At 44.6% G+C, this 114,010-nt stretch overlaps 1 protein-coding gene and 1 long non-coding RNA gene across 2 annotated transcripts; one reads left to right on the forward strand and one right to left on the reverse strand.

The window, feature by feature from the left end:
* The first annotated feature begins 34,638 nt into the window (after nucleotides 1–34,638).
* LOC144501558 (uncharacterized) lies at nucleotides 34,639–76,788 on the forward strand. Its single transcript, XR_013499152.1, has 4 exons — nucleotides 34,639–35,098; nucleotides 73,616–73,693; nucleotides 74,998–75,259; nucleotides 75,351–76,788. It is a non-coding gene; the product is annotated as an uncharacterized LOC144501558 (long non-coding RNA).
* LOC144501537 (myosin-3-like) lies at nucleotides 65,439–112,409 on the reverse strand. Its single transcript, XM_078225358.1, has 39 exons — nucleotides 112,209–112,409; nucleotides 111,951–112,094; nucleotides 111,707–111,863; nucleotides 111,512–111,539; nucleotides 109,604–109,718; nucleotides 109,409–109,501; nucleotides 108,977–109,040; nucleotides 108,789–108,887; nucleotides 108,576–108,679; nucleotides 107,412–107,550; nucleotides 102,868–102,986; nucleotides 102,633–102,782; nucleotides 102,367–102,537; nucleotides 101,472–101,778; nucleotides 98,865–98,932; nucleotides 98,613–98,700; nucleotides 98,403–98,520; nucleotides 97,468–97,591; nucleotides 97,229–97,365; nucleotides 96,583–96,838; nucleotides 95,924–96,166; nucleotides 91,254–91,430; nucleotides 90,529–90,674; nucleotides 89,373–89,463; nucleotides 88,573–88,962; nucleotides 85,990–86,116; nucleotides 85,690–85,808; nucleotides 78,258–78,454; nucleotides 77,228–77,411; nucleotides 76,965–77,130; nucleotides 76,744–76,868; nucleotides 75,304–75,612; nucleotides 75,003–75,206; nucleotides 74,786–74,911; nucleotides 73,574–73,744; nucleotides 68,319–68,423; nucleotides 68,120–68,215; nucleotides 65,672–65,806; nucleotides 65,439–65,563 (listed from the first exon to the last, which is right to left on the reverse strand). The coding sequence occupies exons 1-39, from the start codon at nucleotides 112,407–112,409 to the stop codon at nucleotides 65,540–65,542; spliced, it is 5,817 nt and encodes a 1,938-aa protein (XP_078081484.1). The 3' UTR covers nucleotides 65,439–65,539.
* Between the last annotated feature and the right edge of the window lie 1,601 nt (nucleotides 112,410–114,010).

Raw genomic sequence — 114,010 nt, forward strand, 5'->3', positions numbered from 1 at the left:
AATTATGTAAATATGTCTCAATTTCTGAAGTGCATTACTTGCTCGGGAAAAGGGAACAAAATGGTTGGGTATATGTCTCAAGTCATTTCTGTTTAAGTGAATATGCTAAAGGATTCAGGAGGCAGAACTTTAGATATTTTTAGATTCGATGCTTATATATTTTAATTACTTTTTAATCCATTCTTAAAGTTGCAAAGCCAGCGCTCAAAGTGGACAGGGCAGACCCGAATCCATCTCTTTGCTTGCTCCAAAAAAACCAAATTCAAATTCAAATTGAAGCCAATTCCTAGTCCCCACAAGAGAGACGTTTAAGATCCAAGCCGACAAGATAAGACATTGCACCCCACCTTGGGCTTGATCTGACCTGATCTTGGCAAAAGGTCAATGCTTATATATTTGGCCCTGGTTCTCACCATAATTCCCCTAAAACTCTTCAAAAAGTGAGCAACTGACATTTTGACTATTAAGGATACTTGTTTTTTGGTTAGAATAATTTCCCACAGAAAATAAACCTCATGGTCTGCTGAAGTTGAGGCCTTACAGGACGTCTGTTGCAATAGGAAATTACAACTGCGAATACTAAATTTATCGAAGTACATTAAGACAGGTTGATATGGACAGCCTAGTTTCATTATATAGGCGTTCTTAGATGAACAATTTACTTCAATATTTAACTGCTGCCCTGTCTTGGCTGGGATTGTTTAAAATTTGCATTATTTCATTTATATTTGCACCTTGTGAAACTAAATGAAACAAACACTCAATATGACATTTTTCAATAGCAAATGTCTGATTACAGTTGAAGCCAAATGCAAATAGAAAATTTACAAAATTGCAAAAATGCTGTGTTCAGAGACGATCAGTATTTAGGATTAAAAAAACATAAAATCTAAGGTGAAAATACTCAGCAGCTTTGATGGAAAGGTCTGTCACCAAGGGCTTATAGCTTGAAGTGTTTTACACCACATCAAGCATCGACACACACACAAACAAACTAAGGAGCAATTTAACATGGCCAACCCACCTAACCTGCACATCTTTGGACTGTGGGAGGAAACACACGCAGACACGGGGAGAACATGCAAGCCCCACACAGACAGTGACCCAAGCCGGGAATCGAACCCAGGTCCCTGGCGCTGAGAGACAGCAGTGCTAACCACTGTGCCACCATGCTGCCCCATGTGTACTGCCAAAAATCTATGTTTTCTGGTGTCTAGGAGGTCATTCATCTGAAAAGATTTTACTTGCACTTTGATTTTGTAATACATTCAGAGTAACTATTAACATTTATTGCACAATTCAAAGCTGATTCATTGATTCTGATGAATTTTTGTTTTTAAAATTTGCACAACATTACCCTACGTAAACTTGGGCCAATCCAAAACTTTGCTATCTGTATCCTAATGACGGGTAACCTCATTCACCCATCACCATCGCCAGAATTCTATCGCCTTGCCCGCCACAAAATCGGAGCGGGCGAGAGGCGGACAACGGAAATGTCCTTTGATCTCGGACGGGAATTTCCGGTCTCGCTCGAGCAAGGCTGTAAAGTCCCACCCCATATGTTGGCTGACTTACCTCGACTCCCCAGCAATGCCCCAACTTTAACATTCTTATCTTTACTTTCAAACCCTTCCATCTTACCATTAAGATTCTAGATTTAAATAAGGCTGATTTTAAGACATTAAGTTCGGCAACTTTAGATTTTGACCTTTCTCCTCCATCTTAAACCCCTGCCCCCCCCCCCTTCCTTCCCTTTCTTATTTTTAATATTCTATACACGTATTGCCTCAAAGCAAAACACCCCCTCCCCCTCTCACACCAGGTCATCTGTCGTTTGTTCTTAAAGTTGCTACTTTTTGTTGCAGTTCCTTTTGCTCTACCGTTCTCCCTCCTTTCAGTTCCAACAAAGGGTCCACGACTCAAAACGATAACTGTGTTTCTCTCCTTATAGATGCTGGCAGGCCTGCTGAGTTTTTCCAGCTTCCTCTGTTTCAGATTCCAGTATCCATAGTGTTTCAGTGCCTCAACTCTGGAATTACCTCCCTAAACCTTTGTGCCTCTATTTTCCTTTAAGAAATTTCTTAGAACCAATCTCAATGACCAAACTTTCGATCGCCTGTCCTAATACCTCCTTGTGTGGCTGAACTCAAATGTTAATTGATTGCGTTCATCTAAAGTGCCTTGGAATCTTTTGTTATGTTAAAGACACTACATGAATACAAGTTTTATTATTGTTTAATTCAAGTAGCCTTTTCTGTGGAATAAATTGCACCTATTTAAGAAAATTATTGACACGTTTAACGATAACATTGTTGACCTTTTTATAAAGCTCACGGTGTATTTGGCAGTCTGATTAATATTGTAGACAGATTAACTTACTTTTACGGCCTGCCAACAAATTGCAAACCTTTTCAAAATTGCCATTGATGAAAAGATTGTATCATCAGTGTCTGTCTTCCTTTTATATGGCTAGTTAAAAATAAATGACTGAAACATCGGGCGAGATTTTACGGCCTCGCTTGGGCGAGACCGAAAATTCCCACCCGAGGTCAACAGAGATTTCCATTGTCGGAACCTCGCCCGCGCTGATTCTGTGGCGGGTGAGGTGGTAGACTTCCAGCCGTCATTTTGGGTTCAAAAATGTAACTTTTTATTTGAAACTAAACTATACCAAATTTTAGGCTAAATTAGGTACTGACCTCTCTAAAGGATAAAAAGACATTCATGCCAGTGGACATTGCTACATTTAAGCGGGTGGTAACACAAATATTTTGCATTCAGTCACTTTTTGCCTTGCGTTAAGTGGAAAAGAATCATTTCATCTTTCAAATGCAGTTGGAATTACAATACTGTAGTCCGCTTTGTGCTAGGAAATTGTTCAATGTATTATTATCAGAACATTATCAAATATTTGTCTTGCTTCATTTGACCGAAAGACGTGCTGGTTCTGCACTTTCTCCCCGTGTCTGTGTGGGTTTCCTCCGGTGCTCTGGTTTCCTCCCAGAGTCCGAGAGATGTGCTGGTTAGGTGCATTGGCCATGCTAAATTCTCCCTCAGTGTACCCAGGCGCCGGAGTGTGGTGACTAGAGGATTTTCACATCAACTTCATTGCAGTATTAATGTAAGCCTATTTGTGACACTAATAAATAAACTTAAACTTAATAATGCCTTTTCTAAAATTGTGAATTTCAGTGCAGAATCACCTAAACGTTCGTAATGGCATGAAGTCTGACTCCATGGGAATATACAACTATTTGCCGGCAGCACCACAGGGGCAGCATTGCAGAGGTGCCTTTAAAATGCTAAGTTTATCATTGCTGGGATTTTTGAAAGTTATCCAATATGTAAAGTTAATAGGATGGGTATGCCAAAGATCTACTAAACCCATTTAGCAGCAAGACTCCCTGAGCAGCAGAACACAGACAAAGGAATGAAAACAGAGTACTGAAATAAATATGGTGCGTTTCTTTTCATAGTGACTTGTTCACAGACTCGCTGAGGAAAGTATGTAGCACTTGGCAAAGTCAATTAAGAAGCACAAATGCTACACCACAATTTTAACAGCCCGCATTATTTCTCATAAGGTGATTTAACAGTAGCGCCTATTTAGCTAAATTTGGAGTTGTGTCAATGTGCATTTATACTATTACTAGACAGGAATGGTGGAATTTAAATTCAATAAAAAATATCTGGAATTAAGAATCTAATGATGACTATGAAACCATTGGCGATTGTCGGAAAAATCATTTAGGGAAGGAAATCTGCCATCCTTACCTAGTCTGGTCTACATGTGACTCCTGAGCCACAGCAATGTGGTTGACTTTCAACTGTCCTCGGGCAACTAGGTATGGGCAATAAATGCTGGCCAGCCAGTGACACCCAAGTCCCACAAATGAATTTTTAAAAAAGAAATAGTAGAAAAGCTATGATGAATACATAGAGGGCCCTATTTATCATTTTGATTCTAAATGCTGGGTGGACTTGAAACTGGGAGTGTTTCAGATCCGACTTTTAGGTTCATTCTGAGGCGCCCCCATACACACTTTGCCTGCAAAAATAGCATCGATTCCGATTCGCGCTGCACAAGCCCATGGGCGGGGCTTAATGCAGCTCCGATTGGAGTCTACAAATGCGCATGTACAAACAAAAATGATAGAATGCTGCTCCCCTGCCAGATAGTGCCTCCCCCGGCCCCCACGGACATTGCCCCACCCCCACAATATTACTGACCCCCTTATCTCCCCCTCACCCCACCCACATGCTTCCCAGAATCACAGCTCCTTAAAAGTTCAGAGGCTGCAGCAGTGCAATATGCAAGGGCTTTGTGCACACCCTTCAGCTGGCAGAGTGCTGAGTGCACTAGGTCCCAGCAGCATCCAAAAGACCTGAGGTCAGTGCTGAGACCCGGGTCCGTGCTGTAAATCAGACATTGGACACCCTGCTGATCAACAGCTCTCAACCCCACCCCCCCACACCCACCCCACACGCTCTTGCAGAGCCCCCACCAACCCAAAAAACAAAATGGCCACAACAGAAGTAGCAGAGAGCCATCAGACACTAGGCCTCCTCACTAACACCCACTGATGGAGCGCCAAAGTTGGACTTTTGTGGAGCATGTCTGTTTCGTGCCGATTCCGGATGGGTGAATGTGGTGGTAAAGGGGAAAGTGCCAGTAAAGTAGGGCATGCAGCCCATTAAGTCAATTTAAATGCATGCAAATACATTTAAATGGCCGTTGCGTCCGTTTCAGGTGCGGTCCCGATCGTGGCCATTTTCGGGTCTTGGTAAAGGGGGAACTGGCGTGGAGACGGGCTTGGATCGCGCTACTCGCCTCATGCCCGACTTAACCAAATTTCCGCGCCCAAAAACGGGCCCAACACGATGATAAAAGTGGGCCCAGAAAGTGCCACAGAGAATGGAGGAAATTCAAACTTGACCTTCAATATTAACTCTTTCTACAAAGTCTATCAGTCATTTTTCTGTGATAGGCCTATGTTCACATGAGAAAGCTGAAGTAAAGAATTAGAACAAATCGTACGTAATGTTTGGTTCCATACATGCACTTCTCAACAGCTTTCTGTTTTCACGATTTTTGGTAACACCTTATGACATAAACCAATGTCATTAACAATATCGATGGCAGGATTAGAGCAAGACTGAGTGCTCTCTTGTAACTCTTACCATTTTGTTTGCTCTCAAGACTGGGAGGGGGGATGGGAAACAGGATTAAGAAACTTGCTGACATTCAACCTGCCACTATGGTGGAGGGATTCAAATTCAGGGCTCAAAAAAGATCCCTTCGTATCAAATGTACTTGACGGCATAGAAATTAGCTTCGGTTATCAAAGGTTAGATTTTCATCTGCAACTAGGACAGTTAATAACTGTACAAATTTACAGCACTAAGCACGTGTGAGTAACATTCTGCAGCAGTGGTAAGCTTTTTCTTTCAGCTAGCTGACAGGGGTGAATTTTCACATCCCACCCATGAAGGGATTGGTGGGGGGCAGGAGGATCTAGCAGCAGGCAGAATCTCGAAAACCCACCGGTGTAAAAACAGTTTGCAATTCTCCCGATGGCAGGTTAACAGCGGGTCAGTAATCCCGCTGTCTAGTTTATTTAAATTTAATTTAAAGTTTTTATTTATTCGTCATAAGTAAGCTTACCTTAACACTGCAATGAAGTTACTGTGAAAATCCCCTGGTCGCCATACTCCAGCGCCTGTTCGGGTACACTGAGCGAGAATTTAGCATGGCCAATGCACCTAACCAGCATATCTTTCAGACTGTGGGAGGAACCCGGAACACCTGGAGGAAACTCATGCAGACACGGGCAGAACGTGCAGACTCCGCACGGGCATTGACCCAAGCTGGGAATCGAACATGGATACCTGGCGCTGAGAGGCAGCAGTGCTAACCACTGTGCCACCGTGCCACCCTAGAAATTTTGGCAGTTCTGGGATTTGAACCCATGCCTCCAAAGGGATTGGAGCTTAAATCCAGCGCCTTCGACTGCTCAGCCACTCTACCACGTGCATGCTCTTTAAAACTGATGCTCGCTGGAATCCCAGCACGCTTTCCGATCTTGTGTTATGTCAGTGGGAAATTACATCAGCCTCAAACCCGTTTGAAATTGAGTGGGGCACACAAGTCAGACCTCAGTTCACTCATGACCTTGAGGTGAATGCAACATAAATTGCCATTGCGCTGAGCCGCACTTGCTGCGATGGTGCCACACTGCTGGGGCTGTAGTGTTTGTCTCCTCCTGCTCTTTGCAAATGTTGTCCACAAGGACACCACTGTGCTGTGGGACTCATGCAGGCATCCACTATCAGATACTGACCAGTAGTGTGCCCAGGGTGGGGAGTGCAGAGGTCTTCTGCCCTGGTGGCTGACACCATTGTCCACAAGGACACCACTGTGCTGCTGGACACTAGCAGGACTTTCACAATCCAGCATTGTGATCGGGGATGGGGTGTGAGGGGAGGTGGGCGTGTCAAACACCAGCGCGGGCAATGGGAGAGAAAGCTGTGCAACAACTGTGAGGGGTGAAGGGCAAACACCAGGGGGGCAACGGGGAGGGAAGGCTGCACGAGGGCAGTGGGAGAGGAGAGGGAGCTCAATGGAAGGCAGGGGGCAAGGAGCTAGAGGAGGATGAGGAAGTATGGAAGACAGAGGATAGACCAAGACTAAGGTCCATGAAAGGCTGACAAAAATGGGGGTCAAAGGGATACCACCTTTCTGACTGAAAAGGATGCACACAGACTCTGGAATATGAGGTCAGGGGGGCGGGGGGGGGGGGGGGCGGAAACTGGTGTTAGTGTGGCATGGACACTCAGAAGGTGGTGGGGGGGCAAAGGGAGGAGGGCAAGGGGGTGGTTTGGGAAGGGTCACTGTAGTCTTTAGTCGTCTTGGAAATGGGGAACTCTGTTAAAGTCCAAGTCCCTGGTCTGGGGTTTGCAGTCAGGAGTCACAGAGTACAGACACTCCTGTGATGATGTGGAAAGGCGTCACAGATTACTGGCAGTCTAGGGGCTATGTGAAGCTCATAGTCAGAAGTCAGAGATAACGGACAATCCAGGAGTGCAAAGGGCATTCAGCAGGAGGAATCATTGAGAACATGGTGTACTCCAGCTGCAGGGAGGGGTAAGGGCTGTGACCTCCAGATGGAAAAGGCACAGTTTGTTGTGCAGGCCTGTGTCACAGTCACTTTCCCTGGGCTTGGCTGTCTCTATACTGGCTGCAGATGGAATGGTGACGGTAACTGGAGATATCTGCAGCCTGGAGATTGGAAACACGTAATAAAAGGGAGAGCGGAGCTGTTATGTGAAGCTCTCCTTGGGGATTTACCGCAGTCAGTGACTGTGCACACGGCCTCAGGATAGGGTGGGTACAGGTCCACATGGGGCATGGGCACTTCACAGGTGATGGGCTCAGCGGGGACAGTGGGAATATCTCCCACAACCAAGGGGTCCAGAATTATCACCTGAGGCTTGAAAAGAACAAGAGAAAGCTCTACTTTCACATCGTGAGGTTGTAGGTGTATATCTGGCTCACAGATAGTGAGAAGGAGCATCACACTCTGTATGGAAATAGATGTGAAGAACCATCATCTTGCTGTCCCACAATAATGGTGGTGGCTCAAAATGAAAGTAAGAGTGTATCTGACTGGGAGGGTCTGAGACAGTGTGGGAGGGGCTCACTGCTGGGTCAAAGGCCCCCTCTGGGGCCGCATTCTAACTGGTTGTTGCAGCAAGAGTGAACAGAGGTTCAGCTCAGATAGAAAGGAGCAAGAGTTCCTTGGGAAGAAAGCTACTGAAAGCCAATATCTTCATTCTCACTGTAAAAGGGATACACAGAACTCAGTGGCTTCACATCACAGTCGCTGCAACCCAAGAGTAACAAGTAGGAACGTCAACTTTGTGAATGCAGGCAATAGTGAAGAAGGTACATCTGCACCATAATATGGCATTCTGTCAATGAAGATCAGTTATGTGTTCTGCAGAATTGGCATTCATTACGTGCCAAAGGACATCCACTTATTGACCTTGAGCAACTAGGGCAGCAGGATGGCACAGTAGTTAGCACTGCTGCCTCACAGCGTCAGGGACATGGGTTCAATTCCAGCCTCGGGTCACTGTCTGTGTGGAGTTTGCATGTTCTCCCCGTGTCTGCATGGGTTTCCTCTGGGTGCTCCTGTTTCCTCCCACAGTCCAAAGATCTACGGGTTAGGTGGATTGGCCATGCTAAATTGCCCCTTAGTGTCAGGGGGCTAGTTAGGGTAAATTCATGGGGTCATGGGGATAGGGCCTAGGTGGAATTGTGGCCGGTGCAGACTTGATGGGCTGAATGGCCTCCTTCTGTTCTGTAGGGATTCCATGATTCTCCTGTTCTGCCATCAAACTTTTTCTGGGATTTGCTGCACCCCCACCACTTCCCCGCCACCTCCCCCCCCCCCCCCCCCCCCCCCCGCCCCGCCCCACAAACCACAAAACCCCCCAGCCAGAATCGGAACTTCTGAGGTTCTCTTTCATGAGTTGGGTTCACAGATCCGGGAATCCTCCCAATAGGAGTAAACATTCAGTCCCATGTGTCACAGCTTTACCCGCTCATTTAATCCGGCTATGTCTTTTTTGTAACTTTTGACTCCAATCTGCACTATTTTACTTTACCACCTTGGTGTTGCAGGCCAATTTGAATTCATGATATGTGAAAATGGTGAAAAGCTGAGGCACCAATACAGAAATCTGAGGACACTACTGGTTACTTTCATAGGATCATAGAATTCCTACGGTCCAGGAGGAGGCCATTTGGCCCATCAAGCCTGCACCAACCACAATACCAACCAGGCCCTATTCCCATAGCCCCACATATTTACCCTGCCAATCCCCCTGACACGAAGGGGCAGTTTAACATAGCCAATCAACCTAACCTGCACATTTTTGGAGTGCGGGAGGAAACCAGAGCACCTGGAGGAAACCCACGCAGGCATAAGGAGAATGTGCAGACTCCGCACAGACAGTGACCGAGAATGGGCATACGCTCCACTTTCCTCGAATGTGAGTGCATGCCCATTCTCACTTTGTGCCAGTTGTCCACTTGGGTCAACTCAATCCTTGTTTTGGAAGGACTCTGTTTCTCCATTGCTATCATGTAGCTTACTGCATGTTATATTCAATTCTTACTCCCTCCCAAAAGCAATTCCTACTCTATGGGATCTTTGACTTCTTGCATCCTCCCTCCCAGCCTATGGTTGACAAAGCAGATTTTGTGGCAAAAAAGAAATATTTTTATTCTTAAGAATTCTCCAGCTGAGAACACATTTCACCATCTGAAAATAATGCCGTCAGTTCCAATTCTTGTCCTTTATTTTGAGAAACGTAAATCATTTAAACATGTAATGCACCTTGCTGAGGCATTACATCTGGATAGCTTTTAATTAAATGTCAGCTGAGTATCTCCATTTTAAACCAGCAGAAAGTCAAGATGCTGGTTTTATAATATTAATGTACACATTCTGAACAGTCATACTGATTTTTGAATACTAGCCTACAAGTTTTTAAACATTCATGCAACATCTTTACTGTCTTTTTTTAACACTAATTTGTTTAAATGGAATAGTTGATACCTCTCGAAATACCACGAGGGAATTTATCAACTTTTATCCTTTACCAACCAAAGAGTCCAATTGTTAGGGAATATTAATGGATGAACAGCAAGTAAATGCGCTAAAATAATCTTCGTGTTTGATTTTCTGAATATACACCTCAATATTTCATCAAGGATCTAAGATGAACAAATGAGAATATTAACGGGACTGATATTTCAGTGAGTGCAACAGGAGTATTTCAGGTGAATTGTTAAACTGTCTACCATCTCAAAATATCTCACGGCATACTGTTGATGAAGTGCAGAGGAGTTCACCCGATGGCCTGTCTAATACTCATCCCTCAACCAACATCATACGAAACAGATTGTTTTATCACTATCACATTGCTATCTGTGGGACATTGCTGGGAGCAACCTGGCTGCTTTTCTTCATTACATCAGTAGCTACACTTCTAAAGCACTACACTGGCCTGTAAATGTTATGATGATGTGGAATGTACTTTGGAAGCTAAATGCAAGACTTTCTGATAACTCAAGACATGTGCTTTATTATAGAATCATAGAACCCCTACAGTGCAGAAGGAGGCCATTCGGCCCATTCTGCACCAACTCTCTGACAGAGCATCTTACACAGGCCCATCCCCAGGCCCCGTAACCCCAAACATTTACCCCAGCAATCTCCCTAATCTGCACATCTTTGGACTGTGGGAGGACACCGGAGCACCCGGAGGAAACCCACGCAGACACAGGGAGAACATACAAACTCTACACAGACACACGCTCTCTCTCTATCAAAATATATATTCTCTCTCAAAATATTTCTAATGGTGATTTAAGCAATGCGTGCTATTAATTTCAGATGATTTTTGCATTGGTCAGAGGGATCAGTTTACAGCCATGGCTCTACGTGTTGCTGGATGCTACTCAGCCTGTTGGCATTCTGCTTACTGAAAACATTATGTACCTTTAATCCAGCCAGTAAGCCAATAAACCAATAACAGTACTTCATTTTGACAAGAATTTGGCAAAGTGTTCTGGTTTTATACAACATATTAATTTATCCCTCATTTAGAGCTGAAATCTATGAAGAAGTTAAAATATGCATCAAACCAATGAGTTTTGATTATCTATCTTTAACTTACTTTGAAAAAAGCATGTGATATATTATTTAGTTCGCCATGTGGGAAAATCACCACTTGCTTTATAGGAAATACCTGAAAACCTCATTGCAATATGTATATTATAACTTTGACTTTGCTCAATGTTTTACATTGCACAAGACAGCTATAGGCAGACCCACGCTCTCCATTGTTATATACTTAATATCTTATCTGCAAAGTGAATGGGTGTAACGTTCTAACGCTACACACCAATGCACACCACTTTTGTCAATAGCCTGTCATAGGGGATAACTACACCCTGGGTCTGGGTCCACTTAATGGAGGAAAATCCAGTTCTACAAATAAGGTCAAGAAGTCCATTTTAAAATGTCTTGAATTTAGATATGGATTATATTTTCCAAGTCTATGGCTGGAATTTTCCCTATCTTTGGGAGAATGCGATAGCAGATGGGAAAAGTTGTGTTAGAACATAGAACATAGAAAATAGAACAGTACAGCACAGAACAGGCCCTTCAGCCCACGATGTTGTGCCGAGCTTTATCTGAAACCAAGATCAAACTATCCCACTCCCTATCATCCTGGTGTGCTCCATGTGCCTATCCAATAACCGCTTAAATGTTCCTAAAGTGTCTGACTCCACTATCACTGCAGGCAGTCCATTCCACACCCCAACCACTCTCTGCGTAAAAAACCTACCTCTGATATCCTTCCTATATCTCCCACCATGAACCCTATAGTTATGCCCCCTTGTAATAGCTCCATCCACCCGAGGAAATAGTCTTTGAACGTTCACTCTATCTATCCCCTTCATCATTTTATAAACCTCTATTAAGTCTCCCCTCAGCCTCCTCCGCTCCAGAGAGAACAGCCCTAGCTCCCTCAACCTTTCCTCATAAGACCTACCCTCCAAACCAGGCAGCATCCTGGTAAATCTCCTCTGCACTCTTTCCAGCGCTTCCACATCCTTCTTATAGTGAAGTGACCAGAACTGCACACAATATTCCAAATGTGGTCTCACCAAGGTCCTGTACAGTTGCAGCATAACCCCACGGCTCTTAAACTCCAACCCCCTGTTAAAAAAGCTAACACACTATAGGCCTTCTTCACAGCTCTATCCACTTGAGTGGCAACCTTTAGAGATCTGTGGATATGGACCCCAAGATCTCTCTGTTCCTCCACAGTCTTCAGAACCCTACCTTTGACCCTGTAATCCACATTTAAATTAGTCCTACCGAAATGAATCACCTCACATTTATCAGGGTTAAACTCCATTTGCCATTTTTCAGCCCAGCTTTGCATCCTATCTATGTCTCTTTGCAGCCTACAACAGCCCTCCACCTCATCCACTACTCCACCAATCTTGGTGTCATCAGCAAATTTACTGATCCACCCTTCAGCCCCCTCATCTAAGTCATTAATAAAAATCACAAATAGCAGAGGACCAAGCACTGATCCCTGTGGCACTCCACTAGCAACCTACCTCCAGTCCGAAAATTTTCCATCCACCACCACCCTCTGTCTTCGATCAGGCGGCCTTCACGACACACGACAGCGCAGAGTCGCTGAACAGAAACTGATAGCCAAGTTCCGCACACATGAGGAAGGCCTAAACCGGGATGTTGGATTTATGTCACATTATCAGTAACCCCCACAGCTTGCCTCCTGGGCTTGCAGAATCTCACTAGCTGTTCTGTCTGGAGACAATACACATCTCTTTAACTTGTGTTTAATGTTCCCTTCACCCACATTGTCTGTACCTTTAAGACCTGGCTGGTTGTAGGATTCGCATTCTAATCAGTACTCTGCAACTTGATTTTGTCTGTTTGCACTGTTTGAGAGCACATTTCCACTCCATCTGACGAAGGAGCAGTGCTCCGAAAGCTTATGGTATTTGCTACCAAATAAACCTGTTGGACTTTAACCTGGTGTTGTGAGACTTCTTACTGTGTTCACCCCAGTCCAACGCCGGCATCTCCACATCATTTCGATCAGATAGCCAGTTACCTATCCAATCTGCCAACTTTCCCTCTATCCCACACCTCCTCACTTTCATCATAAGCCGACCATGGGGGACCTTATCAAACGCCTTACTAAAATCCATGTATATGACATTAACTGCCCTACCTTCATCAACACACTTAGTTACCTCCTCAAAAAATTCAATCAAATTTGTGAGGCACGACTTGCCCTTCACGAATCCGTGCTGACTATCCCGGATTGATCCACGTCTTTCTAAATGGTCGTAAATCCCATCCCTAAGGACCTTTTCCATCAATTTACCAACCACCAAAGTAAGACTAACCGGTCTATAATTACCAGGGTCATTTCTATTCCCTTTCTTAAACAGAGGAACAACATTCGCCACTCTCCAGTCCTCTGGCACCATCCCCGTGGACAGTGAGGACCCAAAGATCAAAGCCAAAGGCTCTGCAATCTCATCCCTTGCCTCCCAAAGAATCCTAGGATATATTTCATCAGGCCCAGGGGACTTATCGACCTTCAGTTTATTCAAAACTGCCAGTACATCCTCCCTCCGAACAACTATTTCCTCCAGCCTATTAGCCTGTAACACCTTCTCTTCCTCAAAAACATGGCCCCTATCCTTGGTGAACACTGAAGAAAAGTATTCATTCATCACCTCGCCTATCTCTACTGACTCCATACACAAGTTCCCACTACTGTCCTTGACCGGCCCTAACCTCACCCTGGTCATTCTTTTATTCCTCACATAAGAGTAAAAAGCCTTGGGGTTTTCCTTGATCCAACCCGCCAAGGACTTCTCATGTCCCCTCCTAGCTCTCCTAAGCCCCTTTTTCAGCTCATTCCTTACTAACTTGTAACCCTCAATCGAGCCATCTGAACCTTGTTTCCTCATCCCTACATAAGCTTCCCTCTTCCTTTTCACAAGACATTCCACCTCTTTCGTGAACCATGGTTCCCTCACTCGGCCATTTCCTCCCTGCCTGACAGGGACATACCTATCAAGGACACCCAGTATTTGTTCCTTGAAAAAGTTCCACTTTTCATTAGTTCCTTTCCCTGACAGTTTCTGTTCCCATCTTATGCCCCCTAATTCTTGCCTAATCGCATCATAATTACCTCTCCCCCAATTGTAAACCTTGCCCTGCCGTACGGCCCTATCCCTCTCCATTGCAATAATGAAAGACACCGAATTGTGGTCACTATCTCCAAAGTGCTCTCCCACAACCAAATCTAACACTTGGCCCGGTTCATTTCCCAGTACCAAATCCAATGTGGCCTCACCTCTTGTCGGCCTATCCACATATTGTGTCAGGAAACCCTCCTGCACACACTGCACAAAAACTGCCCCATCCGAACTATTTGACCTACAAAGGTTCCAATCAATATTTGGAAAGTTAAAGTCCCCCATGACAACTACCCTGTGACCCCCACACATATCCATAATCTGCTTAGCAATTTCTTCCTCCACATCTCTATTACTATTTGGGGGCCTATAGTAAACTCCTAACAACGTGACCGCCTCTTTCCTATTTCTAACTTCAGCCCATATTACCTCAGTGTGCAGATCCCCCTTGAAGTGCCTTTCCACAGCCGTTAGACTATCCTTGATTAACAATGCCACTCCTCCACCTCTTTTACCAGCGTCCCTACACTTACTGAAACATCTATACCCCGGAACGTCCAACAACCATTCCTGTCCTTGTTCTACCCATGTCTCCGTAATGGCCACAACATCGTAGTCCCAAGTACCAATCCACGTCCCAAGTTCATCTACTTTGTTCCGGATGCCCCTTGCATTGAAGGAGTAGGAGTAGGAGAAGGACCTATCAAATGTGACGGTGGGAAAGTCTGTATTGAACCAGTTGAAATAGCAGAGGTACTCAATGAATACTTTGCTTCAGTATTCACAGTGGAAAAGGATCTTGGTAGTTGCAGTGCAGACTTGCAGTGGACTGAGAAGATTGAGCATGTGGGCATTAGGAAATAGGATGTGTTGGAGCTGTTGAAAAGCATCAAGTTAGATAAATCGTCGGGACCGGATGGGATGTACCCCAGGTTACTGTGGGAGGCAAGGGAAGAGATTGCTGATCCTCTGGCAATGATTTTTGCGTCGTCAATGGAGATGGGAGAGGTTCCGGAGGATGGCGGATGTGGTTCAGTTATTCAAGAAAGGGAGAAGAGGTGGCCCAGGAAATTATAGACCGGTGAGTCTAACCTCAGTGGTAGGTAAGTTGATGGAGAAGATCCTGAGAGGCAGGATTTATGAACATTTGGAAAGGAATAGTATGATCAGAAGTAGCCAGCACGGCTTTGTCCGAGGCAGATCATGCCTTACGAGTCTGATTGAGGTTTTTGAAAATGTGACTAGACACTTAGACGGGGGAAGAGCGGTACCATAGAACCATAGAAAATTACAGCTCAGAAACAGGCCTTTTGGCCCTTCTTGTCTGTGCCGAACCATTTTATGCCTAGTCCCACTGACCTGCACTTGGACCATATCCCTCCACACCCCTCTCATCCATGAACCCGTCCAAGTTTTTCTTAAATGTTAAAAGCATTTACCACTTTATCCGGCAGCTCATTCTAGATGTAGTTTATATGGATTTCAGTAAGGCGTTTGATAAGGTGCCCCATGCAAGGCTTATGGGGAAAGTCAAGGGGCATGGGATACAAGGGGACGCTGCTTTGTGGATTCAGAACTGGCTTGCCCACAGAAGGCAGAGAGTGGTTGTAGATGGGTCTTTTTCAGAGTGGAGGTCGGTCACCAGTGGGGTGCCCCAGGGATCTGTTCTGGGACCCTTGCTCTTTGTGATTTTTATAAATGACCTGGATGAGGAAGTGGAAGGATGGGTTGGCAAGTTTGCTGATGACACAAAGGTTGGAGGTGTTGTGGATAGTGTCGAGGGATGTCAGCAGTTGCAACGAGACATAGATAAGATGCAAGACTGGGCGGAGAAGTGGCAGATGGACTTCAAACCCAGATAAGTGTGTGGTGGTTCATTTTGGCAGGTCGAATAGGATGGAAGAATATAATATTAAGGGTACGATGCTTGGCAGTGTGGAAGAACAGAGGGATCTTGGGGTCCGGGTTCATAGGATGTTCAAAGCGGCGTCGCAGGTAGAGGCTGTGGTTAAGAAGGCGTATGGAATACTGGCCTTCATCAATAGAGGAATTGAGTTTAGAAATCGGGAGATAATGCTGCAGCTGTATAGGACCCTGGTCAGACCCCACCTGGAGTACTGTGCCCAGTTCTGGTCGCCTCATTACAGAAAGGATGTGGAAGCCAGAGAACAGGTGCAGAGGAGATTTACGAGGATGTTACCAGGATTAAGTGGTATGCCTTATGAGGATAGGTTGAGAGAGCTAGGTCTATTCTCCTTGGAGAGGCGAAAGATGGGAGGTGACCTGATAGAGGTGTATAAGAAGTTGAGAGGTATTGATAGAATGGATTCTCAGAGGCTTTTACCCAGGGCTGAAATGGTTGTCACGAGAGGCCACAGGTTTAGGATGCTGGGGACTAGGTATAGAGATGTTAGGGGTAAGTTTTTCACTCAGAGGGTGGTGGGTGCGTGGAATCGGCTGCCGGTAGTGGTGGTGGAAGCAGATTTGATTGAGTCTTTTAAGAGACTTTTCGATAGGTTCATGGAGGTTAGTAAGATAGAGGGTTATAGATGAGCCTAGAAGGTAAGGAAATTATTCGGCGCAACTTGTGGGCCGAAGGGCCTGTTTGTGCTGTAGCTTTTCTATTTTCTATGTTCTATGGTTCATTAATGCTTACTAGAACCAACACACATTCATCCTCAGGGATCCATTCTCTGCAAACAAAGGATTACGTTCAAGCCTTCTTTCTTTTTTTGAATTCCCCAGATCTCGGGAAGCCTATTGTTCCCCGTTGCTTTCTCTATGGCGCCATCTTGGCTAATCCCAGTCAATTTGCCAACCAATCAGGACCCCTTTCCTCCTGTTGTCTAATTATTGGGAAAATTTGATATTTGGCATTCTTGCATTTGCCCTGATGAGTACAAACATGTACTCATTAACATGGCTCTCTTTTCAGCAAGAACTCTTACTTTACTGAACATTATATTTTTCCAATCTATCAACTCCACTTTTGAATTTTTGTTATTTTTCTCTTTCTACATTGCGTGTTGTGTAGGCAATTTCCTCATTGTTCTCCCACTGTCACATCAGCTATTTCTCCACTTAATTTTCCAGAATTAAATAAACATACAACATGCCTTCCTGGATGTAGCTGAAATTTGTTCCCCAATTTGAGCATGTTACCTTTATTACAGTCTCTCTTGGCATGGATGAAATCACTCAACGTCCTTCTGCTCTTCTTCATTCAGATCTTCATGAAGTTCTCCTTGTTATCTCATTTCCACAGTTTTACAGGCAGTAAAGCCAACCAATGCACAGCAAGAGAAAAGTGCTTTCATTTATTTTACTTGAAAAGTGTTCTTTAAAATGTTTCATCATTTATGAGAATGAATTGTGGTTATGGTGAGCAACTTTGAAGATGAAGTTAACCACCATTTTACAATGGAAACATGCTGTATTACATTTCACTACAAAGTTGATGGTTACACGCTCTTGTTTTTAGCTGGTCTACAAAAACGTCCCCAAAACTCAGCCTTCATTTCACTGGCACTAGATTATATTTTGCTCCTCATTTTCTCTGCTGCACAGTTGGTAGCCACTCTTTAGGGCGGCTGGGTGGTACAGTGGTTAGCACTGCTGCCTCACAGTGCCAGGAACCAGGGTTCGATTCCCGGCTTGGGTCACTGACTGTGAGGAGTCTGTATGTTCTCCCTGTGTCTGTGTGGGTTTCCTCCTGATGTGGAGATGCCAGCGTTGGACTGGGGTAAACACAGTAAGGAGTCTAACAACACCAGGTTAAAGTCCAACAGGTTTATTTGGTAGCAAACGCCACTAGCTTTCGGAGTGCTGCTCCTTTGTCAGGTGAGTGGGAGATCTGCTCACAAACAGCAAACAGGGCATATAAAGACACAAACTCAATTTACAGAACAATGAATAATGATTGGAATGCGAGTCTTTACAGCTAATCAAGTCTTAAAAGTACAGACAATGTGAGTGGCGAGAGCATTAAGCACAGGTTAAAAAGATGTGTATTCTCTCCAGACAGGACAGCCAGTGAGAGTTTGCAAGTCCAGGCAAGTTGTGGGGGTTACAGATAGTGTGACATGAACCCAAGATCCCGGTTGAGGCCGTCCTCATGTGTGCGGAACCTGGCTATCAGTCTCTGCTCAGCGACTCTGCGCTGTCGTGTGTCGTGAAGGCCGCCTTGGAGAACGCTTACCCGAAAATAGACACTACGACAACAGATGAATGAACACCACTCAACAATCACCAGGCAAAACTGTTCTCTTCCTGTTGGGGAGCACTTCAGCGGTCATAGGCATTCGGCCTCTGATATTCGGGCCGAATATGATGAAGGAGCAGCGCTCCGAAAGCTCGTGGCGTTTGCTACCAAATAAACCCGTTGGACTTTAACCTTGTGTTGTTAGACTCCTTACTGGGTTTCCTCCCGCAGTCTGAAAGACGTGCTGGTTTGGTGTATTGGCCATGCTAAATTCTCTCTCATTGTACCCGAACAGGCGCCGGAGTGAGGCAACTAGGGGATTTTCACAGTGACTTCATTGACGTGTGAATGTAAACCTACTTGTGACACTAATAAATAAACTTTAAACTTCCAGTTACTATGCCCCTGCTCTTTGGAGCCTTTTTCCTAAATCAGTCTACTTTGCCACCTTTTTTTTTTCAAACGCTTCCTCAGAATCCTTGACTTGAACCATTCCTTCAGACATTTCTAACTATGCCACTTTCCTTCTATCCTGACATGACACCCGCTGTTTATCACATCTCCCTACAAACTGCACCTAGATGTATATAGTGAACAACAAAACTGGAGTCAATGGGAATCAGGGGGTATACCCTGATTTGGCTGGAGTTATACCTGGCACAAAGGAAAATGATTGTGGTGATTGGAGGTCAATCATCTCAGCTGTAGGATCCTAAGGCCATAAGACCATAAGGCAATAAGACATAGGAGCAGAATTAGGCCACTTGGCCCATCGAGTCTGCTCCGCCATTCAAACATGGCTGATATTTTTCTCATCCCCATCCTCCTGCCTTTTCCCCATAACCCCTGATCCCCTTATTAATCAAGAACCTATCTATCTCTCAATGACCTGGCTTCCACAGCCTTCTGCGGCAAAGAGTTCCACTCTGGCTGAAGAAATTCCTCCTCATCTCTGTTTTAAAGGATTGTCCCTTTAGTCTGAGGTTGTGCCGACTGGTTCTAGTTTTTCCCACTAATAGAAACATCCTCTCCACATCCACTCTATCCAGGCCTTGCAATATCCTGTAAGTTTCAATAAGATCCGCCCTCATCCTTCTAAACTCCAACAAGTACAGACCCAGAGTCCTCAACCGTTCCTCATACGACAAGCTCTTCATTCCAGGGATCATTCTTGTGAGAATCCTGTGGACCCTTTCCAAGGCCAGCACAACCTTCCTTAGATATGGAGCCCAAGACTGCTCACAATACTTCAAATGGGGTCTGACCAGAGCCTTATACAGCCTCAGAAGTACATCCCTTCTCTTGTATTCCAGCCCTCTTGACATGAATGCTAGTATTACATTTGCCTTCCTACCTGCTGACTGAACCTGCATGTTAATCTTAAGAGAACCCTGAACAAGAACCCCCAAGTTCCTTTGTGTTTCTGATTTCCTAAGCATTTCCCCATTTAGAAAATAGTCTATGCCTCCATTCCTCCTTCCAAAGTGCATAACCTCACACTTTTCCACATTGTATTCCATCTGCCACTTCTTTGTCCACTCTCCTAGCCTGTCCAAGTCCTTCTGCAGCCCCCCTGCTTCCTCAATACTACCTGTCCCTCTACATATCTTTGTATCATCTGCAAACTTAGCAACAGTGCCTTCAGTTCCTTCTTCCAAATCGTTAATGTATATTGTGAAAAGTTGTTGTCCCAGCATTGGCCCCTGAGGCACACCACTAGTCACCGGCTGCCATCCTGAAAAAGACCCCTTTATCCCCACTCTCTGCCTTCTGCCAGTCATCCAATCCTCTACCCATGCCAGGATCTTACCCTTAACGCCTTACCAGTTAATGGTAGGGCGTTGGGGAGAGTTACAAAACAAAGAGATCTTGGGGTACAGGTTCATAGCTCCTTGAAAGTGGAGTCACAGGTGGACAGAGTGGTGAAGAAGGCATTCAGCATGGCTTGGTTTCATTGGTCAGAACATTGAATACAGGAATTGGGACGTCTTGTTGAAGTTGTACAAGACATTGGTAAGGCCACACTTAAAAGTATTGTTTCTTGTGGTTTCCTCCCACAGTCCAAAAGATGTGCTGGTTAGGTGCATTGGCCATGCTAAATTCTCCCTCCGTGTACCCGAACAGACACCGGAGTGTGGCAACTGGGGGATTTCACAGTAACTTCATTGCGGTGTTAATGTAAGCTTATTTGTGACACTAATAAATAAACTTTAAAACTTAAATAAAAATATGTCATGCATTTTGCATCTGATAAGATACCAAACACAATTAACCAGACAAAATTAATCTGTATGGTGATAAGGATAATGGCTCTCCCTGGGAATAATAATCATTTATGTTTCACAAGGGCCTTTTGTTCTGTGCTTTTAGAAAGTGCTCTTGTAACCATGCTGTAAAATAAAGATATTGGGAGTACAAGAATTCACTTTAGTCGATGCTGATACGGAGAAATCCAGCTGGCTTAAAGCCTGGAAACTTGGACACCCTCCAAGCAATCTGTAAAATAACTCAACTTGTTGACCACTTCTAGAGTGAACAGCAGCTGTTCGAATGTGCGCTGGAAGTGGGTGGGCAACTTTAGACGGGCTGTAGGATTTGAGGTTACATGATGATGAAGATGTAAACACGGTTTGTGAGATAATATGGAAAATCAGCAAAAAATTGCAATTTTGTACATAAGATCCAGCGTGAGAGTGCTTCCCAATACACCATTCACTGTTGTACACTAACCATTAACCACTTCTGATCCCAAATCAGCTGAGTACCTCCCAAGTGGATGACAATTCCTCTGGATAGTTGCATACTGTTTGTGTGGAAATTCCATCTGTTGGGAATCTTCAAACTTTGACGCCTCTGGATTTAAAATAAAGCATCTGACTCCACTCATACTGATACCACTTCCAGTTACTGCGATCACAATTTCTCAAGTAACTTTAAGTTCCTTTTCTGAATTGGGAATATTTCTAAGTTAATGTCTCCTTGAAATTATATTGACAAAGGAATTACATTTGAGAAATCCAAAAAGTCTACAAATAAATCAATTAGCTCCTTGAAACAAACAAAAGAAATGGTAAAGTATTAGATTAGGAATATTTACCTGTTTGCCTTATCTTCCTGAAACTATTCTAAGATTTTAACTAAATGGAATGGCTGGGATTCTCCCAAAAAAATTCCAAGTGCCGAATTCACGTAAAAATTGGAATAACTCCCGCTGGTTTTTTAGCGGGATTTTCCAAATGAATCTCCCACACTCTGAGCACTGCAGAGAGCCCTAGCAAGATTCACGATGAAAATCCAGGGGACGGGGCCTATTCCCGCTGGAGAGGCCAACAGCATAGCACTGAGCAAGCCACTACGCTTGCGCTGATCTGTCATAGCGGATATCGGAACCTGCACAGTGACCCCGCGCTGCCCGCCTCCCGATTGCTGGCCAGCCGACATCGCTGACCCTCCAATCCCCCCACTCACTGATCGCTGGCCTCCCGGACGTCTCCCAACCTGCTGCTAGAGCAACGTAGCGGGCTAGGAGGATTGCCCCCAATATTTCAATAGAAATCAATACACACTGCTGCCTCACAGCGCCAGGGACCCGGGTTCAATTCTGGCCTTGGGTGACTGTTGGTGTGGAGCCTGCATGTTCTCCACTACATGGGTTTCCTTCAGGTGCTCCGGTTTCCTCCCACATTCCAAAGACGTGCAGGTTAGAAGGATTAACGGGGTAAATACATGGTGTTTCAGGGATGGGACCTGGGTGTGATGCTCTGTTAGAGAATCGGTACAGACTTGATGGGCCAAATGGCCTACCTCTGCGCTGTAGGGATTCTAGGATGTATTCAGACTATGGGTGGGACTTGCTGACCGTATAAGGGACAGAATCCCTACAGTGCAGAAGGAGGCCATTTGGCCTATTGAGTCTGCACCGACTCCTGAGAAGGTTGAGAGGTGACCTGATGGAGGTCTTTAAAATTAATAGACCTGGACAAAAAAATGATGTTTCCATATCTGGGAAAAAACAAAACCTGGACCACCAATAAATCCAATAAAGGATTTCGGGGAACTTATTTACTCAGAGGATGGTGAGGATGTGAACTCACTACCTCAAGAGTGGTTAAGACGATTATTGCTGATGAATTTAAGGGGAAACTGGATTAGTGCATGAAGGAGAAGGAATAGAAGGACATGCCAAAACGATTTGATGAATAAGGATTGATGAGACTGACATCAGCATTAACAGTTGTGCTAAATTTCCTGGTCCGACCTTGCCCGCGGCTGCGATTCTCCAGTCCCGCTGCTGTGGATGGAGATTTGGCTGAGTGCCAAATTCTCCATTCTTGCTGGCAGCGGTAACGGGAGACCGGAAAATTCTAGCCCTTGTTTCTGTATATTCTATGTAATTCTAAGTTATTGTAATTATTCTACAGTCAGTGTGATGGCCATTTTGTATCAGATTTATAATAACTCGAGGAGTCACTTGTAAAGGAACAGTACACTACTGCACAAAGTATAGTAAAGCAAAGCCACAAGACCATGGTGAACATAAACAGGTATCAACCCAGGACAATACAAGAATGGATTCACATAGGGGCCTGTTTTACACAGGACTCGGTATACGAGCTCCACCTAGTAAGGTAATTACCAATCACCATGGGGCTTGTATTCTATGAGTACTACAGGGAGGTCAATCAGTGATTCTCCATGCAAGTCCTGGGGTTATTGCAATATTACAATGCAATGTGAACCCACACAACCTGCTACATTTTTAAAAATTCATTCAAGGAAGGTGGATCAGAACTTTCGATGGAACCTTGTGTTGATGTGCAGGATGTCAATCCAGTGTACTGCCTTGTCTTGGATGGTGTCGAGCTTCTTAAGTGTTGCTGGAGCTGCACTCATCCAGGCAAGTGGAGGATATTCCATCATACTCTTGAGTTGTGCCTTTTAGATTGTGGACAGGCTTTGGGGAGTCAGGAGGAGAGTTACTCGCTACAGGATTCCTAGCCTCTGACCTGCTCTTGTAGCCATAGTGTTTTTATGGCTTGTCCAGATGAGTTTCTGGGCCAATAGTAATTCCCAGGATGTTGCTAATAGGGTATTCAACGATGGTAAGGCCATCGAATGTCAAAGGATGATGGTTAGATTCTCCTTTGTCAGAGATGATCATTGCCTAGCACTTGTATGACACAGATGTTATTTGCCACTTGACAGCCTAAACCTGGATAATGTTGTATATGGACATGGACTGCTTCAGCATCTGAGGAGTCACAAATAGAACATTGTGCAATTATCAGCGAACATTGCCACTTCTGACCTTATGATGGAGAGAAGGTCATTGATGAAGCAGCTGAGGACGGTTCGACCTAGGTTCCTACCCTGAGGAACTCCGGCACTGATGTCCTGGAGTCCAACAGCCACAACGATATTCCTTTGTGCTCGATATAACTCCCACCATTGGAGGGTTTTCCCCCTGGTTTTTATTGACTCCAGTTTTGCTTGTGCTTCTTAGAACAAAGAACAAAGAAAATTACAGCACAGGAACAGGCCCCTTTGGCCCTCCAAGCCTGCACTGACCATGCTGTCTGACTTAACTAAAACCCCCTACCCTTCCGGGGACCATATCCCTCTATTCCCATCTCATTCATGTTCTTGTCCAGACGCCCCTTAAAAGTCACTACCATATCCGCTTCCAGTACCTCCCCCGGCAACAAGTTCCAGGCACCCATCCCTCTCTGTGTAAAAAATCTGCCTCGTACATCTCTTTTAAACCTTGCCCCTCACATCTTAAACCTATGCCCCCTATTAATTGACTCTTCCACCCTCGCAAAAAGCTTCTGACTATCCACTCTGTCCATGCCTCTCATAATCTTGTAGACTTCTATCAGTCTCCCCATAACCTCCGTCGCTCCAATGAGAACAAACCAAGTTTCTCCAACCTCTCCTCATAGCTAATGCCCTCCATACCAGGCAACATCCTGGTAAATCTTTTCTGTACCCTCTCCAAAGCCTCCACATCCTTCTGGTAGTGTGGCGACCAGAATTGAATACTATATTCTTGATGCCATACTTGATCAAATGCGGCTTTGATGTCAAAGGCAATCATTCGCACCTCAACTCTGGAATTCAGCTCTTTTGTCCATGTATGAACTGGCAGAATCCAAACTGAGTGTCAGTGAGCAGGTTATTGCTGAGTAAGTGTTGCTTGATGGCACTGTTGGCGACCCTCTTCCATCACTAGACGATTGATAGCAAGTAGACTGATGGGGTGGTGGTTGGTCGCATTGGATTTGTCCTGTTTCTTGTGTACAGGGCATACCTGAGCAATTTCCCACATTGCCAGGTAAAAGCCAGTGCTGTAACTGTACTGGAACAGCTTGGCTAGAGGTGGAGTAAGTTCTGGAGCACAAGTCTTGAGTACTATTGCCAGAATATTGACACAACCCATAAACTTTGTAGTATCCAGTGTAATCAGCCATTTCTTGATATCACGTGGAGTGGATCAAATTGGCTGAAGACTGGCATCTCTAATGCTGGGGCCACTGGAGGCCAAGGTAGATCATCCACTCGGCACTTCTGGTTGATTGTTGCGAATGCCTCAACCTTATCTTTTGCTCTGATATGCTGGGCCCCCCATCTTTGGGAATATTTGTGGAGCCTCCAGTGAGTTGTTTACTTGTCCACGGCTATTCATGGTTGGATGTGGCAGGACTGCAGAGCTTAGATCTGATCTGTTGATTGTGGGATTGCCTATGTTATTTGGCACACAAGTAGATCTGTGTTGTAGCTCAAACAGGCTGACACCTCACTTTTAGGTATGCCCATGCTGCTCCTGGCACACTCTTCATCATACCAGGGTTGATCCCCTGGTTGAGTGGTAATGATAGAGAGAGGGATATGCCTGGTCATGAGGTTACAGATTGTGGTTGAGTCCAATTCTACTGCTATTGATGGCCCACAGCACCTCATGGTTGCCCAGTCTTGAGTTGCTAGATCTGTTCAAAATCTATCCCATTTAACAAGTGGCAGTGCCACACAACATGATGGAGGGTATCCTGCACCAGGACTGTGCAGTGGTCACTCCAACTGATACTGTCATGGACGGACATATCTGAGACAGGCAGGTTAGTGAGAATGAGGTCAAGTATGTTTTTCACTCTTGTTGGTTCCCTCACCACCTGCCACAGTCCCAGTCTAGCAGCAATCTGCTTTAGGGCCTAGGACATGACCGACAGAGTACCCTTCGTCATCCAGTACTTCCCCGGAGCGGAGAAGCTACAACATCTTCTTCAGAGCCTTCAACATGTCATCGATGAAGACGAATATCTCGCAAAGGCCAGCCCCACACCCCCACTACTTGTCTTCAAACAACCACGCAACCTCAAACAGACCATTGTTCGCAGCAAACTACCCAGCCTTCAGGAGAACAGCGACCACGACACCACACAACCCTGCCACAGCAACCTCTAGAAGACGTGCCGGATCATCGACACGAATACCACCATCACACATGAGAACACCACCCACCAGGTACACGGTACATACTCATGTGACTCGGCCAATGTTGTCTACCTCATATGCTGCAGGAAAGGATGTCCCAAGGCATGGTACATTGGCAAGACCATGCAGACACGATGTCAACAGTTCAACGGACACTGCACGACAATCACGAGGCAGGAGTGTTCCCTTCCTGTCAGGGAACACTTCAGCAGTCAAGGGCATACAGCCTCTGATCTTCGTGTAAGCGTTTTCCAAGGCAGCCTTTAAGACACACGTCAACACAGAATCGCCGAGCAGAAACTGATAACAAAGTTTCGCATGCATGAGGACAGCCTCAAATGGGATCTTGGGGTCATGTCATACTACATGTAACCCCCACCATTTGGCCTGGACTTGCAAAATCATACTAACAGTCCTGGCTTGAGATAATTCACACCTCTTTAACCTGTGATTATCCCTCTCTCTCCACTTGCATTGTCTGTACCTGTAATGACTTGATTATCTGAAAAGATCACATTCCAACCATTATCTTGCAAATGTGCCTTTGTCTATAAGGAAACCTACCTCTCCACTCACCTGATGAAGGAGCAGCGCTCCGAAAACTCGTGATTCCAAATAAACTTGTTGGACTTTAACCTGGTGTTGTGAGACTTCTTACCATGAAACTGTCAATCATGGTAAAAACCCATCTGGGTCATTAATGTCCCTTTAGGGAAGGAAATTTGCCATTCTTACCCAGTCTGGCCTCCATATGACTCTGGAGCCACAGTATCGTGGTTGACTCTTAACCGCTCTCTGAAATGGCCGGGCAAGCCATTCAGTTCAAGGGCAACTAATGCTGGCCCAGCCAGCAACACCCATATCCCATGAAAGAATAAAGAAACAAAATCCAGGTTGTTGTTGTCGATATCAGGCGATTAGTTCAAAAATAATTGTTGGGAAGAAGTGCAAACTATAACAGAAAACCCAACATATTTCTACCTCTCTTCAGTTCTGAAGAAGAGTCATAGAATCCCTGCAGTGCAGAAGGAGGCCATTCAACCCATCGAGTCTGCACCAACTCTCTGACAGAGCATCTTACCCAGATCCAACCTCCTGCCCTTCCCCATAACCCAACGCATTTACCCTGCTAATACCCTAACCTACATATCTTGGGACACTAAGGGACAATTTAGCCATTTCCCTAAACTGCACATCTTTGGACTGCGGGAAGAAAACCAGAGCACCCGGAGGAAACACAAGCAGTCTCCAAACAATAACTCTGGTTCTCTCTCCTCTTCTTCTCAGGCAGTCCCTCAGAGTCAGGGATGACTCGCTTCCACACTAAAAATGAGTTCTCAGGTGACTGAGGAGTTCAATGTACGACTTACAGTCTCAGTCACAGGTGGGGCAGATGATGGTTAGAGGAGTGGATGGGTGGGGTGCCCGTTCCCATGCATTCCTTTCACTGTCAGCGCTTGGCTTCCGCTTGGTCTTGGCAATGAAACTCAAGGTGTTCACCTCCTTCCCGAATGCTTTTTCTCCACTTTGGGCAGCATTGAGCCAGGGATTCCCAGGTGATGGTTGATGCACCATCAATCGAGCAAAGACTAGTTTGTATGCAAGAACAAATAGGCTTTTATTAGCAAAAGACTTGGAGCACACCCATGCCGATGAACTGGTCCAGACTGAGGCAGGGGGGTGGGGAGCAGTCGCCTTTATACCTGGACCTGGGAGGAGTGGGGGGGGGGGGGGAGTCTCGGGTAGGGCCGGCAGGGATGTGTCCAGGCATGTCACATATACAGGTAATAAGCTAACAGTGGTTTACCACAATGGTGAAGATGTTTCACTTTTTCAAGTAGGCTTTGAGGGTGTCATTGAAATATTTCCACTGTACTCCTGGGGCTCACTTGCCGTGTCAAAGCTTTGAATAGAGTGCTTGTTTCAGAAATCTCATCAGGCACGCAGATGTTGTGGACCACCCAGCATAGCTGATGGAGCGTCAATGCTGCAGATGTTGGCCTGAGGGAGAACACTAATGTTGGTGCACCTATCCTGCCAATGGATTTACAGGATCTTGAGGAGGTATCACTGGTGGTACTACTCCAGGGTTTTGAAGTGCCTGCAGTCCATATCTCTGAGCCGTATAGGGAGGGTGGATATCACGACTGCTCCATGGGCAATGAGTTTGGTGCCTGGCTTGAAGAGCTGGTTTTCAAACATTCTCTTCCTCAGGTGACCGAAGGCTGTGCTGGCACACCAAAGGCGGTGTTGAACCTCATTATCGATATCTGCCCTTGTTGACAGTAGGCTCTCAAGGTATGGAAAGTGGTCCACATTGCCCAAGGTCTTGTTGTGGATTTTGATAACTGGGAGACAGTGCTGTGTGGTGGGGCAGCTTGGTAAAGGACCCTTGTCTTCCAGATGTTTAGTGTAAAGATCATGCTCTCATACGTGTTGGTGCAGGTGTTAACAATAGCTTGGAGCTCGGCCCTTGAGTGCGCACAGACACAAGCTCTGTTTGCGTACTGTACATGGATGACAGAGGATGGGACAACCTTGGACCTGGCCTCCAGGCATTGGAGAGTGAATTGATTCCAGTTTGTTCTGGAATTTAGCTCCATCCGAGCAGGGAGCTTGCTGAGGGTGAGATGGAGCATTACAGCAAAGAAGATCAAGAATTCGGTTTTGCTGACAATTAGCATAGTCCCTTATGATAACAACACAAAGACACCGGTATAATTATATTAGCACATGTTCATTCTCCAAAGCTGTCAGCAATTGATAACCTTTAGTACAAGTTCTTTGGTTCAATTTGTGGTCAGTTAAATGCTTGAAATAGTTTAATTTCCTCCTGTTCAATTATCGTACAGTAAGTTGCTTTAAGGTCATGGGCCATACAATTTTTCTGCATTCCTTGTAATAAGCAGGTATAGCACATTTTAATAGTTGTACTGTATGCTGGGTTAAGGACTTTGCTAATACAGAGGGAAAAGGAATGTGATACAAACATGTTCAGCATTTGACCAATCTCAAGACTTAAGGGATGAGTTACAATCTGTGATCTGCTGCAGATATTTTCTCATGTTGGGTGCCAGCAGTCAGTCCTGTTAACAGGTCCCATGCCCTTACATTCCAGAAATAACTTGCACTGCCCATATCTATTCCATTCTGCAGTTAACCCGGGCAATATAGCAACACTTACCTTTGGACTCACAAATTCAATATCATGTAGCAGACATCGGGCCAATTTGTGCCCATTTTCCAAAGTGGGAATAAAAAGGGCCAGTTATTGGGCACAACATCCCGTGCCTGCTCTGCACCTGCATTATAGGGCCCTGCCACACTAGCAAAGGAGGCTTTGCCAGCATGTCAGTCAGTCACCTAAAAATCAGTGTTAGGACCCTTACATATATGTCAGCATGGAGCTGATTAGGAAGCGATAGCCTAGTGGTATTATCGTTGGACTATTAATCCAGAAACCCAGCCAATGTTCTGGGGACCCATGTTCGAATCCCGCCACGGCAGATGGTGGAATTTGAATTCAATAAAAAAAATCTGGAATTAGGAATCTACTGATGACCATGAAACCATTGTCGATTGTTCAAAAAATCCATCTGGTTTACTAATGTCCTTTAGGGAAGGAAATCTGTTGTCCTTACCTGGTCTGGCCTACAGTGACTCCAGACCCACCGCAATATGGTTGATTCTCAACTGCCCTTGGGCAACTAGGGATGGGCAATAAATGCTGGCCAGCCAGCAATGCTGATGTCCCATGAATGAATAAAAACAAAATATATGACTGAGAAGTTGCCTCTTTTAGGCAACTGGTAGAAGTTGTTTTCGTTAAGCTGAGCCTACACTGCTCCAACTCTTAAGCATTTCAATAGCAAACTGAGCATCTCCACCACCAAAAAGTACACTCTTATAAAGATTTTTAAAATCCCGAGATGATCTTGCAGCAACAAGTGTGTTGCCATGACTTTACAATCTTCATGATGGCAGCACCCACTGCCCTCTTCCCCATCGCTGCTTCATGTGGCCCCCACCAGCCCCCCAACCTACGGGACTTATTTTCAGTCTACCACTGGCCAGACAAATGGCTAAATATTCCTCCTTGTGAAATGTGCAGATGTGACAGATACAGACAGTCCACACAAAAATAAGTAGTTAATTTATTAGTCACAAGTAGGCTTATATTAACACTGCAATGAAGTTACTGTGAAAATCCCCTAGTCACCCACATTCTGGCACACTGAGGGGGAATTTAGCATGGCCAACGCACCTAACCAGCACATCTTTTGGACTGTGGGAGGAAACTGGAGCACCCAGAGGAAACCCACGCAAACACAGGGAGAACATGCAGACTCAGCACAAACAGGGGCCCAGCCGGGAATTGAACCGTGGTCCTTGGTGCTGTGAGGCAGTAGTGCAAACCACTGTGCTACCATGCCACCCAAGGCCCAAAGGCCAGTGCTGCCTTACAACAGGATATGAACCCAGAATAGGGGCCGTCAGCAATTTTGGATACCTGTGTCTTCAGAAGATGCTGTCCTGTGTTCTTCTTTCAATAGGCAATCTATTTACAGTGAAATGAATGAATCATAAAGACGACTCACCTCTCAGACAGCAAACTGTGGCCAGTCTGCTTTAATTCAATCAGTGAAACTTGTCTTCAGATAAGAAACACTAATGAACAAGGGAATGTGAGCGGGATTGATCTTGCTTGGTTTAAACAAAATGGCCCTGAATTTCCTGGAGGCAGGTGAGTGGGGATCCGGAGTGGGTGGGGGTTGGTGGAGTGGCGGGGGGAGTGGGGGTGGGATGGCGGTGGTGGGGCTACTACTGCTACTGCACAACATCTCTCCACTCTTAACCCCAAGCCAGTGATCCTGGCTGAGATTCTCCCACCTCCTCCACGGCTGGGATTCTCCGGTCCCGCTGCTGTGAATGGAGATTTGGCTGAGTGTCAAATTTTCCATTCTCGCTGGCAGTGGTGGCAGGGTGCAGGAGACCGGAGAATTCCAACCCTTGTTTAAAATTCCGCTGAGGGGACTGTGACTGCTGTAAGCACATTGCTGTGTATCTTCATCATTAATCTCTGCATTACTGGAACTTAGGGCATTCATGTAAAGTAAGTTGAAGTAACTCATGTAATGCGGAGCTGACTCTAGTCAAACCACATTGTAGTGTATTCAACTACAGCCCTCACCTTCTCCCAACCACCATCTCAATACCTGAGTAGACTATAGAGTGACTGACTTTAGATGCGGTATGCAAGTACAAAGTCTAAGGCTGAGGCACTGCCTTCATCTTCTATTACAGATAATCACATGGCAGGAGCTATTCAAAGTCTTACGCAGATTGTTTTTGCAAGGATCACAAAAACATGTTGCTGAGCATGTCTGCTGAGTTCATTGCCAAGGGCAATGCTGCCAATCCTAAAGCACTCTTGGCTGCTAAAAAAAATTCTGAATGAGAATGCATCAGCGTGCACAGGGAATTACTTCCTATTTTTCTCCTCCTTAAAGTTCCAATGGTCCAATTAGATGATAACAGTACTCAAGATTCCAGTTAGATCTAAACCTTGCATAGATAGAGAGGGGTCAGATTCCCAACAAATTTAATGGAAGCTATTTCTCATCAACTTGTAAAATCATGTGAAATATGTTGACCTGATCTTACTGATACCATAACAATATAGATCTTGAGACATATGACACTTCACTGGCTGGCAAAAAAAGAAAGTAGTTTGAGCTGTTTTTGTTTTTCTTTTGGAGGTTTCCCTTTCATTTCCCAATACAGACTGAGATCTAAGAGGTGCAGAAGTTGAATCATAGAATCCCCACAGTGGAGAAGGAGGCCATTCAGCCTATCAAGCTTGCTCTGACAACAATGCCACCAGGCCCTATCCCTGTAACTCCACGTATTTACCCTGTCAGTCCCTCCGACACTAAGGGGCATGGCCAATCAACCTAACCTGCACATCTTTGGAGGAAACCAGAATGCCCGGAGTAAACCCACACAGACATGGGGAGAACATGCAAACTCCACACAGACAGTGACCCGAGGCCGGAGGCGCTATGAGGCAGCAGCGCTAACCCCACGGTGTTACCATGTCTCTGAGAAATGTGAAGCTTTAGCTTTTAGTTTTGACTTGTGGGCTAACGCTGTAATCAGTGGCAAAAGGAAAATCGGGTGTGGCACTATCCCTAAATGGGGAATTGTGGGATTGTGGTCACTATTGTTACTGTCAAGTGATTTCTTCAACAGCCTAATTAAAAAAGGGTCTGCCTAAATTGCTTCCTCTCTTCCTCTTGCTCCTTCTCACCTTCCTTCTACTCCTCCTCCATTTTCATCATTTAAATATTTATTGTTGGCACATGGGCATCACTGGCAAGACCAGCATTTGGTGCCCATTCTAAGTGCCCTCAAATCCCACAAATGAATAAAAGAAAACATGCCTAGAACCTCCCTGATTCATGTTATGTGGCAGTGCAGCTCACTTTATAAACATGTAGCACACGTGTACAAGGGTCGGACTTCAGAGTCATCAGTCATGTGGATAAACCTTTTCACCCAGAACTCCCTGGTGGTTCAAATGCAACTGGCGCAGTGAATTGCCAAAGATTTGAGGAATGATGGCTGATGCCAGGATACCGGCCATTGACCGCTATGCATCGCTATGTCACACACCAGGCAAACACTGAGGGAGCAAAATCCCTTTATAACGGAAATGGCAAATTTTAGAGAGGATGCAGGAACAATCCAGAATTTTATGGCTTCACTCGGGCAAGACTGGGGGGTGGGGGGGCGGGGGGGGGAGAGAGTTGGGGGGACGGGTGTGATCATGTACCTCTATCTTTGTGGTGCCCACCAGTCGCAGGAGGCCTCAAGTGTACCGGTGGATACCATATGCTCCCTCTCCGGGCTGTAAACATAGCTGCGGTAAAGGGGCAAAGAGTCAGGTTTAATGACATCCTTGACCACACACTGCCTAGATGTGTTGATGGGCACTTTGACCAAGCATACGAGGAGGTCTTTCTCTCTCCCCATCCCTCACCGTACCAGGGGGCTCCCTTATTTATACTTGTTTGATGAAACAAAATCAATAAATTACACAAAAGATAAAAAAAGGGAGGAGGTGACAGTTCCTAGTGGGTCAATCCCCTATCAATGCTCTTTGTGGGGCTTGGTTTAGCTTAATTGGCTGGATGGCTGTTTAGTGATGCAGAGCTAACACCAACAGCATGGGTTCAATTCCTGTTTCTGTAGTTTCATGGTCCCATTTGATTTATTATTGTCACATGTATTGGGATACAGTGAAAAGTATTGTTTCTTGCACACTATACAGACAAAGTATACCGTTCACAGAGTACATAGGGGAGAAGAAAAGGAGAGAGTGCAGAATATAGTGTTACAGTCATAGCTAGGGTGTAGAGAAAGATCAACTTAATATAAGGGAGGTAATATATGATAAGAGTTGATTATAGTTCTAATACAATTAATATTGGGAATGGAGTAAAATTAAGTTATATTTAAATATTACCCATGCAACCTGTAATATTAATTGCAGGTTCCTTTTGAAATGATCTAGTGAATGTAGATTGCTACACATACACATTAATAAATTATAAATATGTCAATTTTAAGACTATATTCCCTTCTTCATGTACATTATTTAATATTTCTAGATCCTATCCCTTTACGGAGAACAATTTCTCTGGTTTTCTTGGGCACTGCCATTGGTTAATGTAGATTTCGTCTGTTCAGTATACCAGGTGAATCGTATGTGTTTAAAATGTGTATATTTATGATCTCATTCAGAATACCAAGGCAATTTCAACAACAATTTGTCTATACATGTGACCAGAGTAGTTTTCCTTGTCTAGTTTTATGTGGCTTTGGTTTCCTTATTGAAGGAAGGATGTAAATACATTGGAGGCAGTTCAGAGGTGGTTTACTGGATTGATACCTGGAATGGGTGGTCTGTCTTATGAGGAACAGTTGAGCTCACAGGGCTGGTTTCTACTGGAGTTTAAAAGAGTGAGGGATGACTTGATTGAAGTGTATAAGTTCCTGAATGGGCTTTTCAAGGTGAATGTGGAAAGGATATTTCCTTTTGTGGGTGACTCTAGAACTATGGGGAAAATTAGGATTAGCCTTGTTAGGACAGAGATGAGGAGAAATCTTTCCTCTCAGAGAGTTGTGTGACTTTGGAACTCTGCTTCAGGTGAAGGTGGGGTCATTAAATACTTTTAACGTGGAGGTCGATAGATTCTTGCCAGGCAAGGGAACCAAGGGTCATGGGAGCGTAGATGGGAATGTGGAGTTTGAAACACAAGCAAATCAGCCATGATTTTATTGAATGGTGGAGCAGACTTGAGGGGCCGAATGGCCTTCTGCTACTCCTATTAAGTACATTAACTGCTGAAAGATGGGAGAGAGTGATTCAGGATTTACATGTTTCTCTTCTTCCATTCAGTACTATAATTTGCCTTGTACTGAAGCTCTGGAATTCCCTCCCTACACATCTTGCCTCTTTACCTCACACTGCTCCTTTAAGGCACTTTTTAAAACCTATCTCTTTGACCAAGCTTTTGGTCACCTGGTTTAATATCTCCTTATGTGGCTTGGTGTTGTATTTTGGTTTATAATTCTCGTGGGAGTGTGGTGAACCACTGTAGTATTGTCTGTTTATGTGATATGCCTGGACACGCGGGGAGCACCTTGTGATTTGTTACTGGGCTGAATAGAAGTCACTGTTAGTGAAAGTGTAAGCAAGTGAAAGCTCACTAGTGGCTGAGAGCTGTAGTTTCTCAGATTGTAATCTCATTATAAAGGACTGTGCTGACCAATGGGTATGGGATGTCTGTAACAGTTGGTAGACACATTAGAGTTCTCCAGCCTGCTGTGATATTTCAATAAATGTCTCTAAGACGTCTACAGTTTTGAGACGTCAGTGTAAATTGACCTCCTTTGCCTTTAAATATAACTCAGAAGAATATTGCTGACAATGGTTCAACATGTTTCGAAAGTAATCATGTGCTGTAAGCTATTTAAAATCACTTTTTTGCAAAGGATGCAGAAGATATATTCAGTAGGAGTTTAACACATGTAGGACTCCTGTAGGACATGTAGGACATGTAGAAGTCAGGACTGTGTTAGTATACTCTCCACTTGCTTGGATGAGTGCAGCTCCAATAACACTCAGCACCATCCAGGCTGCTTGATTGGTACCCCATCTATCACCTTAAACATCTACTGTCTCTACCACCAACGCACAGTGGCAGCAGTGTGTACTGCTGATGCACTACAGGAATTCCCCAAGACTCCTTCAACTGCACCTTTCAAACCCACAACCACTTCCATCTTGAAGGACAAGGGCAACAGATGGATGGAAACACCACTGACACCTCCAAGTCACACACCATCCTGTCTTGGAAATATATCGACGTTCTTTCACTATCACTGGGCCAAAATTCTAGAACTCTCTCCCTAACAGCACTGTGGATGTACCTACACCACGTGGATTGAAGTGGTTCAAGAAGACGGTTCAGCAGCATCTTTTGAAGGGCAGTTAGAGACGGGTAATAAATGCTGGCCTGACCAGCGGCACCCACATTCTGTAAAATATATTTTTTCTAATTACCAAGAATCAAGTCAATTAGAATTGGCATTTAGATTTGCTATAAAACAACAACTTGCACTTACATAGCACTCATAACCAGGAAGACCCAATGTATTTTACAATGAGAAGAACAAACAAAACAGTAAAACTGACCAAGGGAAGAGTCAGAGGGGAGGGTTAGTGTGGAACAGAAAAGATTGCAATGTGCTAGGTGGAGAAACTGGGGTGGCTGGAGCAAATGATCAGTAATTTCTTTTGGATGGAAGGGTGTTGAAGATTGACAGGGAGATGATGAAGGAAAAGAATTCAGAGAACGGGTTTCTAGATTCAGGGTACAGGAACTAAAAGACTACCACGGTTGGATTATGTTACATGTTGATGAAGCACTCAAAATAAATGTTGTAAGCTATTTTCATCCTTTGTGCCATACGTTGCCATACTAATGGAACTTGGCAACATAAGAATTACTAAACCAAAGATAGGCCAAGATCCAGCTAATTCCCATTCTACTACTCGCATCGAATCCTACATTACAGAAGGAAGCCATTTGGCCCATCGAGTCTGCACTGACCACAATCCCACCCAGGCCCTATCCCCATAACCACATGCATTTATCCTAGCTAGTCCCCCTGACAGCAAAGGGACAATTTAGCATGGCCAATCCACCTAATCTGCACATCTTTGGACTGTGGGAAGAAACCGAAACACCCGGAGGAAACCCACGCAGACACGGGGAGAATGTGCAAACACCACACAGTGACCCAAGCCAGGAATTGAACCCAGGTCTCTTGCACTGTGAGGCAGCAGTGCTAACCACTGTACCACCGTGTTGCATGGAGTTTGTGACTAATCGTGGCAATCAATCTCTATCAATTCAATCCAGACCTTGGGCAATGAAACCACCAGTGGTTGAAAATTTTGTAAAGCCTAGATCCGAGGTTAGCCCTTCCAAATCTACAACACACAGCACAAGTCATGTCACTCATATACAATACTCCAAAATATTGTTTTCTGAAATAAATTGGTCGAATGTGCATTTGAATGAATCAATACTGATAGCTCCCATTGTCTCTCTGGACAGCCTGTTTCATAGGTTTCTAACTCACTCACTGATACTATTCCACAGTTGAATATATGCTCCCCCCCACCTGTCTCATTCTCCCCCTTAAAGTAGAGGTTGTTCTGGACAAGATATAACAGATTATCATGGTCTACATTATCCAGGGAGGTCTTGCGGCCTGTGGGTACCTCTGGGCCAGAAGGCCTGGTTTGAGGTCCACCCCAGGATCTGGTAACCAAGGAAGATGTGTTCATAATGTTCCAAACAGATTGAATAGCAGCCTGCAAATTCTTCCAACGTATGGTCAGAACGGGAGAGATTCCTGGTCAGCTAGGCGATGGAGAGAATGTTGGCGTGTCTGTAGATGGTGCACATTGCTGCCATTGTGCTTCATTGATGGAGGGCGTGAATGTTTAAACTGGTGGATTGGGTGCCATCACAATCCAAAGCTCTGAACTACCAACATTCATGTAAAGGTGCACGTTGCCAAAGTCCAAAGCAAATTGGACTCCCTGAGTGAACTATACCACAGCACCATCACATTAGAGACTATTCAAATCAGCTAGGACTAGACTTGTGTTCATTTACTGGGCGGAATTTTCCTGTCCCCGCCATGGGAATCGTAATGAACGGGACATGGACCATGCAATGGTCTGTTGACCTTGGGTGGGATTTTCTGGCCTTGGGTCAGGATTTTCCGGTCTTGGACGAGTGCGGCTGGAAACTCCCATCCACTGTGTCTCACACCATTGATTTTCACGTTTTTCCCTGCAACATGGCAGTTTTAACTGTTTCCTAGGCAACACAATTCCCTTTTTAGCTTTAAATGTGTTCCACTGAGATGTAGCAATGGCCTTGATGAAATCTTCATTCCAATTCATAAATTTGGGATCATTTATATTCTCATTTTCTGCTCTTCTTCCAGTTTTGTGCCCTCATTGCTTATGTTCAATGAATTATCGTCTACCATTTCTGTCAGCCACAGCTTGACGCGGCCACCAAACACATTTCCTCCTGCCCTCCCCTTTCAACATTCCAGAGGGAGCACTCCCTCTGCAACAACCCAGTCCACCCCTTAGCCAACCTTCCTCCCTTCCCACGGCACCTTTCTGTGCAAGTGTTGGAGATGTAACACCTCCTCCTCCTTTCTCACTGTCCAAGGCCCCAAACTCTGCTTCTAAGTTAAATAATGATTTACTGGTATTTCTTTTGTATAATATGAACATTTGAACAAGGAGCAGGAATAGGCCATTCAGCCCCTCGAGCCTGCTCCACCATTTAATAAGATTAGGGCTGATCTGACAGTAACCTCAGATTTGCATCCCGCCTACCCCAATAATCTATCACCACCTCCCCCCCCTTGCTTACCAAAAAATGACCCAACTCTGCCTTAAAGGTATTCAAAGATTCTGCTTCCATTGCCTTTTCAGGAAGAGAGTTTCAGAGAATCACAACTATCCAAGAGAAAGAATTTCACCACATTTCTGTTTTAAATGAGTGACCCCTTATTTTTAAACAGTGACCCCTATTTCTAGGCTCTCCCACAAGAGGAAATGCCATCTCCACATCCACCCTGTCAATTCCCATCAGGGTCTTATATCTTTCAATCAAGTTCAATTAGTACTCTACTCACTGCCCACAATATGGTCACCTCTACATTGGAGACGCAAAATGTGGTCTGGGTGACTGCATGGCGGAACATCTCCCGTCAGTCCATGTGTGGACGGCACAGTGGTTAGCACTGCTGCCTCACAGCACCTAGAACTGCTGCCTCAGAGTGCCAGGGACCCAGGTTTCATTCCTGGCTTGGATGACTGTCAGTGCAAAGTCTGCACATTCGTCTCATGTCTGCGTGGGTTTCCTCCGGGTGCTCTGGTTTCCTCCAACAGGAAGGATATGACCCTTCCATGCTCCTCCCTGACTCTGACCCATGCTACCTCCTCCTTTGCACTGATGCTCAATTAGTTTAAAGTGGGTAGTGACATACAAAGGTAAGTACAACCCTGGTAATTATAGACCGGTGAGCCTTACTTCTGTTGTGGGCAAAGTTTTGGAAAGGATTATAAGAGATAGGATTTATAATAATCTAGAAAGGAATAATTTGATTAGGGATAGTCAGCACGGTTTTGTGAAGGGTAGGTCGTGCCTCACAAAGCTTATTGAGTTCTTTGAGAAGGTGACCAAAGAGGTGGATGAGGATAAAGCGGTTGATGTGGTGTATATGGATTTCAGCAAAGCGTTTGATAAGGTTCCCCATGGTAAGCTATTGCAGAAAATACGGACACATAGGATTGAGGGTGATTTAGTGGTTTGGATCAGGAATTGGCTAGCTGTAAGAAAACAAAGGATGGTGGTTGATCGGAAATATTCATCCTGGAGTTCAGTTACTAGTGGTGTACCGCAAGGATCTGTTTTGGGGCCACTGCTGTTTGTCATTTTTATAAATGACCTGGATGAGGGCGTAGAAGGATGGATTAGTAAATTTGCAGATGACACTAAATTCGGTGGAGTTGTAGACAGTGCGGAGGGAAGTGGCAGGTTACAGAGGGACATAGATAAGCTGCAGAGCTGGGCTGAGAGGTGGCAAATGGAGTTTAATGCGGAAAAGTGTGAGGTGATTCACTTTGGAAGGAGTAACAGGAATACAGAGTACTGGGCTAATGGTAAGATACTTGGTAGTGTGGATGAACAGAAGAACCTGGGTGTCCATGTGCATAGATCCCTGAAAGTTGGCACCCAGGTTAATAGGGTTGTTAAGAAGGCATACGGTGTGTTAGCTTTTATTGGTAGAGGGATTGAGTTTCGGAGCCATGAGGTCATGCTGCAACTGTACAAAACTCTGGTGCGGCCGCACTTGGAGTATTGCGTACAGTTCTGGTCGCCGCATTATAGGAAAGATGTGGAAGTGTTGGAAAGGGTGCAGAGGAGATTTACCAGGATGTTGCCTGGTATGGTGGGAAGATCGTATGAGGAAAGGCTGAGGGACTTGAGGTTGTTTTCGTTAGAGAGAAGAAGGTTAAGAGGTGACTTAATAGAGGCATACAAGATGATCAGAGGATTAGATAGGGCGGATAGTGAGAGCCTTTTTCCTCAGATGGTGATGGCTAACATGAGGGGACATAGCTTTAAATTGAGGGGTGATAGATATAGGACAGATGTTAGAGGTAGGTTCTTTACTCAGAGAGTAGTAAGGGCGTGGAATGCCCTGCCTGCAGCAGCAGTGGACTCGTCAACATTAAGAGCATTCAAACGGTCATTGGATAAACATATGGATGATATTGGAATAGTGTAGAATAGAGGGGCTTTAGATTGGTTTTACAGGTCGGCGCAACATCGAGGGCCGAAGGGCCTGTACTGCGCTGTTATGTTCTATGTAACACTAAATGATAGTTTGTGGATTGTTTGTGAACTAACACTTGACACAAGGCTCTTGAACAATCAGAGAGTCTTTTATTTTATTCTGTTGTGGAGACAGTTTCTACCGGTTACCCAGGCGTCCTCTCTGACGTGTTACAAAGCTAAACAGCTTTATATACAATTTTAAAAATGCAAGTAAGCTCCCCACAGGCGTTCACATGTTACATTATTTAACCTAACCACAGGGAGTCGACACATGGGGCAGCAGGTGGGGTGGCACAATGGCACAGTGCTTAGCACTGTGCCTCACAATGCCAGGGACCCAGGTTCGATTCCCAGCTTGTGTCACTGTTTGTGTGGAGTCTGCACGTTCTCCCTGTGTCTGTGTGGGTTTCCTCCGGGTGCTCCGAATTCCTCCCACAGTTTGAAAGATGTTCTGATTCGATGCATTGGCCATGCTAAATTCTCCCTCAATATACCCGAACAGGCGCCAGAGTGTGGTGACTAGGGGATTTTCACAGTAACTTCATTGCTGTGTAAGCCTACTTGTGACACTAATAAATGAACTTCAGTTGGGGTCTGATGTTGCAGTTGTATAGAACATTGGTTCGGCCGCATTTGGAATACTGCGCCCAGTTCTGGTCGCCACACTACCGGAAGGACGTGGAGGCTTTGAGGAAAGTTTAACACGGATATGTGCACTCTTTCTAGTTTAATAATATCCTTTCTATAATAGGGTGACCAGAACTGCACACAGTATTCCAAGTGTGGCCTTACCGATGTCTTGTACAACTTCAACAAGACGTCCCAACTCCTGTATTCAATGATCAGTAAGTTTGCAGACGACACGAAAATGGCTGGACTTGCAGATAGTGAGGAACATTGTCAGAGGCTACAGAAGGATATAGACAGGCTGGAAATTTGGGCAAAGAAATGGCAAATGGAGTTCAATCCAGATAAATGCGAAGTGATGCATTTTGGTAGAACTAACATACGGGGGAGCTATACGATAAATGGCAGAGCCATAAAGGGTGTAGATACGCAGAGGGACCTGGGTGTGCAAGTCCACAGATCCTTAAAGGTGACGTCACAGGTGGAGAAGGTAGTGAATAAGGCATATGGCATGCTTGCCTTTATAGGACGGAGCATAGAGTATAAAAGTTGGGGTCTGATGTTGCAGTTGTATAGAACGTTGGTTCGGCCACATTTGGAATACTGCGCCCAGTTCTGGTTGCCACACTACCAGAAGGACGTGGAGGCTTTGAAGAGAGTGCAGAGGAGGTTTACCAGGATGTTGCCTGGTATGGAGGGGCTTAGTTATGAGGAGAGATTGGGTAAACTGGGGTTGTTCTCACTGGAAAGACGGAGGATGAGGGGTGACCTAATAGAGGTGTATAAAATTATGAAAGGCATAGATAGGGTGAATGGTGGGAAGCTTTTTCCCAGGTCGGTGGTGACGTTCACGAGGGGTCATAGGTTCAAGGTGAGGGGGGGGAAAGTTTAACACGGATATCAGAAGGGTACAGAGGGTGGTGGGGGCCTGGAATGCGCTGCCGGGCAAGGTGGTGGAGGCGGACACATTGGGAATGTTTAAGACTTATCTAGATAGCCACATGAACGGAGTGGGAATGGAGGGATACAAAAGAATGGTTTAGTTTGGACCAGGGAGCGGCGCAGGCTTGGAGAGCCGAAGGGCCTGTTCCTGTCCTGTATTGTTCTTTGTTCTTTGTTCTGACCGATGAAACCAAGCATGCTGAATGCCTTCTTCACCACTCTGTCCACCTGTGACTCCACTTTCAAGGAGCTATGAACATGTACCTCTAGATCTCTTTGTTCTGTAACTCTCCTCAACGCCCTACCATTAACTGATTAAGTCCTGCCTGGTTCAATCTACCAAAATGCATCACCTCGCATTTGTCTAAATTAAACTCCATCTGCCATTCGTCAGTCCACTGGCCCAATTGATCAAGATCCCATTGCAATCGGAGATAACTCTCCTCACTGTCCAGTATGCCACCAATCTTGGTGTCATCTGCAAACTTACTAACCATGCCTCCTATATTCTCATCCAAATCATTAATACAAATGACAAATAACAGTGGACCCAGCACTGATCCCTGAGGCACACCGCTGGTCACAGGCCTCCAGTTTGAAAAGCAACCCTCTACAACCACCCTCTTCACCAAGTTGATCCAAGATCTACTCTTTGTTCAGACTGCCGCTGGTTGGCTTAGGAAATTAGAGATGGACAACCTCCGGCCTGGGGACCACATCTGGGCTCTGAGTGTGGCCCAACCAGACATTTTGTTGACTGGTGCCCACGCTCAGGGTTGCCACATTTCACTGTTTTCCATCCACCTAGTTTTTTTTCCTACTGGTGCGACGAAGTGATTCGCATGTAAAGCAAGGGTAAGTGAGTGAAGTACGTGCTGATTGCTCACAACATTGACTGTGAGAGCCATGCGCTCCCTCTGTGGTCAACGTGTAAATATTTATTTTGTTTTTACCATCTGAAGTTAATGGTAGTTCTATTAATATATATGTGATTAAGCAATTTCTATAACTCGTTATGAAATAGTGTGTATTCATAGAAATCCAACAGTGCAAAAGAGGTCATTCAGCCCAGCAAGCCTGCACCAATGACTATCTCACCCAGACGCTATCCCCGTAACCCTATTTGTTTATGCTGCTCGTCCCCCTGACACTAAGGGACAATTTAGCATGGCCAATCCATCTAACTTGCACATCTTTGGAGTGTGGGAGGAAACCGCAGCACCCGGAGGAAATCTACGCAGACATGGGGAGAACATGCAAACTCCACACTGACAGTCACCGAGCCTGGAATTAAACCTGGGTCCCTGGTGCTGTGAGGCAGTGGTGCTGACCACTGTGCCACTGTGTATTCAATCTAATTCATGGGGTCACAGTTAGTGTGGTGAACCATCGTTGGTTACCACTGTGGGGTTATTCCAATGTTGCTGTTGGGTTAGGGTGTTGACACTGTGGGGTTGTTATAATGTTGTTGTTGGGCTAGGGTGTTTACACTGTGGGATTAATATACCTGTGGTGGATGCTGTTATGGCACATCCCGGTCGGGCCCCGCCTCCTGGGAGAGGTATAAGACCCTCTGCTCAGGCGGGACCCCTCTAGTCTGGAATGGTGTACTCGTGTTTAAATAGTTCCATTGTTTGTCAATAAAAGCCTTCAATTGCTGAAGCCTTGTACCTCGTGCTTGATTGTCGTGCATCAATTGACAAACACGAAACTCTCGACGGTAAAGAGAGTATGGAGCAAATGCTGAAACCAGAGCGTCTGACGCTGGATCCACGTGCGGTCGGCGCCTCTAACACCTTCGACCACTGGCTGAAGTGTTTCGAGGACTACCTGGCAGCCTCTGCAGCAGTTACTACGGATAACGACAGACTCCAGGTCCTCCATGCGAGGGTAAGCGACACTGTCTACCTCGCGATTCGTGCGGCCACCACTTACCCGAGGGCCCTCGAGCTCTTGAAAAAGCGATACACGAGACCACCCAACGAGATCCACGCTCGTTACCTCCTCGCTACACGACGTCGGCAGTCGGGCGAAACCATGGAGGACTTCGCCAATGAGCTCTTGCAGCTTGCCAGGGGCTGCGACTGCAAAGCTGTGTCGGCTGAGCAGTACATGTACGACCTCGCCCGAGATGCGTTTGTGGCAGGGTAGGGTCTTCGTACATCCGGCTCAAGCTGTTGGAGAAAGGGAATCTCAACCTGACCCAAGCGATGGAGATGGCTGAGATGCTGGAGGAGGCGTCGAAAAGCTTGGCCCTGTATCCAGAAGACCACGTGGAGACAACGTGGCAGGAGCAGTCACAAATCCCTCCTCGCCCCACGGGCTCGCGCTCCCATATCGACCCGACGACGGCGGCAGCCCCAGGCGGCCCGCGGTGCTATTTTTGCGGAGGAGCCAAGCATCCACGGCAACAGTGTCCAGCTAAAACGGTGATCTGCAATCAGTGCGGTAAAAAGGGGCACTACGCGAAAGTCTGCAGATCGAAGCCCAAGAACGGCAGTGCAGCCTGTGACCCTCCAGAACGGAGACAATCTCCATCGGCGTCGCAGTACCCACGAGGTCCGACCACGTGCGAGCCCAGGACGACGCCATTGTGGCTGGCGGAGGAGGAGGATGACCACCAGGAGTCGCTACGCTTGGCGCCCTCACCCATGTGCGATTCATGGGGGCGGCCATCTTGGTCGACGACGACCAGGAGCGACCAGCAGGGGTCCTCAGCATCAACCTCGGCTGCCTGCAGTGACGTCCAAGGGCCAACGGTGGCGTCGATCACCCTGGACCAGGCTAAGCATCACAGGCTTGACTGTTCAATGATGAACATTAAGGTAAATGGTCGTACTGTGTATTGTCTGTTTGACAGTGGGAGCACCGAGAGTTTTATTCACCCTGACACTGCAAAGAGGTGTGGACTCCGGGTTCTACCTGCCAAACAGACAATTTCTATGGCATCACGGTCCCGGTCTGTACCGATCCAAGGACGTTGTGTGGTAACTCTGGAGGTGCAGGGCACAATTTACGAGCGATACAGGCTCCTTGTGTTGCCGCATCTTTGCGCGCCAATTCTCCTCGGACTAAACTTTATGGTCCACATGAAGAGTGTGATCCTACAGTACGGTGGGCCACTCCCTTCGCTGGCAGTAGGGAATCAGCCGCAGCCTCCAAATCGTCCAAAGCGCCCCGCATGCAATCTTTCCACACTAAAGATCACCACACCCTCTTTATTTAAGAATCTGGTACCAGGCTGCAAGCCCATCGCTACTAAAAGTAGGCGTTACAGTGCTGAAGACCGGATCTTCATCAGATCTGAGGTTCAGCGGCTCCTCAAAGAAGGGATCATACAGTCCAGCGTTAGTCCGTGGAGAGCACAGGTCGTAGTGTTTAAAAGCGGGAACAAACCCCGGATGGTCATCAACTACAGTCAGACCATTAATCGTTATACGCAGCTGGATGCGTATCCTCTCCCGCGCATATCTGATATGGTCAATCAGATTGCGCAGTACCGGGTGTTCTCCACCATAGACCTTAAGTCCGCCTACCACCAACTCCCCATCCGCCCAGAGGACCGACAATACACGGCTTTTGAGGCGGATGGTCGTCTGTATCAGTTTCTTAGGGTTCCATTTGGTGTCACCAATGGGGTCTCGGTCTTCCAGCGTGCTATGGACCGAATGGTGGACCAGAACGGGTTGCGGGCTACCTTCCCGTACCTGGATAATGTCACCATCTGCGGCCATGATCAGCAGGACCATGACACAAACCTCCAGAACTTTTTGCGCACTGCGTCTCGCCTGAATCTGACCTATAACAGGGAGAAGTGTGTATTCCGTACGCGCAGGTTAGCTATCCTGGGATACGTGGTGGAAAACGGGGTCATTGGCCCTGATCCAGACCGTATGCGCCCCCTTACTGAACTTCCCTTGCCCGCTAGCGCAAAAGCACTGAGGAGATGCCTCGGCTTCTTCTCTTATTATGCGCAGTGGGTCCCCAACTACGCGGACAAAGCCCGTCCGCTCATCAAGTCCACAACTTTTCCGCTCACGCCAGAGGCCCAATTGGCCTTCAAGGCTTTGAAAAGCGACATTGCGAAAGCCACGATGCACGCGGTGGATGAATCCATCCCTTTTCAGGTGGAAAGTGATGCATCTGATTTTGCCCTGGCCGCCACACTAAACCAGGCAGGCAGGCCCGTCGCGTTTTTTTCCCACACCCTTCAAGGTCCCGAAATTCGGCATTCAGCGGTGGAGAAGGAGGCCCAGGCCATTGTGGAGGCCGTCAAACACTGGCGCCATTACCTGGCGGGGAAGCGGTTCACCCTGATCACGGATCAGCGATCCGTGGCGTTTATGTTCAATAATACGCAGAGGGGCAAGATCAAGAATGACAAGATCTTGCGGTGGAGAATTGAGCTCTCCACCTATAATTACGATATTATGTATCGTCCAGGGAAACTCAATGAGCCCTCGGATGCCCTCTCGCGCGGAACATGCGCTACCATGCAGGAGGACCGCTTGAACGCCCTCCATAATGATCTGTGCCATCCAGGGGTCACTCGGCTCTACCACTTCATCAAAGCCCGCAACCTGTCCTACTCGGTGGAGGATGTCAGGTCAGTAACAAGAAGCTGTCGGATTTGCGCAGAATGCAAACCGCACTTTTACCGACCTGACCGGGCACAATTGGTCAAGGCCACTCGCCCCTTCGAGAGGCTGAGTGTGGATTTTAAGGGCCCCCTTCCCTCAACAGACCGGAACGTGTACTTTCTTAACATCATAGATGAGTACTCCCGGTTCCTGTTTGTTGTCCCCTGTGCGGACACGTCGACTGCCACGGTGATCAAGGCATTCCGTGATCTTTTTACCCTGTTCGGGTACCCCTGCTATATACATAGCGACAGGGGCTCGTCATTCATGAGTAATGACTTGAGGCAATTCCTGCTCTCATACGGGATTGCCTCTAGTAGAACCACGAGGTACAACCCTAGGGGCAACGGACAGGTGGAGAGAGAGAATGCTACAGTCTGGAAGGCTGTCCTACTGGCGCTGAAGTCCAAAGGCCTTCCAGTCTCCCATTGGCAGGAGGTCCTTCCAAATGCGCTTCACTCCATTCGCTCCCTCCTGTGTACGGCAACCAATGCTACTCCCCACGAGAGGATGTTCTCATTCCCTCGGAAGTTGTCCTCGGGGATATCTTTACCAGCCTGGTTGACGTACCCAGGACCCGTCCTTCTGCGGCGACATGTAAGGGCCCGCAAGTCCGACCCCTTGGTCGAACCGGTCCACCTCCTCCACGCCAACCCTCAGTATGCCTATGTGGCATATCCTGACGGGCGAGAGGACACAGTCTCGATCCGAGACCTGGCGCCCGCAGGGGACGTAGCAACTCCTGTCGCTCCCATACCCCCTGTCACGAATCCCCTATCGCTTATTTCTTCCCCGGACGTGGCGCGGTCAGCACCGGGACCAGTGCATAACAGTTATACTCCCATGTACAGCTTGCCTGAGACTCGGAGATCGGCGCCACCACAGAAGGTACCGGGATCCCCTGCACCACCGCTTCACCAGGGTCAACCGGCCCGTGAGTCCTCGAGGGGACAGCCGGACGTTGTTTTGGAGAGAACGCCACCGCAAGCACCTGCTCCGGTGTCACAACCGGTGTTGAGGAGGTCACAGCGACGGTGCGGTCCTCCAGACCGTCTGGACTTGTAGATTTTTTTGTATATATGTAGTCTGTTTTCGCACCCCGCCGGCCTTTGTTTTCAAAGGAGGGGTGAATGTGGTGAACCATCGTTGGTTACCACTGTGGGGTTATTCCAATGTTGCTGTTGGGTTAGGGTGTTGACACTGTGGGGTTGTTATAATGTTGTTGTTGGGCTAGGGTGTTTACACTGTGGGATTAATATACCTGTGGTGGATGCTGTTATGGCACATCCCGGTCGGGCCCCGCCTCCTGGGAGAGGTATAAGACCCTCTGCTCAGGCGGGACCCCTCCAGTCTGGAATGGTGTACTCGTGTTTAAATAGTTCCATTGTTTGTCAATAAAAGCCTTCAATTGCTGAAGCCTTGTACCTCGTGCTTGATTGTCGCGCATCAGTTAGCGAATAAGCTTGACTTCTATCTTGTGGCCCACTGAGATGATGGAGGGCCACTCCTGCCTAGCGTAGGTTGCCCATCACTGTACTAAAGGGTGTCAACTTCGCCTGTCAGTCTATCAGATTCCCTCCAGACCTCCTCAAGATATCCGCTTTCCAAGTTCAGACTATCATCTGAAGAAACATAGAAACCCTACAGTGCAGAAGGAGGCAATTCGGCCCATCGAGTCTGCACCGACCACAATCCCACCCAGGCCCTACCCTCACATATTTACCCGCTAATCCCTCTAACCTACGCATGTCAGGGGCAATTTTAACCTGGCCAATCAACCTAACCCGCACATCTTTGGACTGTGGGAGGAAACCGGAGCACCCGGAGGAAACCCACGCAGACACGAGGAGAATGTGCAAACTCCACACAGACAGTGACCCGAGCCGGGAATTGAACCCGGGACCCTGGAGCTGTGAAGCAGCAGTGCTAACCACTGTGCTACCGTGCCGCCCTATTGTGCTACTGTGACGATGTTACAAATGTAGTTGAATCTTATTCAGTATGTGAGCTCCCTTTAGCCCCATTACACTAAACCTGATCCCCTGTGTGAGAATATGAACAGTTCAGCAGTGAGCTGGGTGCAGTTAATGGTGTCACACTCCTCTCAGAGTGTGAGTGAATTTTAACTTTTAACTTCCGAGTTTGCCTCTGTTCCTATCGCAGCTTTATGCCTTTGGTTCCCGTTTAATAAATGGATTGTTCGAGTCCACACCAATAGGCTTCAGTGAAATGTAACATCCCAATCAAAGAAACCAACAAACATGCTGTATACCGCGCAGATATTTAACCAACGGGACTCCGGGTTTATTCTTTAAGATAGGGCTCTGGTCATTTATTTAAACATCTGATCCGTCAGAGCAACACTGGGACGAGTCACTGGTGAGACCGAAATATCTTGTTGAATCTTAATTAGAAATCCGAGTGAGTCGATTCCTTTCTGTAATATCCCAGGCGAGGTAGCGCCGCCTGGTGCAGGGTGTTGGAGGAAGGAACAGTCAGTCTTCAAGTTACAAACCATTTAGCTCTGAATTCAGATTGATTCCAAGAGAGAGAAATGGTCACAACTCAGAGGAACCGGCAGTAGTGGCGATTCTGGACATGGTATAAGCCCCCAGGGGGTACAGTTATTGTCCAAGTGTTTGCCCAACAATTGACCATATGCAGTCCAATATTTTTTCCAGCCCCTTGTCCTACCAGTGTTGGTTTTACAGAACTATTCAATGAAAGGGGGAAAAGCTTTAAATAATGGAGTTTTATGTGCAATTTGTCATCATTAGAATCTGAAGGATTTGTTCATTGGCCACAAGCCTTAGTTAGCAAGAGACTTGACCATTCCAATGACCCCCTCCCATTTTCTACCATCAATGAGGTCATCCAAAATCCTGTTGTTCCTATCCTCAATCACAGAATCACAGAATACTACAGTGCAGAAGAGGCCCTTCGGCCCATTGAGTCTGCACCGATGCACTGACCTGCACACCATTTGCCAGCACTTGGCCCATAGCCTTGAATGTTATGGTGTGCCAAGGTACTTTTACATCTAGGTACTTTTTAAAGGATGTGAGGCATCCTACCTCCACCACCCTCCCAGGCAGTGCATCCAGACCGTCGCCACCTTCTGAGTAAAAAGGTTTTTCCTCAAATCCCCCCTAAATATCCCACCCTTCACTTTTAATTTGTGGCCCCTCGTAATTGACCCTTCAGCTAAGGGGAACAGCTGCTCCCTATCTACCCTGTCCATGCCCCTCATAATCTTGAACAGCTCAATCAGATCGCCCCTCAGTCTTCTCTGCTCCAGCGAAAACGACCTAAGACTATCCAACCTATCTTCATAACTTAAATGTTCCAACCCAGGCAGCATCCTGGTAAATCTCCTCTGCACCCGCTCCAGTGTGTTCACGCCCTTCCAATACTGTGGCAGCCAGAACTGCACCCAGTACTCCAGCCGCGGTTTCACCAAAGTTCTATACAACTCCATCATGACCTCTCTGCTTTTGTAATCCCGATTGATAAAGGTGAGTGTGCCATATGCCTTTTTCACCACCCTATTTACCTGCCAAGCCCCATTTGCCTTTCACTCTGTGCTTGCTAGCCTACATTGGCTCCAAGTTAAGCAATGCCTCAATTTCAAAATTCTCACCCTAGTTTTCATGTCTCTCTGTATCGCATGGTGGCACAGTGGGTGGCACAGTGGTTAGCACTGCTGCCAGGGACCTGTGTTCAAATCCTGACTTGGGTCACTGTCTGTGCAGAATCTGCACGTTCTCAAGTCTGTGTGGCAGAGCAAGATCAAAGGGCTGAATGGTCTCCTCCTGTTCCTATTTTCTACGTTTCTATTACATGCATTCTCAGCTCTGAGACACCACTAGCACTACTAGATGTGAACAAAACCATTTTCCCCCACTCAATAACTCCCCCATCACCGTGGCTCAACAATGACACCCCCCCCCCCCCCCCCCCACCCCAACCACCTCCTCCCCGGCTCAACAACTCTCCCCCCTCACCCCCGCCCCCCAGCTCAAGCTCAATAATGCCCCCCCCCCCTCCCTCCCTCACATCCCTTCTCCCTCACCCCTCACTTTGATTCACACTAATTTTCAAACATTTGGATGGGGGTGACAGTGGGAAGATGTTTTAGAAACACTGTGCTGTATGTGTGCATGTATTTGTTATTCATAGCAACTAGTAACTGACTTATAATTGGAAACAGATCTGTAAGACATAAAAACGAGGCTTTGAGAATGCTCATGAGAATGATATAGATGTACAACATAGATCCAGGCCATTCAGCTCAATAAGTCGCTGTTTATGCTTCCCACAATATTCCATCCATCCCTCTTCATCAAAATCTATCAGTATGACCGATGTGTCTATACCCTCCTGTGTTTATCTAACTTTCCCTTAACTGTATTCATCTCAACTACTCGTTATGATAGTGCGTTCCATATCCTAACTACTTACTAGGTAAAGAATAATAAAAGCAAAATACTGCAGATGCTGTCAAACGAAAGCAAAATACTAGGTAAAGAGGTTTCTCCTGAATTCCCCATTGTTTAATGGCTATCTTATACTTGTGGCCATTGCTTTTGATTGTCCCCTCCACCACAAAGTAGACACTTGTCTATGTCTACCCTATCAAAATCTTTCATAATCTTAAATATCTCACTCCCTTGAAATTAGAATGTTAAATCAATGATCCTGACCCCATCCTAATTAGCCATTAAGTGGTTTAAAATTTATGGGCAGCATGGTGGCACAGTGGTTAGCACTGCTGCTTCACAGCGCCAGGGACCTGGGGTCAATTCCAGCCTTGGGTCACTGTCTGTGTGGTGTTTGCATTTTCTCCCTGTGTCTGCGTGGGTTTCCACCGGGTGCTGCGGTTTCCTCTCACAGTCCAAAGATGTGCAGGTTAGGTTGATTGGCCATGCTAAATTGGCCTTGGGGTCAGAGAGATTAGCATGGTAAATATGTGGAGTTACGGGAATAGGGCCTGGATGAGATTGTGGTCGGTGCAGACTTGATGGGCTGAATGGCCTCCTTCTGCACTGTAGGGATTCTATATTGCTCTATGTATTTAGGCTAATTCACCTGCGCATTTTGCATTGTGGTAATTTGATTAAAAGAAAATGAGTTGATTTTACACACAGACCCATACACACTCATTAATACACACATTAAGTGTGATTGTGGGAGCAAACATTTGGACTGTGCGTCAGTAAAATTAATTTATCTGAATGAATGTTGACATTGAAGCCCCAGAGAGGCACTCAGTGAAGAACATTGATAAGTCCTTGGGTGGACTTTTGTTCCTTGAGTATCACTTCAACTCTTGTAAGCCTACTTGTGACACTAATAAATAAAATTAAACTTGAACTCTGGCTGACCAGACAGAGTAAGAAGTCTAACAACACCAGGTTAAATTCCAACAGGTTTATTTGGTAGCAAAAGCCACTAGCTTTCAGAACAGGCTGTTCCTTCGTCAGGTTGGTGGGAGTTCTGATCACAAACAGGGCACAAAGACACAAACTCAATTTACATGAATAATGATTGGAATGTGAGTCTTTACAGCTAATCAAGTCTTAAAGGTACAGACAATGTGAGTGGAGGGAGCATTAAGCACAGGTTAAAGAGATGTGTATTGTCTCCAGACAGGACAGCTAGTGAGATTTTGCAGATCCAGGCAAGTTGTGGGGGTTATAGATAGTGTGACATGAACCCAATATCCCTTATGTGTGCGGAACCTGGCTATCAGTCTCTGCTCAGCGACTCTGTGCTGCCGTGTGTCGTGAAGGCTGCCTTGGAGAACGCTTACCCGGAGATCAGAAGCTGAATGCCCATGACCGCTGAAGTGCTCCCCAACAGGAAGAGAACAGTCTTGCCTGGTGATTGTCGAGCAGTGTTCATTCATCCGTTGTTGTAGCGTCTGCATGGTTTCCCCAATGTACCATGCTTTGGGACATCCTTTCCTGCAGCGTAACAGGTAGACAACGTTGGCCAAGTTGCAAGAGTGTGTACCGTGTACCTGGTGGATGGTGTTCTCACGTGAGATGATGACATCCGTGTCGATGATCCAGCATATCTTGCAGAGGTTGCTGTGGCAGGGTTGTGTGGTGTCGTGGTCATTGTTCTCCTGAAGGCTGGATAGTTTGCTGCGGACAATGGTCTGTTTGAGGATGTGCGGTTGTTTGAAGGCAAGAAGTGGGGGTGTGGGGATCTCCTCATCATGACCGGACAGAGACCGCCAGCGATCCTGAGCGATCCTGAACAGTGGACAAACATTCAGAGCTTGAAACTAACCAATAAAGTGTGATTATCATTAATGCACACTACCTTTACCTCAACAAGGCACACAGTGAAGAGAGGCTTCACATCCACAGGGTGAAGCTCTGATACCTGCGGCTGCTCCTGGAACACAATACGCATCCACTGAGCAACATTCAGTCAAACACTTGGTGGAAGTAAAGGTGATCACACTCTGCTACTGGGTGCTTCTTGGCTCTTTGTGAAGTTATCACTTGGATTAGTCAACATGCAGTTTATTGCTGCATCACTGAGGTAGACCATGTAGCTAACATGCATCATTTTGAATAGAGAGGCAATCCAGTCTTTCCAGTCATGTTGCAGTATCAGACAATAAAGCTTCAGTAATTAAGGCAGGAATAAAGTCTTATTTCAGTTGTAGGCTGCTTCTGCTGAGGTGGAGGCAAAGACTGAAACTCACCAGGCTCTCCCTGTGCTTCTATCCAACTGATGCTATTGAAAACAAAATCCTGACTGTAGATACTGATTTGCGTAAGCAGAGACCATTGTGCTGCTGTGTGATTTCTGAATCTTTCTCTCTTGTTCTATCCCTAATCAACACATCTCAACTGTTCTTTATTAGGTCTGGAACTCATGGACCTGAACATTTTAACATTACCAGTGGGAGCATCTCTAAGAGATGTTCCAATTGTGTTTGATCTCCAAAGCAAATGCTGGTCACTGATATTTTTTAGAACAAAGCCTTGTTCCTCCAAGACATTAAAGGTAAAGTCACCATAGTCCCAGATGACCATAGGCTGCTCTATCTTTTGAGGGGAAGAGCTGACTGGTGGTGATTTTAACCTAAGGATCACCACACCTCAGACAAAAGGTAAGGTTGAGAAGGTGGGGCCTTCATGAATAATCTCAAGCCAGTATGGGAATTGAACCCATGCTGTTGGTGTCGCTCTGCATCACTAACCAGCTGTCCAGCCAACTGAGCTAAACCAACCCCCAAAGCATTACCTAGTGGTCAAATCTGTAACAAATCCATCCACTTCTGTTAACATTATCTCATGGAATTAGCAAATTACTTTCTCAGTACTTTGGGCTCACAAAAGATTTCCATCAGTGAACTCATTGAGTTGTGGGAGGTGGTGGCATAGTGGTATTGTCACTGAGCTAGTAGTCCAAAGAGACAGGGTATCTTGGGACCTGGGTTCAATCCCACCATGGATGGATGGTAAAAATTGAATTCAATAAAACATCTGGAGTTGAAAGTCTAATAAGGACCATGAAACCATTGCTGATTGTTGTAAAAACCCATCTGGTTTACTAATGCCCTTTAGGGAAGGAAAATCTACCATCCTTACTTGGTCTGGCCTATATGTGACTCCAGATCCTCAGCAACGTGGTTGACTCTTAAATACTCTCTGCAATACAAGGAATTTAGCGATGGGCAATAAATGTTGGCCCAGTCAGTGACACCCACATCCCATGAATGATTTTTTTTAATTACAGGGTGGTACATGGCTGATGGGTACCCTAACCCTTCAATTCACAGCAGTGAAGATGTCCCATTCTTCACCCATCAACTGAGTCCTCACTTAACATGTAATCAGTCTGTTCCAAAACAAGTTAAACTCAGTCATGGATGGCCAGAACACTGTTTACCCTTTTCAAATGAAATGGCAACTGCAATTTAAATTAACTGACAGCTGCATTCATTTGAACATATCCAATTTGGAAAAAGCAATTGATGATCCACAAGTATCATATTCTAAGCATTTAACATTTGCGTGCTAATTCTCAATGATGTGAACAGGACAAAAGACATGATGCAATTGCCAGAATGACAATCCAGTAGAACATGCATTAGACAATTTAACTTGTTTAAGCAATGCTTTCCTAACTGGGACATGTCTATAAAAAGCAGCATTTTTGTTCTTTGAACCATGTCCTGTTATGTCAATTGATTTGTTTTGTATTACTCTGTAGGAGAGGCCCACAGTAACAGAGAGAACGTTTTTATTATAACACATGGAAAAGCTGAGAGCAATCTTTGCAAGTTTTACTGTCAAAATGCAGACCACCATTCAACTTGTATTTCCAAATAAATCAAATGCAAATAAATTATGCGCCAACCCATGGAAAGAGCATTAAAACTTGGGTATTGTACAATTCGGGGTATGAGTTCAAGACTGATGTAATCTAATCTTTGTGCTAATTTAGAAAAGAGTATGACCCTTTCATGGATTATCCTTTTATAGCTGTTTAACGAAGGCAATGTCGCAATCATTGACTCACTAACGCATACAGCAAATTATCAGATTACTTTTCTGTAGCTGACAGTGCAGGTTTTATAAATAGACCAGTATGGGTGAAGAGAGCAGCTATTCTGACCAGTATGATGCAATAGATGGAAATTATATTAACATTTTAATTCAAGCCCTACAGAGATTGCAAGTCAAACCAAACAAAAATGATGCATAGAAGACTGAACTTCAATTTGCAGTCAGTTGGACACTTTATTCTCGACAGGAAAGACATAGCGTTACTGTGCTTACAACTGAGTCCGTGTAGCTTCTGTTTGTGTACCAATTGCAAAGTGGAGCATAAGCTACTGTAAGGGCAAGAAGTGGAACATTAATATTAAAACAGCTTGCAGATGCTCGTGCCTGTGGACTGCAGAGTACGTATAAAACCCAGAATTAACTACATGCACAAAATGTACATCTGCAGGATGTGATTAGAAGCCATCAGTAAACAATATCAGTAAATAAGTCAATGTTTTTTTTAAAGTTTATTTATTAGTGTCACAAGTAGGCTTACTTGAATTAAGTTACTGTGAAAATCTCCTAGTTGCCATACTCCTACGCCTGTTCAGGTATCCTGAGGGGGAATTTAGCATGGCCAATGCACCTAACTAGCACGTCTTTCGGACTCTGGGAGGAAACTGAGCACCCGGAGGAAACCTATGCAGAAACGGAAAGAACGTGCAGACTCCGCACAGACAGTGACCCAAGCTGGGAATCAAACCCAAGTCCCTGCTGCCCCATGTGTGGACTCCCTGTGGTTAGCTTAAATGATACAATGTGTGGACTCTCTGTGGGGAGCTTACCTGCATTTTTAAAATTGTACATTAACCTGCTTAGCTTTGTAACACGTCGGAGAGGACGCCTGGGTAACCGGTAGACATTGTCTCCACAACAGTGTAAAATAAAAGACTCTCTGATTGTTCAAGAACCTTGTGTCAAGTGTTAGTTCACAAACACTCCACAAACTATCATTTACTGTTACTTTTGTATGTCACTACCCATGTTAAACCAATTGAACATCAGTGCAAAGGAGGAGGGGGCACAGGTCGGAGACAGGGAAGAGCATGGAGGGGTCATATCCTTCACCCATTCACCCCTTTCTCTCCCCCCACCAATAGGAGTTTAAATCTGTTTCCCCAAATCTTGGGATTTCCCCAAATGCACCCTAAAGCTAGTTCTTTATACCTGTAGGAGGGAAATAAAACGAATCGAGCCTTGGAGACCATGTCGAAGTTCAAGAAAAGTTTTTATTCCACATGCATGAAGGAGAGATGAACTTGGGCCTGAAATCTCAGGGTGCCTGCGAGTCCTCCCTGACCTGGTAGATTTGATACAGGTTAATATACTGTTTCGAGTCAAGAAGGTTTACATTCAGATATTAATTCCTTGAGTTGGATACAGAATGGCTCTTTTAATCTTGTTATGCAATCTACATTGTTCAGTACAACTTTGTTACTCAGTCTCTTGGGTAGTTTTGTTTACCTAATTATAATGTTGAAGCATTGTATTTACCCAACCAATTTGCACTGATGTGTTAATCGTTCCCCCCTCTGCTAGATGATCGTGTTTTATGGAAGACTATACCCTCCCTAGACTATATGGAGCCTGGCTGTCTTGATGCTGGTTCTCTCATTGTTGTGATAATCTCCTGCACATCAGAAGTTGATAGCTTGCGTTAATCGTTATCTGTTGGCAGGGCAGACCTTGAGCTGTCTGCATTAACCCTTTCCTTCCCTCTGGTGAGGTCTGACTCTCTGGGCTTGCTCTATGTAGCCCTGCATGTATTGTACTGAAATTAAATTAAATATGAGCGGACATATAAATTAAAATATAAAAGAAACGATCCCCGATATTGCCCTACAACAATACATGTTTAGAATTCTGGTCCTGTACAAACTCAGATCTTGTGATCAGCAGTAGACAATGGCAGCCACTGCTGATCTCGAAGAAATCTATCCTCAAATATCTGGCAATCTCTGTGGTTCGGTTTCCCCATTCCCGATGACAGCTTAAACCCGGTACCAAATCAACTCGTGTCTTGCTGTGATGTTGAAGTGATGCCTGAAGCAGGTAAACAGCCAATCGTACTGATATATTCACACGACAAACTAGGATGTTTAAAGCACTTAATATCCTTCCATTTTAACTTCAGATTATGACGGGATCAAAATAGAATCTAAAATAAACACGAGCAAACTTTTACAAGAAAAAAAATAACTTTTGAAGAATGTGATTTTATTTTTGTTGTTATGGAAACATTTGACATCCCACAACTATAAATTAACTTTTCAGGACTAGTGAGTTGTAATTATAAACTTAGTACACTGTTAAAAACCCAATTACACCTTTTTCAAGGGTTTTTACTGCAAAGCTAATGGCATAAGTGTGGTAGTCCTCTTCAGTTCAATTGACTACCAATGCTTGCAGTCTTGTGGGAGCCTCAACCCCCTGTATTAAAGAAGCATTGAATGACTTAGAGCAATTTCTGAATTTCTGCATTATTCTGTACATGTGCAGATTCCAGAAGCTTCCCTCAGTTTCACTGCTGGCAAATGCTGACAGTTTTGCTGTCATTGCAACACTTATTGATGTTATGAGATAGTAAGTGCCTTTGCCCATGCTGTGTCTCATTAAAGAACAACTAAGTTTATTAATTAGTGTCACACGTAGGCTTACACTAACACTGCAATAAAGTTACTGTGAAAATCCCCTAGTCGCCACACTCCGGTGCCTGTTAGGGTACACTGAGGAAGAATTTAGCATGGTGAATGCACCTAACCAGCACGTCTTTCAGACTGTGGGAGGAAATCGAAGCACCCAGAGGAAACCCACGCAGACACGGAGAGAACATGCAGATTCCACACAGCCAGTGATCCAAGCCAGGAATTGAACCCGGGTCTCTGGTGTTGGAAGGCAGTAGTGCTAACCACTGTGCCACCATGCCACCCATTATAGTCAAAGTGGGGTTCTGTACGTGCAAGTAAAAGTACATGTCCAATTCAGTCTCCACACAAGAGGGTGGGACAGTCACAGCACCTATGATGACACATGGTTGGTTTTTTTTGGACTGTACAGCTCTCTCTCTCAGATTAATAGTGTAATTCAATGGCAACATCAAATAAAGTGAAGAAAATCCTGTTTTAGAAAGCTCCAGATTCAATCATCAGGTCTACCCTGATCTAACTTGGGGGAAATAATGGAGTACTATTCTTGTCATCAATTGGCCTGGGGTCATTGGATATCCAATGACCCCTGCTGGAAGATGCTGTATAGTGGAGGTGTGGAAGGGAAGGTCTGAGCTGGGCCCTGATGCCCCCTGCTGTCCAATTGCAGACCAACACACATCTATACCAAAGAATCTCAATTGAGTTTGATTTTTAAAAGCTAACCAACTTCAACAATCTATTTAGCAACAGCACTACAAACATATCCAACCAAGAGGGTAAGTGATGGCCTAATGTATTATAACTGGACTATTAATCCAGAAACTCAGCTAATGTTCTGGGGACCCGGGTTCAAATCCTGTCGTGAATCCTATCTACTGAAGACTGTGAAACTATTGTCGGAAAAACCCATCTGGTTCACTAATGTCCTTTAGGGAAGAAAATCTGTCATTTTTACCATGGTGGCACAGTGATTAGCACTGCTGCCTCACAGCGCCAGGGACCCGGGATCGATTCCCTGCTTGGGTCACTGCAAAGCCTGCACGTTCTCTCCATGTCTGTGTGAGTTTCTTCCAGGTGCTCTGGTTTCCTCCCATAGTCCGAAAAACATGCTGGTTAGGTGCATTGGCCATGTTAAGTTTTCCCTCAGTGTACCCAAACAGGTGCAGGAGTGTGGTGACTAGAAGATTTTCACAGTAGCTTCATTGCAGTGTTAATGTAAGCCAACTTGTGACATTAATAAATAAAATGTAAATTCAAGAATAGCAAACTCTGAATGAAATCTGTAGCAACATCAAAATGGTTTAAGAGTGCTGGAGTACTTGAAGGAGAACAGAAGTGTGAATATGTATCCTGGAATATTAATTTATAGGATTTCTGAATGTCTATTTCACATTAAATGAAAAGGAGGGGAGCATTTCTCACAATTACAAGTGGCAGAAACATTCCAGAACAATTGTTCCCAGTTACTGAGAACAATAAGCATTAAGTAGAATATTCCTGTGGCAATTTGCAATGTTAATGTACAGCAAAAGTGTGCTCAAATATATTGGTATGTATTGGTTATTCTACAGTAAAAAAATCTTACCCAGTAAAGGTGTTATTATCTTTTCTGTGCAATTCAGTAATATATCGTTCCAGGCTGCAATGTACAAAATATCAATTTATTCTTTCTCCTTCAGTAAGTAAAATCTAGATCCGTTAGAATTTATCCAAGTGAACTTTTCATGTTTTATTTCTGATCATTTAACATGTGAACTGTTCATCTCATTGTTTATGAAATGAGTTTCCATTTATGCCACTTCACTACGGACATCTTGCTACCTAGTTAACAGGTCGAATCACTGAGTAATTTGTTTTCCTGCAGCTGTAATTTTAATAGTTTCATTACCATTTCTAATGTCTCAGTTATTAGCATCATATCAAAGTTTCTGTTCATCGTAAGACGGCACAATAGCTTCCTTCTTTACAGCTTCACATGCATTTTAGATGCATTTTACCTCCACAAATTTCAGAAGGATACCAGCAGATGCAGTGGCTGTCGTATGTTCATATGTTTCTCTAATACACTGTGATTCCAGCAGATAGACTGGTTGATAGCAGACACCTCAAAGCACTGGAGAAGTACCACCAGCGGTGCCTTCGTAAGATACCCTCACATTTGAAGGCAATAAAGATGGTCCAAAAGCAGCACCCTCTCCCAGGCAGTGTGCACCATCAAGGTACTAATCACTCAAAACCAGCTCCAGCTCCACTGGATATGAGCACATTAATTGGGGAAGAATCCCCCATGTTTCTACATGTAGAATGTAGAATCCATGTAGAATCCCCCTATGCTTCCTGATGCACCATCTTTTTAGCAATAAGACAACATCCCTTTTTGAGATTAGGTGCATGGCACAAATAAATAAATTCTGAAAGGGGATATTATTTGTATTTTGGCCCAAAAGTGTTCATTATTATATCCTTACCCCACATGCTTTTATTCCTAGTTACTGTCAATTTACATGGTTCGGAACCCATTTCTAAATATTAAATTTGATGGTGTATTGGGGTCAGTGAAGTCAATGTTTTCAGAAGGTGTTTCATTGTTTTGTTCTAATATATATTAGAAATATCCAGAGCAGTTTCACAACCCCACAGTACACAGTTACTTAGCTATTACTAAACCTGCAGTAGCTTGCATTTTGACAATTTAAATTTCAAGTAACTTAGCAACACAAAATAGAATATTATACAAATGCTTCTGGCAAATATGATTTAAATCATTTTAGCTTCAGAACGGTCATTATAACCATGTGGACATGACGAGAATCATCCCTACCTGAAAATTTTAACATAATTTTTGTTTTCGAGTGTACTCAATGCTCTCAGTTACAATTTGACATCTAATTTGGAATGAATTTGATATCAAATTTGATAGTGCACCAAAAGCTATTGTGTGTACTCAAAACTATATCCATGCACGCTCAAAGATATCCAGTGCACTCAAAGATATCAAAAACGCTTAGCAACCTGCATTGAAAAATACAACAAAACTACTTTCTTAAATAATATCTGATATGTTCAGTTTTTCATTTTTTTAAAAAATTGTTCTACTGCTGGAGACCATCACTTGATCCCCATCAGTTCTTAAATCATTTTAGTCTCAGGGTCTATACTTTCCACCCACCCAATCTCCAAGGCACTGGGTATAAATTCTCCCCCTGCCTCCTCTCCCATCACCTCTCCCTCCCCAAGTCTCAAAGTCTAAACAGTACCCCCACTGGCCCCCCACCACTCCCTCCAGTCTCCCCATTGCTCCCTCCAGACTCCACTCTCTCCTCCCTCACTCTCTCCAGTCTCCATACTCTTCCCCCTCGCTCTCTCCACTCTCCACACTCTCCCCTTCACTTCCCCCAGTTTCCATACTTCCCCCTCTCTCCCTCCCTCCAGCCTCTCCCCACTTCCCAGCCTCTCCCCCTTCCTTCAAACTCTCCCTCTGGACCCTGGGGCCCCACTGACTTCTCCCTAGGCCTGGATGCTAGACTTGCTCTGGGTCCACTCTGCTCAACACATCACATGCCGACTTAAAATCTTTACAGAACTGCCCCACAAAGCATCACTTCCGGTTTCCAGTTGACCTGGAAACGATGGTGGAGGAAGGTTGAAGAGAAGTGAGTGGGAGGAGAAACGGTAGGCGGAAGAACAAAGAACAAAGAACAAAGAACAAAGAACAATACAGCACAGGAACAGGCCCTTCGGCCCTCCAAGCCCGCGCCGCTCCCCGGTCCAGGATTGAATCCTGAATCCAGGATCCCCGCCCAATTTTCCAGCCTATCTACATACCAATATCCTATCCACCGAGCTGTCCCTCACAGCTACGATGCTTTGTTCATTACAACCTATTAACTCACCCGCACCCCCCCATTCCAGACCATGTGATCTCCAGGGAGAGGCGAAAACCCAGAGTGAAAAACCCCAGGGCCAATATGGGGAAAAAAAATCTGGGAAATTCCTATCCGACCCCCTGAGGCGATCGAAACGAGTCCAGGAGATCACAATGGCCCTGATCGGAAAATGCTTCCCAACCCTAGTCATTGACGAAGGAAGAGCGGTGGATGTGGTCTATATGGACTTCAGCAAAGCGTTCGATAAGGTCCCCCATGCAAGACTTCTTGAGAAAGTGAGAGGGCATGGGATCCAAGGGGCTGTTGCCTTGTGGATCCAGAACTGGCTTGCCTGCAGAAGGCAGAGAGTGGCTGTGGAGGGGTCTTTCTCTGCATGGAGGTCAGTGACCAGTGGAGTGCCCCAGGGATCTGTTCTGGGACCCTTGCTGTTTGTCATTTTCATAAATGACCTGGATGAGGAAGTGGAGGGATGGGTTGGTAAGTTTGCTGACGACACCAAGGTAGGTGGTGTTGTGGATAGTTTGGAGGGATGTCAGAAGTTGCAGCGAGACATAGATAGAATGCAAGACTGGGCGGAGAAGTGGCAGATGGACTTCAACCCGGATAAGTGTGTAGTGATCCATTTTGGCAGATCCAATGGGATGGAGCAGCAGTATAAAATGAAGGGTACCATTCTTAGCAGTGTAGAGGATCAGAAGGACCTTGGGGTCCGGGTCCATAGGACTCTTAAATCGGCCTCGCAGGTGGAGGATGCGGTCAAGAAGGCGTATGGCGTACTAGCCTTCATTAATCGAGGGATTGAGTTTAGGAGTCGGGAGATAATGCTGCAGCTTTATAGGACCCTGGTTAGACCCCACTTGGAGTACTGCGCGCAGTTCTGGTCACCTCATTACAGGAAAGATGTTGAAGCCATTGAAAGGGTGCAGAGGAGATTTACAAGGATGTTGCCTGGATTGGGGGGCATGCCTTATGAGGATAGGTTGAGGGTGCTTGGTCTCTTCTCCCTGGAGAGACGAAGGATGAGAGGTGACCTGATAGAGGTTTACAAGATGTTGAGGGGTCTGGATAGGGTGGACTCTCAGAGGCTATTTCCAAGGGCTGAAATGGTTGCTACGAGAGGACACAGGTTTAAGGTGCTGGGGGGTAGGTACAGGGGGGATGTCAGGGGTAAGTTTTTTACTCAGAGGGTGGTGGGTGAGTGGAATCGGCTGACGTCGGTGGTGGTGGAGGCAAACTCGTTGGGGTCTTTTAAGAGACTTCTGGATGAGTACATGGGATTTAATGGGATTGAGGGCTATAGATAGGCCTAGAGGTGGGGATGTGATCGGCGCAACTTGTGGGCCGAAGGGCCTGTTTGTGCTGTGGCTTTCTATGTTCTATGTTCTATTTCCACTTCCACGAACACCATATGAATTCCCAGCCCCCGAGACAGGTTCCCAACTATCCGCAGTCTCGCTCTGTACTGGCACCAGCAAGATGATCATAGAATGAAGCCTTGAAACGAGAAACAAGGAACAATTAGCCCGCGCCGCTCCCTGGTCCAAACTAGACCACTCTTTTGTATCCCTCCATTCCCACTCCGTTCATATAGCTGTCTAGATAAGTCTTAAACGTTCCCAGTGTGTCCGCCTCCACCACCTTGCCCGGCAACACATTCCAGGCCCCCACGACCCTCTGTGTGAAATATGTCCTTCTGATATCTGTGTTAAACCTCCCCCCCTTCACCTTGAACCTATGACCCCTCGTGAACGTCACCACCGACCCGGGGAAAAGCTTCCCACCGTTCACCCTATCCATGCCTTTCATAATTTTATACACCTCTATTAAGTCTCCCCTCATCCTCCGTCTTTCCAAGGAGAACAACCCCAGTTTCCCCAATCTCTCCTCATAACCAAGCCCCTCCATACCAGGCAACATCCTGGTAAACCTCCTCTGTACTCTCTCCAAAGCCTCCACGTCCTTCTGGTAGTGTGGCGACCAGAACTGGACGCAGTATTCCAAATGTGGCCGAACCAATGTTCTATACATCTGCAACATCAGACCCCAACTTTTATACTCTATGCCCCGTCCTATAAAGGCAAGCATGCCATATGCCTTCTTCACCACCTTCTCCACCTGTGACGTCACCTTCAAAGATCTGTGGACTTGCACACCCAGAAAGGGGAGGGAAGAGAACGGAGGGGGGAAGGAATGGAGGGGGGAAAGGGGGAGGGGGATGAGAGGGGAATCAGGCAGTTAGAAAAGGGAGCAGAGGGAAAGGATGGGAGGGGTGGAAGGAGGAGATGGGGAAAGGGGTTAAGAGGGTACAGTCAGGGGAAAGGGGAAAAGAGAGGAGGGTAAAGGATGGGAGGGGGCGGCGGAAAGAGGGGAGGGTGTGGGGAAAGAGGAGAGGGCAAAAGGAGGAGGAATGAAAAGAAAGGGAAGGCAATATGCAAGTTTTGGGGAGGGGAGTAAGGGGTGTGGTTTAAGGGACAGGAGAGAGGATGGAATGTGATGTAGAGTGAGGGTGTGGGAGGAGGTGGTCTGACACTACACTCTGCATACTTTATCAGCTGGGATGTAGGAAAATTCTGGCTGTTTTCTAGTCACATGTTGTTGTGATCACTGCAGGACAGCAATCGATGACAATAATGTCAGTTGATAACTATCATGTGACAGTATGGTTCTGAGTGAAGATAATGGTGTAACTGTTATTTCTGAGTGAAAGTGGAAGAGAATGATAGCCAGATGATTGCTTCTGGGTGCAAGAGACATCAAATGATAAAACAATGATAGCAATTGAGTGCAGTTGACATGAAATGAAAGCTGTTAAAACCAAATGATGTCAAATGATATGAAAAATTTTGGGAAGAATTATTGGCTATTGTCAGACCAGAATTTGTAGCATCATGTTGACATGATAATTCTACAGGTGATTTTGGTCCATACACCTTTTATGTACCTCTGGAATTCTGCTCTGATACAATTTATTGAACAATTCATTAGTGCGTTTCTAAACTAAATAACTACAGATGGCCTCCCTCTAAAGCTACATTAATTATTATCCAGTTTTGCATCTTTAGCCCATTTGTTAATCTGTTTGTAAACAAAATATCTGAAAAACTAATGGACACATTTCAACGAAACCTGACAAAGCTACTCAAGGAAAAACTGATGTGTCTTTGGTGAAGATGCGGATCTATTAAGATTGGAATGTAGGAAAAATTGAATTTTTCTTTTAGAATATGGTTAGTTGTTTTATTTAGAAAGTTGTTGACTCTTTTATAATGTTGTAGATTGAATCAACTGTTGTGATGGGTTTTTCCACAGCTGTCAAAATATGAGCAGAGTTTTCAGATCAGGGTTGTTGAATGTGGATTGGCCTGAAGCTTCCTTTGTGGGATGGAAACTCTTAATTAAAAGGTTTCTTTTTTCAACTTTGTAGTTACAGAGCATCAACAAGACAGGGATAAGCCTTGAGGAAGAGCTGTGTAATTGTAATACCGTTGAGTTACTGTCGTGTGGAGGAGGTATTCGCTCTCCTGAATGACCTCTTCACTTGTCCTATATTACAGTTGATGGCTCATTTTCTGATTCTTCTTCTGTTAACTCTTGTTTCTCTCTTCCCTACCACTTTGCTCCTTTTTAATATCAATTACACCTTCCAGACATCGTTCAATCCTATCCATTTCTCCTTAAGACCATGAGCTTCAGTCCGCTTGCAGTTCAGTGGCTGCACGGGTGCCATTTTGACCTAACTCGCCTGGTTGGAAAACGACAAGAAAACGACAAGAAAAGATGCCTATCAGATGCCTATTTTATAGTTTTTTGCTTTCTTTTCACTCCAATGGAAAGTAAAATCTAGGGCGTTGTCAGGTGGGCATCATATCTCATCAGTTTTTCTCTGGGGGATTATTCCTTCATCTAAATCTCATCAATGTCCTTCAATAAGACAAGTGAAAATACTGCTACCTTCATAGAATCCCATTCAGCCCATTGAGTCAGCACCATCCACAATCCCACCCAGGCCTTATTCCCGTAACCCCACATATTTACCCTGCTAATCCCCCTGACACTGGGGTCAATTTAGCATGGCCTGTCAATGTAACCCGCACATCTTTGGACTGTGGGAGGAAACTGGAGTACCCGGAGGAAACCCTCGCAGGCACAAGGAGAACATGCAAACTCCACACAGACAGTGACCCAAGGCCAGAATTGAACCCAGGTCCCTGGCGCTGTGAGGCAGCAATGCTAACCACTGGGCCACTGTGCTGCCCAATTCCTCACTCCAATAAAGATTTCTCACATTGAATTAGTAGTTAACCTCGTGCTGTTTTTTTCTATAAAAAGAGGCAGAACCGAAGTTTGCATATTCACCCAGCCAACGCCCAACTCATTGGTTTTTCATTGTTGCCATTCTTAAAAGTCATAGTTTTATTGTATGATAAACCTACATTACTGAGTACAATTGCTGCCTTGGGGATCATTCTCACTGCTTTTATAATGATGAAAATGTTAATATACAATCAAGAATACCATTCGATAGACACCAGAAGATGGGGCGTGTGTTTTATTTTTTTCTCTACTTTTTGCTACAGTTGAATTTTGTTACTTCTAAGCGTACAGGTACCACAGCAAGACATGCTAAGAAATTCACATTGTGCGCATTTCTTTATGGTGCTGAGCTGCAAGTTGGTATTCATTCTGCGGTGTACAATGTTTTCTGTGAAAGAAAATTAAACAATATGATATTACCCACGCCAGTGAAGAGCAGATGAAAAATTGATAGCCAAAAATTCAGGGTTACAATGTATTGAAGCCATTCTTTTACCTTGGTGGTAATGACATGGCTTTTAGCCCTCAGTTTGTTGACCTGCGTTTCAGCAATGTCTGCACGTTCCTCTGCTTCCTCCAGCTCATGCTGTGTCCTTCTGAATTTGGTAATGTGAGTATTGGCCTGCTCCTCCTGGACAGATAATAATACAGAATAAAGTTTATTTTTGACTCTAACTTCAAACTAACAAAGCTATAACATAAATTATCTTTGATCATACTGTAGGCTGGATTTTGCTTGTCATTTTAGAACAAAAACTTTAAATCAGACTCCAACTTCTGACAGCAGCACGCATGCAGTTAAATGCAGGAATCTCTGGACCTTGCTGGTAAAGCTGCATTGCTTTTCCTGAAGCGACACATGAGTAGTATCTTACACAGAGATTCGTCATTGAAATATAACAAATACATGAAGTTGCTATACTCACACCATATATACCCAGTAAACTCACCAGAGACATTTATTCCAATTTAAGTATTTTTAATAGTAGTTCATAGAATCCGTACAGTGCAGAAGGAGGCCATTCAGCCCATCGAGTTTGCACTGGCAACAATCCCACTCAGGCCCTATCCCCGTATCCCCACATATTTACCTCGCTAATCCCTCTAACCTATTCATCCCGGGACACTAAGAGGCAATTTAGCATGGCCAATCAACCTAATGCATGACATGCCTAAATAATTGGCAAACAATATAATTGGCACGGAAATGCAAATGTGATGTCTCATTCCTTCAAATTTTAATTATTGAAAAATTTAAAGAAACTAAATTTAACATTTTGCTTTTTTTTCTGACTCTTTTGTCTTTTTTCTTAATTTCATCTTTCTTTCCCTCTCATTGTTTTGCTTTTTTGGACTTGATTTAATGTTACACTAACTGACATTTCCTGGTTTAGGTTCTTCCCTGCTCATTAACGATTCTTCAATCTGATTGTTAAGGAGTTGCACAGTTACTTTCCCGTTTTGGTTCTCTATAGGAAGTTCCAGTTGTGATGTTAGTGTACCTTTAATAAAAAATTTTAAAATCATGTTCTCTGCAGTTGTAAGCAGGCCTTTTTGGTTTCAGTGTTGCCAGGGCGTCTGCTAGAAGTCCTTTTATTGCTGCTTCAATGGTTTAAATGGGGTTTTGTTTATTTTTACTCTGGGGCCTCAGGTACTTTCTTGGATTTTTAATGACCCTACATTGTTAGAGGGAAGAATGATTGACAGGTCAGGTGACAGGAGCTCGTTCATTTTCAGTTTTGACCTGCTGTTTAGTTCAGAAAAGGTTGACCATCAGACTGGAAAGCAGTGTTTCTCTCTGTCTCCCTGGTTTTAGAAATTCTGCTGTTAGCTGGAAGCAAGGTTCCTAGCCTTCCTGGAGTAGAAAACCTGCTGTTGGTAGTTGGGTCTCCCTGGTGTTTTGGGAAGCTGTTCTGACTCTGTGTGTGCCTCAAGAGAACTGCAGCATTCAACCAAAGGACTAAGTTCCAGTATCACATGAGCATTAGTCTTTGCTCTGTTAGACCTGTGGAAAGTGTTTTGTTTATGGGATTGGTTTGAGTGAGACACTTCCTATATTCATTAAGGGTTACACAATATCATGATTGTCTTTTTCTTGTTTGTAATTGGTAAAAGTTATTGCTAATTTTCTTTCCATACATGTTAACTATATTCTAAAATAAACTTTGTTTGAGTAAAGCTCCCTAAGTGGGTCATTCGAATCATACCTGGAGTGAAATATCTCTTGATCACCCGAGCCAAATTCAAAGTGCAAAACTTATGATCCAGGCAGACTTCATAAAACACTTTGGAGTTTCTGACCTGCATCATAACACAGCGAAAAATCCCATAGAGAATCTATTGTTGAGTACAAACATGTGATTGCCATTCTTTCAGCACCGGGGGAAAAGCCAGTCCAATACCTTGTGTATCAGCGAAAGCAGTGGTGTTTTATGGTCAAAAGGAATAGATTTCATATGGCTCGACTATTGAATCATAGAATCCCTACAGTGCAGAAGGAGGCAATTCAGGCCATTGAGTTTGCACCAACTCTCCAACTCTTACCCAAGCCTCTGCCCCATCCCCATTACTCTGCACAATAAGGGGCAATTTAGCATGGTCAATTCATCTAGCCTACATATCTTTGGACTGTGGGAGGAAACTGGAGCACCTGGAGGAAACCCACGTAGATATGGGGAGAACGTACAAACTTCACACAGTCACCTGAGGCCAGAACCGAATACAGATCCCTGTCTCTGTGAGGCAGCAATGCTAACCACTGTGCCACCATGCCGTCGTATCTCTGACCCATCATATTAAACAACTCTATTTGGTTCAAAATGTACCCAGCAAATGAACCAAAAACTAATTACAAAATTGTGCAGATCAAACAATGAAAAGCTTATAAGTCAATATGAAGAAATCACTTTCAACTGCCTGCAATTGGTATCAGTTATTTACTTACAGCATCTTCAACATTTCTCTTGTAAGATTTGACTTTTAATTGCAATTTGTCCACCAAATCCTGCAGTCTAACAATATTTTTATGATCTTCCACAGACTGTATGTGAAAATTTAAAAAAAAACAGAATTTAAAGTCTCTTTGTTATCACAAAACTTAAAAGAAAATCAATTATAAAGGCCTCCGAATAATTATTCTTTACTTGGAATGTCATCTCTTTGACTCTCCTTTCATATTTCCGTGAACCTTTAATCGCCTCTGTTGCGCGTTTCTGTTCAGCATCGAGTTCATTCTCTAATTCACGTATCTGTAAGAGCAATAAACATTTCAAAATTGCAATTCTAATTGAATCATTCTAGTTATATACAGTATAATTCTTCACATTGATGTTACATTGGAATGACCTTACAATTTCAAATGGTTCAGTCATACACAATTTTGGTGCCTTACTATAGATACCAGCCTCAGGCCCATACCTATAAAGTGTATTGCCCACCCCTGCTACACTTCATCCTTGTTAGGATCCCAGACGAGAACCTCAAGATATATTATGAAGCCAGACTAGAGTCATAGAGGTTTACAGCATGGAAACAAGCTCTTCGACCAAACTTGTCCATCCCACCCTTTTTTTTTAAACCCCTAAGCTAGTCCCAATCGCCCACGTTTGGCCCATATCTGTCTATACCCATCTTACCCATGTAACTGTCTACAGAGATCCCAACAATCGTTCTATTTTGGAATAAATGTGAGGAAAGGATGCTTCGTTCCAGGAGTAATTCCACTGACAAATAAGGGATCGTTTTTGTCAAAACAAGCTTTATTCATAACACAACTTAAGTATAACTCTAACAAAATGAAACAGTTTAACTCTTAACAGTTGAACAATCTTTAAACATGAAAAGAAACATCTCTTAAATTTTAACTTATCACTATTTCAGTTCCAAATAAGCAACAGTCTTAAGACTTAAACACTATTTAAAATATAGTTAGCAATCACAAATATACTTGATATAGTGGGTGCACGCAGTTTTGGAGTTTTCAGAGAGATATAGAGTTTTCAGAAGCCTGCAAAATTCCCTTAACTTCAGCCAGAACAGTCAAATCCAGCTCCTTTCTTTGCAAAACCCTGTTTCTCTCTCTGCACAAAATCCAGGACTATCACATGACCCTGTTAATCAACCTAGCCTGAAATCCCAGAAGAACTTCTTGCACAAACACCAGCCCATTAGTTCTTCTTAAAGTACACTTTCCTAGCTAAACTGAGTTATTAACTTGCTTTCACAATCCTTGGGCTAAATGTTTTCCAGACACACCAGCTGCTTGCAGAATAAGAAGACTTTTAAAAATATTCCACTTAAACATAATATCAATAGCACAGTATCATCACATCCTGACTGCATTAACAATGTAGCTTTGGACATATGTGCTTGGATACTTGTGTTTGGCTCCACATTTGGGCACCTGCATTTTAATTTTACGAGATAATATTCTGATTATGCATGGGCCTGGAGTATCTTACATACTGTGTACAATTCAAGTATTACACAGTGCTATCATGCTTCACTGTCTTGGGGGATTCAGGTTATTCACCCAAGTCTATGTTGTACTCCCACTTAAATGTTGATAAACACATTTTTTAAAGCATATCTTCACACACACTGTTTTTCCCTTTGGGGAATAGTGAGGCAAGTGGTGAAAGAATATCCAAGCTGATTATCAGCCCATTGGAACCACGCTATGAACGCTTCTTCTGTGGCCATCAAATCCAGGCATTGGACTTGAACCTGGAGCTTCTGGTCCAGAGGTAGGGATGCTACCACTGTGCCCCAAGACCTCTGGCTGATGTACACTTAATATCACTTTACATTGATGCAAAATTAAGTTAGATAACTGAAGCCTCAAAGTCTGAGTATTACCCTTTTCTTTTCTTATATTGACTGACATGCTGTGCATTTTTCAGTTGTAAAACACACCAGGTCCTTTCAGTAGCAATAATATGATAAAGAGCCTTCCTATTGCAAACAATAATGAACTGAAAGCTTCTGCCAAAATAACAGGAAGGCTAAAGGCAGCTTGTGTTATTCATAAATATAACAACTTCAAGTGAGGAGCAGGTGTTCAAAATATGCAAATACCAAAAGTGGCTATCCAATTTACACCATTATCGCAAAAACAACACTTCACTGTCTCACCACTGAAATGCAATGAATAATGTGAGGTTGATTTATTTGTGCAATTAAAACAAATTAAATCTGTTCTATTTAAGGCCATTAATTAGTAGATTATTCACTAATGTTTCACAAACGTGCTAATTGTTAATTACTGTCAATCAACCTGTCTAGCATCAAGATTTAATTATTGCAAGTGTGGAGTCTCATTTCTTCAGCTTTTAAATTTGCCAGCGTGATTCTTAAAATGTCAATCGCTTGGTCAAAATCCTGCAACTCTCTCCCTAACAGCACTATGGGTAAACCTATGCCATGTGGACTGCAGCGGTTCAAGAAGGTAGCTCGCCATCACCTTCTCAAGGACAATTAGGGATTGGCATCAAATGCTGGCCTAGCCAGCGATGCCCACATCCATGGATGAATCATTAGAAAAAAATTACGTTCGCAGTTTTGTGGACAAACATGCTTGAGTTGAAGGGTGCAGAGGAACATGTGATGAATATGGCAGATACAGTTAGATACCCAGATGCAGCAAACTTTGGCCTTTCATCTTCTTACTTTTGACTCATGTTTTCATTATCCTAAGGGGATAATATCTTTATTTACAATTCCAAATTATAATAATTGATGAACTGAGTCAACAGAAAGGAATCATTTAATAGGATGGGAGGACATTCAAGTGAAGCATAAACCCTGGCATGGATGCACTGGGTCTGTTCCCTTGCGTTACATTCTGTGTAATTGTACGTAAAGAAATCATATGCTGTGGACATTTGCCTTATTGTCATTTAAAGAAAAATAATTCATAAATGGTCATTGCGACCTGATAATACAGTATTAAAGATATTGTAAGGTGCGATCTTACTGGCCATTCACGCCACGCTCCCGCTGCAGCGAGGTCAGAGAATTTGGCGCCCATCTCCATTCACTGTAGCAGGATGGGAAAATCCCACTGGCATGAACGGGCATAACACTCCGGCCATTTTCTTTCAGTTTTTACAGAGGCAGTGTCCCCAAGGCTGCAGCTGCGCTGCCAATCTTGGCACCAGCAGAAAGTGGTGTTAATGTGCATCAGCTGTCTGATACAGCAGAAAGTGCGATACTGTATGATACAGCAGAAAGCCAAATCCGATTTCCAGGTGCCTGAAATTCAAGTGCTGTGGACCTCATCGAGCAGGTTTATTTTATACTGAACTCGCACCCATTGCAACTTAATTCAAAAGCGCACAGGGCTGACTATTTTGTTGCCAGAGCTCTTTGTAAACTTTGCATGTATTTATTGTTACAAGACACTGGATAATTTCCAAGATTAAAAATTAACAATCCTTAGAATATTTAATATAATTCTACATTGAAACTCCTTAAATATCGTAACCAGTCGCCTGTAGGAAGTTGCTAAATGTTCATGCTATGGGTTTGCTTCAAGCACAATCTTCTACAAGTATGTGAAGAGCAAGAGGATAAGACGTGAAAGAGTAGGACCTATCAAGTGTGACGGTGGGAAAGTTTGTATGGAACCGGAAGAAATAGCAGAGGTACTTAATGAATACTTTACTTCAGTATTCACTATGGAAAAGGATCTTGGTGGTTGTAGTGCAGACTTGCAGTGGACTGAAAAGCTTGAGCATGTAGATATTAAGAAAGAGGATGTGCTGGAGCTTTTGAAAAGCATCAAGTTAGATAAGTCACCGGGACCGGATGAAATGTACCCCAGGCTACTGTGGGAGGCGAGGCAGGAGATTGCTGAGCCTCTGGCGATGATCTTTGCATCATCAATGGGGACGGGAGAGGTTCCGGAGGATTTGAGGATTGCGGATGTTGTTCCTTTATTCAAGAAAGGGAGTAGAGATAGCCCTGGAAATTATAGACCAGTGAGTCTAACCTCAGTGGTTGGTAAGTTGATGGAGAAGATCCTGAGAGGCAGGATTTATGAACATTTGGAGAGGTATAATATGATTAAGAATAGTCAGCATGGCTTTGTCAAAGGCAGATCGTGCCTTACGAGCCTGATTGAACTTTTTGACCATGTGACTAAACACATTGATGAAGGAAGAGCAATAGATGTAGTATATATGGACTTCAGCAAGGCATTTGATAAGGTGCCCCATGCAAGGCTTATTGAGGAAGTGAGGGGGCATGGGATTCAAGGGGACATTGCTTTGTGGATCCAGAACTGGCTTGCCCACAGAAGGCAAAGAGTGGTTATAGATCGGTCATATTCTGCATGGAGGTCGGTCACCAGTGGAGTGCCCCAGGGATCTGTTCTGGGACTCTTACTCTTTGTGATTTTTATAAATGACCTGGATGAGGAAATGGAGGGATGGGTTGGTAAGTTTGCTGATGACACAAAGGTTGGAGGTGTTGTGGATAGTGTGGAGGGATGTCAGAAGTTGCAGCGAGACATTGATAGGATGCAAGACTGGGCGGAGAAGTGGCAGATGGAGTTCAGCCCAGATAAGTGTGAGGTGGTTCATTTTGGCAGGTCAAATAGGATGGCAGAATATAATATTAATGGTAGGACTCTTGGCAGAGTGGAAGATCAGAAGGATCTTGGGGTCCGAGTTCATAGGACGCTCAAAGCAGCTGTGCAAGTTGAGGCTGTGGTTAAGAAGGCGTATGGTGTACTGGCCTTCATCAATTGAGGAATTGAGTTTAGGAGTTGTGAGATAATGTTGCAGCTATATAAGACCCTGGTCAGACCACACTAGGAGTACTGTGCTCAGTTCTGGTCGCCTCATTACAGGAAGGATGTGGAAGCCATAGAAAGGGTGCAGAGGAGATTTACAAGGATGTTGCCTGGGTTGGAGAGCATGCCTTATGAGGATAGGTTGAGTGAGCTCGGCCTTTTCTCCTTGGAGAGACGAAGGATGAGGGGTGACCTGATAGAGGTGTATAAGATGTTGAGAGGTATTGATCGAGTGGATAGTCAGAGGCTTTTTCCCAGGGTTGAAATGGTTGCCACAACAGGACACAGGTTTAAGGTGCTGGGGAGTAGGTACAGAGGAGATGTCAGGGGTAAGTTTTTCACTCAGAGGGTGGTGGGTGCGTGGAATGGGCTGCCAGCAACGGTGGTGGAGGTGGATTTGATAGGGTCTTTTAAGAGACTTTTAGATAAGTACCTGGAACTTAGTAAGATAGAAGGTTACAGGTAAGCCTCGTAATCGCTAAGGTAGGAGCATGTTCGGCACAACTTTGTGGGCTGAAGGGCCTGTATTGTGCTGTAGTTTTTCTATGTTTCTATAATCTCTAAGTAATTACCAATTGAAAGAATAATATTTTGGCATCTCACCCTTATCTCTAGTTTTTGCATTTGTTTCTTTCCGCCTTTCAGTGCCAACTGCTCAGCCTCATCCAGACGGAATTGCAGATCCTTCACTGTCTGATCCAGGTTCTTCTTCATCCTCTCAAGGTGAGCACTCGTATCCTGTTCCTTCTTCAACTCTTCAGCCATCATAGCCGCCTGATTTTGACATTAAAATAAAGTGGAACTTAAGTAGTTATGTTGAAATGCTATGAATTCGAACTCATAGGCCACTCCTGTTCCGCCTTTCTTAGATCAATATTTCAAATTCTTCTACCCGCACTCCACAGCCCTTAATACAGGAAATCATTTCGGCAGGGGGTCTCACAACTTCCCTGGGCTCGTTCAAAATGTATCGAATTTGTAAATTATATTTATAAAACTGTAAAAGATGGCATGGCGATGGCAAAACTGACATTGTAAAATTGAAACAGGGGGCAGAGTTTTCCCATCTTGCCCGTCATGGGAATCGTAGCGGCTGGGGCAGGATCATGCAAGGGTCTGTTGACCTCGGGTGAGATTTTCCAGTCTTGGGGCGAGTGCGGCCGGAAAATTCCACCCAGGGTGTCAAATTTTAAACATCGTGGACAGGATTCTCTGGCCGTTCACACCAGCGGGATTCTCTCATCCCGCTGCAGTGAATGGAGATTTGGCTGAGCGCCAAATTCTCCATCCTTTCTAGCAGTGGTGACGGGGCATGAACGGTTGGAGAATTTAGGCCTGTGAGTGCCATTCATGGTACCTCGAGCATTGTAAAATCGAGGACTGCCTGTACACATACCTAACAAAAGTCTATAAAACTCGGGTTTGAAATTTTCAATTAACCCGTAAGCGCAACAATTTTTTAAGATGTTGAACTTCAGATTTCCACTACCCTTTGTGAGAAAAATCTCTCTCCTGTGCAGCTTGCTCCTAATCTTACGGTTATTTCCCCCTTGTTCTGCCTCCTCCACCAGCTGATATAGTTTCTCTGTAGCTAGCCTATCAATTTCTTTGATCATCTTAAACACTTAGGGCAAAATTTTCCCATCCCGCCTGCCACGGGAATTGTAGCGGGCGGGACACAGACAATGCAAAGGCCTGTTGACCTCGGGTGGGATTTTCCAGTCTTGGGGTGAGCATGGCTGGAAAATCCTGTCCTTAATGTATTAATACTAAATGTATTAATTATTTTAGTTATCAAAATGTTGGAAACCTTACATCAATGATTGCCTTCTTGGCTTTCTCTTCAGCATTCCTCGATTCCTGAATGGCCTCTTCCACCTCAGTTTGAAGTTGTGAAACATCGGTCTCAAGCTTTTTTTTGGTGTTGATCAGGCTAATATTCTAAAAGGTGTAACAAAGGTGTGACTGGCATTATTACTTGAATAAAGCATTTGATTGCAGGCATTTAAGAATGACATGTTTTTCAGGCTACCTGAGAATGAAGCAGTTGAACACGCTCAGTGATATCAAAGACCTCTTGCTCAGCAATTTTCCGAGCTCTGTCTGTCTGCTCGAGAGCCACTGTGACCTCTCCGAGTTCAGTCTGCAGAAGGTTGCTCTTCCGTTCCGCTGAGCTTAGCTGCTCCTTCAGGTCTCCTTGAACTCGCAACGCTTCATCCAGATGCAGCTGTGTCTCCTGAATCAAGAAGTATTGGATTGCATGACTGAACGCAGTTGGAAACTCAAACGGTGAATATATGCACAAGTACAAAAAGTCAATCTGTTTTACTTACTTTGAGTACTCCTTGAATGTTCCTAAGATGTTTCTGTGTTTCTGCAGCCTGGCGGTTCGCTTGACCCAACTGAATCTCCATTTCATTGAGGTCCCCTTCCATTTTCTTTTTGAGTCTCAGGGCATCATTCCTGCTCCTGATTTCAGCATCCAGGGTGTTCTGCAGTGTCTCGATGGTTCGCTGGTGATTCCTCTTGAGCTGTTCAATTTCTTCATCTTTCTCAGCGATCTTTCTGTCAACCTCCGATTTAATTTGATTCAACTCGAGCTGAATTCGAAGCAACTTTTCCTCCGAGTGCTCCAGTGTTGCCTTTGGCAGGTGGTTAAGATACAAAGGAATATTGATCACTTTGGATCTGATATCAATTTAATTACTCAATAATTAATTGATAATTCGGTAAATTTAGCAAGTGTAACGCCAAATTACTATATCCCATCTAAATGGGCGTTGGCAACCATAGACTTCCATTGGATTGGTCCATCATTTATGCTTGACAAATTACTGCAGTGGTTTGCCTTTGCCTTCCGCAGTCTGGCCGATCCGGAACCTCTCCTACTCTTCCCACCTGCCATTGTGCGTGTTGCTCGGATTTGCAGGCTGACAATCAACCAGCTTGGCCATCAGTTCCTGAAGTGAGACTTCCAGCCCAGACGTCATAGAATCCTAAATGCAAAAGAGGCCATTCGGCCCCAGTCTGCACCAACTCTCTGACAGAGTATCTTATCCAGGCCATCTCCCCCGCCCAAACTCTGTAACTTCACACATTTACCATGGCTAATACCATCTAACCTACACATCTTTGGACACTAAAGGGCAATTTAACATAGCCAATCCACCTAACCTATACATCTTTGGACACTAAGGGACAATTTAGCATGCCCAATCCACCTAACCTACATATCTTTGGACACAAAGAGGCAATTTAGCATGGCCAATCTGCCTAGCCTACACATCTTTGGACTCAAAGGGGCAATTTAACATAGCCAATCCACCTAACCTATACATTTTTGGACACTAAGGGACAATTTAGCATGGCCAATCCGCCTAGCCTACACATCTTTGGACTCTAACAGGCAATTTAACATAACCAATCCACCTAACCTGCACATCTTTAGGCACTAAGGGACAATTTAACATGGCCAATCCACCTAACCCACACATCTTTGGACACTAAGGGACAATTTAGCATAGCAAATCCATCTAACCTACATATCTTTGGACTGTGGGAGCACCCGGAGGAAATCCATGCAGACTTGAGGAGAATGTGCAAACTCCACAAAGGCAGTCACCCAAGGCCGGAATCGAACTCGGGTCTCTGGAGCTGTGAGGCAGCAGTGCTAACCACTGGGCCACCCTGCCGCCCATGGTAGGGTTGCTACACTCTGCATGAAGACCTACCCCACATGACTATAATGGATGTGTAAAATATACAAAGTTTACCTCTGCTTCCTCCAATGCACATTGAAGTTCAGACTTTTCTTGTTCAGCTTGCTTCTTTGCTTTATCCAGCTCGTGAATTGTCTTCCCACATTCACCAATTTGTTCAGTGAGATCAGAAATTTCCTCTGTTAGTCAAATTTTAAACATCAGAATCAGCAAGCACTCCTTCAAACCGACTTTAAATATTCCTGATTTGAATAATGCTACGTTTCGAGACTTACGTTGCAGATTTTTGTTCTCCCTCTTGAGAGTTTCAAGATGATCCAAGGACTCTTCATAAGCATTCTTCATTTTGAAGAGCTCAGTGCTAAGAGACCGAGATTCTTTCTGTGCTCCCTCCAGCTCAGCCTGGCATTCCTCGTACTTTTGTTTCCATTCTGCCAGAATCTATGATTTAAAAAAGGCAATTTTTTTTTTGACCGCTACTCTAAGCCTATCTAAATTACCAGTCCACCCTGTGGATGATATGTTTAAAGTTCTGCACCTTGTCGAAGGTTCTCTGCTTCTTATCCAGAGCCGCTGCAGCAGCATTTGCTCTCTCCACATCGATCATAAGATCTTCCACCTCTCCTTGCAAGCGCAGTTTTGTCTTTTCCAGTGAAGCACATTTGGCGTTGACTGCCTCAATGTGCTCCTCTGCATCCTGCAATCTTTGAGCTAGTTTCTTCCTACATTAAAAAGTCAAATTATTATTCTGCTAGAGCATTTTCTTTAATTCATTCATGGAACATGGGCATCACTGGCTGGCCAGTATTTATTGACCATCCCTAGTTGCCCTTGGAGGGCAGTTGAGAGTCAACCACGTTGCTGTGGCTCTGGAGTCACATGTAGGCCAGACCAGGTAAGGACGGCAGATTTTCTTCTCTAAAGGACATTAGTGAACCAGATGGGTTTTTCCGTCAGTCAACGGTGGTTTCATGGTCTTCAGTAGACTCTTAATTGCAGATTTTTAAAATTGAATTCAAATTCCACCATCTGCTGTGGAGGGATTCGAACCCGGGTCCCCAGAACATTAGCTGAGTTTCTGGATTAATAGTCTAGCAAAAGTACAATTAGGCCATTGTCTCCCTCCCTCAATAAAATAATAGATCCAGGAAAATTAATACACATTCACAAGGAGGTGGTGGTGTTGTGGTATTGTCGCTGGGCTAGTAATCTGGTGACCCAGGATAATGCTCTGGGGACCAGGGTTCGAATCCCACCACGGCAGATGGTGGAATTTGAATTCAATTTTAAAAATCTGAAATTAAGAATCTACTGATGACCATGAAACCATTGTGCATTGTTGTGAAAACTCATCTGGTTCACTAATGTCCTTTAGGAAAATAAATCTGCTGTCCTTACCTGGCCTGGACTACATGTGACTGCAGAACCACAGCAATGTGGTTGATTCTTAAATGCCCTCAGGGATGGGCAATAAATACTGGCCCAGCCAGCGATGCCCACATCCCATGAATGAATTTTAAAAAAGGATTTTTTTAAAATGAGGAACATAGATATATGAATGCACATACTTGGCCTCCTCCAGTTCCTCTGTGCGCTGAATTGCATCAGTTTCGTATTTTGTTCTCCATTGAGCAACTTCACTGTTGGCCTTGGACATGCCACGTTGGAGCTCGGCCTTTGCCTCCTGTTCCTCTTCATATTGCTCACGGAGCAAATCACAATCGTGGCGGGAAGACTGCAGAGCATGTGCCAAGGCACTCTTAGCCTTTTCATAGAGAACACAGAAAGAAGAAATCAGAAGTGCTTGAGAACAAAATGAAAAATGGTTAATGTGACAGAAGCGACAGCTGTACAAGCCAAGGACAGATTTTTTTTAAATCTGCAAAATCACATTGATGCATTATTTAATGCATAAACAAGTATGGTTACTCTGTTACCATAGCCATTTATAGCTTGCTTCCACTGACACTGTTGAGTTGACTATGGGCCCACAGGTAATGAGCAAATTGGAACATGAAGGTGTTTGTACCTCTTAAAATACACAAATGCTCACCATTGTTCTTCCAAAGTAGAAATAGTCTTTTGATAAAACAAAAATGGAGGGTATGGGGGTGGTGGAGGGAAACAGGCTTTGCAGGTCTCCTCTCCATTCCTGTAATCACTGCAGCCTCAGGAAACAAGGCCTAGTTCAGCCACTCTGACCCCAGCTGCAGTCCACTTAACTCAAAATTCTTCATTTGATAGATTCGGTGGGTCATTCTGACTGCCCTCTGGTCAGGAATGCCAGAAAGTGGATGCTGATACCATAGAACAAAGAACAAAGAAAAGCACAGCACAGGAACAGGCCCGTTGGCCCTCCATGCCTGCACCGATCCTGATGCCTGCCTAGACTAAAACAGTATGCACTTACAGAGTCCGTATCCTTCCATTCCCATCCTATTCATGTATTTGTCTAGTTGCCCCTTAAATTCCGCTATCGTACCTGCTCCCACCACCGCCCTGGGCAGCACGTTCCAGACATTCACCACTCTTTGTGTAAAAAACTTGCCTTGCACATCGCTGAACTTTTCGTCACGCTTAAACCTGTGTCCCCTAGTACTTGACTTTTCTACCCTAGGAAAAAGCATCTGACTATCCACTCTGTCCATGCCACTCATAATCTTGTAAACCTCTATCAGGTCACCCTTCAACCACTGTCATTCCAGTGAGAACAAACAAAGTATATCCAACCTCTCCTCATAGCTAATACCCTCCAGACCAGGCAACATCCTGGTAAACCTCTCCAAGCATCCACATCCTTCTGGTAGTGTGGTGACCAGAATTGTACACAATATTCTAAATGAGGCCTAACTGAGGTTCTGTACAGCTGCAGCATGGCCTGTGGATTTTTATACTCAATGCCCTGACCGATGAAGGTAAGCATGCTGTATGCCTTCTTGACTACCTGATCCACCTGCGTTGCCACTTTCAGGGATCAGTGCACATGTATGCCCAGACCTCTCTGCCTGTCAATACTCCTAAGAGTTCTACCATTTACCGTATCATTCCTATGTGCATTGGACCTTCCAAAATGCATTATTTCACACTTGTTGGATTAAACTCTATCTGTCATTTCTCCACCCAATTCTCCAACCGGTTTATATCTTGCTGTATCCTCTGACAATCCTCGTCACCATCCGCAACTCCACCAATTTTAGTGTCATCTGCGAACTTACTAATCAGACCAGCTACATTTTCCTCCAAATCATTTATATATACTACCAATAACAAAGGTCCCAGAACTGATCCCTTTGGAACACCGCTAGTCACAACCTTCCATTCAGAAAAGCACCCCTCTACTGCTACCCTCTGTCTTCTATGACCAAGCCAGTTCCGAGTCCATCTTGCCAGCTCTCTTCTGATCCCGTGTGACTTCACCTTTCATACCAGTCTACTATAAGATACCTTGTCAAAGGCTTTACAGAAGTCCATGTATACAACATCCACTGCCTTTCCCTCATCTATCATCTTCGTCACTTCCTCGAAAAACTCGATCAAGTTAGTGAGGCACGACCTCCCCTTCACAAAACCATGCTGTCTATCACTAATAAGTCCATTTGTTTACAAATGTGAGTAAATCCTGTCCCCAAGAATCTTTTCCAATAATTTCCCTACCACTGACGTAAAGCTCACCGGTTTATAATTCTCTGGATTATCCCTGCTGCCCTTCTTAAACAATGGAACAACATTCGCTAAGCTCCAGTCCTCTGGAACTTCACCTGCAGCCAATGAGGATACAAAGATTTCTGTCAAGGCCTCAGCAATTTCCACCCTTGCCTCCCTCAGTATTCTGGGGTAGATCCCATCAGGCCTTGGTGCCTTATCTACTTTAATGCTTTTTAAGACGCCCAAAACCTCCTCCTTTTTGATATCGACATGACCCAGAATATCTACACATCCTACCCTAGGCTCCTCATCCATCAAGTCCCTCTCTTTGGTGAATACTGAGGCAAAGTATTCATTTAGTATCTTGCCCATTTCCTCTGGTTCCATGCATAGATTCCCTTCACTATCCTTGAGTGGACCAATCCTTTTCCTGGCTACCCTCTTACTCTTTACATATGTATAAAATGCCTTAGGATTTTCCTTAATCCTGTTTGCCATGGACTTTTCATGACCCCTTTTAGCCCTCCTAGCTCCTTCCTTAAGTTTCTTCCTACGTTCTTTATATTCTTCAAGGGCTTCATCTGTCCTAAACATTTTAGACCATACGAATGCTTCCTTTTTCTTTTTGACAAGGCTCATAATATCCCTCGTTATCCAGGGTTCCCAATACTTGCCACGCTTATTCTCCATCTTCACAGGTACTGAATTCCAATCAACTGACATTTGAAAGACTCCCACATGTTGGATGTTGATTTACCTTCAAACAGCCTCCCCCAATCTACACTCTCCAGATCCTGCCTAATGTTGTTGTAATTAGTCTTCCCCTAATTTAACACCTTCACCATGAATGAATTAAAGAGCCCCGTCAATATTTCCGGATTTCTGCCCTGCTAACATCCCCCACTGAGAGCATAAATCTCTTTAATTGCGATACCGTCCAACAATGAAAGCAACTCAGATGGGAGATGGTGGTAATATCATTTGACTAGTAATCCAGTGACCCAGGCTATTGCTCTGGAGACATGAGTTCAAATCCCATCACAGCAGCTGGTGGAATTCAAAATTAATTAGCAAATTTTGGAATTGGAAGTTCATGATCGTGGGAACTTTCATCAATTGTCGTGAATGCCCATCTGGTTTGGAAATTTTGTGGTCCAGTGAGACAGTGTCTCTACCTCTGAACCAGAAGCTCAGGGTTCGAGTCCTACTCCAGGATTTGGGCTAGTCCATTGATTTTCGCTGAGACAAAAAGATCCCATCATTGGGCAGCACCAGCAAATCCTGGCCCAGGTCTTGATGACCAAGGAAGGTGCATTCATAATACAGCCAAACAGGCGTTGTATCAACTTGCCAAATCCTTCCCAACACAATCCAATGGCTGGCGGTAAGAACTGAGGAGACTGGTGGTCAGCCATGCTTGATGCGGAGTGGCACCCCTCAAAAAGTGGCTTTGGGAACAGATGGTGGATGCCTCGGCTTCTATTGCAGGACAATAAGAAGCCAGCCAATATCTGAGTGCTGCAGTGGAAGCTCCTGCAAAGACAGCTTGCTGCCAGACAAGCTCAGACTGATGCTATCATAGCTGCGGATACCCAAGTGCAAAGGGTTTATCCAGTCATCTGTCCTCCAGAACATGTCAACTGTCAGTAACACCATGGAGCACAAACTTGCTCCATGAGTGACATGGGGGCACAATGGTTAGCACTGCTGCCTCACAACGCCAGGGACCCGGGTTCAATTCCAGCCTTCGGTCACTGTCTGTGCAGAGTCTGCATGTTCTCCCCATGTCTGCATGGGTTTCCTCCGGCTTCCTCCCACAGTCTGAAAGTTAGGTTCAGTGCATTGGCCATGCTAAATTCTCCCTCAGTGTACCTGAACAGGCACCGGAGTGTGGTGACTAGGGGATTTTCACAGTAACTTCATTGCAGTGTTAATGTAAGCCTTGTAATGTAAGTGCTAATGTGACACTTTAAACTTTAAACTTGCTGAACTCTCTTAGGATGAAAGCATTCATCTGCCCACCGCTGCTAATGCCCTTGCTGTTGCGTGCCAGCCAGCCCAGAAAACACTGCCCACGCAAAGATGGTGCAGTCTGAAACTAAGCCTCTCGGGCCAAAGCTGCTTGAAGCTGTCCTGTAAGGCCTTAGTCAGTTTCTTCTAGTGAAAGTCAACAACATTCCAATAGCCATGCAGCAGCCACTGGGGTAGTATGCATAGAAGGACTAGATGTGGAGATGCCGGTGTTGGACTGGGGTAAACACAGTAAGAAGTTTAACAACACCAGGTTAAAGTCCAACAGGTTAATTTTGCAAATAAACCAGTTGGACTTTAACCTGGTGTTGTTAAACTTCTTACTGTAGAAGGACTAGGACAGATGATCAGCACTAAAAAAATGCACAAGTCTGGTTAGTTGTCATTTGTTTATGATACAGCAAGGTTTTATTTCTAACATTGATTTGGAGTGTTTATTTCGTAGTAGTTCATAGTTTTGGACTGTAACCAAGTGAATGGAATGATATTAATAGAGAGAAGGTGAAGTGTGGGACTGTTGGTGTAGGGGGAATCAATGCTGTATTTACTGCATTTGGAGCTGAATCGATCAGTCAGGGGGAGCACAGTCAGGAATGGGTTGTGCTGATTGCCTTCTTCTTTCTCCTCTGCAGCTGGTTACAGTAGAGCTGGTGCAAATTGCTGTGCCCTCATGATGGCAGGGTTGGCAACTGGCAGCAGCTCACAATGTACACTGACATTCACTCTGCCAAAGCACCGCAGGGTTTCTCCAGAGTAGTGCGGGCAATGGAACCACAGTTTGAGTACTGCACTGGTCTGCACCTTGTGTGACAGCATGTTTTTCATTATATGCTGTCCATGTGTATGGATGGATTGCATGCTGGGGTCACATGTCATGTCATCAAAGGATAACCTGGTCCAGTAGCCTTAGTTGATTGATCACGGTGGCTCAAATACAGCTGCTACAGTAGACTCTTGCACAATGGAGGCATCGTGACTGCTGCCAGGATGTCAGGATGCCAGGCATTGATTGCATGGTATGCTGTGTACGGTTGCACACCAGCTAGATAGTAAGGGACTATAAGCCTTTTTGGCTGTAGCATTTGGCATGCAGCACCCGCAAATCAATGCATGTGCAGTCAATGGCACCCTGCACCATGGGGGAGCTGGAAATCCCCATGAAACCATGTACTCACTCCACCTGCTTCTCTTTGGCTAGCGGGAATGCTATGTTGTCAGCTGTGTTGGAATGCAAAGCCTCAGTGACTTTCCTTTTGCAACATTCGTGCTAATATTTTTTGAATTCTTGCATGTGACATGGGCGTCACTGGCTAGGCCAGCATTTGTTCCTAATTGCCTTTGAGAAGTGGTGGTGAACTGCCTTCCTGAACCGCTGCAATCATGTGGTGTAAGTACACCCACAATGCTAGTAGGGAGGGAACTCCAGCATTTTGACCCAGTGGCACTGAAGGAACAGTGATATATTTCCAAGTCAGTGTTGTGTGTGACTTGGAAGGGAACTTGCACATGGTTGTGTTCCTAAATATCTGCTGCCCTTGTCTTTCTAGGTGATAGGGGTAGAGTTTTAGGGAGGTGCAGTCAAAGGAATCTTGGTGAATTGGTGCAGTGCATCTTGTAGATGGTACACACTGCTGCCACTGTGCATCGGTGGTGGAGAGGGTGAGTGCTTAAAGTGGTAGATGGGGTGCCATTCAAGTGGGCTGCTTTGTCCTGGATGGTGTGGAACTTCTTAAGTGTTTTTGGAGCTGAACTCATCCAGGCAAATGGAGAGTATTCCATCACACTCCTGACTTGTGCCTTGTATGTTGTGGACAGGCTTTAGGGAGTCAGGAGATGAGTTTCTCCTCATAGAATCCCTAGCCTCTGACTTGTTCTTGTAGCCACAGTATTTAAATGGTTGTTCCAGTTCAGTTTCTGGTCAATAGTAAACCCCAGTATGGCACAATGGGTGGCACGGTGGCACAGTGGTTAACACTGCTGCCTCACAACGCCAGGGACCTGGGTTCAATTCCGGCCTTAGGTCACTGTCTGTGTGGAGTTTGCACATTCTCCCCATGTCTGCATGGGTTTTCTCCGGGTGCTCCGGTTTCCTCCCACAGTCCAAAGATGTGCGGGTTAGGTGTATTGGCCATGCTAAATTGTCCCTTAATGTCAGGGGGACAAGCTAAGGTAAATGCATGGGGTTATGGGGATAGGGCTTGTGTGGGATTGTGGTTGGTGTAGACTCAATGGGCTGAATGGCCTCCTTCTGCACTGTAGGATTCTATGATTCTAGTTGATAGTGGGGATTCAGCAATTGTGATGCCATTGAATATCAAAGGGAGATAGTTGAATTTTCTCTTGTTGGAGATGGTTATTGCTTGGCACTTGTGTTGCATGCATGTTACCTGCCACTTATCAACCCCAAGCTAAATGTTATCCTGTTCTTATGGACATGGATTGTTTCAGTCATGAACGGTACAGATCATTGCAAATATCTGTTGCTCCAATCTGGGAGGAGCCAGCTGCATAAAGGTTCATGACCATGGCCACCTTCACAGCCAATGACAAGCCATCTTCTCTCTACTCTGAGGCTGTAGTTCTGGTTGCAGCAAATGGTAGATTTCAGTGAGGACACCCTTAGTCAAACAGAGACATCTGACACACAGCTTCCTCCTTAGATTGAGGCAGGAGAATTGTTTCCCAGTTAGGTATCGCTTCCTTCTGAGAGCCATTCTCTTCCTCCTTATCCTCCCTCTTCCAGGTGCTTGTCATGCTCTGTGTCACCGCTGATCATTCCATGCCACAGTCCAAGGAGAATGCATACAGCAACATCAATGAGCGACATTTTCCACCCATTCCCGCTGACAACTGTTAAAGTTACTGTGAAAATCCCCTAGTCGTCCCACTCAGGTGCCTGTTCGGGTACACTGAGGGAAAATTTAGCATGGCCAATGCACCTAACCAGCACGTCTTTCAGACTGTGGCAGGAAACCAGAGCACCCGGAGGAAACCCACACAGACACAGGGAGAACATGTCAACTCCGCACAGACGGGAATCGAACCTGGGTCACTGGTGCTGCGAGGCAGCAGTGCTAACCACTGTGCCACCATGCTGCCCACGCGTGGAAGTGTGCACTCGCACAGTTTGTGCCAATTCTGAGACAAAAACATCGCCTGTGATGCCAAAAACAGAAGTATAGAGTTATTTTAAAATTTCGCAGGCAAAGAACATTATTAGACGATAATCCATCTCTGTCATGTTCTTTGGAAATCTATTTACTTCTCCATGCAACCCAGTAGAGAAGAGATGATTAGAAATGTATTCAAAACACACAGTATTACCTTCGTTTCTTCTTCAAGTTGTCTCTTCAGTTCTTCTATTTGATGCAAAAATCCCTGCTTACTCCTGCTGAGTTGGGATACCATATTCTCCTTTTCTTCCAGCTGCCTGGAAATTTCACCTTTAGGGGAAAAAAATTAAATCTTCATCTTTTTATTTCAGGAAGTATCTGGTTGTTAATCGGCATTGTGTAATATAAATGTTCCACGTGGTTAATATTGTTTAAAGGACAGGTTTGAAAAATGGCCAAATAATACTCATTTTGTTCAATCCACACAGTTCATGTCACAGCAACAACTCACCGTTTTCTGCATGTAACCGTGATGTCTGAGCAGTCATGTCATTAATGGCACGTGCATACTCATTGTTCCTTGTCTTTAGTTCATTTAATTGATCTTCCTGAGCACGACATGTTTTTTCAAGGTTGGCCTAGTTGGGAAGAGTAAAAATATGCATTGCATCATTACATTTTAAAATGTATTCAAAACTATCTGAAGTAAGCACATGCCTGATATGGAATTTTGCCCATCATCCAGCGAAACAAAGCTTTCAGAGTTTTAAATCGGCCTTCATTCACAGCTATTGCGAGCAAGTCTGCCTTCATAAGGTGGCGTACAGACTTCCTGAGTGATATATGGCATGCACAATTATATCTTACATGTGATTTGTGATTCCAAATAAACCTGTTGCACTTTAACCTGGCATGGTGAGACTTCTTACTGTGCCCACCCCAGTTCAACACCGGCATCTCCACATCATATGGGCAGCACGGTAGCACAGTGGTTAGCACTGCTGCTTCACAGCTCCAGGGTCCCGGGTTCGGTTCCCGGCTCGGGTCACTGTCTGTGTGGAGTTTGCACATTCTCCTCGTGTCTGCGTGGGTTTCCTCCGGGTGCTCCGGTTTCCTCCCACAGTCCAAAGATGTGTGGGTTAGGTTGATTGGCCAGGTTAAAAATTGCCCCTTAGAGTCCTGAGATGCGTAGGTTAGAGGGATTAGTGGGTAAATATGTGGGGGCAGGGCCTGGGTGGGATTGTGGTCGGTGCAGACTCGATGGGCTGAATGGCCTCCTTCTGCATTGTAGGGTTTCTATGATCATATCTTACAAGTAATTTGCATATACCAATCACAAGTATACATTTGTTCTGAAGTCATTGATATTCGATTATAACAAATAGTTCTGATTGCTTCATTCGTGTCAGATGAATATAGTTAACCAGTTACAGCCTCTATTTGCTTGTCTAATTGTAAATGATTAATTACTAACAAGCTACGCCAACATTGTTACAACATCCAAATTTCCACACTTGCTAGAATGGCTTGTAGTTTGCAGACTTCTCAGCCTCTGTTCAGTTTGTTTGTACTGTCCATCTGTAAGTGTGGGAACTGCACTGAAACATCTTCACAGCAGCTTCCCAGGGAACTCTGCTGTACTCAATGATGTTAATGCTTTCAATCCTTTCAATGGCACTGCCGTATTCTAGTGATTTGAATTCATCCTTTGCTTTATTTTATCATCAACGATTGTCTCCAAATTTACTCTTCCCATGTATCTCTTGTGACATCGTTCGTGGATAGTCACACGGCTGGAGCAGGGTTTAATTGCCAAGCTAGTGAGCCTATCTCAGGCCAGTGCTCAGGTACAGACTGGGTGAGATTCTTTAGCCTTGGCAGGGCTGGGAATAGAGACGCATGGGGTCTGAGAACTTGGGGACTGGCCAGCATGCCAGTTTCTTGGCACGGTTTAGCAGAAGCGGGTTCAGAACCAACAAGGCCATCCGCCCCATCACTATGGGTACCTGAATATGCTTGTTAAAAAGCTTGTTAAATTGATTTAATTTCAATTAAAGTTTTCTGCACTGGTGTGGGCTGGTTTAGGTACCTGGAGGCGGATACCCTGGAGCCAGGCCATGAAGTCAACCCTGCTGCTTGGGTGCAAGAACAGCCATTTGCCACACATGGTGGAGGCTTAGAAAGTTGCTGAGAGGGCGTCTCCATGTTGAAGGGCCCTCTCCTGCTGCTCACCTGCTCCTCCTCCCCAGCTGGGAGACCTCTGATTGGCCCAAAAGCTTCAAGAGCCTGTTTTGCTGCCCTTACTCGGTGAGGGAACCCGCCTCCAGGCCAATTAAGGGAGCACCTCCGCAAAAATCCTAATGAGTAAGCTTTTCTCCCCTGGGGGAGATTCAGGACCTGGAATGAGTTCCAACTTCTGTTTCAGCACCATGAGGGAAAATCCAACCCACTGTGTGGTATTGCTCTATTCAGGTACAGCCCGAGGGCCATTTGCTAAAAAAGGCTGATTTTATTTTTAGTTCATTCATTCGTGGGACATGGGTGTTGCTGGCTGGCCAGCATTTATTGCCCATCCCTCATTGCTCTTGTTCAGAGGGCAGTTAGGAGTCAACCACATTGCTGTGGCTCTGGAATTGCATGTAACCCAGACCAGGAAAGGACAGCAGATTTCTTTCCCTAAAGCACATTAGTGAACCAGATGGGTTTTTCCGACAATCGATTTATGGTCATCAATAGATTCTTAATTTCAGATTTTTTTTATTGAATTCAAATTCCACCATCTTCTGTGGGAGGATTCGGTACCCAGAGCATTAGCTAAATTTCTGGATTCATAATCTAGTGATAATACCACTAGGCCATTGCCTCCCCAGTGTCCCTGTAAATGCCCAGATCTGCTTGACTGGAGGCCGGAGTCAGAAAACAACAACAGAAATGATAACTTTCTTTCTCTTGCCTTATAGAACGTTGGCACACTTTGAAGATCTGAAGTGTGACAGTCACATAGTGAATGGGAAGTTATATATACATGAATATGCATGAAATAAGCAGATCACATTTCCAGTAAAGAAACCAATGCTCATTTCTTTGGACTTACTTTGGACTTAGCCACAGATTCCACATTGCTCGCAAGGTCGTCCACCTCCATCTTCAACTCACTCTTTTCTTTCTCTACTTTCTGTTTGACACGTTGCAGGTTGTCGATTTGTTCCCCAAGCTCCACGACACTATCAGCCTGCTTCTTGCGAAGAGCTGCAGTAATGGCCTCGTGATGTAAGGTGGACTCTTCCAGCTCGCGGCGCAGTTTCTGAAATTCCAGTTCGCGTTTCTTGTTCATCTCAATCTGTGCGGCCGAGGCGCCCCCGGCTTCCTCCAGCCTGTCACTGATTTCCTCCAGTTCGCGGGCGTAGTCGGATTTCTGCTTCTCCACCTTAGCACGGGCTGCACGTTCAGCTTCAATCTCCTCCTCCAGATCTTCAATCCGAGCCTAGAAATGCAAACAATTTTACCGGTATTCTGACGTTACATGCGAACAATCATAGAATCCCTACAGTGCAGAAGGAGGCCATTCAGCCCATCGGGCCTGCACCGACAACAATCTCACCCAGGCCCTATCTCCGTAACCCCATGTATTTACCCTGTTCATCCCCTTGACACTAAAGGGCAATTTAGCATGGCCAATCAACCTAACCTGCACATCTTTGGACTGTGGGAGGAAACCAGAGAACCCACGCAGACACGGGGAGAATATGCAAACTCCACACAGACAGTGACCCGAAGCTGGAATTGAACCCAGTTCCCGGGCACTGTGAGGCTGCAGTGCTAATCACTATGCCACCGTGCCGTCCCAAGGCATAATCTGGTGAAAAGCTATATTTATTGAGGCATTTGTTTTACCTGAAGCTCTTTTATTTTTTTCTGAAGCTGCATAGTTAGGTTTTGTTCATCCTCGATTCTGCTTTGAAGTTGGCTGATTTCAAATTCCTTTCTGTTTGGAAACATTAAAGTTTAGAACAAACTGTGTGGAGAAATAGACGTTAAATTGAAATCCATTCCACTGAAAATCCATATGGAGATTTGCAAAAAGGTGTAGAAATTATAATCCTGCTGTTAAGATGCATCATAGAATCATAGAATCATAGAAACCCTACAGTGCAGAAAGAGGCCATTCGGTCCATCGAGTCTGCACCGGCCACAATCCCACCCAGGCCCTACCCCCATATCCCTACATATTTTATCCACTAATCCCTCTAACCTACGCATCTCAGGAAACTAAGGGGCAATTTTATCATGGCCAATCAATCCAACCCACACATCTTTGGACTGTGGGAGGAAACCGGAGCACCTGGAGGAAACCCACGCAGACACGAGGATCGTACAGGCTTTGGTTTGGATAAAAGACAATACACTACTGTGTTATCAGCTACATAGGGTGAGGTAGTGACGTAGTGGTGTTGACCCTGGACTTGTAATCCAGCGACTTAGGGTAATTCTCTGGGGACCCAGGTTCAAATCCCGCCATAGCTGACAGTGAAATTTAAATTTAATTTTAAAAAACTGGAAGTTAAAAAAATCGACTGATGACCATGAAACCATTGTCGATTGCCATAGAATCATTGAATCCCTACAGTACAGAAGGAGGCCACTTGGCCCATCGAGTATGTAGCGACCACGTAAAAATCCATCTGGTTCACTAATGTCCTTTAGGGAAGGAAATCTGCAGCCCTTACCTGGTCTGGCCTACATGTGACTCCAGAGCCACAGCAATGTTGTTGACTCTGAAATGGCCGAGCAAACCACTCAGTTTGAGGGGCAATTAAGGATGGGCAACAAATGCTGGCCCAGCCAGCGATGCCCACATCCTCTGACTGAATAAAGACAAAAAGCATTACGACGTATTGATGCCTGATCATCCAATCTGTACTGTGTCACTCTGTCAAGTTAACTTTCATTTGATGACAATTTCACATTTGTACATAGTTGTGTGCCGATTTCACAATACAAGGAACTATGACTGTTCCTTGCACACTTAAGTCTTATGCAAATGTCTCACTTTTTAAATCTTTCTTCCATTTGTTGTTTGTCATTTTCAAGATCCATGAGGGAATCCTGAGAAAGTTTCAGATCACCTTCCAGTTTTCTCTTGGTTCGTTCAAGGTCCAAGCGAAGTTTTTTCTCTTGTTCCAGAGACCCTTCCAGCTATGGAAGAAGATGGATATGGAAAGGCATCAGCAATATTGTAGGATCTGTGCATATCATAAAACCATACAAAATAAACAGGAGTAGGCCATTCGGCCTCTCGAGAGTGCTCCGCCATTCAATAGGATCATGGCTGATCCGACACTCGTCATGTCCACTTTCCTGCCCTTTCGTTGTAACGCTTGATTCCCTTACTGATCAAAAATCTATTTAGCTTAGCCTTAAACATGCACAAGGACTCGGCCCCCACAGCTCTTTGTGGCAAGGAGTTCCAAAGACTCACAATCCTCAGGAAGAAATTCCTCCTCATCTCAGTCTTAAATTGGCACCCTGTTATTCTGAGACTATGCCCTCTGGTCCTAGATTCCCACATAAGGGGAAACAACCACTCATCATTTGCCCTGTCAAGCCCCTTAAGAGTCCTATATGTTTCAATGAGATCATCCTTCATTCTTCTAAATTCCAAAGCATAGAGTCTCAACCTGCTTAATCTTTCCTCATAAGACAAGCCCTCCATCCCGGGGATCATCCATATCAAAGTATAAATTGATTTTTTAGACTTAGTTTGTGGATATTTACATCATCGATTTGCTGCTCCAGTTTCGCTTTGGTTTTGGTCAGGTTGTTGACCTTGTCTTCCTCAGCTTGCAGATCGTCTAAGATCTGCTGATGGGCCTCCTGCAAGGCTTTCTTCTCCTTAGTTAGCTTAACATTCGATTCATCAAGGCTAGCCATTTCCTCTGTGAGGTTCTTAACCTGTAAAGCAGTAACAATATTCTGTCACAATAACAGAAACGCAATCCATGGGAGTTTGCAGACAGTGGTGAAACCAGACGGCATGTCATTGACTGTGAGGTAAGTCTCACAGAAACCTTACAAGAATTTCTCGCTGCACATAGAATCTTTTTCTACGCCCTACAGTGCAGAGAAGGCCATTCGGCCCGTCGCATTATGCACTCTCTCCTTCTCTATGAACGGTCACTTTGTATACCATACAAGAACCAATACGTTTCACTGTATTGTGACAATATTAAATCAAATCAAATCAAATCACATTAAAAGATTTTCACTGATTCACAAACAGGAAACAAAAAGCAGTAAAATGAAATCAATTTTAAAAAGTTTTTTTTAATTAAAGTAAATTACAGATTAGGCATACATTGGGTGAGGGCAGAAGGTGAAGAAATGTTTTTTTGTTTAAATTAGTTTGAAAAATCTACCAATTACTTGCTTAACACTTCAGAAAATTAAGTTGATTTTCAGGCCAAATGTCATTGTTCATCAAATGTTATTAATCTCATTATGATTAAAAACCTTGTTCCCCACAAGGTGTAACTTTTTATGGAGGTTCAAACAGCCATATGGGAGTGGGAAAGTTAAAATTCTCACTGGTTTCATGGTGGCTGCCTGTGGTTGCAGAAGCCTCCCCTCCATCACACTCCCAGGCCGAATTCTCCAGCCCATTTTGCCAGCGGGACTTCTGGTTGCAATGAAGTTGACCCCCCACTAATTGTTCACAGCACAGGTAAAGAATGTAAATCGCCATCAACTTCTGGTCCCGCCAGTGACCAATGGTGAGCCGCCTCTGCTATGGGAAAACCAGCCACAGGGGGAGCCGGGAGAATTACACCCTCCAATTCCTGCAAAATCCAGGCCGTAGGTTGCAAAATCCCACAGTTTATGGAACTTGCAAATGTGTATTATGAGGTGAAAATTTACACCATCTTCTTCCCTGTTGGTTGATGGTTTAGAAGTTCTGCCTTAAGATGAATTGTGGGAGATTTTGTGCTGCAGTGAGTAGTGTTCCTGCCTCAGCCACAAGCTCTGGGTTCATGTTCTGCCCCAGGAACTGGCGGCGAAGGGAAGGTGCTTTTGTAATGTGGCCAAACTGGTTGAGTAACTTATAAACCCTTCCAACAGAGGCTAATGGCAGGTTGTAAAAGCGGGAGAAGTTCAACCATGTGATGGAAAGAAAGTTGGAACCTCTACCATCATTATCCATAGCTCCATCATGCTTTTGGAAGTGTATGTTGCCACAGCAACTCAAAACTCTTTTGGGAGGGTGGGGGTGCCATCATACCATCTGGAGGTCCAGTATGGATCAACTTGGTGCCAGCAGCTTGGCAGTTCGATCCCTGTTGCAGTTGGGGGCGGATTTGGAACCTACCTCCTTGGCACACACATGGTGGGGTGAGTCAGACTGCCTTTAGGTAGGGAGATTTGAAGAATTAGATAAATTGCTGTGGAAGATTTGAATGCAGATCAAACGTGTGACAACAATTTACATGTTGCACTCAATTCTGCTGCATCATGCATCACTCCAGGAACTCTCAAAAAATGATGTTCAAGATTTAGAGTCTTTCCTTCAACTGAATACATATTTCTCTTTTGAAAATACTGCTATTTATTCTGTCTTAGGGTATTCTCCACAGTACGTTACGTTTCATCAACAAGAAATTTGTGTAACTAAAAGAAAAAATGCTGGAAAATCTTAGCAGGTCTGGCAGCATCTGAAAGGAGAGAAAGGAGCTGACGTTTCGAGTGCAGATGACCCCTTGTCAAAGCTAAAAGGCATAGAAAGTGGGAGATATTTATACTTAAGGGTGAGGGAATGAAAGATGAGTCACAGCTCCAATGCTAAGGGAGAAATGGAAAGCAGTGAAGGTGCTTTTGGTTTCAGAATCCAGCATCCGCAGTAATTTGCTTTTATTAAGAAATGTGTGTAAACAAGGGACAACTTAAACTTGAGTTCAACGTAAAGTTCAAACACTGTGTATTGTAAATTTTTTTATATTCATTCACGGGACATGGGAGTTGCTGGCTGGCCAGCATTATTTGCCCATCCGTAGTTGCCCTTGGAGGGCAGTTGAGAGTCAACCACATTGCTATGGCTCTGGGATCACATGTAGGCCAGACCAGGCCAGGAAGGCAGATTTCAAAGAACAAAGAACAAAGAACAGTACAGCACAGGAAACAGGCCCTTCGGCCCTCCAAGCCTGTGCCGCTCCTTGGTCCAACTAGGCCATTCGTTTGTATCCCTCTATTCCCAGACTGCTCATGTGACTATCCAGGTAAGTCTTAAACGATGCCAGCGTGTCTGCCCTCACCACTCTCTGTGTAAAAAACGTCCCTCTGATATCTGAGTTATACCTCGCCCCTCTCACCTTGAGCCCGTGACCCCTCGTGATCGTCACCTCCGACCTGGGAGAAAGCTTCCCACTGTTCACCCTATCTATACCCTTCATAATTTTGTACACCTCTATTAGATCTCCCCTCATTCTCCGTCTTTCCAGGGAGAACAAGCCCAGTTTACCCAATCTCTCCTCATAGCTAAGGCCCTCCATACCAGGCAACATCCTGGTAAAACTTCTCTGCACTCTCTCTAAAGCCTCCACATCCTTCTGGTAGTGCGGCGACCAGAACTGGACACAGTACTCCAAATGTGGCCTAACCAGCGTTCTATACAGCTGCAACATCAGACTCCAGCTTTTATACTCTATACCCCGTCCTATAAAGGCAAGCATACCATATGCCTTCTTCACCACCTTCTCCACCTGTGCTGCCACCTTCAAAGATTTATGGACTTGCACACCTAGGTCCCTCTGTGTTTCTATACTCTTGATGGCTCTGCCATTTATTGTATAACTCCCCCCTACATTAGTTCTTCCAAAATGCATCACTTCGCATTCATCTGGATTAAATTCCATCTGCCATTTCTCCGCCCAATTTTCCAGCCTATCTATATCCTGCTGTATTGTCCGACAATGTTCATCGCTATCCGCAAGTCCAGCCATCTTCGTGTCATCCACAAACTTGCTGATAACACCAGTTACACCTTCTTCCGAATCACTTATATATATCACAAATAGCAGAGGTCCCAGTACAGAGCCCTGCGGAACACCACTGGTCACAGACCTCCAGCCGGAAAAAGACCCTTCGACTGCTACCCTCTGTCTCCTGTGGCCAAGCCAGTTTTCTACCCATCTAGCCACCTCTCCTTCTATCCCATGAGCCTTAACCTTCTTAACCAACCTGCCATGAGGGACTTTGTCAAATGCCTTACTGAAATCCATATAGACGACATCCACGGCTCTTCCTTCGTCAACCGTTTTTGTCACTTCCTCAAAAAACTCCACCAAATTTGTAGGGCACGACCTCCCTCTTACAAAACCATGCTGTCTGTCACTAATTAGATTGTTCCGTTCTAAATGCGCATACATCCTGTCTCTAAGAATCCTCTCCAACAACTTCCCGATCACTGGCCTGTAATTACCCGGGTAATCCCTGCTACCCTTCTTAAATAACAGTACCACATTCGCTATCCTCCAATCCTCAGGGACCTCACCTGTGTCCAACAAAGAGACAAAGATTTCCGTCAGAGGCCCAGCAATTACATCTCTTGTCTCCCTGAGCAGTCTAGGATAGATGCCATCAGGCCCTGGGGATTTGTCAGTTTTAATGTTACCTAAAAAACCTAACACTTCCTTCCTTGTAATGGAGATTCTCTCTAACGGGTCAACACCTTCCTCTGAGACACTCCCAGTCAACAGGTCCCTCTCCTTTGTGAATACCGATGCAAAGTATTAATTTAGGATCTCCCCTATTCCCTTGGGTTCTTAGCATAATTCCCCTCCTTTGTCCCTGAGAGGTCCGACTGTTTTCCTGACAACTCTTTTGTACCTAACATATGAATAAAATGCCTTAGGGTTCTCCTTAATCCTGTCTGCCAAGAACATTTCGTGACCTCTTTTTGCCCTTCTAACTCCCCGTTTGAGTTCTTTCCTACTCTCTCTGTATTCCTCCAGAGCTCCATCTGTTTTCAGTTGCCTGGACCTAACGTACGCCTCTCTTTTCTTTTTGATCAGATCCTCAATTTCCCTGGTTATCCACGGCTCTCGAATCCTACCTTTCCTATCTTTCCTTTTTACAGGCACATGCCTGTCCTGCAGCCTTATCAACTGTATCAATTTTATTCCCTAAAAGGACATTAGTGAACCAGATGGGTTTTTCCAACAATTGACAATGGTTTCATGGTCATCAGTAGATTCTTAAATCCACATTTTTAAAAATTGAATTCAAATTCTACTGTCTGCCGTGGTGGGATTCAAACCCGGGTCCCTAGAACATTAGTTAAGTTTCTGGATTAATAGTCCAGCAATAACACCACTAGGCCACTGCCTCCCCTAAAATATTGTTAACACTAAAATATGTTAACACTTAGCCGTTGCAATCAAACTGATTATTCGTACCTTGTTTTCAGTGGCGTGTGAATCTTTTTCCACTTTGGCTAAGGTGAGCTCCAAGTTGTCAATGTCGTTCTTCAGCGCCGTGCACTCATCTTCGAGCTTCCTCTTCTTGGTTGTAAGCTCAGCATTCGTCTCCTCTTCATCCTCTAGACGTTCGTTTATCTCTTTAACCTTAGCCTCAATCTGAATTTTGTTCTTTATCAGCTGGTCACATCTCTCCTCGGCATCTGCTAAACTTTCAATTTCCTTTAAAAGTAATTTTTTTAAAAAAAGTATTTGCAGTGCAACTGATTTTTTAAAGTTTTAAAGTATATTCATTAGTGTCACAAGTAGGCTTGCATTAACACTGCAGTGAAGTTACTGTGAAAATCTACAAGTCACCACACTTTGGCACCTGTCCGGGTACACAGACAGAGAATTTAGCCAGGCCAATAAACCTAAACAGCACGTCTTTTGGACTGTGGGAGGAAACCGGAGCACCCGGAGGAAATCCATGCAGATACGGGGAGAACGTGCAGACTCCACACAGACAGTGACCCAAGCCACGAATTGAACCTGGGTCCCTGGCACTCTGAGGCAGCAATGCTAACCACTGTACCACCGTGCCACCATCATGCCAAAGAGGTAATTTAATGAAGTTATGAAATGTTAGTTTTACATACCGCTTGCACTTGCATTTGTAGGTCATTCTTTTCCTGCAGAAGGCTGACCATGTTTTCCTCCAGCTCCTTTTTTCTTGCTTCAGATTTGGAATATGCTTCTTTAAGCTTCTCAAACTCCTCTTTCATGTTTTGCATGTCCTTTTCAGATTGCACGCTCCTCAGAAGAGGTTTGATCTTGAAAAACAGCTTCATCCATGACCAGTGTTTGACATTCATGAAGGAACGGATGTTGTACTGGATGCTGAAGATAGCCTCCCTGTGTAAAGCAATGGATAAGGCATTTAAGTTTATTTATTAGTGTCACAAATAGGCTTGCATTAACACTGCAATGAAGTCACTGTGAAAATCCCCTCGTCGCTGCACTCCAGCGCCTGTTCGGGTACACTGAGGGAAAAGTTAGCATGGCCAAGGCACCTAACCAGCACATCTTTCAGACTGTGGGAGGAAACCAGAGCACCCAGAGAAAACCCACACAGACCTGGGGAGAACATGCAGACTTCACACAATCAGTGAACCAAGTCAGGAACTGAACCCGGATCGCTGGCGCCCTGAGGCAGCAGTGCTAACCACTGTGCCATCGTGTTTTTTTTAAAAAGTTTGTCATTTAAATTAAGGCTGTCGCAGGTTGTGAAGAGTTCTCTCCTACCTCCTTTGCATCATCCTCTGAAATTCTACTCGCATTAAGAAACCACGACATATGGCTTGAGTGCGGGTAATAAGTGCAGCCAACCTTTCATCTCTCATCTCTTCAAGAGCACCCAGGATCCCAGCTTTGAAGAATACCTGCAAGTGTAGAAAATATCTTTAGGGGTTCCTTCTGTTTTCTCCTATTGAGCTGCTGCTTATGAAGTTTAATTATTTTGCTCATGCAAATTAGGCCTTTACCTTAGTGTGCCCAAATTTGTATTGGGAATGATCAATGCTAATGGAGGATAAGAGTTTCTCCGAAGCCTTCTTGCTGTCAATAAAGTGACCCTCTGGGATAGCACTTGCATTGAGTACTCTGTACCTGTTTATTTTTTAAAATATGTATCGTCATTCTCCCACATTTATGCCTTTACAATTGTAGCATTTTTTGCAATAATTTTTGCCCAACAAATCTTTGCATGAAAAATATTATAATTTACAAATTACATTAGTGGTGAGTTGTGAACAACTTCCTTAGGAGTAGGGTAAATTGGGCCTGTCATTGTTTTTATCAATGATGTGGGGAGGCAATGACACAGAGGTATTGTCACTGGGATTCCAGAGTAATGCTCTGAGGGTATAGGTTCAAATCCCACCACGGCAGATAGTGAAATTTGAATTCAATAAAAATCTGGAATTAAGAATCTACTGGTGACCATGAAACCATTGTTGATTGTTGAAAAAATCCATCTGGTTCACCAATGTCCTTTTAGTATCGTAGAATCCTACTGTACAGAAGGAGGCCATTCGGCCCATCAAGTCTGCACCGACCACAATCCCACCCAGGGCCCTATCTCCATAACCCCATGCATTTACCGTAGCTAGTCCCCCTGACATTAAGGGGCAATTTAGCATGGCCAATCCACCTAACTTGCACATCTTTTAGGGGAGGAAATCTGCCATCCTTACCTGGTCTGGCCTATATGTGACTCCAGACCCACAGCAACATGGTTGACTCTTATGTTCATGTTTATTGCCCATCCCTAATTCTCAAGGGTAATTAGGGATGGGCAATAAATGTTGGCCAGCTAGCGATCCCCACATCCCATAAATGAATTTTTAAAAACCTGCAATTTTTGTAAAGCACAGCATTTTGCGTTGCTAATAAAATGTTATAAAGTCTGACCAGTTACCTTTGTTTGAAATCTGCATAGAGGATTCTGCTTGGATATCCTTTCCTACAGATTCTGATACCCTCCAGCACGCCGTTACATCTCAGCTGGTGCATGACTAGTGGATTGTTCATTTCACCTGTGTCGTGGCAAGAATGCAGTTACATTTTTGTCATCCTTTTCTTTCGAAAATAGGGGGAAAGAAGAATGCAATTGATCGCTGGAACTTACCTGGAGTTTTTGTTTCATTTGGAATAATGCAACGCACAAAATGGGGGCGGGTGCTTCTCAACGTGGACATCAGCTTGTTCTGGTTTTCCTGTGTCAAGCAAAGAACTTAATAACCAACAGCAGTTGATTTTTGCTGACTGTAAGCATCTAACTATTGTCAATGTTCCATTAGCATGCCACGGGTATAGGTTTACTTAGGAAGATTGGAGTTAACAGTACGGTTAGAAGAAAGCTTTTAAGGAGAGAACTTACCCTGAAGAGTGCAGACACTGTTTGGAAGGAAGAACCTTTTTTCTTGGAACCTTTCTTTACTGTACCCTCTACAAAGTAGACATTTTGTCATTATCAGTTCACAGTATACAATTGTAAAATAAATTATTCCAATATAATAAAGAATGCTGCATGTAAGAATTTCTAAAATCATCTATCAGTCGCTGAAAGTAAGCACGCAGGTACAGCAGGCAGTAAAGAAGGCAAATGGGGTGTTGGCCTTCATAGTGAGAGGATTTGAGTATAGGGATAGGGATGTTTTGCTGCAATGGTATAGTGTGTTGGTGAGGCGACACCTGGAGTATTGTGTGCAGTTTTGGTGTCCTTATCTGAGGAAGGATGTCCTTGCTATAGAGGGAGTACAGCAAAGGTTTACCAGGCTGATTCCTGGGATGCCAGGTCTGTCATATGGGGAGAAACTAAGTCGGTTAGGATTATATTCACTGGAGTTTGGAAGAGTGAGAGGGGATCACATAGAAACTCTAGGGTTAGACAGGGTAGATTCAGAAAGAATGTTCCCAATGGTGGAGGAGTCCAGGACTAGGGGTCATAGTTTGAGGTAAGGGGTAAACCTTTTAGACCTGAGGTGAGGAGAAATTTCTTCACCCAGAGGGTGGTGAATGTGTGGAATTCACTACCACAGAATGTAGTTGAGGCCAAAACGTTGTCTGATTTTAAGAAGAAATGAAATATAGCTCTTGGGGCTAAAGGGAGGAAGGAGGGATTAAGGAGGAAGGAGGGAACAGGATTTTGAATTCAATGATCAGCCATGAACAAGATGAATGGCGGAGCAGGCTCAAAGGGCTGAATGGCCTACTCCTGCTTCTAGTTTCTATGTTTCTATGAATAGGTTGTTAAATAAACTAGTCATAGCCCTAGATGACAATAGGCTGATTGGGGGTGATTTAACCTAAGGATCACCACACCTAAGGCAAGGGGAAAGGTTGAGAAAGCAGAGTTTTCGCGAATAACCTCAGCCAGTACAGGAATTGAACCCATGCTGTTGGCATCAGTCTGTATCACAAACCAGTCATCCAGCAAACTGAGCTAACCAACCCTTGTTTTTTGAATGACGTGTATTGCCCATTTCCAGTTGCCCTGAGAAAGTAGATGGAGGACCACCTTCTTGAGCTGCTGTGATCCTCACTGTGTCAGTGTTATAGTGTTGGGTTGGTGGTATTTTTCCTACCAGCATTAAGAGTCTCCATAGAATCATAGGAAAATTATGGCTCAGAAAAAGGCCATTCAGCCCTTCATGTTTGAGCCAGCCAAAAAGAGACAAAAATGTAGCAGCTCATTTTAATCCCATTTCCCAGCACCTGGCCCATGGCCTTGCAGGTTACAACACTTCAGATGCAGTTCCAGGTAATTTTTAAAGGAGTTGAGCGTTTCAGCTTCAACCACCAACTTAAGCAGTGAATTCCAAATGCCCACCACCCAGGGGTGACAATGTTTTTCCTCATATCTCCTCTAATCCTTCTAACAATCACTTAAATCTATGCTCCCTGGTAATTGACCACTCAACTAGGGGGAAACAAGTCTTTCCTGTCTACCCTACTAGGCCCCTCATAATTTTGTACACCTCAATTAGATCACCCCTCAGCCTCTTCTGTTCTAATGAAAACAACCCCAGCCTATCCAATCTCTCCTCATAGCTGCAATTTTCAAGCCCTGGAAACATTCTTGTATATCTTCTCTGCACTCTCTCCACAGCAATTATGTCCTTCCTGTAATGTGGACACCAGAATGATTAACAAAACTCCAGCTGTGGCCCAACCAGCATTTTGTACAGTTCTATCATTACATCCCTACTTTTGTATTCAATATCCCATCCAATAAAGGAAAGCTCTCCATTACGTTTTCTTGACCACCTTGTCCACCTGTCCGGTCACATTCAAGGACCTGCGGACATGCACTCCAAGGTCTCTCACTTCCTCAACCTCTCTCAATATCTTCCCTTGCTTTGTTTGCCTTTCCCGAATGCATTACCTCATGCTTTTCCAGATTGAATTCCATTTGCCACTTTTCTGTCCGCTCAGCCAAAACATTGATATCATTCTGGAATCAATAGCTATCCTCTTCACTATCAACTACATTGCCAATTTTTGTGTCGTCTGCAAATTTCCCAATCATGCCTCCCACATTTAAGTCTCACCATCAAATAGGGACATCTGTGAATTTTTACAACATTGCGATGCTAGCCACAGATTAACAAATTGGCTACTCATGAGATTGTGGGGCATTGAGAGCAGGGGACATGGAGTTAGACTCAATTTCTTGGTTAGTATCTAGGACCATAACCACTGAACAACTGTACTGCTGTTTTTGTTGTTGATGTTAATTATATTTGGATTAATTAGGTAAAGTTAGAAGCACTTCCAAACTCTTGGATGGATTCAAGCTTTGTACCTCAGTCTATAATTCAATTATTGCTATGTCCTTTATAAAGCAATATTTCTTGTCAATATAGGTTTGATCTACCTAACATTTGTTGTAATGCTGAGAATCTATTCAAAAAAATTGGTTGATATTTGTGTCCTGTCAAACATTATCTTATAATTTTAATGTAAAATGTGAAATAAATGTTACCTGCCGATGTTCCGTAAGAACTATAAAGATGTGCAAGAACCTTAAGTGAGGATTTCTGGTATAGTCCAATTACAGTTTCATTCAAAGGGTCCTTATTCTTGTCCAGCCATGAAGTAATATTGTAGTCCACAGTGCCAGCATAATGGATCAAGGAGAAGTGAGCTTCAGTCTTTCCTTTTGTAATCCTGGGCTTCTGGAAATTTACTGATTTTCCAAGATGCTGATCATACAATTTGTTCTTGAAGGTCATATCTGTAGCCTTGGGGAACATGCATTCCTCCTCAAGGATTGAGAAGATGCCCATGGGCTTTGAAGAAAAAACATTCATTATCTCTATTCATACAGTGAGCAATCTGTACTGGAACTCTACATGAAAGTAATTTCATGTTGATTGGTCATGTTAAATTGACAAGGGGGAGTAGCAGCATAAATGAGGGTTATGGGAATCGGGCCTGGGTAGGATTGTGGTCGGTACAGACTCGATGGGCCGAATGGCCTTCTTGTGTTCTATATACACAAGAATGACCACTTGGCAAAGCCCCTGTCAGTACCCAAGAAACCAAACCTTGAAAACTGAACCAAAAACTGTTATATTTTTAAAAGAGTTACATGAATGCTTTGAGAGCTGATCATATGATTTGATGGTGATGTTATTCGGGTGTTGCCATAGGCAGATATTTTACTTTTAGTTTGTACTCTGTGCAGTGCAGAAATTATCTCTTTCAATAAAACCTGTTGTGTATCAGTTTGAATGTGTGCAAACCATGTCTTTTCTTTTTGTGTAAAACCCACATTCCCCAACATAGGACATTACAAAAACAAAAGGAGAGAAGGCTAATGATCAACATTGGTTAAGGAATGTGGTGGGGAAAAGAAACTACAAATTTGTCTTCACCTTTTCAATGAGTTCAATGCAAGCAGCCAGGTCCATACCAAAGTCAATGAACTCCCATTTAATTCCTTCCTTTGTATATTCCTCTTGTTCCAAAACGAACATATGGTGGTTAAAAAACTGTTGCAGTTTTTCGTTAGTGAAGTTGATGCAAAGTTGTTCCAAGCTGTTGTACTGTGGAATGGCACAATATGTTAAATTCATAGTCATAGATTCCACATGTCATTAATAAATATTGTGATTGTCAGACTATCAACTGAGAATTTCACCTCAAAAATCTCAAAGCCTGCAATATCCAAGACGCCAATGAAATGTTGTCTGGGTAGCTTTGTGTCCAGTTGCTGATTAATTCGTTGCACCATCCAGAGGAACAATTTCTCATACATCGACTTTGTCAGAGCTCCCACTGCAAAGTATACCTGCAAAGGAGAAGAAAGTTAATGCTTCAGTTTCTGTAAGTTGCTAAAATTGTGCATATTTCCTCTCTTCCAGCCAACATGTTACCTGTTGTACAGTCTGGCCTTTCGTGACAAACTCATTGCCGACCTTTACTCTTGGAAAGCATAATGCCTTGAGTAGATCGGCTGAATTTAAGCCCAGAAGATAAGCAACTTTATCAGCAACTGCAAAAAGAAAACTCTCTGTTAATGACACGTTTTCACGCCTCACTAATTGTAATCATTTGACAATCGGACAACATTTGATTTTTCTTTGCCATGTTTAAATCTGCATGTGTTATCTATTACTGACAGGCTTCTTTCTACTAGTGTCAGTCTCACAACCTGAGTTAGAAATATGGATCTCTTAAACTCCAGACACTTAGAGCAGAATTTTCCACTCCTGCCAGCTGTGGGAACCATGGAGGGTGGGGCAGTTAATTTGAATCACAGAATCCCTACAGTGCAGAAGGAAGCCTTTCAGTCCATGGAGTCTGCACCGAATCTCTGACAGAGCATCTTACCCTATCCCCGTAACTCCACGTATTTATCTCACCAATCCCCCTAACCTACACAACTTTGGACACTAAGGGGCAATTTAGCATAACCAATCCACCTAACCCGCACATCTTTGGACTGTGGGAGGAAACCGGAGCACCCGGAGGAAACCCATGCAGACAAGGGGAGATCGTGCAAACTCCACACAGTCACCCAAGGCCGGAATTGAACCCGGGTCCCTGGCGCTGTGAAGCAGCAGTGCTAACCACGGTGCTGCCATGCCATCCCACAGGAGACTAAAGAACTGTTTCCCGAAGCGCAACAGTTGGAATTTTGTCCTTCTGACTCTCAAAGTAGGTTAAAAGCAGGTCGAGCTTCCCAATAAACAATGTCAGGAAGCCCATTTGCAGTCAATAGCATCTCAAGCATTCTCACTAAAAGGCCACCTCGCCAGGATTAAATTTGTCCTACAAATTAAGTTCCCTGCCAGTGAGAACGTAGAACGTTCATTTTGCAGCTGTATATAAGAGGCATGCGCCTAGTGAACTTCACTTTTTCCATGACTTTGAGGTCTGTAGATGTTGCTGTCTCCTTCTTGGGGACCTCACATAACCTCACTCGAGTGCCGTTAGCAAATGGTGCGCCATGTCTGGAAACTGAAGGCAGACGAATGCTGGCAGGTTGTGGGTAGAGTGTAGATTGGGTTGGAGAGGGGAGGTGGGGCAGTGTTCAGTGTCTTAGAGGGAGGGATTAATGGTGTCAACATGGGGATTTGGTGCGTGAAGTCAGGGCACTGGCTGTAGGAGGGAACAGTCATAGTCTGTGTCTCCCCAAGAGAGGGGAGTGGGATGTGGTAGGGTGGGAGGTGCAGGATGGGATGAAGATCTCATCAAGGGAGTCACAGAGGGGGACAAGGCAGGGTCAGGGTGAACATGGGGACAGTAATGGTGATCTGCTCTGAGGGGGGGAAGGCATGTGGACGTGGATCGTGATCAGTTCCAGAGTAATGGGGGACGTTCAAGGGTGAGACAATGCGAGGAATAGTGACATTTGGTAGGTAAATGATAATGAGGGGAAGTTGCTTGGCGATGGGGCAGGATAGAAGGTGGTGAAATGAGTTTGAAAGGTGACATGCACCAACTAACCATGACCAAGCAGGTAGACAGTGAGATACAAAGAAGAAGAACAAAGAAAAGTACAACACAGAACGAGACTCTTCAGCCCGTCAACCCTGTGCTGATCATGATGCCCTAACTAAACCAAAAAATAAACCTTCTTCCTTCACTCGGTCTGTTTCCCTCTATTCCCTCCCTATTCATATACCCAGACAGATGCCTCTTAAAATGTTCCTAATGTGCATGTTTCCACCACCTCCTATGGCAGCCGTTCCAGGCACCCACCACTCTCTGCGTGAAAGAATTCCCCCGCACATCTCCCTTAAGCTCCCCCCTCTCACCTTGAACCTGGTCCCCCTTGTAATTGACACTTCCACCCTGGAGAAAGGTCTCTGACTATCCACTCTGTCTATGCCTCATAATTTTGTAGACCTCTATCAGGTCTCCCCTCAACCATCGTCTTTCCAGTGAAAACAATCCTAGTTTATTCAATCTCTCCTCATAGCCAACACCCTCGAGACCAGGCAACATCCTGATGAACCTGCTTTGCACTCTTTCCAAAGCTTCCACATCCTTCTGATAGTGTGGTGACCAGAACTGCACACAATACACCAAATGCGGCCTAACCAAGGTTTTATATAGCTGCAACATGATTTCCCAACTCTTGTACTCAATACCCCAGCTGATGAAGGCAAGCATGCCATTTGCCTTGTTAATCACGGTGGCCACCCGTGTTGCCAATTTTAGGGAACTGTGGACCTGCACACCCAGATCCCTCTGTATGTTAATGTTCCTAATGGTTCTGCCATTTACAGTATACTTCACACCTATATCAGATTCTCCAAAATGTCCGGATTAAATGCCATCTGCCATTTCTGTGCCCAAGTCTCCAATCTATCTATATCCGGTTGTATCCTCTGCCAATCTCGGCACTATCAGCAACTCCACCAATCTTTGTTTCATCCGCAAACTTACTATCAGGCCCCCTACATTTTCCTCCAGATTATTTATATATACTACAAACAACAGAGGTCCCAGCACTGATCCCTGCGGAACACCATTAACTACAGATCTCCATTCTGAAAAACACCCTTCCTCCACTACTCTCTGTCTCCTATAAGCAATGTAAGAAGTCTCACAACACCAGGTTAAGCAAGCCAGTTCTGTGTCCACCTAGCCAGCCCACCACGGATCCCTGTGATTTTAGTTTTTGTATCTGGTAGCAGGAGGGTCTTTTTGGGTTGGGGGGAGGTGGTCACAGAGATAGCCAGGCAGTGCTCTGACCCCCTGGCACATTGGCAGTGCCTGAAGGGGGGCTGGAAGGGGGGCCTGGAGGAGGGGGCCCTTGGTGACTCCATAGTGGGGAGTCCCTCATTTATTGGGGGGGGAGGGGTGGGCCTGATACGCCGGTGAGGATGGGGTGTCAGGTCACCCTGATGCCTGTGTGGTATGGGGGAGTGGGGGTGACCCAAACATTTAGTGGTTTTGTTGGGGGGCGGGGGGGGGGGGGGGGGCGGGGGGGGTTTGGGGCGGTTGGGAGGTTTCCCCTCTTTGGCCAAGTGTTGGGGTGTTCCACTTGTCTGAGGAACGGGTTGTGATGTTCATTGGAATGGGGAAGGGAGGTCCTTAACATTATTTTGGGATTAGGGCACCCTTTAAAAAAGATGCCCTGATGTCTGAGGAGCCAGTCTTGTCGGTGTCTTTAGATCCCGCTGTTGTCCACAGTGCATATCACCTCAAGCTCCTAAAAAATGTCTAAGTGTGGGTTGGATTACGATCTGAACCCACCCGGCTGGAATTGTACCACATTTCCTGCCGGAGACCAGACTTTGAAATGTTGTGGGAGAATTGTGCGCAGAGTGTCTGTAATTGTTCAATCCGAAACCATCTTGGACAGTCTGTAGCTTCTAACAGGTATGAATCCACCAATAGGAATAATGACTGCAACATTTATATGAGTGATGTTATTGAAGAGATAAACATTCAAAGTTTATTTATTAGTGTCACAAGTAGGCTTACATTAACACTGCAATGAAGTTACTATGAAAACGCCCAAGTTTTCTCCGGCACTGAGGGAGAATTTAACATGGCCAATTCACTAACCAGCACATCTTTCGGACTGTGAGAGAAAACATGAACACCCAGAGGAATCCCACGCAGACACGGGTAGAACGTGCAGACTCGGCACGTACAGTGACCCAAGCTGGGAATCAAATCAAGGTCCCTGGCGCTGTGAGGCAGCAGTGCTAACCACTGTGCCACCGTGCCATCCACACAAGCACACTGGTGAGATCTCCCCTATTCTTCCTCAAAAAGTTTCTAACAGGTATGAATCTACAGGAGAAAAAGGTAAGGTGCTAATTAGCTGTCTTACCCTAATAACCGGGAAGATTGGCTGGTGTTAGAGCTGGCAATGTCTCAATAATGACAGGAAATAATCTCCTGAATTGGGGGACAACGCATCATTAGGGGTTATATTGTTTTTTACTCTGCCACTGACTGTGAGGTATCTGACCTTGAAATGTTCGATCCCGACATTAAATAATAAAAGTGGATACATTGTTCCCTTCATCAAAATATCCTGCACAAAATTCATTGGGCCAGATTCTCCAGCCTCCCAGCCGCGTGTTTCCCACAGGCGGGAGGTGGCGCGTTGTTTGCGAGCAGCAGGATTCTCTGGTTCCGTCGCTGTCAATGGGAATTCCCATTGACGTCACCCCACACTGGCAGGAAACCCCTGGGCGGGGGTGTGCTGCCGGCAGGACCAGAGAATTCCGCTGGCGTGAAAGGCTGGAGAATTCCGGCCATTATTTTTTAAGGAAGCCGGCAAGATACTCACCATGCAGTGTTCCACTCAACTGTCTTATCATGTTGTATCCAAAGTACTTCACACACGTTTGCCAGCATTCAGCCCCGACTGATATTTATTTACATGCTCGGTTTTAACTAATTTAAGAATTTTCATGTAAAGTATAACAAGTGATTTGAATGAATATACCTTCCGTGCCATCAGGTTCAGCTTGTTCTTCCCTTTGCCTCTGCTTGAACTTCATGTTGCCATGGTGCATTGTTGCACCAGTTATTTTGTAGATGCCGTTTTTCTCATCATTGGTGAAACCCAAGATATCAATAGCTTGCTGCAAATTCAAAGAGACAACGATACAATCGGTTTATTCTATTCAACTTGTGACGATACTGTGCCTTTAAGAAGTGTATTTTAATCATGTTTCTCTGCAGGTTTTTTTCAAGTAGGCCTTAGCATTTTATTGGTGCCGTGTTATCTGTACCTGGTGTCCTCTAATTGTTACTGAAACAATATAATGGACATCATGTTTATTTTTAACGTGGACTAATGCAGGGTCCTGTGGTTTTTGATGATTGCTTGGGATTGCTGAGTGGAACTTGATTGATAGTTTATGTTATGTGGTTAGGGGCAGCTATGCTTCACAGAAAAGTCCAGTTTTTAGTTTCGCTTTTCAGTGGTAGCCTGAAGTTGAGAGTGGCAATAGTGCTGTCCCCCTCTCACTGGAGTTGGAGTTCTTAGTTTCATTTTCTCAGATGCTGTTTAGATTTGAGACGGAAAGCAGTACCTCTTGTTTTGCCCTCTCTGGAGTTGGAAATTCTGTGGTCTGTGAGTTACTGTTAGAAGTTGGTGGAGACAGGCAGTGTCTCTCTCTCTCTCTCGCCAGAGGCGTTTTGGAAAGTTCCAAGACTGGAAAGCCTCAGAGATTTGTTCTAACATTCAAAGGACCTATTCACAGCACGTGTAAAAAAGCTGAAAACCCAGCATCACGTGAGCATACTTGTTTTTTGTGCCAAGTCTCGAGGGGGGTGTAGATCTGCAGGATGATGTTTGACTTGGAACAACATAGATAGCTAGCTGTTGAGGTTTATAACGTGTTGTGTATAATACTTGTAACAGGTAAAAGTTATGCTAATTCTTTTTGTTATATTTTGACTGTGTTCTTAAATAAACTTTGTTTGATACAAGCTACCTAGTGGGTCACTTGAATCATACCTGGATTGAAACACCATATGCTCACCCTAATGCCAAAATCAAATGTAAAACATAGGGTCTAGGCTAATTTGATAAACCGCTTGGAGTTTCTGGCCTGGGTCTTAACAAACTGTTATCATAGTAATTCATGTGTACCATACTTACATCAGTCGCTAACAATTCTTCTTTATCATCAATACTTGGAACTGTAACCTCACCCTGACTGACATAAGGATAGTCAAAAGGATTGGTGGTGATAAGTAGCATTTCTATAACAAAGTAAATGATAGAGGATGTTTTCACATAATGCAACATGAAGAAAAGAAACACAAATGTGCAAACAGGTCAAAAACTGTAAAGGATTAGTGGGCTCCTTACCGATAAGTTCAGGCCTTTTGTTGGATGTAATCTGGTAGAAAATGTGATAGCTTCTTTCGCAGTGTTGTTGGAATGTCACCCTGGATTTCTCCAACAAGTCTGGATGGGAATTGAGATCAGTTACATCTCTGCCACAGGTCTACCAGTATATTTATATACCGTTAGTTAATCAGATTTGAAACACTTACACGTTTCAATGTCTGCTGAAGCCAGTTTTGCCGTGGGTCCAAAGTGTATTCTGATAAATTTGCCCTTCGTAATAAAACAAAGAGAATTCAGAGATAAGAATACTTCTGTTATTTCATATGGAGATGAAATACCATCAACTCTTTTTCACAAAGATGTGGAGATGCCAGCGTTGGACTGGCATGGGCACAGTAAGAAGTCTCACAACACCAGATCAAGGTCCAACAGGTTTATTTGGAATCGCGAGTTTTCGGACAACTGCCCTTTCAGCAGGTGAGTGGCCTGATGAAGGAGCAGCATTCCGAAAGCTCGTGATTCCAAATAAACCTGTTGAACTTTAACCTAGTGTTGTGAGACTATTTCTTCACAAAAGTAGCATTCATTTTCTTTTCTGTGGTATTTAATTTTCGAGAAGTATTTCTACTTCAACTTACAAAACGAGATGAGTTGTCATTCCTTATTGTCTTGGCGTTACCAAAGGCTTCCAGCAATGGGTTAGCCTGGATGATTTGATCCTCCAGGGTTCCCTACAGGGTAGATTTTGTTTTCAGTTAGCAGCTGACTAAACCACATGAAGGTAAAAGTGTAATGAAATACATTTTCCAAAGCGTCATTATCTGCTCACATACTTTCGCCTTTGAAACTTCATCCTTCTTCTTATGCATGTCACCAATAGCTGCAATTATTGCAAAGTACTGGATGACACGTTTAGTGTTCACAGTCTTTCCTGCACCAGATTCTCCACTGAAAAGCACAAAAATGATCATGTATCCCATGCCGTTCCTTAGGTAAGTTAGAAGAGATGCTATTTCACGTCAATAAATTCCATTTTTACAGTTCCTTTAACATATTAAAATATCTCAAGGCTCTTAACAAGGAGCATTGCTGCACAAAATTTGACACAAAGCCACATATCCCAAGAGGTGACTAAAAACTTGATCAAAGGAGTTTTAAGGACAATCTTAAAGGTGGAGAGAGAGATTGTGGACAGGTCTAGGGGAGGAATTCCAGAGATTAGGGGCTGGGCAGGCTGAATACATAGCTGCCAATGGTGGAGCAATGAATACTGGAGATGTGCAAAAGATCACAAGAGGAACTCAGATATCTTGGAGGGTTGTAGGGTTGGAGGAGGTTACAAAGATGAGGAGAGGCGAAACCAATGAGGGATTTGAAAATAAGGCTGAGAAACCTTTTGTGCAGATTAGGTGAATTGGCCATGCTAAGTTGCCCCTTAGTGTCCCGGGATGTGTAGGTTAGATGGATTAGCCATGGTAAAATGTGTTGGGTTACAGCGATAGGGCCTGAGTAAGATATTCTGCCAGAGGGTCAGTGCAGACTCGATGGGCCAAATGGCCTCTTATGCACTGTAGGGATTTTATGAAACTATGAATTTAAAATCGAGGCATTGTTCGACCAGGAGCCAATGTCAGTCTGGGTGGATGAATAAACAGGGCCTGGTGCGTGTTAGGATGCAGAAAGCAGGGTTTTCGATGAGAATTTTAAAATAAAGCATTATGATCAAGGTGTGATGGAAAGTACTACGGTGTGACATGGGGTGATATTTAACGTGAGAATTTAAATGTATTACAGATTACAGAGAGTGCTCAACTTTAAGACATTCGAGTTACGAAGAACGGCACAAACGACCTTTTTAAATTCACATCACATCACGACTTTATGTTGGTTTCGACTTTATGAGAGCACACCAGTACTTTCATCTGCGCACATTGACATTCTGTGTCACCCATCTGTGTGACTGGACAGTTCGAGCTGTCTTAATTAGGTTGGAAACAAATGTTTCATTCTGCTCAATTCTTTTGGCGCAATCATCACAATTTTAATGCATTTATATGCTTTATGTTGTATGCACTCTGACCTGCAGAAGTTCTGGGTTAAACAGACAACTGACAGTGATTGGTGACATAATTATATCCCCACACTAACTGTGGAACTTATACTAAGGCAGGTAGGCATCAACTTGACCCGGCAAGAGTTGAGAGTGTTTAACACCGCCAGGCGCCCATGAGTGATTTCCAGCCTTGGTTCTGGAACCAATTTCCCATTCATATTTTCGTTCCTGTGGAAAAATCAGTTCTGACTCAAAGATGTTTCAACTTGCAACATGGTTTTTCGGAACCAATTGTGTCGTAAGTCTGAGACTGCCTGTGTATAAAGTTTATTTATTAGTCACAAGCAGGCTTACATTAACTCTGCAATTAAGTTACTGTGAAAATCCCCTAGTCACCACACTCTGGCACCTGTTTGCGCGCACTGAGGGAGAATTTAGCATGGCCAATGCACCTCACCAGCACGTCTTTCAGACTGTGGGAGGAAACCGGAGCACCCAGAGGAAACACACGCAGACACAGGAGAACATGCAGATTCCGCACAGTGACCCAGAGCCAGGAATTGAACCTGGGTCCCTGGCTCTGGGAGGCAGCAGTGTTAACCATTGTGCCACCGTGCCGCCCAATGTCTATACAAAGATAGCTAGCGTGTGAGAGAAGTTCACAGACTTGTGAAAATGAATTACTTACGTGATCAGGATAGACTGGCTTTCACGATCTGCAAGATAAAACATCAAAGGGGAGAAATATTTTTAGAGATGCTATTCCACTTAATTTTAAACTGAAGTTGAGTTGGAAGTTGCGCCAATTACCCACACATTAAACTAAATATATGAAAATAGATACATAAGTGCTCATTGAATATGTAGAAAATTAACGAGTTACCTGTTAACATGGCCTGATAGGCAATGTCAGAAACTGAGAAGATGTGGGGAGGTGCCTCTTGTCGCTTTTTCCCTTTATAGCCAGACACAACTTCAGGGTTGTAAACCGGTAACCACTTGTAGGGGTTCACAGTGATGCAGAACAACCCAGAGTATGTCTTTAAAAAGGAAGAATCAATTAATGTTGGCACTTGTGACTTAAACTGCATTTTCAAAACTAAATATTGAAGCTCCCCTGTACTTACATAGATCATCCAGGCTGCATAACGCTCTTTGAGGTTAAACAGCACACATGCTTCATTCAGGTGGGTCATCATTGCCATGTCCTCGATTTTATCGAATTTTGGAGGGTTCCTTGGGAAGACGTCATTGGGTTTCACAACAATTGTCTGAAATAGATAATTTGGCAAGAGTAATCATAATGTCGTTTCATAATTCATGATGCCAAATTTGGAAATAGGACAAAGAGTTCGATCCAATACAAATTGCTGAGATTCACCTACCTTCCCATCTGCTTTTTCCACTTCAACCTTGGTGCTATCCTGGCTCTTAATTTTCCCTTTAGCAAACACCAACTTGGAGTCAGTCACATAACAAGCAGTTTTGGCATCAAAGGGCCTGTTCTGTGCTTCAATTTGCTCCTTCTCAGATTTGCGGAGATATGGAGCAGCTGCTCCAAAGACTTTCATGCCGTCAAAATTCATGGTCGCTGTGTTTCACTGTGTGGAAATGTTTAGTCATTTTACTGTATTTCAGTTGCAGGTGAAATTGCGGATATCCAAATTCCGCTAGTTTCCTCACATGCAATCAGCTTGAACATTGCAAGCTATCACAGAATATTAAGCTTGATTGGCACCTTATCCACCACCTCCAACACCCATTCCCTCCACCACCAATGCACAGTGGCAGCAGTGTGTATCATCTACAAGAGGCAGTGCAGCACCTCACCAAGGCTCCTTCGACAGCACCTTCCAAACCCACAACCTTTACCACCTTGAAGAACAAGGCCAGCAGATGCATGGGAATATCACCACCTGCAAGTTCTCCTCCAAGCCACACACCATCCTGGCTTGGAAATATATCGTCGTTCCTTCACTGTCACTAAGTCAAAGTCCTGGAACTCCCACTCAAACAGCACTGTGGGCGTGCCTACATCTCAGGGACTGCAGCAGTTCAAGAAGGCGGCTCACTACCATCTTCTTAAGGGCAATTAGTAATGGGCAATTAAACTGCTGGCATAGCCAGGGGCACCCACGTTCCATGAAATAAAAAAAAAGTTGGTTACGTAGGGCATAATTTCAAACTTTCATGGCATCAATAGAATCCCTACAGTGCAGAAGGAGGCCATTCAGCCCATCGAGTCTGCACCAACCGCAATCCCACCCAAGCCTTGTTCCCTTTACCCTGCTAACCCCCCTGACACTAGGGTTAATTTAGCATGGCCAATCAACCTAACCCGCATATCTTTGGCGTGTGGGAGGAAACCAGAGCACCCAGACTAAACCAACGCAGACACGGGGAGAAAGTGCAAACTCCGCACAGACAGTGACCAAAGCTGAAATTTAAACCTGGGTCTCTGGTGCTGTCACCTGAACAAGGGGCTTGCAGCTCCGAAAGCTTGTGTGGCTTTTGCTACCAAATAAACCTGTTGGACTTTAACCTGGTGTTGTTAAACTTCTTGCTGTGAGGCAGCAGTGCCAACCACTGTGCCACCATGCCGTAAATGATACAGAACTTGGAAACATTGTGCACTGTATGAAAGATAATGCAAAACTTGAAAAGGATAGAAACAAGTTGGTGGAATGGGCAGGCAGGTGGTAGATGAAGTTCAATGCGGAGAAATGTGAAGTGACTCATTTTATTAGGAAGAGCATGGAGAAACAATATAAAATAAAGGGTACAATTCTAAGGGGGGTACAGGAGCTGAGGGACCTGGTAGTATATGTGCATAAGTCATTGAAGGTGGCAGGACAGGTTGAGAGTAAGGTTAGAAAAGTATATAGTATCCTAGGCTTTATTAACAGGGCATAGAGTGGGAGGCACGGTGGCACAGTGGTTAGAACTGCTGCCTCAGAGCACCAGGGACCCAGGTTCAATTCCTGGCTGGGGTCACTGTCTGTGCAGAGTCTGCACATTCTCCTTGTGTCTGCATGGGTTTCCTCCGGGTGCTCCGGTTTCCTCCCACAGTCCGAAAGACATGCAGGTTAGGTGCATTGGCCATGCTAAATTCTCCCTCAGTGTACCCAAACAGGAGTGTGACGACTGGGGGATTTTCACAGTAACTTCATTGCAGTGTTAATGTAAA

Source organism: Mustelus asterias, chromosome 12, assembly GCF_964213995.1.
Source record: "Mustelus asterias chromosome 12, sMusAst1.hap1.1, whole genome shotgun sequence".
Taxonomy (NCBI): Eukaryota; Metazoa; Chordata; class Chondrichthyes; order Carcharhiniformes; family Triakidae; genus Mustelus; species Mustelus asterias.

What these genes read in the sequence shown, in the direction of transcription:
- LOC144501537 (XM_078225358.1), bottom strand. Translation starts at nt 112,409, where the DNA reads ATGAATTTTGACGGCATGAAAGTCTTTGGAGCAGCTGCTCCATATCTC. An exon ending in AAGGCCAGACTGTACAACAG is followed by an intron (nt 102,783 to 102,867) that starts GTAACATGTTGG and finishes TCTCCTTTGCAG; the next exon opens with GTATACTTTGCAGTGGGAGC. An exon ending in AGAGAAATGTTGAAGATGCT is followed by an intron (nt 65,807 to 68,119) that starts GTAAGTAAATAA and finishes TTATCTGTCCAG; the next exon opens with GAGGAGCAGGCCAATACTCA.